The sequence below is a fragment of the Nyctibius grandis genome, chromosome 6, assembly GCF_013368605.1.
Source record: "Nyctibius grandis isolate bNycGra1 chromosome 6, bNycGra1.pri, whole genome shotgun sequence".
Taxonomy (NCBI): Eukaryota; Metazoa; Chordata; class Aves; order Nyctibiiformes; family Nyctibiidae; genus Nyctibius; species Nyctibius grandis.
The window spans coordinates 29,094,771-29,238,949 of NC_090663.1; the positions used below are offsets into that span (position 1 = coordinate 29,094,771).

General features: G+C 39.6%; 1 protein-coding gene across 1 annotated transcript; it reads right to left on the bottom strand.

Annotated features, from left to right (window-relative positions):
• Nucleotides 1-21,907: 21,907 nt before the first annotated feature.
• KCTD8 (potassium channel tetramerization domain containing 8) lies at nt 21,908-119,629 on the bottom strand. Its single transcript, XM_068403941.1, has 2 exons — nt 118,786-119,629; nt 21,908-22,455 (listed from the first exon to the last, which is right to left on the bottom strand). Exons 1-2 carry the CDS (start codon nt 119,627-119,629, stop codon nt 21,995-21,997), a joined length of 1,305 nt encoding a protein of 434 aa, XP_068260042.1. The 3' UTR covers nt 21,908-21,994.
• Nucleotides 119,630-144,179: the final 24,550 nt, after the last annotated feature.

Consider the following 144,179-nt stretch of genomic DNA (forward strand, 5'->3'; position numbering starts at 1 on the left):
GGTCCCCAATCCCTATCAGAGATTTTTAACAGCACACTATTCAATCTTTCCTCACTTAGGAATAAGCAAGAAAAAGTAGAGAACTTCCAACTGCAGGTTAGTGCTGTGAATGGAAAAGGTATAACTTAATGCTATGAAGTATGTAAGTTTTTTTAATATGATGGATGACAAAGAAGTGGATGTTTAATGAGAGCGAAATAGTTTTCTGGAAGTAAAATAAAAAATGCTATAGGCTCTTGCATCAACAAATAGAAAAAATCCTGCATGGATTAAAAAAAAAAATCTGCCTTTTTCATTTAAAATCCTAGAAAAGAAAGTTGACAGCACCTATGATGTGGGAGGAAAAGAGTTATTGAGACTGTGAGATGCAGATCACAGAGGGAGAGAGATGAAAGAAAAATTAAATGGAGAATTTTCCCTGATAGATTGGGTAGTTGTCTACATTTTATATATGTATAAATAAATTGTGAGTAAAAAGAAGTGCTAGTCTGAATTACACATTCCTGTTAGAGCGATATGTTATCTTTTGTTTTAAAATATGGCTTACTCCTAGGGATATATTTCAAAGATTATTCAATCAAAGTTTAGTTAATGCATGATGGCAACTGTAAATAGAGAAAGATAAGAACAGAGAATTGTAATTAAAGTATTTTTAAAAAATGCAAAGTTCAAAATAAATAAATAGTGATAACCTTAGAGGGGCTGGGTGGGGAACGGAGTGTTCGTGGTGTTTATTTAGCAGAGCACGTCTGTTGTAAGGACTGATGTGAGCACTGAATAGGAAGGAACTCCAATATCTGGCAGTGAGACAGACTCACTTGTGGGCAACGGGACTCACTTGTGGGCAACGGGAACCAGATTAAATTGCAGTACAGGTCACTGAAATCACACTGATCAACAGCGTGTGACAGGAAAGCGGGAAGCAGCTCCGTTGAGAACGACACCTACATGTCTTTGCACTCTAAAGGGTGAGTCCTACATTATTTCACATATTGCATCCCTGTCTAAAAGAAAAAGAGGGAGAAGTCGACAGGAAAGTAGAAGGGAAGTAGATGTCACAAGTGGCAACAACAACTGTTTATAGAGACAATGATATATATCTGCATTAAAACAATCCCCAAGATATATCCTTTCTGGGCAGCATGAAAGAAAACATCTGTTGCAGAGTGTGATGAAGCTTTGCATTCAGAAAATGTTCAATCTTTTATGCGCAATTTGTTTTTTTATGCATATTACGAGACATTTATAGTGGTGCCTCACATAAACTGCATCTCCCTTGTGGAATCTCACATTGGGGTAGTTTATTGGAAGCCAGTAGCCATTACAGTGGTAATTTGAGCTGGGACAGAGTAATGGCACCACATTATGAACCAATAATGGGATACTAATGTTTGTAGTACACGCTTGCAGTGCATAATAATGAAGGGGAAGTATAAATTTAAAATCAATCCTTAATTAGGTGGATGACTTTCTGATTCTGACAAACACTGAAACTTGCCCAGAACTTCAGCGCTGACTCACAAGCGTGTGCAGTGTTTCTGCCTTAGGATGCACAGGTCCCTACCAAGCAGTATTTCAGGGCCTGTTTGCTTTAGCTTTTATGGAATAAAGCCACCTGAGCCTCTGAGAAGCTTTTCCAATCCCTTAGATTTGCATACAGTTTTATTCCTGTAGCGCAAGTGATCTTGTGCCCATTTGGCAGCACACACTGCTACGGTGAACACATGTCACGATTTCAGCAGAATGAGAAAGGCAACGAAAAGGGAAAACACTGGTGTTTTGGGAGCAGTTGGATTACTTTTGATCGGTGCGAGGAAACAGACACTTAGCTGATGAAAATTATTATTTCAGTAAATATCCCTTAATGTTTCAGGTGGCAAAGGCTGTGAACCTTCCCTGCATGGGTCACGGCTGGCTACAGGACAACTTGCGTGGGGAGAGCAGCAATTAAATCGACCTGTTTCGTTAGATCCAGCGGGAATGACACCCACGGGGAATGCTTTGGAGGCAGATCTTCATCTCCTGGAAGGCCTGAATATCATGGGTTAGTCATTTGCGGGGGAGGAATTGATAAAATAAACAAACATATGGCGTGATTAAGTCTGCCACGGTACTTACACACTGGCCCAAATTCTCTACTGCTGCACAATGGCATCAGTTAGAGTTTATAGTCATGTAAATGGAGAGTGAAGTTGGGCTCAAAAGCTAAACTGCAGAACCTCTTTTTGATTTCTATGCTTGCGGTTCTGTTTTAATAAACTTGTTTTTATTTAGGATTTTTTTTTTCTAAGAACAACGCGTAAGACTTCTGTGTGTGCCCTCAGGTTCAGCTGTACCAGCTTCACAGTCCATTAAGCCAAACATCCCTGCCATTTTCGCTAATTTTATAGACGTGATGTAAGGGTTACATTTTCTAAATATACATTCTGCTAAATATATAGGAAACACATTAAAATCTGAAGAGCAGAGATACTGTGTGTAGGGTATGTTCATCAGTCCATGTGAAAGCTGACAGACTGCTTGCTGGGCACTCACAGCACAAAGGAGACAGGAGTTAAGTGAGGTAGGAAAACAGAGCAGCAGAAAGAAAACTGCCCGTTCGGCATCTCCTGCTTTAAATGCTTATATTGGAAACTCATTCATTCAAAATATTATTTGAAATACCCCTGCTGAAGCCTTTGGGTCTTCCTAGAAATGAATGGAAACAGATTTAATATGGTAATCCCTTTGGGCCAGGAATTATTATAGAAATTATTTGTATTTTCCTATAGAGATGCATTCTCTTCTTCTCAGAATATACATTTATTATCAATCCTTCCTCAGTTAGTTATTTACTGACAGCTCACAGGTCAGGTCAACCAATTCAATTTTTTAATGTCCAATCATGATTTTAGGTCATTCAATTTAGGGCAATTAAGTAAGTTGCTAGAAATTCCAGCTCATTCCAGGTCAATTCATTAAGTTTTATAATTCTTCTGAAGTCTAAATTTAACACTTTTCTGCTGAATTACAACTCTAATTAATTATCTTCTCTGCTATGCATCAAAAGGACTCTTCTTCTCCTACCTTAACCTGCTAATAAATGGCAGTGTTCATGAAGAGGAATGTGCCAGATCTTCATTTGCACTAAGGCTCCTCACAAGAAATGACAGTAAAAGAGGCCGAATAGGGGTGTAAGATGCTTTGTCTCCAGTTTTAAAGACCCCTCTCTACTGATGTAATAGACAGTTATTTTGACAGTGTCTAAATAAGCAAAGATCTAAGATTTTGTGAGTAGAAAGGCAAATAGGCAGAATGACAATTGCTAGTTCTAGGATTTAGAACCCATTATATGTACATACACCACTTTTTGTTTGATACACTGTACCTATATTACAATAGGAAGAGATCTTTTCTCAGTATCCCTAGGGACATGCCTAATTCTCTCCCTGTTGATAAGACTCTTTAAGGTTTGTATTTTTCCTTCTACCAGCTCCATTGTTTTTAAAAGACAGTCTTAGCATTTACAGAAATTGAAGGGAGGGGGGAGCAGAGAATGGGGTTATTTTTTATGTTTCTCTGACAAACGGGTATTTCCAGAAGCATGCTGACATTTCATCATCCTCTGGACTCTTCTGGTCTGTATTTTGTGGATGAATTCTTCCAATCCACAGAGTTACAGCTTCGTTCCTGTCCTGTATTAGTTTAAGCACATTACCTTTTTGTCCTGAATGAAATTATTATGAGTTGTTTCAAATGCAAGGAAGGGGAGATGAGCAGTGAGCAGAGCTGTCCAAGGCAGGTATTTGCATAGCTTCTATTCCTTGACTTGAAAAATACAGAAAAATTACAGGAAACTGATTACTTTTAATCAGGCACAATTGTACTATGACAGAGGCATTGTTGCTGTTCCTGCATTTTTGTGACGATTCTTTTTCTTTTTTTTCTTTACTACTTTAGTATTCCAGTTTTATTTTTCTTCCTAAGAATATATCTAGTTGAACAGCTCCTGTACGCATATATGTTGTCAGGCACCAAGGGGGCTCCCCGGGGAGCAGCAGGGCAGGGCCAGGCAGCCGGGGCCGGTCCCCCTGGCCCAGCCAGGGCAGCCGGGGCACCAGGGGCAGCCCCAGCCCCAGGCAGCGTGCACCCCCCTGATGATGAACATGGACAGAAGCCAGGATGTCAGCCCATGGTTGAGGGTTCATAAAGAGGCAGACTGGAAGCTTTGATTACAATCCAGGCATCCCAGACATTTTTTAAATTGTAATTCATCTGCTGCCTAAACCTCCAGGTATCTGCCCATCCATCATCACCTAACTACCTAAATGCCTGCAACCTGAATACACACCAAATGGTTACACCCCAGGACTTGTATGCAGGAACAGTCCCCAGCTCATGCAGCAGAACATCTGGACAGCCACATCTGCCACATCCCGGAACACTTTTGCTGCTCCGGATTTCCCCAAAAGCCTAATTTTTTTATAATAAGGTGAGGGACACACCTGTTGTGCTGTCGGGGATGGCTCAGTTAGTGATGCTGGAGCTGAGCAGTCATTCCCCATCACAGATCCGTGTCCGATATGGAGCACTGCTGCAAAGCAATCGGTTGAAAGGCAGATGGTGAAGAAAGCGGCGTGAGCAGATGGGTAAGGAGGGGAAAGGGAGGGTCTGCACTGGGAGGCAATTATCAGTTCAGTGAAAGGGTGGATTAATCAGAGAGAAAGTTTTCTGGGCTAGACCAGGCTGGCAGAACTCAGAAATGCCTCCCTTCGTTTCCCTACTATTCAACTTTATTTCCTTCTGGAGGCATGTTTCTACCCTCTGCAGCTTGCAAGGGAAGGAACTGCAGTTTGTTTCCCGTTCCACCCACTTCATCCACTTACTGAGCAGTCGCTGCTTATTTTCATGCCCTTGACTCCAGCCTCAAGCCCCCTCTCATGACCTCTCCCAAAGGGCACAGAGGTGCTGCTGGCTCCTCCACAGGGAATCCGCTGATGGCTCCCACCTCAGCCTAGGAAAATCACGCTCGCTGAGCACACTGCACCTGCCTCTGCTCCCTGCAGGACTCTCCACGGCCACTTTCCCACCCTGGTGTCATGGCGGTGCAGGGAGAGCCCAGGCCCAGCCAGTGCAGGGGGCTGTAAGCCCTCTCCTCCTGCAGCTCTGCACCCTGCGAGTTCAGGAGAAGCTGAGATCAGCTCATCACCATCACCATCTGGGCTCTGCTCAGCAAGGGACCATGCATCTGCAGGTGCCTCTCGCTCTACATGGACATTGTTTAAGACTCTTTCTCTGGGGCAGCACCTCAGCAGCTTGCTGCAGCTTGGGCGAGCATTGTGTGGTTGATACAAGCACCTGTGTGATCTTCTGCTGCCCTGTCTGCACTTCCCACTAGCTCTGTCTTATTTTTCTTCAAGGAGAGACAAAGTTGGCTGCTGGCCCACATTTGCAGCTGGTGTCTCTAGAAGAAAGCTTACAGAGGGGGAAAAAACCACAAACCAATAAACAAAATAACCGAAATTCCATGCTGAATCCGCAGACTATGCAGTTGGCATCATTCAGCCATGTAAGACATTGGAGAGAGAGAAGGAGGTTAAGGCTATAACTACTTTCTCCTGTGGCGGGGAGTGTAGAAGTCATCACTCTCTCTCCTCTGGTGGTGTCTAATAAACAGAGAATCTCACGTGGGAGCAATGCTTTTAGTTATGTGGCTCTGCTGTGCATTCCGGGAGTTACAGCCTGAAAAAGAAGGAGGAAGAAAATAGGAATTTGCTGATGATGGCTTACAGAGAATACACTATGCTACTGCCAGAAAATACCCCCACTGCCAGAAATAAATAACTCTCTCTTTCAAAAAAAAATAAATAAAAGCAGCTTGTTTTCCTACCTGGATTGTACACAAAACAGCAGAACATAGAAGGTACGGAAAGGGTGATTCTGCAAGGAGGCAAATTCACCTTTTCTGCCATTTCACTTGGGTAATATGCGTAGACTGGCAAATATTAAGCATTTCAATAGTTAAAGGCAGTGCTGGGCAAGGCAAGTGTTTCAGACCAGTGCCTTCCACAGAGGCTGAGCAGCCCCTTTTCAAGGTTGCCTTTGAGGAACTTTGGGTAGAATGTCCTGTGTAGTCAGGGAGCAGAAAAGTGCCCTCCAGCCACCTGCCCCAGTACTTCTGCCTAGTGGATGGGGTTACCTGGAGAATCCAGCTGTGTGGCACTAAGCTGGAGAGATCCTGCCTCTGGAAAAGTCCGTGTCTCCATTCTTGCAGGTAGCTGAGCTTGCAAAACTGTTAAATGTTATTTTTTTTAATTGCTTAACAGTCTTTCTGAGGAACATGATGCTCTTCCAGCTATCACTCTTCGATAAGGTAAGATGTCATCTGCATCAGAATGTTGCTCTGTAGTGCTAGGACTTGAACAGATGGGAAACTTATAGGTAATAATATTAGGAAATTAGGAAGATTTGGGGCAGAAAAGCATGGTCCAGACATGAATTGATTTAACTCAGAAGGAGTTTCATTGATTTAAAAACAAGAGTATGAAGAGATTGTGATCTTACCACACACTGTAATAAGGTTTAAACAGAACCATTCTAAGGAATACTAATAGAAACTACAGAGAGCAACCAATCTCTTTGCATTTATGTAACATTCATTTCAATGGTCCCAGTTCCTGTTTTGTCACTTTCAATTGTTTTGGGGCAGGAGACAAGTCTTCATGCTTAACTGTGAAGCACTAACCATGCATCTCATGCAAAATAAATAAAAAATGAATCATGACAGGCATTCTAGGATATTAAGTAAATCAGCACATACCTACTGCATCAATAATCATTCTTACTGAATATCCCTGGGTGACTGAGGCACCAGCAGAAATAACACATCTTCGGAACTGGCAGGAAGCACCAACCAGATAATCACATAAGCACATGTACAGATTAAAAGCCTGGTATCTTACCAGCTGAATATAATCCTTTAATAGTTACAGTAAAAACAAGATATGATAATTCTGGACACGGGTCCTGCATAATATTGCAGCTTTGCTGAGAACTTCTGAAGTCAAGATCATGATGGGATATGGCACACATCCAAAAACCTAATTCCTAGGAGTAGTGTATTGCACTTGCACCATTGTTAAGGCATGATCTATGAAATTACATTTGTGTTTTCTAAGGTGGGTTATTGATGGTGTTCGGGAGTTGAGGCTCATGATGGCTGCTACGAAGTCAAGCAGGATCTTAGCTCCTGAGCACCAGTTAGGAGCTATTCAATAAGCTGGGAGCGCCAGCCCACAGGATGTCCATCAGCAGACAATCAAGAGAAACATGTGGGGAACATGGATTTAAAGCACCTAAAGATCTCACTACTCCCCAGGTAGTTGGAGACTGGGGAAAACCACTCAAATGACTTTCAAAGCCATTGAGAATCTTTTCATCCTGTTCTTGATTTTTTCCCCCTCTCCTCCCCTCCATGACAGCTTCACTGTGTGTAGACTTACAGAGGGACACAGAAGCCTTCTGTTGATTTTCAGAAACACTAATGTACAGCTAATTTATTGGAAGCTTGTATGCATAAGAGTTTGTCTTGTTTCTGTACCCCACAGAGCAGCACCATTGCTTGCCTCCTGCTGAGATGCCCATCACAGGCTGGCTCAGGCAATTACTGTTTACCGCAGTGTGAGAATGAGACAGACAAGGAGTATCAAAACATAGCTCTTGTCAGACAAACTTGGTTATTCCTTTCAGTAAGCACTCCAGAATTAGTGGATGAAGGTAATGGGACAGTATAATGATTCCTGATTTCAATTTCAAGAAACCTTACTTGTAAAAATAATTCAAATTGACTTGGAGTGGAAGGGGGAAGCTGCAGTTAAAGATGATTGACAGGCCCTATTGAGATGAGGGGAAGGGCACAGGGATCATTGTAGGGATAACATGAGGTTTTCAGAGACAGGAAAAAAAAGTTACGTGCCCGAGTCTCAGTAAATGCAGCAGGGAATTGGGGATCTCTCACCTGTGTGCATTTGAAAATCTCTCATGTTTTATTTGCCATCTTTTCTAATTATCTAAGATAAAGTAAGTGGGATGTTCATGAAATTCAGTTTAAAAAAAGAAAAGAAAGACTCATGAGTAATCAGAAACATAGAAAAAGGTAAAATGTGACTGAACTTTTGAAGAAAGTGGTCCAGAGCGCTGAAGTAACCAGGAGAAAGAGATTAAAAAAAAAAATAAAAATCAAGAAAAGTGACATAACTTTGCAATATAAGGAGGCAGTAAAAAAGAGCATGCAATAATGAATTCTATATATGGCAACATCCCATCGCGGTGCAGGAAGGGAATAATCTTTTTTTCTAGCTCTGTCCTTCCATTACTGACCAAAACTACAATATGTGCATTTGCGGGTACCTCTTTCCCAAAAGAGTATTGAACAGGTGGAACAAGTTCAAGGAGAGTAACAAGACATGTTTGAAAATACAGACCTGCACTTGCCAGGGAAGTTCCAGGTAATTATTCACATAAATTTAGTGACTGTGGTCACAAAAATAGAAGCCAAGCCTACTTTCTCGTCAGGGTCCAAGAGGGCTCTGCTTAATTTTTCCATGAGGACATTTAGGACTAGTATTATAAAGCCTGTGAAAGAGCAACTGTTTTTTTTTTTTCCCAAAGACTAGGCTTAGTTCTGAACGACGGTGAAACCAAGCTTTCCCTTTGGGAAGGGTACACAAGGGCTTCCCATCCCTTCCTGTCCAGAGAGATTAGCACCGCATGCCACGTCCTGGAGGGGCTGGGGATTCTAACCCTTTGGGATGCCTCCAAATCCACAGTGGCATGAAGAACTATTTTTAACCCCATCTTCTTTAAGCTCATTTCTTGACTGTATGGCAGGTGTTCCATCACTCAACAGACATCTCAACTGCTGATGTCAGAAGCTTACTAATGTAATTTAAATCAAGGGTAGGTATAAATTAGAACAATTCAGGGCCAAAGCATCAGTGACTGTTCTGTGCTGCATTAAATGCCACCTTCTACAGAAAAATGACACCACATGAAACACACAATTCACCTAAATAGGAAAAGAAACAGAAAAAAAGCTTTCTAGGGTCATTGATTGATGGTTTCCACACTTCATCCTAGGACAAACTAGCAATCTAGTAGGGATGAGAAATACTCTGCTACGTGTTGCCTGCTGTCAAAATTTACATTTACTATGTACAGTATACATTTATGAAGAAAACAATCTTTCAGAAATTTATCATGAGGAATTTAAGCCTTGGGAACATTATGAATTGATCAATATTAAAGTAATGAATTTCATGCATGTTAAGCAGATAGTAGATAAAGTGATAGTATTTCAGCATTAAATGTTGCTTCAGAATCTGGAAAGATTATTTATTGCCTATTTATGACCTTCCTTTTATGTTAACTTAATTTGCTTGTTACTTGTTCTAATCTGTTCTTTAGTGACTTCTTGCTAAAAATTACACTGCATTGTAATTGAAACACTTAACATGTTCAATACTAGAACTTCATCTAGTATGTGTATGAAAGATTATACGATCTAGGAACTCAAGACTAATCCCATCAAGCTATTTCTACATTCCCTTTTTCTGTACATAAAAGACCAGAAAGTAGCATTTTGAAGAAATATAGGAGTTTTAAAAGGCGATGCAACACAGAGACACAGAAATTCCCACTACTTCCATCTCGTCTATCGCTTTTCACTCCCTTTTCCTTTCTTATTATCTGAGAAGAAGAGATGGCCCTGAAAGACGAGAAGAAGTCCTTAGGGGAGGAGAAAATTCCCAAATATTTATTCGCTTATATTCATCATTAACTGCACTCACTCCTTTTGTGCTTTTCCCCAATGTGTCTTACACAATCTAATGCCTGCAGCTGAGGAGTGCCAGGGTGCCAGGCTCCAAACAGATGGGAGCACAGTTGGTGCTGAGTTTCTCTTCTGGGCACCATTTGTACTCTGTTTTCTCAGCACCCCATTTCACACTGTCATGAGCCCAGTTTCAAAGAAGAAACAGTATGCTAGAGCAGCAGAGACTGCCATCTTCTACTGTGGAGCTACATGTAAGTCTATCAAGATTTGGTTCCACAGGACAGCTGTTTTCTGTGCAAACAGTGATGATCCATCAGAACAAAACAATGGTCCCAGTTCAGATACAGTGATGCAGGGTGTACCTATGTGAAGGCAGGTATCCACTAAAGCAGCCTGCAATAAGTAGTATATCATCTCCATGAATGGACATATTGCATGAGTAGTAGCTCTTCAGCTCTTGCCTGCACCAGTCTCATGCAGTCCAGCATCACCATATCTGAACTGGGATGACCAGTTTGGCTGCAGTACCAACACACAGCAGGTGTGGATGGCAAACTGGATGCTGTCAGCATCAGCAGCTCATTTAACAGTGAATAATGTCTTTGTGGCTCACTTCATTGGATGACTGGACAGCACTAAAGGGATTTGATGCCTGACAGTCTGAAAGAGAGCATGAGCTGTAGGGGGGCATGACTGCCTTCCAGCTTGTGATTTATGGCATCTTCTTGCCAGCAGCGCTGAAGGTTATTCAAACCAGCAACATTCCCTGTGTGCCCAGCTTCCACCATCATTTTACAGCATGAAGGTTATGGTAGTTTCTTCTGAATTTGGATATGTATCTTCAAGCAAGGAACAGATAAGCTCTTAAATAAAAGTGATTGTATGAATGTCCACAGTAACAATGGAAAAGAGAGGGGTAGAGCAGAAAATATGAAACAAGTTGAAAATTACTTCTAGATAACAGATCCTGGAAAAGAAGCAACTACTTGATGGCCTGCAATATATAAGCTGAAGTAATGCATGAATGCTATTTTTATGGTGAGCCATAGCAGTGGTGTGATCCTGCGAAAAGCTAAAGGTTTCTTGAGAATTTCTTTAGCATTCCAAAGAGCTTGGTTCAGGACATGAAGCACTTGTGGAGGGAACCCAATGTTGCCCTCCCATTACCAAGTATAGTAAATTGGGTTCTTCACCTCCAGTAGGAAGTATATTTTCAAATATCATTACTTGAATAAAGACAGCATTCCCAAGTCAAAAGATTTTGCATAAGCGCTTTTTTTAAAGAAGGCCACAAAATTATGCTTTTTATACAACTCAGCATTTTTTTAATTTGTTCAAAGTGAATCAAAGTAAATTCTAAAATTTTATTTCAGAATTAATTTCAATTATTCTAAGACTTGTAAATTTTTGTTAGGGGAAGAAGGGCTCAGAAATATTCGTTCAGCAACAGACTAATTAGTCCAATTCTGATCTTTGTTCACGCATTTTAAAGGTGTAAACACCATTGTATGGCAAAACTGTATCTCTATTCCCCATCTGTTCAGTTAGTGTAGAGGCTTGGTTAAGTGAGAAGGGGCACGATCTTGTGCCACTGAGCAGTCTGAGCAACCCAGGCTTTGAGCAAGGGTTAAGCCCAGAGCTAGCGACCTTGGACTCCCCTTGAGCGGTGCAGGGCAGGGGGCTCCGCGGCGCCTGCTTCAGCGGGGGGGTGGTCACGGCTCTGGGTATGTAAATCTATAGACCAATCACAAGTGCGATCGGGACGCGTGATTAGCATGTACTCAGCTTAGAGCCGATATATGCTCTGCGTGCTTTGCGAATAAACGGAGAACTTCCATACTCACATTGAGATCATGTCGTTACTCTGGACCGTCGCCCAACACCTGCAAGCCGCCACCCTGTTTTTCCTTCCTTCAACTGGTAGCAGAGGATGGTTCCCTTCAGCGTGCTCTCTCCGAGACTGCGGTAAGCAGCGATCAGGAGGTGTTGGGAAAAGGACAGCTGGGAGTGGTGCTGCTCGGGTCAAAGAAGACAGAGCAGACACTGGAAGAGTTGGCCACTCAGCTCCCAGAGTAAAAAGGGCAGCCATGGAGACAGAGGCTGCAGCCGCGTTACTCGCAAGTATCCTCTCTAAGAGAGGGAGTGAGACAGCGGAGAAACAGCTAATTAAGCTGATAAAGTTGGGCCAGCGCTGGGGACATTTTAAAGATACAGCGCTTGTATTTTCCGTGGAGGAATGGAGAGAAATGGGAGACAGTATGTGGGAAAAGACTATTGAGAGGGACCCCGAGGAAAAAGAAATTAAGGAGGTGCGTGGACTCTGGCAAAACATGATAGAGACTTTAAAAACTATGAGGGCAGAAAGAGAGGTCACCCGCGCGGCTGCTCAGATGCGGGCGGCACCGGAGTCCACCCCCCCTGCTAAAAAGGAAAAAACTTCTGGGGCTCTGGCTCGTTTCTTCGGGTTACCGGCAGTTAAGGGCATGTCGGCACCGATACAACCGTCTGTAGCCGAGGCACGCGCGGTAGTGGAGGCAGCAGCCTCTCGGGAGCAATGGCGCAGCAAGAATTTAAAGGAGGAAGTTACAAACAAAGAGGAACCTAGCCCTCGGAGAGTCATGCGGCAAAGGGAGCGGAAGGCGGAAGAGGAGGAGGAGAAGGAGGAGTGGTCAGCTCCTCCCGACCCTGCCCAGCTGGCGGGCGGAGAGGGGGGTCAGCCTCTCCCCTCGGCACCGCCGGCATACCCACCCCTTCCTCCCTCACCCTGTCCGTCAAGATCGACGTCATCTACCCCACCTGACCGTGGGAACCCGGAAACGGACCCCACCGGCCTTTTACAGCAGGTCTTGCAGGAATTAAAGGATTTAAAGGTACAGCAACTACAGCCAAGAGCATCCGCTCATGGATTACAAAACAGAGACAACGCCAGGGATGCTCCGCTTCCACCTGCACCTCGGGCACCGAGGTGGAGTGGGGTGATTCGTGATGCCATATTAGAAGGACACTGGAGTGCTGCTGCGGATCTCGGTGGAGTGGGAGCTTTTCCAGTGCTACAACAGAATGGAGTAGCTACTTGGGAACCACGATTGGAAAATTCTTCAACAAGCAAAAGCTGCAGTTACACAGTATGGAGTAAAATCAGACGCTACGAGGAATATAGTCTCCTGGATTTTTTCTGCTGATCTCTTATGCCCGCATGACTCCCGGAATTTAATGAAACTGTTGCTGACACCTACTGAATTCCTTTTGTGGGGTTCAGAATGGGCACAACGAGCAGCCAATGAAGCTGCGCGAAGAATGAACAATCCAAATGATCCTTTACATGGAATTACTATGGACATTCTCACAGGACAAGGAGCTTATTCTACGGTGCAAGCACAGTTACAGTTACCGGCATTCGTCCTACAAAAATCTGCACAGCTTGCATTTGAAGCATTCCAAGCCTTGCCTGGCTCCGCGATCCCGTCATTCGGATCGGTGGTTCAAGGAGCTACGGAGAAATATGAGAACTTTATTAATAGACTATGGGAAGCCGTAATGAATCATCCTGATCTTGATGATGATAACAGGCAGCAGATGTTAAAGATTTTGGCTTTTGATAACGCGAACAAGCAAACTAAACAGTTGCTCACTAGCTTACCTAAAGGTGCAGGAGTGGAGGAAATGGTGAAGCGAGTCGAACGTGCTGATGTGCAAAGAGCTAGCAATACCATTGCTGCTGCCGTACAAAGTGCCGTTAAGGAAGTGGTTCAACCTTTGGCAGTGCTGGTACAACAAAGAGGGACACGATGACCAACACGAGCGGGACAATCCTTTCAAGGAAATTGCTGTCGATGTGGAGAAAACGGACATGCCAGAAAAGATTGCTGAGCTGCTGTCTGGTGTGATACCTGCCAGAGGAATAATCATACAACTAAGGTGTGTCAGGGAAACTTCCGAAGGAGCGCGGAGAGGGGCCGCGTGAGGAGACAAGTCAACCCATCATATGAACCAAAGGCTTTTTACAACAACACCAACCAGCAACCCGAGGAAGCCTGGGGTTCGCCGTGGAAATCACAGTATTCCATGATGTCACCTTGCGGAGACAAGAAGTACAGAAGGTCCCTACTAATGTGCAGGGTCCGCTAAGCGGGGATCTCAATCCCATGGGAGGACTTTTGTTAGGACGATCTTCTGCCGGTATTAAAGGACTTACAATACTTCCAGGAGTCATAGATGCAGACTATACCAGGATCGTATATATTATGATGTATACACTTAATCCACCTATGTTTGTACCACAAGGCAGTCGAATTGGACAAATAATCCCCCTTTCTGCCTATCAACAAGGTGCTAATACGACTACCTACCGTGGAGATCGTGGATTTGGCTGCGCAGGACCAGCGGTATGTTTTACCACGAGAATGGATGACAGACCAAATATGTCAATCACAATGTCTCAGAACAACACTTGTATAAAGGTACAGGCCTTGCTGGATACAGGTGCCGATGTCACCATTGTCAGTTGACGCGTCTGGCCAAGGAATTGGACACTAGAAACTCCTGATTCACATATTACTGGCGTTGGCGGGAATTCTGTGACAGCTGTTAGTCATCACCCTGTGACCTTACACTTTCCAGAGAGACAGCATGTAACTTTGAAAGTTTATGTCTTGTCCTTACCTGGGGTTTTGGAAGCACTCATAGGGCGAGATGTCTTAAGTCAGATTGGTGCGGTTCTTACAACCACCCATTTTTGATAATGGCCGCTGGAGGGCAGTCGCCCAATCCACCTTTGACTTGGTTATCAGATGAGCCTGTGTGGGTTGACCAGTGGCCTATGACTGAAGAGCGACTGCAGATTACTAAGGGACTAGTAGAGGAACAGTTAAAAGCAGGACATATCAAACCCTCAGTTAGTCCTTGGAATACACCCATTTTTGTCATCCCTAAGAAAAGTGGAAAATGGAGATTATTACATGATTTACGGAAAATTAATGAGCAAATGCAAGCAATGGGAGCATTGCAACCAGGTATTCCGTCACCTAACATGTTACCAGCAGGATGGCATATATTGATTGTAGACTTGAAGGACTGTTTTTTCACCATATCTTTACATCCTCAGGACACCATGAGGTTTGCCTTTTCTATTCCTTTTATCAACAAAGCGGAACCAGCTCAGCGGTATGAATGGGTAGTTCTACCGCAAGGCATGAAAAATTCACCTACATTATGTCAGCTCTATGTGGCATGGGCGCTGAAACCATTGCGCCAGCTATGGCCACAGACTCTCATCTATCATTATATGGATGATATTTTGTTATGCCAGGCCAATCCTTTTTCAGAAGAAAGTCTCCACAAACTAACAACAACGTTGGCGGAGAAAGGTCTCGTGATTGCACCAGAAAAGATTCAACAAACTGATCCCTGGAAATACTTACGATAGACAATTTTGGATGCTCAAATCCGACCGCAAAAGGTGGAACTACATACAGATTTGAAGAACCTGAAGGATGTACAAACGCTTTTCGGATATATTCAGTGGGTCCGTAACTGTGTTGGTATCTCGAATACTGAGATTGCCCCCCTCACCGAACTGCTGCGACGATCACACCCTGCTGACACCATACAGCTGTCTGAGACTCAACAAAGCGTGTTGCGGTCAATCATCGTCAAATTACAAACTGCATGGTCATCGTGACGCATTCGTGAACTACCTGTGTCCCTACTTGTCATTAACCGCGAAAACATGGTTTGTGGTGTCATTTGTCAGTGGCAACACAAAGCGAGGGAACTCCCCCAGAGCTACAACCAAAGCCACTACAAATGCCACGATAAAGATGAAGTTTTTGGGTGTTGGAATGGGTATTCCTTAGTGTACAACTGAAGACAAGCATACAGACTAGACGAGAAGCCATAGGGGAACTAGTGAGAAAGGGTAGATCTAGGATTATAGAATTAACGGGACTGGATCCAGCGGATATTAGTATTCCTGTTAATGCTGTAGACCTAGAATGGTGGTTCCGCAATTCTCAACCCATTCAGGAGGCGTTTTTGGGGTACGAAGGAAGAGTCCATTCACAGCAACCGAAAGGCAAATTATGGCAGATATTACAGAAAAATCAATGGATAGAAAAATCTAAAGTACAGAAAACACCAATAGTGGAAGGGTTAACAGTCTATACAGATGCGGGAAAGAAACAGCGCAAAGCGGTGTGCCTGTGGCAGGAAAAAGGGGATTGGGTACACCACATGCTGTATGGTCAGACCGATGATACCTTACAGACTCTGGAACTATCTGCCGTAGGCTGGGCCTTGACAAATTGGCTGGATGGGGCTATAAATATAGTCACAGATTCTATGTACGTAGCAGGTGTCATCCCACGCTTGGAGGAGGCATTGCTCCGAAACACACAAAATCTCTGCCTTGGGCAGTTATTCTTGCAATTACAGTCTATTATGCGACAACGCAGTGCACCTTGTTTCATAATACATGTGCGGAGTCATCAATGGGATCTTGGTTTGGGGAAGGGCAATCAGGTGGCAGATTCCCTGGTTAGTCCTGCTTGCCATATTCCTCCTTTAGACAAATTTCAACAAGCTAGACAAAGCCATGAGCATTTCCATCAAAATGCAAAAGGAATACAGAGACAATTTGGAATAACAGAAAATGAGGCAAAATCTATTGTTCAAGCATGTCCGAGGTGTGGGGCTCAGGGACCAGGCACTGGTATTGGTGTAAACCCGAAGGGTTTGGCAGCACTTGAGCTATGGCAGATGGATGTAACACATATTCCGGAGTTTGGGAGACAAAAATATGTACATGTCACAGTAGATACTTTTTCGAAGTTAATCTGGGCATCCGCGATGTCCGGAGAAAAGGCACAACAGGTTTGTAAACATTTGTTGGCGTGTTTTGCCGTTATGGGGGTGCCAGAACAGATCAAAACAGGTAATGGACCAGCATACACCAGCCAAAAGTTTCGTGTATTTTTAACACGCTGGGGAGTGAAACATGTTACTGGTATACCACACTCCCTGACAGGTCAAGGGATCATCGAACGTACCCATAGAACCTTAAAGGAATATTTGAGGAGACAAAAGGAAGTAGATGCTGATCCAACATCGTGGTTGCATAAAGTGTTGTTTACTCTGAATTTTCTGTGTTTGACAAGGGACCGAGAAGAACCACCGGTTGTAGTACATCACCAGCAGTTGAAATTTAATAATAACACCATTATACCTCAGTTACAGGTGATTTTTCGGGAACCTGCTACAGGGGAATGGAAAGGACCTGTGCCAGTGATCCTTAGTGGATGGGGATATATGTGCGTGGCCACCGACCAGGGACCACTTTGGGTGCCAAGCCGATCAGTAAAACCACACCTCCCCGAGAAATCGGAGGGGCAAGGAAACGCGACAGATGTAAATGACTGCCCATGAATGAGCCAATTATTGGTGACGGGGCATGTCGCGTTTGATGGGGAGTGTGAGGATGAGGTAGAGCTATGGTCGGGGGCTGGGATAATTTTCGCATCTATCTTTGCCCCCGGGGTTGCTTCGGCATATGCGATCTCGCAGACGCGAAGGTTGGCCTGCCGGAGTGGAAAATTAGGCATGCAACTTTGCAAAGTAGAGCTGCTATAGATTTTTTTTGCTTATGCATGGACATGGGTGCCAAGACTTTGATGGGATGTGTTGTATGGATTTAAACGATTCTTCTCAGTCTATTCGTAAGCAGGTCCAGGATTTGATAAAATCCACAAACCGGTTACATAAACACCATGGATTCCTGGATGACTGGCTTGGAGACCTGGGAATTGGCGGATGGGTGATGGAACTGGTAAAAATGGTTCTTACGGGAATTTTTGTGATTGCAGTTATCTTGTTAGTGTTACCATGTTTATTTTCTTGCCTGCAGAAAGCTTTAATGAAACTTGCAAATCAGGCCTGGCTTGCTCACAAAAAAGAAGGGGGAATTGTAGAGGCTTGGTTAAGTGAGAAGGGGCACGATCTTGTGCCACTGAGCAGTCTGAGCAACCCAGGCTTTGAGCAAGGGTTAAGCCCAGAGCTAGCGACCTTGGACTCCCCTTGAGCGGTGCAGGGCAGGGGGCTCCGCGGCGCCTGCTTCAGCGGGGGGGCGGTCACGGCTCTGGGTATGTAAATCTATAGAGCAATCACAAGTGCGATCGGGACGCATGATTAGCATGTACTCAGCTTAGAGCCGATATATTCTCTGCGTGCTTTGCGAATAAACGGAGAACTTCCATACTCACATTGAGATCATGTCGTTACTCTGGACCGTCGCCCAACACCTGCGAGCCGCCCCCCCGTTTTCCCCTCCTTCAAGTTGGAACAATAAAGTACATAAAGATTGGTGCACATAACATCCATTATGAGGTCTTAAAATTAACTTTTATAGTGAATAAACATGGGCAATGATAACAGTATTTTTGCAGCAGATTCTGATGTTACTTTTGTGAAATATCATCTTAACTGGGAGACTATTTGTGAAGGAAGATTTGTTTTATTTTTATCAGCTCCAAATCTTTAAACATAATCTAGAATACGGCATTCTATATTGCTGAACAAGTTAAAAATTAAGAATTAAACTCGGCTGAAAAACATAAAGGGATATATATTCCATGATGAATTCCCAATACGACCATGATTTAAAGGATTGTGTTTCAGCAAAAAATTCTGAAAAAGAAATAATTCATTTTTTATAAGAATTACTTTCCTTCCAGAAATATGCTTCATTTAGATGTTATATTACTTCTTTGTATTTTATCTTATTTTTATATTTTTAATATATTTTATCAAAGTAATTATCAATTATGATTCATAATAGCAACTGCTGACTAAAAACTACTTTGTCTTTAATGACATTAAACTAAATATGTCATAATCATAACTGTAAAACATAACCCTATAATGCTTGAAGTTAATATAAAAATCAGAATTTAAATATTGAAAGAAAAATACAAACTTTATCATTTACATCCCTTTTTAAATTTAAGATTGACAAATGTCAGTATTTTGCTCTTTCTTTCCTTTCCAGAAAAATGTTATATTTTAAAATCATACACTTCATATGGAGTGGAATTTTAATGTACTGACCACCTCCACTGAAGTTCAATAAAAGGCACAGATTCCCATGGTAGACTATTCCTGTGTGTAACAAAGTGAATATCTAGAAAGAAGAGAAAAAGAAGACCGAAATGGAAAAAGAAAAAGCAGCTATCATAGAAAAGTAAGAAAAACAGAAGAAAAAGGGAAGCAACCACACTTCCCATGTGCTTTTAGTAGACTATTCTCTTGTAACACCTGGCAATTCCCTACCAACCTTAGCCATCTAACCACCCACAAGCTACTCTGTTCCACCAAATGTCTCACCTTGCTTTCTCCCTAATTACAGGCTGGAATCTGAAAACTGTAGATTAATAACCATATAGATAGGGCTGGAGCTGTAACTGGGTGAACTGGATGAAAAGTGTGATGGGAATTAGAGAATATGACCAAAGGATTCACAGGAGCTGTTGCTTTCTCCCACTCTCTCCGACTACACCACAGACCAATTTTTCACTCTGAAAGGAGGACAGTGTATACTGTGCAATTCCAAAACCAAACCACTTCCTCTTAAGATACCAGTGTGGTTGCTAAGGAACAGCAATGTGGTTTATCTGCCACATCACTCACATGCCTTGGGAACACATGGAAAGCAGTTAAGGTTATCATAAATCTTATGCTGCCCAGGTATTAAGATATGCATTAAGATAATATTCTGTTCTCCTCAAGAATGAATTAAAAATGCTCTGAGAAATTTTAGGTAGTATGTTAAAAGAAAAAAATTAAAAAGATAATAAAAACATTTATATACGGACAAATTAAAATGGAGGACAGGTCAAACAAACACCTAAGCATACCACAAGCAGTTACTGCATGGAGTACTGAGAATAATTAAGAAGGCAAAACAAATCTCCAAACTCAATGGAAAGGTTTAATGGGAAGGTTCAAGATGCTGTCTGAACCTAAAAGGTATCATCCCAGATGGAAACTTAGCCTAAATAAAGGTACCAGAAAACAGCATAAGGTGTGATAAGTGCAACGAAGACAGATTCAAAAGGCTAGAAGAAAACTCAGTGTGAGATTTTCAAAAGCTCTCAATAATAGTCTAACTTTAGATTAAATAAAAACAGAATTGTACCCACTGGAGGTTAGTAAGTCATGGCTAAATATCTGGAAATTTCATCAGGTAAAGACTAGGAAGCCAAAGACTAAAAAAGAGAGAGAAAGCAAATGCTAAACATGTCAAAGCAGCAAGAAACTTTCAAAAGAAGGAATGGGTCTTTTGGACCCAAGAGAAAGAAGCAAGCAAGGAACGTAAGGGCAGAGCTGAGAAGCCAAATGATTTCACGCTGGACTGCATCAGTTCAGACTGACTTATCCCAGATATACTCTTTAAAGTTATAAAAATATTGTCAAAAGACGAAATGTTGGAGCCAACTGGTTAACTGAGTAGGAGAGTAACTAGCTCTAGATAGGTTAAAAAAAAAAAAGTGAATGAAGTTGCTGAGCTACTATCAAAAGTATGCAGTCTTTTCTTAAAGTGGCCTGTTAGAGGACTGAAAAGTAATATAGGCATTAGGAATAACCTTGGAAATTACAACACAAGAAGTCCTCTTTACTTTAGCTAAACCAGTTAAGATTACCATCAGATGGAAAACATCTCTTCTGACACAGTTGTACAGTTCCTGCTATAGAACATGTACAGGGATGAACCCTTCTAAATGTGCGCATGTATATTTTGTGTGTGGGCACAGCAACAATTTCAAGTCTGTAAGAACTCAGTATCTCTCTTGCAAACTCCAGCGGTCCTCACCCATTCCAGCTATGGCTGCCTGAACCATAGTCGTCTTCTTGGTGTTGCAATGAGAAAGGTATTGATTTTTCTGTATCTGGGCTGAGAAAATAGGTTTGTCATATAGAGTTGAATATTCAGAAAAAACTTTTCATTTGTAAATGTAGTGCACTCTGATGTGATATTTTAAATCCTCTATTTCTAAGCTGATTTTTGTGAACTTGTCAAATTGGAACTGCTTTCAGCTCTGTTAGTAAAACCACTCAGTTTTTTAGTTCATTCCCCACTGCTGCTTAGCGTAACTCTCTTCCTCTTGGAGAGTCTGGATGGTGGTTCCAATTAAATGGCACTACCCTAAATATTTTTCACCCACCCTTGAAACGTGCTTTACATTTTGTTTCTTTTTCAGCAGAGTAATTATGAAAACATTAAACGATTTGCTTGATTCTATTTTTAAAAAAGAGAGGAGAGAACAATAGCCAAGAAAATCTACCAGATGGTTCTTGTAATAAATACATTAAAGTCTCTTTTATTTTTATCCAATTTTAGCGACTAACATAACAGAAACTTTCAGACCATCAAACCAGTTTTCACAATCTGTCATAAGTTTGCATTTCACAGAAATAATCCTGACAAGCACTAATAGATGAACGTTGTTGGTGCAATAATAAAACAGTATAAGGCATATTTACACCATCCTTACATACAGAACACTGTACACACAAAAAAATCACAGATCCAGAACAAAGTATATTCAATCCCTTAGACGTTTTACGTTTATAGGCTTCGTATCAAACAAATAATTCTCCAAGCAACAGACAACCTCTTGTTCTTGTGTGATTTATTTGTAACATTGTGCTCATGCAAAATAGGTATTTGCTTTATTGCATTAACATTGAAAGAACATTGGGAATTAGTTCTGAAATCAGTTCAATCGAATTTTAAACCCTGTTTCTCTTCATCCATAGCAAGTCTGAGTCATTTTTATTGGTGACATAAAATGAGGTGTTGACTGATGATTGAGATTTTTATTTGGCAAGTTCCAAAACTATAATGAAGCTCAACTGACTACAGTTCGGAAACCATCTTTCTTGACCATGCATATTTTTCTTTCCTATTATGAGGTGGTTTAGATGAGATGCCTTTTGTATTTTTTAAGTTTCTATCTTTTTATATATATTTTTAAAGAAACCATTTACTATCCAACATCCACTGTTCACAGAAAGAAATAAGCAGCAGGAATAGCTGTGGTGGCAGAGTTGGCCAGAAGGAGGACATCAGTAAGTTGTGGCAACTTAACAAACATCAAATGCCCCAGAGACATGTCATGAAAGAGTTGATTACTATAACCCATATTTCTGTAAGAGTTCAGACTGCCAGGGACGTTTGCGCTCTGGAAAGTAATCTGGAATGTGGATTTTTTTAAAATCTTGGATACATTTTCTCATTTCTTCCTCAACACTCAGCTTCTCACATACCTTCTTTTTGGAAAGATTTGTTTCTCTGGACTTGCTAACGAGAGTTTGAAAGAGTTCACTGTTCCTGCGTTTGTCTGGTGGTGGCATCCACTGCACTGGGGCCTTCTTAGACGGACGATCCAAAGTCAGAGTATTTGGCTGGTGGGCTGTGGAAGGCTGAGCGCTGGTGGCATTTTCTTGAGGGGTGCTAGCTTCCGAGTGGCTGTCACAGCTTGAGGTGGACAACTCGTTACAGGAAGTCCCACTTTCACTGCCCTTGTCCAAGACTTTGTCGTGCTTCCTTTCTTCGTGGTCTTGTTTGGGGGAAATGGTTCGCTGGGGGGGTCCTAATACAAGGCAGGAAAGAAAAAGTATTAAGCAAGCACTGGTTTACACAGCAAACTGATCAGCCACCATTTAGAAAAAAGTGACCCAGAGTCTTGGCTGGGATAAATTGGTGGCATTTCCTTTCAGTCAAAAGAACTATACCAGACTGGTACACATTTCCAAGGTCTGGTCTTACATGTGTGTTCAGTTGTTAAAATTCTCACTCCTGAAAATGTTTATGGCAAGAATAACTTCACTGCCTGCCTAAGAATCCGGGTAATGAAACGTGCATAATGCTCACAGATTATCTGCACTGGAAATCCCTGTGAGCAAATTTAAATGAGCTAGTTTGCTATTACACCCCAAGAAGTTAGATTTTGTAGTGTTATGAAAATACTGCCATACAATTTGCAAACTCTTTGCTTAAATAAAAATATTCCAAGGGCTTAGATTGTTTTTTTGGAAGCTCTTAACTCACCTTTCCAGAACAGTGTTTTTTTGGAAGCTCTTAACTCTCTTTCCCAGAACAGTCTACTGATATTATGCTCTGCAGATGTCAACTATGCAGAAGCCCCGGACAGAAAAAGAGTATTAATCCTAGAATAACAGAGAGATCGCTCACTACTGACAGAGTCTTCAGGCTTTTTTTTTTTTTTTTAATATACTATAGTGATTTCACTGCACTTCTTACTGTCAGTTATTATCCCAGACCTGCCTCAGTGCAAGCTCAGAATTCAGTTGTACACCTCTTACTACACAAGCTGACAGGGAAAAGGAGGTTATGAAGTTATCAGTGAAGAGGCACGCTGCAACAGCTGGGAGATCCACCTGATGGCCCATCAGCAGGCACTGCTCAGCACTTCACACGCCTGAAAGTCAGATCTAGGCTGTTATTCTCTCCAGATATCACTTTCGCTTTGAAGTCTTAAGCAGAATATGAATGTGAAAATTAGGTGGTAGCCGCTAAATCTGTACAAGTGTTTTCATTTCTGAAGCCTTGTTTCAAAACTCCATCTCTGAAGTGAAATGATACTATGCTGGCATCATATAAACGTCACGATCTTAATTTAGGACACTATCTAAAGCTCACAGAAATATCTACAGAGTTCAATTGGCATTGGATCAGACCAAAGGGAAAAATTTCAAAGATGTTTAAACATCTAAATGAAAATGAAGATCGGGACTTCAGTGGCAGTTGTGCATCTGCTGTGAATCCTGAAAGAGTCCAAACAGTTTAGGTATTTAAACATCTTAGAAAAACGAGATTATCCATACAGTTTCCTGAAAGCACCACCAGCATCAGTTAACCACTTTTGCCAGTACCAAAACTCAGGGTATGACAGCTCAACCTTGAGTTACTTGGGCAGAGTTGCAAGGAGTTTTTTGAGTCACTTAGTATTCTGTTTTTCAGAATTACAAATTAGAAATATAATTACAATTATAAAGAACGCAGGAGCAATGTGAACACTCTAGTGTATTTTTGACAGTGCAGCTCTATGATTCAAAGGAATATAAGAAGACTGCAATATTTATATGAGACACAAGGGAAAACAAAACAAAAACACAAAAGCAAATAAATAATAACCTAACAACCGCAGCATTCAACAACCTGCTTTGCTTTTGTTTTAGCCAGCATCCCGGGATGAAGTGCCACATTTCTGTAGTCCACCTAGAGAAACCCATGAATAATGAAAATCCAAAGAAGAGAGACAACAATCCATCAGGGCTTGTACTTGCATTATTTAGAGTGAAAAACACAAGTGATTTTCTACTTCTTTATATCAATCCCAAATATTTAGCACGTGGCTGCGGCAATTTCCTTCCTCTTTCTCCTCCAGAAATATGTTCACCTTCTTAAATAGATGTACATGCCTTCCTTTTATTGTTGTATCTGGCATTTCATTTCATACCTCAAACCACTATATGAATATGCTAACTCGAGAGTCAGCGGGCATTACGGAATTATTCTGGCTTTGCACCATGCGATTATAAAACTGAGTAGTTAATCAGATAGTGATTTCAGTATTGTAACTCTGATTTTCAATAGCATGATTAACATCAATATCTAATCTAGTTTACAATCTTAGCTTATTCAAATGTAACAACACACTCTATGACTAAGAAACTAATTTTCTGTTAGCAACACCTTGTAGACTTCAACTCTGTCTCTCCTGCCCAGTTTTTTGTTGTAACTTCATAAAGCAAGATATTCTTTCTAGTTGGTTTATTTACACTTACTTCTTTACTGGTACTCCTTGCTTCTCAGGAATGCAGGAAACCTGCAATGTACTAAGAATCTATCTCAAAAAAGCACTGAAATACACCTCCAAGAACATAAAAAATTCCATTTCCTGCTACAAGATTATTCGGGAGCGTGACAATAGGCAGGTATTTAAATGCTTTTTTTGGATCAGAGCCCTGAGATTCAGTACCTTACAGCACTGAGCTCTGTATGCTTCACTGAATCGCCTAAATTCATGATTACTTTAATCCAAACACAGGTTTCTCCCACACCTCTCCTTTTAAAAATTAAGAAATCCTCCCTCACAAAGAATTCTTTATATGCTCCTGCACTTCTTTCTCAATAGTGTGTTATTAACAGAAGCAACATTTCTGCTAGAGGGGAAGTTTTTCTCACGATATTTTCCACCTGCTGAAACCCAAAAGAATTTATAAATACATAAGAAAGGATTCTCAGAAGATATTTGTTTAATTTTCAACATCAGGGATTATCAGATAAATTTAGCTACCTCTCTAATTCAGAAAGCATCTCCTTATTGCTCTTTATGCTGGCACACTCATTTGCGGCCAGGATTGTGTGATGGGATGTTGTCTCCACTTTACCTTCTCAGCCCTTCCAGAATAACACTGAAGACCTTCAAATAGCTCAGTCTACCTGAAACTACTTATTTTCCCAGAGTGCAGAATAGTTCTTAAAAACTGAGAGAAAGTATACTTGCTCCAACATGCACGTAACACTAAAAAACTTCGCTAATTTATGATCTGTCCCTCCTGCTCCTGCCCTTTCTAGTATCTCCCAGCTGCTGCTGGTTCTCCAACTTCTCCCCCCGGGCAGTTCCAGTAGACACTGAACTTCCCATTTCTTCTTTTTCCTTTATTGCTCTTAAATAGCTTCCTTTCTCTCAGAAAGTTAGAAAGTGAGCTCACCCTTTACCCGGGCTTACTCACCATCTCTACCATGTCAGCTGCTCGACTCCCCAGTCTAGTAGACTTGAGAGAGTATCTCGAACACATTTCTCTGATCAGGAAGGCATATTACATTTACTTCAACTGTATTTATTCCTCATCTAGGTTTTGCTCTGCACACATTTTAGCCAATATTTACTGGCAGAACTGACTGACAAAATAATCACATGCAAGCAATTACTACAAAATATTCAAAGAAAATTAATTAGAAACTTATAGGCCTAAGTCTCTACAGTGAAAATCTGCTTCGTCAGTTACAACAAAACAGGAACCAGAAGTTCTCTCTGGCTTCCCCGTTGAACAATAACTGAGCAACAGAGCTCCAGTAAGGAACAGAACATGACAAATACAACTGCAAACCATCCACTGGCCAATAACTATTGGTTGAAAATTGTAACCAAGTACTTCTGGAAATCAAATAAAGCTTAGATAGGTCTAAATTGCTTGTGGGTATTCATAAAGTGCAATCTGAATAACTATTTGAAGATTTCTTTAGCTCTAGCTCCTGCAACAGAGAAAAATACCACACTGGAAACATTAAAAGCATAAAATAAAGATATTCTGCTTATCCATGTTTCAGTTTTTGTGTACACTTATTTTCTTAAATATTAATGCAACAGGCATAAAATAAAGAAAATTATATTCTAATGCAATTAACCTGACTGCTCTGTTCTCCTCTCTCTCTGTAAGTCAAATGCCCAGTTTATTACATGTGCAGTGGCAGATTCACGAATAAACTTCTTCCTCACTCAGCTATTTTATTCCTACAGTGTCTCAAAGATCATTTGGTTGTTTATAAATCAGTTTATTTTTACTGCAGAATGTAAAAGAAGTTGTGAACATGTGCATAGTTTGCTGAGGTTAGCTATTTTAATAACAACTATATTGACAAGAAGAACGGAAAATCTTAGCTCTGGAGTACAACAGTTACAGCTGGATGTAAGACATGTAGATAAGAGTTGAAGCTGATATAAGAATAGTCATTTGGAAACAAAACATAACCAACATTTTAACTGTGTTCAATATTCAGTACCTCAATAAGGAAGAATGGAATCTGTTAAAGAGATGCTACTTTTTACTGTTGGTCCAGAAAATATACATGAAAAAAGTGAAAGGATTCGAGTTTTATTAATCCCCTTGCCAGCACTATAATATTAAGCCTGTTTGTTGATTTAAATAAAAAAAATAAACCAATTAAAAACCCCCAACCAAACAAATGCAAAATCTTGAGTTTTTCTATGACATAATTTTAGTGAAAACAAAGTTATTGGGGTTTTTTTGTCTTCATAATTTTGTGTTCCTTCAAATGTACTTTTTAAAAACAAAACCTAGTTCTACTAGATATAGTCTATTGAATTAATCAAATAATCCAATTAAGGGTTCCTTTGAACTGATATAGCTATGAACATAAAGCCAAAAATTTTAGCAAATACTTTGTATTTATTGAGAAGTCATCTTAAAATCATTGCAGCAAAATTGTTAATAAAATAATGACATAAAAAAATTCCATGTTTTTAACTGATTTCACCAAAAATGAAAACAGGTGGGCAACAGGGTTTTAAACTGACTGATGATATTCAAAGGCTCAGAAATATAATAGCAAAGAGAACAAAAGTTATTTTTATTTGTATCTGTAAAAGAAATTATATCTAATCCAACAATAGTATTTGCATTTTGATTAGTAATTTTTGCGTGCTTAAGAATATTGGCAGTATGTGATTTGCACATGATTTTGCATGAAATGCTATTTTTTTCATATTGTTTTGCATAGGGAAAAAATTTCTTATTTTTATAGGCTACACAGGACCTTCAGTCTGGTACACATCTATGTTAACCCCCTGAATAAACTTTTCTTCTACCCACTATCTCAAAATTACATTATATTCAGAGCAAATACAAGATGAATCCTATTGTGTTTTATGATTTCATCTTAAGAATTTAAGCCAAATTAATTATAATTAACTCACAATCATAGAAAAAATACTCATCAAATCTCACATTATGATGAACTTATCCATCTTACATATCTAGGGGTTTTTTATTACCTTTCACTAACATTCAAAGTATTACACTACACTGAATGCTTAGAGAGAAGTCACCTGTGAAATCTGATGATAGGTTATGGCTACTGTGGGAACATTTTCATTACCAGACTTTTGAGTACTTAATATCACACTTCAATAGTAAATGATTATCTTTTATGTATAATTTAACTTTGATTTTATTTTTTAAAAAATTATTTTTAAGAGGTATAAAAGGACAACTCTAACCCCCTGACATTTTCTGTGGCATATTAATGATATTTCCAGTTTTAGAAGAAAATCCTGTTCTTAGAGCCCAGCTCAACACATTAATTCACTCCCTGAGACCAGCAATGGATTCAGCTTGCCTCTTACCACTAGAGCTGTAGGTTAAAACTAGCTTTATGGCAGGCAAATTTACAAGGGACTTCCTGACCACTGCACTCTGTCCTCTTCAATGCACTGCAAAATCAAGCTAAATCCACTGCTTGTATTTAGCAGTGAGAGTTTATGTAGCTCTTATTAACTCCACACATTTTGTCAAGGAAACTTTTCTACCTATTTTAGGTATTGCAATTTACATTTAACTTAATCCCATTGGGAGAGGGGAGAGAGGGAAGGCCATGCCCCACTTAATTTCTATTTTAAGGCTAATATGCAGGCCTACACAGGAATTAAGTGGCATGCAGTCCTTAGCTGCCTCTTTGCCTATGGATGAGTTTTATCCTTTACGAACATCCCAAGCAAACAATACCAATAAGTAAGTATACAATGGAGAAATATCTAAGTGCTCTTGACTAGCTCTGCTCTTGACAGCTTGCACTTATGGGAAAAATTGAAGAGTTCAGCGTAGAGATTTCAGCGGAACAAAACTTTGTGTGGGAGTCTTTATGCTGTGTGGTTTCAAATCACTTCAAGTAAAAAAAATATATATATATTCAGTTTCCAATCTGGGTCTCATCTGGTAAAAAATTTCAAACCACTTTTTGGATTAAAAGCTTGATCCAAAGAATGCTTAGTATATAATAGTGAAGTATTTTTCAGAAAGGAGGACTGAAACTCAGCATTTCCTATTTTTCTTCCTCCTTTTTGATGAGTGACAAATTGCTATGGATAGCCAAATGCTCACACTTTCATGTTCTTTGACTCAACTGAGGCTTGGCTTTAGTCAATGCAAAGTAGAATAGCTTCCATAAAATGAAGAGAACGTTCCCTTCACCTTCGAATTCTTCAGGGTAACATACTCATTTGGAAGAAGTGAGTTAACTTCCCTCAGGCACAAGAGAGAACTAGTATCTGGGAGGCTTTGATTTATTAATGTGCTAAGCCCTGAACTGTTGGGTAAAAGGCCAGCACTGTTGACATATCAACTTCAATACTTCGAGCAGAATCTGAATTTTATGTGATTTAAGAAAGCCAAGCAAGTCAGCTTGCAGATGAGACTGCCACAGAGAGGTCTTGCAAATCTCAGTAGGGCTTCCCTGCCATGAAGAATAGCACTTAGGTTACTCACATTTTATCAAAACAGTTTTGGAAATATGCCCTATGCTCTGGTAGAGCTTCAAATTCATATCTACAGGGTATGTAAATTGGTTTGGCTTCACTAACAAGCTGATTTTGAGCTGTAAGTCTGAGTCCAGAACTGTATTCATTTTAAAAAGTTTTAGACTTAAACGTTGACCCCATTCAAGTAAAAGACAACACGCTGTGACCTTAAGTTACTAAAAATTAATTCAAAAATAAAGCCTGTTCATTCTAGTGTGAATGAAAAAAAAAGGTCTTAGAAGGAAAGCAATTTAAAGGTGAAAGCAGAAAGGGTGAAAAACTACTGTCTTTTCTTAAAGAAAAAAAAAGGAAGTTAGAATGATTTCTATAACTTTTCAGTACTTTACTCGGAAAGCATATTTTTATTGGCATCCCTGGAAAATTCATCTTTAGATGAAGCCAGGCAAAATTGTTGCTGATAATACTTTAGTCCCCAAATATTTGAGCAAGAACATGTGAAAATACTATGTTCTAAAGAAGAACCTCACCGTAGACTTATCATCTTTGCTACAATATAGAAATTATAATAATAGGGTGTTCAATGAGTCATTGTAGACAAACTAAGGAAATTATGAGAAATTTAAAAAAACCCATGGTGATTATGAGAGACGAGAGCAAAATATACTCCTTGATTATTCTGAAATGTTTTACTACATTCAGAATTTAATAGGAAATGCAAATTTTCCCATAATACTTCCTGTCCTCTACTGCCAAGCCCATGAGGTATCTCACATGCTTTGATTCCACCACAAAACTTCAAAGTGGGAACTGTACACTGAAGTCTTCTTGGTAATGTTTAGGAGCACGAAGATTTTTAGGAGCGTTTATTCGCTGTTTCATGGATATTTCAATAGGAAGAATATGTCTGTGATTGCATTCTTGATGAAGCCTTTTATTTAAATCTCCTTACCTGCCATGGAAAGATAAAAAGACACTGTGTAGAGATCGTGGCTGTATTGGGCATAGCTCCCACAGGGGAAACTACCCTTTAACAGTGTTAAGCTCGATGGTGTGTGAATGGTTATGTGGCACTTGAAGTGAATGAACCAATTCATCTTTCAAATTAGGACCACATGCCTGTAGGTGATAAGTGCTTTGTTTCAAAAGAAAAAAAGAGAACACAATAACATAAAAATATTTTTCTGTCACATTTACTACCACCTGATGTTAAACTAACTTCTAGAAAGGGTACAGTAGAATGAGTTAAATAAATCAATGAGGAAAATTTCTTTATTTCCAGGCAGACTGTATTTTAAATATTAACATCATTCACAATATAAAAAGACTAATTAATATATTGAGAGGAAACTATTTTTGTTATTTGGAATGACAGCAAGATATACAATAAACAATCCTGCGCCCAACTCAAATTCATTAGATAATTCACCCTAATCTTGTTTTGAACAAACAACAAAACGATACTCCTTCCATTTGCTACTTTTCCAACTGGGTTTCGTGGTAGGTAAAACAGTACGTAAATAGGAGAGAGCCAGTGAAATTCTGACACGGACAATTTGTTGCATTCCAGTAAAACTAATGCAGAGTCCACAGCTTTTTATTAAATATATTAATCTGAAAATTTTGAAGTAATTCTGAGAAGTGTCTTTTCTTGGCAGATAAGCTAAACATAACAGGAAAGACCAGTAACTTTCATATCCAACTACAGAGTCACATATTAAAGATGATAATAATTTTATTTTGCGGAGTTAGAGGTGGCTACTGCACTAATGCTATGCTGGAGATACAAGAAGAAAATTAAATGTTTGGAATAGGTAAGATACAAGCTAAATCAACATCAAAAGACTGAATGTCAGGGAATCACCAATACTGCCAATATCCACCCCCTGTGTATGAAGCATGACAGATTTTATCCATTTCAGGACTGTATCACTAGGTCAATACTTTCCAGACAAAGATGTCAACCCTCCTGATTATCCTTGAAGAGACCACTGTTTAGCAAACAGATTGCAAGATCTTCTGCAAAATCCCAGAAGCAAAATTTAAAGTCTATCCCAGATAAAGGAACACTGTGAAGTTATCTAACAAGTTCCTAGCAGACAACACAAGCTTCCAGAGTCAACCAGATGCTTCACATTTTGTATGTAAGTTATCTATCTGGAGAAATAGGGCTTATTGAAGCAGTACAGAATTTTCTTCCTGAAGCAAACTCCAGATAAGTCATCGCATTTTTCAGTGGTGGTCATAACCTGTACTAATCTCCACTAACAGCAGAGTAATAGCAATGAAATACAAACACTACACTAGTAGCAGCCAGACTGAGCTTGATCTTGAGATTGGAGGGCTTTGGTTATTTTACAATGAAAGCAATTTGACACAAATGCTTTTTACATGTAGAATGGTTGAATTATTGTCTCTCCACCTGTAGAAATATTTTTCCCTTGCCCCAGATCTGAAAATGTAGGTACTTAAAAGAATGTTGATGCTTCAAGGAAATCTCAGAAATGAATGCATTGGTATACATGACAAATGAGAACAACTTCCCTAAAAAGCATGCCTCTTTCATAACTTCACTTGCTACAGTGAATAGTCCCAATTGCTTGTATTTTAGTAACATCTCAGCAATGTCTGGTAGATGTGTTTGTCATTCATTTCCAAACTGTAAAGTAGGTTCTTGCTCAGCTCTGTATGCTAATATTATTTTCATTTTTTTGACTGGTTATTTTTCAGTGGCTATCAGTTAAGAGCTAAAATCTTTTGTACTGTTGATGAAAAATGCTTATTAGTTGCTTATTACATGCAAAGTTTCCCCTTATAGAAAGAGTTAATTGATATTAAAGTCCACCAAATTATCTCAAAATTATTAATTTGGCATCTGAAAGTTAATAAGACTTATCTAGAGTGATATTCTCAATTTACCACAAAAAGGAGTCAGGAGAATGGTATCAAAAGCAGGACATTTTAACATGTTGCTCTTATAAACTCCCCTAAGACTTCAGTGCTTCTTTCCCTTAACTGTTGCTGGCAGAAAGTTTACTTCATTAATGCTGATCACTGGAAGAGTGACTCAGACCTCAGTCTTCCAGCTCCCACTCTAGCCCTTACAGCTAAAAGGACAAGTACATTCTTATTCTTTCAACACCAGGATACTGAGCACTACTAGAGAATCTCAGTGTCAAGGATGCAAATGGCTTTAAGTTGTTCTTTCTTAACCATTTCCTTGAAATCACCTGTAACACAAGCTTAAAGTTACAAGAAGAAAAAAAAAAATAAAAGCTGACAACACACTTGCAATCGCTTTATATGGGCAGAAGTGACAAAAAAGAAAGACAATCACTCTGTCTTCGCATTGCAGAAACACATCCCAGATGAGTCTCCCTCCCAGGATTCACAGGACAAACTATAAATGACTGCCTGACCCGTGGCTTTAGAGACTCAGTTCTATTTCCTACTCAGTGTCCTCAGACCGCATTCAGCGAAAACAGCTGTTGGGCTGGGGAAGGACACTGACTTTTATACCTCTGTTTTTCCCTGATACAGCCCCCTGATTCTTGGGGGTCCCTCTGAGGTTGCCAGATATTATCATTCCCCTTCCTCACTCCCTTCTCCTTTCTTCTAAAGACATATTTATTTGTAAGTCAATTGGGAATTTCAGTCTGTTGTCAACCATGCTGCTGGCAGCTGCCTTCTGCTTTGTAAATATTAATATTGGTTGGGCATCTGCTCAACTGTGAAATAGTCTTTTAGCCACCGGGTCTGTGTTTGGCAAAGCCCTAATCAGAGTTTCAGGCAACATGAAGCTGAATCTCTTTCCACCCAGATAAGTAACGCTCTTCTTTGAACCACTCACATTTCGTTTTTCCTAAATTAATTTTAACTTCTCAGCCGTCAGATGTGGCCCTCTCTGTGGCCACATAAATGCTTGTGACAGAACAAAAGGCACCAGAGGGATGAGAAAGAGTATTCAAGGGGAGGGACTGCACTTTTCAGTGATGGCTTATGGCAATTTGAAACATACGTGAAGCAATTTCTTGCGTTCTTGTGATATGCACATACATTAAATATATGGACTTAATAATGTCCTCATCAAAATACAGTTTACTTCCATTAAAAGTACACATGGAATGTAAAAAATGCCCCCTCAAATAAAGTCTACCAGTCAGTATTTCAGTGGGACTTCGGGGATTCAGTTACTTCCAAAATCACTGCTTCTCTCTTAGAAGCTCCAACATGAGTTAAAGCAGAGGGAGAGTGATTAACACAGCAATTTCAAGAATCTTTGTTTTGATATTTTCTTTTAAGAAAAGATAATTCACAACTCATTGGTAAGAACCCTCCTCTTTGGGGACTGTTGGTGGCCTCAGTCTTGGTTACTTTGTTCTAACAGGATGAGCAACAGGAAAAAAAAAAAACCAATAAAAAAGGGACAGGATCAACTGTCACCTTTGTGGCTTGCTTCCCCATTCAATTTCAGATACTAAATAAAATTTTTTCCTCAATAATTTTTATTTCTATTTGTCTAGTATCATCTCACATTACTTTGCTTTGTCAATTACTTTGTCAATCACTTTAGATAAAATGTGAACTCTTCATTTCTTCCTTCCAGCTCTTTCAGTTTTACAGGTTTCTCTCCTACTGGCATGCAACATAAATTAATGTTAATGTGAATTTACAGAATGTGTATAAAACATGCTAGCAGAAAGTTGTCAAAATACCATGCACTGGCTTTGGCATTAGAAAAAGTCTCATATTAAAGAAATATGTCAGACACCAGCAATCTTGGCAGGCTTACATGATACTTATGATAATACTTTAGGCAATATGCAAGTGCAAAGCAATGGGAAACGCACACATGAATCAAGTCTGCATTTTACTTTTGATTACTGAGAACTAGCAGTGAATTATATGAACTGGGTAAGAGTCCACAGTGAATTATCCTAAGGGTTTCAAGCCCTAAGAGGGAAGCAATTCAGAATATACCCAGATTATATTTGTATAATTTCATGCCTCTCCTCACTGGTCTCTGGGATAATAGAAACATCTCAATCTGTAAGAATTCTCTGAAAAGACCAGAAATGTTTGCTGAAAGCTTTCCCTAAGTAACAGTGACGGTCACCAATGAGGTCTTTCTCACTTCTGTGTACATAGCATGAAGTACATTTCAGACTAACACTTTGACTATACCAGTGTCATTCAGCTGTTTTTATCATTAAGGTCTGGTATGTGAAAAATAAAGTAAACCAATATGAAATTAATGGGGCATTCCATCCTAAACTGTGTAAAGACATGCCAATAATAACACACTATCTTTAGATCCAAATTCCTAGATCAGCCTTATGGAACATTCAAAGCATTCACTCCAAGTAAAAAAGCTACAGAAAATATGAAAACATATGCAGAAAACCAATCTTATTTACATGGTATACATTTAAGTAAAATAGAAATTATTGAATATGTAAAGGATAATGAATTCACTCTGCACACAACATCTCGTCCTCTGCAAAAAGCAAAAGAGTTTACAAATCATTTGCATCTAAAAATGTTATATATCCATGCAAACAAAATATTATGACTATACGACATAAACCCACAAACAGATAAAAAACTTGAAGGTTGAATTCATTAAATGAATTCTCCTTGGGAAACCGTGAAACCACTCAGATTACAACTAAAGTATAGCAAAGATAATGTGAACTTCTTAACAGAAATCCTGAGTATTTGCAGAACACACTACACTTTTGACAAGACAGAACCAGCAGCATTTAAGGGACAGGACTACACTGGTCAAATTTAGAAATTCGAAATATACAGGGATTCCTAACAGTAATATTTGAAGACTGCAAAATTTCTTCAGATACTTCTTAGATAATACTTGACGATAAAAGTAATGTTATGTATCTTGAACTAACCTAAATGTTTCCTCATCGCTTAATCCTATAAAAGTAATAAAAAGGAAAGTCTAAAAAGGATTTACTGCTATTACTGAGGTGGTGGTTGTTATTAATATTAATTTTATTTCCCTTGCAGAGTATATGTTCGAGTAATAGGCTACATTGTGCATAATGTAGTTGGGCTGTATCGTCTTTAATTAATAGATGACCTTTGCCCTGAACAGGTTAAAATCTAAGAACAAGACAAGAAACAACAGATGGAAAGAGACAGGCAGATGGGTAAGTATCAAAAAATGAAGTATTGGTCAGCACAATAGGCTGGTTGTCTCAGACCTCCAGGTGTCTAATCTTTTGTCAAAATTTGTATGAGCAGCAAAATACCAGAGAGTTTTAAGGAGGATTTTGAAGGATAATAACACAATAGCTTTGCAGATGTTAGTGGTATCTTCTCCCTCAAGTAAGAAGCAGCGTCAGAGGTGACATGAATGTGAGCAATAGAGAAAGTCACCATGGTCTGGTTGGGGCTGAGAGTTACCATTGCAACAGCAAATAATAGGGACTAGGTGAGGACAGGCAACCAAAGGCCTTACGTGTGAGGACAAGCAACCCACATCTGACATAAAAATGAGAGATTTAATTCAGGGACAAGGAAACAAAGGTCAAAGCAATAACTACAAAAATGATTTTTTTTTAACAACTCAAAGCAGATGCTCTGGAAGCAGATAAAGTAGTATTTTCCACAGCTAGATACTTAAAGTCTGGATGGAAGATGTAGAAAACGAAGACCCTTTCTTAGAAATATATTTTAATTATTCATATTTCTAAGCAAGCCCATTTAAGGCTTAAAATCCACATTGCTTTTAATATAAACAAAAGCACCCATAAGCAATTTCCATCCAAACACAAGACCCTACTTCTTCAGTGTATCTGAATCTAATTTGCATATAATTGAAAATACAATTTGTCAGAAGACTTTCCTCTATCCTTGGTTAAGCAGCTACACAGGTCCATGGAGCAGCCAGGTCCTGGTTGGCTTTTCCATGCTTTCCTCCAACACCTTCTTGCCCCACCCTAGCTATTCCCAATGAACTCCTCCCATCTGCTTGCAGCAGACCTCAAGGGATAAACAGCACTAGACCTATTTTGAACAACTTTAGGCTTGTAAAATTGGTCCTACAGAAACTATATACCCTTCTGATTCAAATTTGCTTATGTGTTCAACACGATGTGTAATTTGTTAGCGGATAGATCTTGCCTGCAATATTTATTTATTCCTTAAATCCCTCATCCCTTATAGAAATATTTTGTGTAAGGTGACTGCTAGTTACATCCAATAGTTGCATTTACATGTGACATTTCCGTGCCTGACCAAGTAACAAAGACTCTGATTACCAGCCCAGGTGAAACCAGAATTAGAAAGAGTAGGAAGACTTCATCCTTCTCTTATTCCAAATGTTTCAGATCAGGAAACACAATCAATATACATAATTGAGATATTTAATCACTTACTAGAGTTTGCAATTAATAAATTATGCCCAGCTTAGATTGAAATGTGTTTGTTTAAACTCATTCTTTCTTGAAATATTAACTACATTTGCCAAGTTTTTAAATAATAAAAATGTTAAATAATAAAACATGGACTGATTTTCTACTATCCTGCAAATTGAATACCAAATGAGTACAGAGGGCTATCTAAAGAGGGTGACAGTGTTCTTGAGTGAAAATTTCATTTCTTACATTATTCTTAGAATATTTTTTAATAAAATATCCAAATCTTGAGAGATTCACTAAACATGTCTTAGCAGTACTGAAATACAGATACTATTAGTCGATATCTAATTTAGCCCTAATGGAGGCAAAGAAAATAACAAAAAAAGCCCTACAAGAAAAAGTATGAGAATTTCAGAGGGGAAATACATATTTATTTACACATTTCACCGCAATCCTGCATTCCAGTAAATTATCTGAAGAATGTTTCAGTTAGGAGCTGAATGACTTTTGTAGCTTTGCATAGCAACAAAAAGAACGAGAGCAGGAAGGAAAAATACATTAAAAATAATCTTGGGAGAGTGAGCAGGCAGGACTATTGAACATTTTTACATCAAATTTCATTTGCCAAACAAACCTGAGCAATTTTCATTTTATCATAATCACCTACCTTATAGTAAAAACAATACACAGAAAATAATAACCTCATTCTGATTATCACTAACAGTTCTACCTCAGTTCGATCAAAGGCACAGTCAATAATTGTTTTACCAGAGTTTCATTAAAACTAAACTAATTTACTTTGTCTTATTTTCTTTTCCCATCTTTGATTGGCTCAACAGAGGATTGATCAGCAGATGGAATAACTTCTTTGGAATATTATCACAGGAAAAAAAAAAAGTCACTGAGTTAGAAAAACAGCATTTGATGCATTTTAGTAAGTGATCATTTATAATGAATAAAATCTTATTTTGTATTAATTGGCATCTTCATTGCATTCATGTAAGAGCTATCATACCTTAGTTGTACAACAAACTAAAATGCACAAAATGTGAAAATTAAGAAAAAGATAAATGGCAGTTGATGTGAGAACACATCCTTCTTCTAATAGCCATAAGGCTTGGCAATATTTACTCTTTCAGAATACAAGACTCATTTGTTGCTTACAGATGTCGACATGAGTCCGCAATAATAGTTGCAGTTCTGCATTTGGAAGTTTCCAACACCAACCTAAATGGAAACCTGCTTCTGATGACAGCTGAGATGGTGCTTCTTTTCTTCACCATCCAGAGCTGACAAAAAAGACCAGCTGATATGCATAAGGACTGTCAGGGGCCAATGATGTAACTTCAGTGACGCAGATTTCCAAGTGCAAACTGTACAGTTATTAATCAGGGAAAGGGCTACGTCTGCCCCTTCTTCTCACTTTTTGTATTCCCCAAAAAGAAACCCAGGATCAAAATACTCCTCTGTTGTTACATTCATTCATCTCAGGCTTCTTATAGTGAAATACTTTGTTTCCTACATATTTGTTTCTCCTATTATTGTTTTGAGTCCCTCATATGTTGGCTTAATTTAAGCAAGCTTTATCAATGACAGTATATCTTTCCTATTCAGCTATACATTGAGCTTTCAAATACAACAGGGCAGTTACCCTGAACAAATTGGTTATGTGTCTGAAAATGTAGTTTTCTTCTGCTTTTCAATGTCAATATGAAAGTCAGGGTGCTTCTGCCTCGGCGCTTGAGTTTCTCCATCTGTAAAATGTGAGTCGTCCCTTCTGTAAAACGCTTCAAGTTCTGCTGCTGAAGATGACAACTGGATATTAACATTATACTAGAATAAATCCCACTGATTTCTTAAAAAATAAATTCCAAATTTATTTTGAGGTTACAAAATGAAATACAGCTGGGGCAAGAGAAAGTAAAATCAAGATCATAAACTAGGTAACAGATTGATCTCATGAGACTGTAGAACAGGTCCCTCTTGTACATTCTTACTACTATTTCTCGTCTGCTAATGCATGGTATGCCACAGTATCACTGTGGCTTGACAAATTTAGGAAACCAAAGGAAGCCAAAGTCCTTAGTGGAAAAGATGAATGAAAATCCTGTGATTGCAATTTTCACTCTGCAGTCAAAAGTTTATGAAATTATCCCTTCCTATTTGCTTTTTATTAGCCTTAAAGAGTGTAAACAAATGTGGAAAAGAGGAATAAAAATGTGCTGATCTATAGTCCTACATTCTTCCCACAAGATACTGTAATTTACACACTCAAGATCTAGCTTTCATGTATCCTTAGCATGCACAAATGGCAGAGCTTTAGAGCTGCCTGTATTCCAGGCAAGGTCACAGACAGGAGATGAACACCGGCAAGGACTTTTATTGACAGAACAAAAATCTTGCAGTTTCCTTTGAAAGACACTGTCTGCATTGAAAACAAAACAACACAAAACAAAACAAAAAAAGGAAATGTGTAGCAAGAACTCCCTTTCCTGATATATCCTTCAATTTCCCCACAACCAAGCTTAGGGGCTTCACAAAGTGGGACCGGTGACTGCAATACAGTGCTATTTCATTATTCTAGCTGGGTGGTTCTTCATAATTATACTAACACAAAGCAAGAGGCACAATCTTGGCTATATGTTCTATTTCTTTAGCAAAAGACTTTAAACCGGAGTCTTTAAACCAGTCATGAAATGCTTTCCGACACAAATACCACCAACTGTTCCTTGTATAAAAAAAAAACCAAAATAAAATAAAGACCATTCTTCACAGTAAACTTAATAGCTTTTTTGACTTTACTGTTCAACCTTCTGTCATTGATATTTTTTGTTTATAATTTATCCTCCTCAGCAGATATTCGTAATAAGAAAACAGAAAACTCAGGTATTTGTAATATTCTAATCATAGTGTAGGTATTGCATTTTTTAAACTATATAAGGGTCTAGAACAGAATTGCTTGTTTTGCTCAGGGTGGTTTTTGACTTTCGTCTCTTGTTTTAAGACATAAGCTTTGCCATCTCAGTAAGTTGGATGCTTGTTATACTTTTATACAATAATGTAAAGAAAGTAGGGAAAGTAACATAAGTAAAAAAAATAATTCTATGTTATTAAATTAACACAACTGAACCAATAGTTCCACAGATCACTTTTATGATATTTGTCTGAAGCTATTTAATGACTTTATGTGAAAGAATAAAAGGGAGAAAAGGACAAAGAATAGGAATAATTTTAACATGCATGGTAAAGTAATAAGAATAAGAGTATATATGGATTATGCAGTATCTATGGATAATGCAGATACAGTACTAAAAATATAGATCTAGAAATACATTTCTACTAATGGCAAGACATTATATAATACATCCATATAACACAAAAAAAGACACTTTTTTTCTCAGCAGGTGGAGGCAGGCAATTAGTTTACAATCATCATCTTCTTTGTTTCCTACTACTATTGTTGTGCTCAATAATGAGAATTTCAGTTCCGGCACATTCATATGGATATTTCTGATAGCGTGGCTCAGATACTGAACGGAGTTACACCACTGTGAATCCAGCTTCATGTTAGCAGTGCTCATGAAGGTGCTCTGGTTTTTCACCATACCCACAACAGAACACGAGTTAGGGTCAGTGAGGCCATCTCCTTTATTCTCACGCATTAACCTGAATATGCGCAAGAGAGCCACGCTCCTGTATTCAGCAATGCTACAATTGGACCTGCAGGTTCTCAGCTCCTTTTCTTTTTAGCACCTTCTAAAAACCAACAACTCAGAAATTTTTTTGTTGTTGTTTCCGACAACTCAGAAATTTTTTCATGGTTATCATCAAAGAGCACTGTTAGGATTATATTTTGTATTGGAACCATTGTGTTGCTCTTGCAGTTCATTTTTTATAGTTTGTGTATTTAGAGATGCTTTTTAAAACATAGCTGCTAGGAAAGGATTCATCATTTTTAGATGACGAATTTTTCTGCCTTGTGGAACAGCCTCAGTATGTGGTCCAGGCACATGCACACGGAAAGCTAAAAGCCTGGAAAGTGGGAAACTCTACTAGACTTTGCAAGTGTTTCCAGAGTGAAGCAATAGCTGACTCAGGTTTCTTAGGATGACATTTTGGACTTAGCTGTCTAAGTTCCAGCATATACACCTAAATCTTCTTTTTTGGATGTGGCTTTCAGTTTTCCCCTAACTGGAACACAGCTTAGATACATTTGCTACTCTCCTGTCAAGTAAGCAATCAAAATTTTCAAGGTTCCCCCCGCCCCGTCATGTTTCTATGATAAAGACTTTGCTAAGCACGTTGAGCATTTCAGTTTAACAAAAATACAAGCAAAAGCTTATAGGTGAGAAATGAACGAGTGAAAGAGGTTTGGAAATGGTAGTATACGCAGTAGCTGATCAGAGACAAAGCTAACAAAAGTAACATGGGATGAAATCCATCACAAAATCCTGCTCTTAACTGGGATGTAAGTATCCACAGGAATGTGCCGTGCTCCTTTCCCATCCTGCCCATCACCGCAGGTTCCTAATGTCACTCAGTGCTGAGAGAATGAGCTCAATTTATAAAGAAGCAAATATCGCCTGATGTGCATGACTTCAGACGTAAGAAACAGTGATAGTCACTGAATGGCAGTCTGCAGCATTAAACTAACTCCCTCTGTGTCTTTTCAGGATTAACAATTTATGAAGTTAATGCACATCTAAGTAAGTATGCAGCTGTCCTTTTCTATTTTTAATAACCAAAAAGAAAATGTCACCAAGTAAAGTGGAAAAAAGCTGCTCCTCAGTTGGGACTTTACAGCATACAGTGGCAGGGTTATTCTCTGTGCTGTAAAATGGTATCAACCAGTTTTCTCATAGAGCTTAAAAATATAAGGTAGACCTAAAAATGTAAACTCTCTTCATTTTCTCTTCATGTTATTATTAAAGTGTTCTTCAAATGAACTTATTTTAACTGTGATCATAAAATGAGTATGACCTCACCTGTGTGGTACAAAAAAGCATTAAACAAGGTACTCTAGATATTCCAGGATTTCATTGGATTTTCTTATTGTTTTACACAAGAATTAATATAAACAATGCCTTATTTTCCCTAGGTATTTAAGTATGAGGAATCCTTAAGTGCTTTGCAAAATTATATACGTGAAGAAAAAACTTTCAGTGTTTAAATGCAGCAGTCCTCTAAGCGGGCTTTGTGTAAACACGTATTTCTTTCTGCTTGCCATGGGTTTTTTAGACTTTGGTGATGGGCGTGCTATAAATACTTTAATAGGAATAGGATCTGCGGCTGCATGAAAAGATGAATTCTGAGTAATAAATATTTTGCTAAGACATCAGTACAACTTCTCACTCATTTGAGGAGTACTGTGAAACTTGTGCAGCAATGATCTGCAAAAAAGCCAGACAAGAAGAGGACTGATACAGGGTCTGATACAAAGGTGGCTACAGACTTGAGTAAATGGGAGGTGAAGATGCACTGAAAATTGAATTGTTGAACTAGAGAAAAGTGATGGGTGTTTTTTGTTAGGAATCATTCTTGAGGGGAGTCTCATTTAATATTTGTAGTAATGACCTTTGCACAGAAGCATGCTGCTAAAATGTTGACACAAAGCTGTAAGATATTACTGTTACAAGGGCAGATCAGGATATCATACTGGAGAAATGAAGTGATGCTGAAGACCAAAATGACAGAAACAGGATGAAATGTAACGGTATAAATACATCCTGGACACTATTAACAAGAATTTCTTTAAGCATCCGAGTGGAAACAAAAGGAGAGGAAAGAATCAGTTGTGCTAATTGATCACAGTTCCTCTGAACAAAGTAATACAGTCATTAAAAGAAAAGTTGTATGAGATTCCAGAACATGACAAGTGAGGCGTACCCAGAAGGAAATACTGTACTGCTCTACAAGGTAAAGGTAAGACCTGACCCAGAATACTGTGTTTAATTACGGCTTCCCACGCTTATGAAAGATAAAGAAAGTGCTCCTAGTTTTTTGTTTTTTTTTTTTTTTTTTTAATTTGAAAGCCCAAAAGAAGAAAAAGCAATGCAAACAGAAATGGCAGTGTTGGTACAAAAATAAGTTGATTTTAACCAATTATTAATTCAGAAGCTTTTTAACAAGCAAAACAGCAAGGTTTTGCAGTTTGATAAGTTTACAAACAGGATTATGTGCGGTTGCTTGTGGTAGTACAAATTCAGTAAACTGGGAGTTGTCTACCAGCCACATCTATGATGAGACCCTCAAATCAGCTACAGCTTTGGGGTGGATGTGCCTAGATAATTTCCTTATAGGTACTTCTCAAAAGCATTTAATAAATGAGAGGAGGAGAAAAAAAAATAACAAAACCAAACCCAAGTTTTCCTTGAATCGCTTGTGTTGTGGGCTACCAGAGTTTTTTCTGGGAATTGCACACCTTGCAGCTCTGTAGACCTTTTCCACCCCCAGTACCCCCAGTGAAGGCACCAGGCAGAAGTAATCTTTCCTCCCTTCACCCAGCCTATGTAAAAGAGAGCAGCGTGCCAGCTTAAGGCCAGACAAATGCAACATGCATTCTGTCATGCCTCACAAGGAAGCATGTGGGACCAAGACAGTGTGCCATCCCTGACAAGAAGGGGCTACAAAATATTTTGAAGCCAGGTGAGAATAGCAATCCAAACCCAGAATGGAAAAAATATTTCACAGTTCAAACTTCATACTGATAGGAGAGAGGATTAGAAGAGCTGCTGGATTCAACCAACTTTTATTATCTATTTAAAACTATATAAGCTGCTCTCGATCTTTTGGAAACTGTCTTAACAGCTCTGTTTGGGTGTAAGGATAGCAGGTCCACCTTTTAGTGAAACCCTGTCATCATAATTGGTGAATTATGTATCCTACATGCTGTTGATTTCGTAAGACTTCATCACTTCTGTGGCTGTCAGTCTCAGCACTCGCAATGTTATGTTTCTTCCTCCTACACTCTGATTTCTTTAGCACAGTGGAGCATGATATTTATGCTGCTATCTCTGCTGCTGTTGCTACTTCATCTAATACATCTGTGATATAAGTTGTTAAATCATCACGAGAATAATAATATATTATTAAACAGGCTACTTTATTATAAAAGAATTATTCAATAATGGTATTTTTAATGTACAGTTAATTTCCCATCATCACTACAATCTGCATAAAGCCAGCTGTAAGTCTAGAAAAAACCCCAGATAATTGTATTCCAGGGTCATTAGTGCTACAGGTTATGAAGTAAATTCATAAACACATATAAAAACCTTTTTTGTAACTCAGTAAAGTAACTTTTTTGGGTTTATGTTAATAACCTGTACATTTCCCTAGTTTATCTGCATTAGATATCAGCTACTCTGTTTAGAAAAAAATAGTATACTGTGTCCACTTCTGGGGAAAAGTTTAACATACTTCGTTCCATTGAATGTCTCAGCAGCAGCTGAGTAGAATACAATATTCCCTGCCACTGGACCCTAAATATCTGTTCATGGGAGAGGAACCTGAAATTTTTTTCCATGTTCATCCTGAAAACCCTAAATTTACCCACCAGTGCCATGACTCTAGGGGGGAATGTTAGACTTCCCAATCCCTCTGGAAGCCAAAGCATTGCTACAGCATAACTGTGGATGCACATTTGTCTCTTCTTTCTAGTATATTTGTAGGGCAGATACCAACATAGATCAACACAAGTGTTCATCAACGGGGCAGAATTCAAGGGACGTATAAAAGCAGCAAGGACAGACATTCCCTGGTGGATCTTGCTGAAGGAGAACAGAAGATCTTCAGCTTAAACTCTCCCTCGTTCTCTATGCGCCTCTGGAAGAGGTTATTGCCCCCTGAAACACCAAAGAAAATAATGTGCTGGCACCTCAGCTGCCTCGGATCACAGCCCAGTAACAAAATCTATTAATAAAAAACAATTCCAGTGTTGGTTTAAAGGAACAGTCAGTAATAAATACCATTCTCATTTGGTTTCATCATCGTACACCACTAAGATACCATGTATTTCTAATGTGAACAACACTGCAGCCTGTTAATTTAAATCCTCTATTTTTTACAGGCTGTTTTGCTCAATAATCCTGTAGTCCATAGATAATATTCTTGGTGAGCAAGTCTTCTGATATGTAGCAAATACTTCACTCATAGCAGAATATCTTTAATATAATAGCTTTATATTCTCTATTTTCCTCATCAACACCTGATGAAAATTAAGAGAAATTGTACACAGAAATAGCACCTCATAAATTAGCACCACAATGTGTGTAAAACAAGCCACATAAATGCAAGATATTGTATACTATGGAAAGATATTGTGAAGATTATTTATTATGACTTGTATCGGGACTCTAAATATTGGATAGTGCCTATGTAAAACACTTTAATCTTACTGATATCAGTGCTGTTGTAACTGCTTGTTGCAGAAATCCATTTGGCCTTCTTTTTCTTTCAAATTTTTATGTCGCCCAGTCACACTTTTACTACTCTGCACAGACATTGCAGTGCTGATTTTCTTCACCCTATAACCTAAATTAATGAAATACAATGCAATCTTCAGACTGTAGCATAAGGTTGAATTATGCAAAGAAAACCTCTACAAATAAATACATACTAGCAAATACAAGAAAACTCAGCTACTGGCCAAGGATCATCCAGAGTGTACAAATGCTAGCAGTCATCTTTGAACAGTTATACCCAATGCCAATACACTCATTTTCCAGATAATGTTCGGACATGGCTTTGGAGAGAGCGTGGGTCAGGGTCTGTTCTCACTAGGTGGGTTGCACATGGCCACGGTGTTTTTGGGTGAATAGACTTTTGGTGCATAAATGAGGACTTTTGGTCTCGGGCATAGTTCCTATTTTTTTTGGTTGGTACAATGAACACAGTCCAGATGTCCAAAATTGACTTAGCACTCACTTTTGCTTAGCTTTCTTCCATTCCTGTGCTGAGGAGCCTAAGAGCTACTTCAAACAAGTGTGCATTACAGTTTAGCAAGATATTACAGTTGAAATAATTAGAAGTTTCTTGTTGCAAAATGGTTTGGAAGAAAGCAAGCAATTCTAGCTTGAAAGCAGATTTGCATACAGGAGCTTAGTTTGTCAAACTGTGGGATGTATTTTGGAAAGAGAAAGAATACAAGTGGAGGAAAAAGAAGGATATTTAAGATGATGATGCCTTCCAGTTACACACATCTTCACGCCCTGTATACTTATCTTCTGACATGTAAAGCTTCTGTTTTTCAAATCAAAAACCTCAACACCTTAATTGAAAACAATATGTTGAAAAACAGATGGAGAAGCATTTCCTAATCCTATAAGGTAAAGTGATAAAAAGCCTTCTAAGAGCATAATAAGATAGGGAATACCATCTAATTGGTGATAAAATGTCAATATTCCAATAGATGTATACCAGCACTCGATTAGATTTAATTAGGCTCTCTCAGCAAGCAATAAATCATGTAAAAGACGAATTGAAAAGGAAATCAGATGACTGCTGTGAAATACTCATGGGTTGGTTTACCAAAGCTAATCTTTGGGTAAATTGAGAACTAGCACAGACATGTTAAACAGAGGATTTGAAAAAAAGACCAATGTCTAATACTAGTACAGGATTAAGAGATTACACATGGAAAACTAAAGGCACTGTTGATCTGCTCAGGTTTTAATTATGATCACATTTATTGGTATAATAAAAAAGTATTTAAAAATATTTGAATGAAGGGAAGCACTGGACTGTAAAACTGGGCTGCTTGCGCCCAGTCCCATTCTGGAAACTGATAATAATTAGTGTGCAGCACGCGGACGCTGAAGCTTCACCCTGTGTTCAGCAGGGCTCCATGTAGCTGCCTCTCTACACACTATCAACTGGATTAAAACCTATAGTTCACAGGGCATGAATGGAAAATGAAATGCAAATGAATCAGCGGCCTCATTTGCAGAATCAGGGCAGAAGAGTGGCACGTGCAACGCACATTGGCTGAACACATAAAACCAAGCAGACAGAGGGGACACGACTATGAGAATATAAAAGCAGTATTTCTTGGATTACTGCAACACTGAAGACTGAAAAGCCCATAGAATTTAATACATCTCTCTGAAATATAATTCTGCTTTTAGGTTGAGATCAATGATGGGATTTTATATTTCCATGGATCTTCTCAGCTTTTCATTAAAAAGATGTCTGAAAAGGAGCATGCAACATTTTAAAAAGCTTCAAAAGCAAATGAAACACAGGCCACATGGAAGCAAAACAAGGTGAGGTTTTGTTTGGTGGAGGCCAAAGCATGATAGGAATAAGAGAATACAAGAAAACACGCTTTCTGATCCAATCTGAAAACAACAACTGAGTTTTTAATTTTTTTTTTTGGCAAAATAATCACAATAGTCGCCATTTCTGCTCTATTTAAAATGGATCTGATGAAACTGGGATAGGAGAGAACTGACACAGAGTGCCATTTCCCACAAGCTAGACCTGCTCTAGTCAAGTGCAAAGCACAATAAATAGTCTTCACTTATTCAAAAGTGATCCTATGACAGTTTGCACTAAGCACTGAGACAGGCATTTAGTCTGCACGTTACAAATAGGATGAGACCGGTGAGAGGGGGAGGTTGAAGAGAACTTTCTGGGTTTTGGCTTTCAGGAAAAATTCTGTACTCTTTTAAATTTCTGGTCCTAATCTGCCCTCTGTGAAATTACAGGGAGGAGGAAGAGAGGAAGTGAGAGACAAAGTTCTGGTAGTGTTTGTGGATTTAACTATTATTTTGTGTTTGCCTTTTTTTAACTGTATGTTAATATTCTATGACATTAGCTCAGTGGTAAAAACTCTAACTGGAACAGTGATTAGCAGTGAATAACGGAGAAAAGCAGCAGCAAATAAGCCTTCCATTTGTAACTTTGTAAACTCCCAGTTTGCGTCTCTGAGTGACATTGCCTTAATGTGATATCAAAAATAGTTAAAACTGAAGGTTAATAACCCATCTCTATCAACTTTTTTTAGCTGCTGTAAAAATAAGTGGAATATTTGCCTTTTTAATAGTTGTGCTTGATGTCTCCATGAAGTCGATTAAGGAAGAGAAATTTCGTACTCTGTTTTTAAAATAATTAACTGATCTTCATCTGTTTCCTGCAAACATTAAGTCTCTCTCTGTTGGACACCAGTGTGATTTCTTCTGTGAAACTCTGTCGCCTCAAGAGAAGCCATATTCACTGAGGAAAAAGGGGTCCTGGAGAGTTCAGTATAGATGTTGGCTGGGCATCCCGTACACTGAGCAGGTCTGGACTGTTAACTCCATGCTTTACAAAGTGTATGCTCTGGCCGCTTCAAAGAACAGGTTCCTGTGGCTGCTGTTTTTCCAGATGTGCTTCATTCCTTCACATAGTGAGTGCCATACTTCAAACCCAGAAGTCAAAAACACATGCATCACTAAGTCTACAACACTACTTTAAGAGCAAAAATAGTGCTTAATGCAATGTGCTCCACACAAGAATATGGATTTATTTTCTTAGCTTATGTACAGAACTCTTTCACCATTATAACAACCACTGGCTCTGTGCTACACGTCAGTTTGAGACCATCCAAGTTGCTGACAGCTAACACATTACACTGAAAACTATCTAGGGAATATTTTAAGTGCTACACCTGAGCACCAGGGCAGTGCTAACATGCATCAAGTGTATCGCTTCTGGCATCGGACAAGCTTCATCAGCACTTACCTGGAGATGTGCTCCACTGCACTGTGTAGACCTGTCCTATGGGAGGGAAAGAGTGTCCAAGCTCCACTATACCGTAAGCAGCTCATTCTTTTTCATTTTGTTTTACTAATTTGGAGATGTCTTTTATATTTTCAATTTATAGGAATGGAAGTGTGTCCATGCAACCATGGTTGCTATGTTTTATATGCATTACTATTATGTCAGCAACCAGTGAGTCCACAGAGGGGGGGGGAATTTGCTCAATGATTACTTTGGTATTGTGCAGTTTTTGGAAGACTGGAGCTTGTCACCTGGCACCTTCTGATAAATCAGGTCTGCTAAACTTCTATTTTTCAATAAGTCTCCTGGTAAAGCTGGTGTTTTTTCCTGTTGGATAAATATATGGAAATGTTTAAATCTCCACATAAGTTTATTTGTTGGATTTTTTTATTATTACCTTTAAGACTGTAATTTAGATGCTAGAGCATAGCCTTCCAGCAGTATTAAAGCACTTACCTCTTCAAGTTATCCAGTGAAAAAACTCTGAGAAAATTCTTTAGTTAGGATCTGCAACTCACACATGCGGCCACTTCCTTAGACTCACTTAGAATACATATAAAGATAGGTTATTTTTGGTATTAACTTGAAGATTTAATTAGTTTGATTATCTAATTCCAGTTCAGTAGAGAATAATTTGCTGATTTGACCTTGCTGTGATAGAGTGCTTTATATTTGCTCAGTTTAAAATTATGTACAGTAGCCTAGGTTTGGTGATGTGTTTTCATAAGTGTTTTATTAAATCCTACTAATACTGTCATATTTTGTGAAAGAAATAATTTGTTCTATAACTTTTGAGGGATAAAAGGACATTAAACTCTCACCTAAAACAGTCTTTGTTTCTCACAGAAACCTTGCACTGAACTTTTCTTGACAAAGTTACAGAACGAGGATTAAGTATAATTTTATGCTTGCAAATGATCCTGTACATTAATTAAATAAATTAGTCATTACAAATTATTTGCTTAGTGGGAATTGACTATTTAAGGGAGAATTTGGCATTTAAATTCTGTTTCAAGCTGTTTACATATAAGAAAAAAATGAAAACAAACAGCACCATTAGGCCTGATCAATACATGACAAAGTAACCCATCTGAGAAAGCACTTTGGTGATGGTTACTGAAAATTGCTCATACATTTCTGTTGATGCATATATTGAGTCTTTTAAGAACCATAGAAGCTACCCTAAAAGAAAACTAATTTTGTGTTTTCTGAAACTGAGTCTGTATTCAGACAATGAACCACCCAAATCACCTCTGGTGGTACCTACGAAGCATTTGCTGGTAATGGCAGAAAAGCTATTTAGGCTACAAAAACTAGAGGACTGAATGTAAAGTGTGCCTGTAAGATCCAGGGCTGTTTAGCTAACCCTTAGAGGTTACCTTTGTAATCCTCAGCAAGACTGAAGTAAATTTACAGGATTGCTGAGGCTGGAAGGGACCTCTGGAGATCATCTAGTCCAAACCCCTGCTCAAAGCATCAACTACAGCAGGTTGCCAAGGGCCACGTCCAGTCATGTTTTTAATATTTGCCAGGATGCAGACTCCACAACCTCTCTGGACAACCTGTGTCAGTGTTCATCCATGCCCACTTTTACTTATGTTACCAGAATTGCGCATCATGCTGGCAGCAAACTTTAGATTCTCTGAATTAAGCAGTAAAGGTACAAGGACACTACTTTTACTCAGAATGGGAATAATAAAATATCATGCAAACTATTTCTCATAGTTGATAAATAATTTTAACCACATTTTCTCTATCAAGACTTTTTCATGGGATCTTTATGGAGAGAACCATGTGGAAAACCAGAAAGGACACAAGGAAGTGCTGTCAAAACTACCCAGGTACCACCTGGAATACATGATCCCAGTTAATGCTTCTACATTACCTCCTGGATCAGAATGTGACTTCCTGAAATTCTTTAAAAAAAGGAGCTTCTCTGCTGTGAGAGGAGGGTGCACCCTCCCCTGCATCTAGCCTGATCTTTTGAATCGGGTAGTGGAGAATACCTTTTCTCCATTGCTTTTGGGTAGGCTACATCAACAACAGCACTAGTTTGAATGCCTATTACACTCAGAGACCATCCTCCAGATTAGCTCTGAACACCCTGTTCCCCACAGCCTGCTCATCTTCTGTTCAGAGGCTGCCTCAGGAGAAGATGAGCAAGTATACGTGCCAACAAGCCAATGCACTCAGGCAAGACTTACAAGTTTGTAGTGGTTTCTACAGGCTTGTAGTAAAACCAGCGGCATACGCTGGTTTCCAGTCAGCATGAGGGCCACCCTAAGCAGACAGCATGCACACAGACAGCGAGCCTTTGTGTTTCCAGCGCAGAAGCTGCACCCAAAGCTGGCATTAATCTAAGAGCTGGGGTGAGGGAGAGAAGGAAGAGCTTTCTTGACAACTTACTCATGGAGATTCATGACAGAGGTGGCCACCAAAGCAGCTTCTTCTTACCATTTGTCAGGCTGCTGGCAATTCATCAAAATTTACAAACCAGGTAAGTTAGCTCTGGGGAGAGCAGGGAGGAGAAGATTATTCTAGTATCTACTTCTAGTAGAGAACACGAGAAGGGCAGGAGTGTCCTGATAGGTTATTACATTATCTATCTCAAGAAACTTCACAACGTAATAATTGTCACAGTTACTGTGTTTGATTCAGAGCTTTCTATTCTTCTATTAGTGTATTCCCCATCACCTATGCTTTCCTTAACCTTTATTTCAGATAAAGAAGTAAAATGCTTTGATATTTCTAAAAACTAACAGTTGTAAAGAAGGAAAACTTTTGTCAAATTGTCTTTTCTGTCAAAATATTAAACCATTTTTAATAGCCATACCTGATAAATACAAAGACGAGGAACAGTGTGCATGTGGACAGCCTCATACCTAGCATTATTTCTTTCAAAACATTATGTATTTCTCTAACCCTACGTGTGGTAATCAGAAAGTGAGCTTCAGAAAAGTGTTCCAAGTATCTCTGGTTTAGGTATCTTTTTTTGCTATCTATGGTACCCATGTGTCACTGTTTCACTGCTTATATGGCATCACTATTGTACTGTAAAGAGAAGTGTTTTATTTACATGGGCAATAAGCATGTATTTAGAAAATGCAAAATAAGTGATGCTGAATTCAGTGCCTGTTGGAAGTATTTTAAATGTTACAGTTCATTTCTTTTATTCATTGACTGCTCATCCAAATAATATGAATAAGTATGTTCTATTAAAACTAAATTTAACACCTATAAATATTCAGAAGGAAAATGCTTTTCCTTTGGGGCACATATTCATTCATTTGTTCTGCCTAACTAGTATCACCATCCAGACAAATTCCATGATGAGAAATTGATATTATCCATGCGTGGTGTAAAGTCTGTAATTTGTGACTGAATTCTGTTTTTTGTAGATACGAGGCATCGATTTCCCAGTAGTGATCCTTCTATAAGAAGCTGAAGAATTCTGAAGGTTAGTACTTTCTGAAGTTCTGAAGGTTGTTAATGTTGGAGGAGATAGCAAGTATTGCTAAAATCCTTTCTCTCCTCAAACTAGCAGTGAAGGCATAGCACCATGACTTACTTTTATAATTCCTTGTAGGAAGGCAGAGGAGGAATCCGTACAGAATTAGGAGAAGAGGCAGTAGTGACTAAAGTCACTAAAGTGTGTGTCCTAAAGACATGTTTTGGAAAGAATTATTTCAGTTTTATATAAAACAGAGCAATTAAAAATCCTGTTCAAGTGATCTCACTTGTACACACTTATCTCACAGAATCACAGAATCACAGAATGTTAGGGATTGGAAGGGACCTCGAAAGATCATCTAGTCCAATCCCCCTGCCAGAGCAGGATTGCCTAGACCATATCACACAGGAACGCGTCCAGGCGGGTTTTGAATGTCTCCAGAGAAGGAGACTCCACAACCTCTCTGGGCAGCCTGTTCCAGTGTTCAGTTACCCTCAAAGGAAAGAAGTTTTTTCTCATATTTATGTGGAACCTCCTGTGTTCCAGCTTGCACCCATTGCCCCTTGTCCTGTCAAGGGATGTCACTGAGAAGAGCCTGGCTCCATCCTCATGACACTTGCCCTTTACATATTTATAAACATTAATGAGGTCACCCCCCAGTCTCCTCTTCTCTAAGCTGAAGAGACCCAGCTCCCTCAGCCTCTCCTCATAAGGGAGATGTTCCACTCCTATCTACTTCATGCCTGCCACTATATTGTGCCAGTAATCAGCAGCAGCAATCATATTTTTCTGTTTCCATTTAGATGCAGAAGTATTTTCAGCCTGTATGATGAGATTGTTTGAAATACAACCCTTTTCTTGCCTGAAAATCATGCCATACAAACGGAGGTGAAAGTTTTCTGCCCTCTCAAGAAAATGAAGCATTGTTTGTCCCTGAAAGCGCATGGACGCAGAAAGCTTTATTAATGAAGAGTCAGAAAATACCAGTCACCTGGTAGACCAGAGCAGTGATGGGGAACTGAAGCATGATAATCTGATGCTTTTCGCAGTCATCAAAATGCTTAATCCTCGATAGCCCATTTCTCCCCACTATCCCACCAGTTGCCACAGTTCACTCACCTGCAGCAGGTAAGCTGTCAGGAGACAAGAATGCAAATGGAAAAAACAAGATGAAATGGATTATTTGAGTACTGAGTCTCTTCCTGAACAGTGGCTACAAGTGAGAACAAAAGGTACTTTGCCTTCCTCAAAATCAGGTTATAGCTGAGGAGTCCCTGAGAGTTTGAATTTTCTGCATGTAGCTTCAAATTCTCAGATTCGCTGTTTTGAGAATCCCATGAACTCCAGTCATGGAACATTCCCTCCAGAATAGGAGAAAACATACTTGCTTAACTAAATTTGTAACTGATCCACCAGATAAAAAAAAATAAACAGCTTTCTACCTGATGTAACCTGATAGCAAACGTGTGACCCAGACTGAGCTATCAGGCTGATCCCAGCAACCCTGTGTAATACACAACTGATGCTAAACATTGTAAGGGTATGGAAAAGCCACCATTAGAGATCAATATGAAAGTCAATGGTGACTGCACTGTAGTGTAGAAGCACATAGTTTAGCTTCAGTTAACTTTAAACTACCAAGATTATGTTCTGTTAGAGATCTAATTACATTAGCATAGAGCTCAGCCCAGCCTCACACCAAAGGATTTATTCTGTTCCTTGAGCAATGCCACAGCTACAAACACTGTATTGCAGTCAGGGCAAAGAACAGCAAAAACTGCAAAAGAAATAAACCCTATTTCTGGAAGAAGGTACTGAAGGTTTTAAGTTTACCAAAGCAGTGAAGAGGTATATAAATCTTGCAGCATCATCTCAACATCTTCAGTTTGAGAGGCAGGAAAAAATATTAATTTGCCCTGAAATTCCTCCTATTCTCCTTTCTGGTGCATAAGAGACAACTATTGACTTAATAGTGCTGATAAGTTACGGTTGGACTTGATGATCTTAAAGGTCTTTTCCATCCTAAATGATTCTATGATTCTATGATAAATAAATGAGTAGTTCCATCGAGGTCTATGAAACGGCACTTTCCAAAGTAAATTCCAACTTGTGTTGCAGTCAGAAGCAAAACCGCTGTCAGAGAGATTTAGCTTTCAATGAGAGGTGTTTGGTAGAAGAATATGTTAAGTTTTATATTCTTATCAAAACACAGTAATTCAAAACATATTTACACTTTAGGAATGAAAACTGATAGATCAAGAATTTTTAAACTATCATAAGTAAACAAAAACACTAAAAGAGGAGTTAATGCTTCAGGGTGTCCTTCTCTTGAGAACTGATTCAGCAAGAACAGTTATTCGTCCACTCCATCCCAGTACTACTAAAACTGGCTCTTGCTATTCAAGCATCCTCTCAGATCAGGCAGTATAATCAACCATCTTATGAAAGAAATATATTTGATTAGTTTTAGTTTAGACTGTCAGGTGTTGAAGAGCAGATGATAGATTGATTTTTTTCTTTTCTATATAATATGCTGAATAAAGGAATTACAAAGTATAATTTATAACTCAAAATGATCAAGTACTTGGTAGACAGCTCTGAAACAGTGTTTCCAGAGTTTCTCTCTCAACTTCTTTTTCCTGTTCCCCACTGTATCTCAGCTTCAAACACAGGACAGTCTTCCAGCAACTGGTCACTGACACTTTCCTCTCCTAAACCAGAGGCTTTGTGAATGCTTACTGCTGTCACTTCCACTTTAAGAAAACAGTTAATACATATTAAAATTATAAAAAAATAATTCCAAGCCAATACTGACATAACCAAGCAATGATCTCATTTTACCAGCACAAGAAATGTACCTTAACTTATAACTTCCTATAAATGATTTTATTATTACTATGCTTCTTTAAAGACCGTATAGAAACAGAAATTAAGTGGCAAACTTCAGGAAAGGGTTTCAGTTTTTTTTTATTTGTACAGTTAAAACCCCCCATGGTTACAGGTACTGTAATAATAAAGCTTAATAATAGCCCTTTTGGATCTGTCACCAAACAATATTTTGTTAGTTTTCTGGCCACTTCGTTGTAAGGAGGAAGATTAACATAGTATGATTTTGTTTAAACTGGTGAGTCTATGGAGTCTGTCTGAAAATAATCTGTACTTAAAGTGGAATGAGAAATATTTCACATCCTCTGCTGTAGCATGATAAAACATGCAAAAACATTTTAAACAAACAATATATACACTCAAGGAAAGAATCTGCTAGAGAGAAGGGGCAAAAACTCAAATAAAAAAACCCAAACAAAACCAACGACATAAAACAGGCATCAAAGTGGAACTTGAACAGGATTATATTCATAACTCTTAAATGGATATTCTGGAGTTCATTGCCTGTAAAGGAGGCAAAAATCTATTGGCATCTTATTATGCAAGTGTTGGCTAAACTTGAACGACATAAAGTAATCAGGCCTCCAGCAACGCAAAGCACTACAAATTGCTAGATATAGAAATATAGTATTGATGTTGATTTCCAATGCACTATACGGCTTTGCCAATTTTCTCATGTGAAGCCTCACTGTAAAAGATGGAGAACTGCTGATGGTAGACTGGCAGATTTCCTACTGATACACACAGGTGCACACACACACTGCACTTATCACCTGTGTTTTGAGCCAAAACCAGACGGGAAACTGTGGTGTGAGAGGAACACATGTCCAAGATAATGAGCTTTGCTGAGAGAGTGTGCATTTCTTTTAAACCAGACTCAGCACATGTTCCATGCCAAACGCTGAGCAATGTTTGGATCGGAGCTGGCTCAAAACTTGGGCATGTTTCATCTGCATCAGCCTGAAGTCTACTACCTCTGGTCTAAGAGGGAAAATTACGCTGGTACAGAGACCACCTGCAGTGGGGATACACAGACTAGGGGCTCTTTAATGCATCTCCCAGGGGCCTCAAGCTTACTCATCTCAAAGTACCCCGGAGTCACCACCACCTGCCTTTAAATGACTTCTGAAAATCAGTAACTCCACCTATGCAATTTTCAGCACCAAAATACATACTGGCAAAGATTCTTCTGTCAGAGCAGTTATGCAAGTATTTCTTCATAGAAGATTAAGAAAAAGTCCAACTGAACAGCAGCAAAAGCTACAGAAGGAGACCAAGAGACTAACCCTAAAGTCCTCATATGTTTTATTTCACTAAATCTTAGTGTTTTATTCTATTTTATAACAAGATTTATGAGCACCCTTGAAGAAACAATATCATTTTCAGATAAATTCTATCTTTATCTACTGGAACCAGAAGACAAATCAATTTTAGAATCCTAATTACAAGAGGAGAGATACAAGTCTAGACACTCAATCAAAACCATAAGCAATAGGGGCAGATAGCCTGAAATAACAATTCTTTCATGCAGTGCAAAATCTCTTAATCCTTAAGACAGAAAAAAAATTGGACAGTTTCTAAAAGTATTTGACCTAAAGAGTTATATTTTTAATGTGATAACTACTTCTGATGTTTTTCTTTACACAGTGTTCAGTGTAGGCTGTAATGTATTTTCAAGCACTTCCATGTTAAAGTGGGAGAATATTTTACCTAAAAGATTTCTGCAGGATAAGGATTAACAATACTTCCTTGTATTAAAAAAAAATCCACCTCTGATAGTCTTTGTTAGAATTGCATTTTCTTTTTTGGTAAGATTTTCTACATAATTTCTTTTCAACCTCTTTCATTTGGTGATGTCATATATTAAAATAGCAAAATATTTCAGGAAGACAAGTCAAGATGCATCCTTGAATATTCAGGATTTTCCCTGGGAAATCTACACATTAGCTGATGATGGCAAAACATAAAACAGGGCAGCAGCTTTCTGTGTCCAGCTATAAGCTTGAGACAGGTTACTGATTCTTAACATTATGGAATACAACTGTGTAATCATTTTCAAAAAAAGTTATACGCTGCTTGAAAATCATGGCCTAAAGATTTTCAAGCTTTTCAGTCCCCACCATTTGGCTCTGGATTTCCATAAACTTCCAAGAGAGTTTTAGGTGAATTCACGTTCTTATCAGAGTCTGAAGTTAATGACAGCAAAATCCTCATAAATAAACTGAAATTTTCAAGTCCTGTTACACTACCCAAATAAAGAGAGTAGTAATTAATAACTGCTTCCTCAGCTAGGAACTGCTCTATAAAGTCCGTACAATCTCTTAAAACAAGTCGCTGTGGTGTGCTAATTACAATTCAAATAGGAAGATGACCACTTCAGATGATCAGAGGGTCTAAGTGCCTAAAAAACTGAATTGATGCTATGACCTTAGTTATATGTCTTCGGAGGACTGAATCTAGCCTGTTTGAAAAAGACTGAGTCAACTCCTACCACCATCAATTGGTAGGATTTGGTGGAAATGAATTCCTGGCAGAGAAGTTTAGTTTGTTTGATGTTATTTCCTTAAACATATATATATATGAAATAAACAATTCCTTCTAATTGCTACTATCACCTCAGCTCTTTAGCAGATTGGAGGTTTCATTACTGGGCTCGGAAGTTGACTTCTTTGAGCTTATTTTGTAGGGAACAATGCAGATGGTCTAACCTTGCTGTTGGCAGCATTAGACGTGAAGCTGATCTTAATTCCCGTTAAAGCCTTGCCTGCGCTTTGATCACACTAAACAATGTTGAATTTATTTTACCTGAAAGTGTACCCTGTAAAATTCAAACGAGAACATGCTACAAAGAAGCAATAGAAGCATTCATAATTTAAATGACAGCATGTTTTATACAAAGGACTGTCAAGGAATATGACAAGGCTATGAAGTAAATTGAATAGAATTTAAGGAATCTAATGCAGTCAGTAGAGGTAAATGAAAAGGATTATAATCCTAGGTGAAAGAAAGGGCAATGGAAATGAAAGTAGTTAGAAATAGATGTAAAATCACTTTAGTGATGGCCTAGCACATTTCTAGTATTTTACAAATAAAAAATAATTGCCAATTAGGAGAAAATAGTTATTAATGGCATAATAAGAAAGAGAATTGGAAGACAGAAACTAAAAGATCCAAGAGACTTAGAAAATAAGATGAGGCAGCCTGCAAACTATTTCAGTTACAAGTTGAGGTTCTTTTCTTTTACTGGTTGAAATTCTCTTACTGATGAAAACATGTAGGGGGTCTTACACAGCTCAAGTGGTCTTGTGTAAGTGTCAACAAAAAGATCCTGCATGAAGATATCATGCAAGTGAAAAAGGAGTAGCTTAAATTCTGATTTTTCCACTAATTTCTTCAGGTTTTTTTATGCAATACTATGGAACATTCTCTCAGCTGTTTTATTTCATTTGTTAATGGTAAATAAAAGGAGTCCCTTTTCCCCTCTCCACTGCATGCACATGTATACAGCAATCTTATAAAACATTGGAATAGCAGAAGAAATATCAAAATGCTGCAAAATTGTTTATCTAAATATAAAGCTTTATGCTCTAATTGTCAGCAAGCTCACAAAAGATGAAACTAAAGTAGGGAAAATGAGAAGAGCCACTGAAAGGAATGCAGCAGAGCAGACATCCCAGGGATGGTTTCTATCTGTACCTATGTCCCTGAGATGTTCTCATTTGCCTGGCAGTATCTCATTAAGATGAATGGGCCACTTCACAAGTCTTTGGAGAGTTTCTGAAAGGGCAGAGAGAAGTGAAAGAGAGAAATGATAGCATTTACCTTCTGCACCATTTAATGGGTATTTACTGGCATGGGGATCAGGTGCTTTACATTTTAAAAAATAACAGAGAGAACCACTCAAGTTCTTTGCGTTTTTTCACTTCTCTTGCCCAAACTTTCACAAGCCACAACTGAGGTTTTTTTTTTGTTTTATTCTGTTTCTTCTAATTAACTAGTTTCATGTTTCAAATTCTAGGTGGTAACAACAGAAAAAATATATAAAGTTCCTAACAATATTGCTAACTCTCAAATATAGCTTCACGACAGGTAAGTGCTAACCTAAATACCTTCAGTGTGTATACGTTTCTTTGAAAGCCTGTTAAAGCGCCCGCTTCCTTTTTAGTACAGATGTACCCAATGTACCTTCTCCAGCTGATCTGAAAGTTGTTAGTTTGTCTTCAGAGTTCACACTGACTGAAATGCAAGCAATCCTTAAAGCAGCAGGATAACCCTGCTATTAGACTAGCTTAAGGAAATTTCAGCCTGCTTATTAAAGAAGAAATAGTAGTAGGTAGAAAGAAATGGTGGTAGGTGAAGTTCTGGTACAGCTCTAATTAGGCCAATGTAATTTCTGAGGGAGATGTAAGGGCTTAGAAAATTTCAGGTCAGTCTCCTTTTCAAAATAAGCACAGACGGTACACTCCATCCACCACATGGTGGGATCTAACCATGCTCCCTCCCTTCTGAACCAAACTATCTCTGGACGAAGGTGAAGATTTCCTTGCTGCCTGGGACAACTGAATTTTTCCTGATGGGAAAAAAGAACATCCCACAAAACCAGAGTCACTACTGCCTCTTCGCCTAATTCTGTACGGATTCCTCCTCTGCCTTCCTACAAGGAATTATAAAAGTAAGTCATGGTGCTATGCCTTCACTGCTAGTTTGAGGAGAGAAAGGATTTTAGCAATACTTGCTATCTCCTCCAACCCCTGTAAAGTAGAAGAGATTGATTAACCCCACAGCTCTTTGATGGTTAGGTATACATGTTGTGGAACCAAATTCATCCTGATAGAGACAGATAATGTAATAAGATGATGTAACCTTGCAGCAACCTGTTACAGTTTGTGAGGTTCAGGTTGCACGTTAGGAGAAACTTTTGCACCAGGAGGGCAGTGCAAGACTGGCACACGTTGCTCAGAGAAGCCGTGAAACCCCTTTCTTTGCAGTTTTCAAGACTCAGCTAGACAAGGCTAGGCTGACCTTGTATGAAGTTGGTGACAGTCCTGCTTCAGATAGCAGGTTGAGCTAGATGACCTTGGGAGGTTCCTTCCAAGAAATATTTGGAACATTCTGTGAGCGTTATAGAGAGGCCAAGTTGGATGCCTTAAGGCAACAAGTGGAACCATATTTGTAGAACTGTCAGATGGTACAGAGGCATTTGAATCTGCTCATTACCTGTGGGACCTTTGGGATTAAGGATTTATTTCTAACTAGGTCCTTTAAGTATGTCCTGATATTCATCACACAGTCAAAATGGACTATTAAGTTTGTTAGCATAATAAAGCTTTAGCTTTAAGGAATCTGTAGGTCTCTTAGCAAGTTTGAGAACACAAGATCTGCATTTCTTTCTCATGTTTTTAAAACCATTGTCAATGCCACAGTCTGTTACAATGAAAAAAGGTAACAGACAATTTTTTTTCCCTGAATTGGAATTTCTCATACCCATATTTTAACAATTACTAAATATAACATGGCAGTCAAAGCCTCAGCTAATGATATAACACCCCCATCTTATGGAACATTTAAGATTTATCACTATTTTAAATTTGCATAAAGACAATTATTTTTACAGCTATATAAATAACAGGTTCATTGAATAGCCTAGATGAAATTTGTCTATACTACTGAACATCTATGATTTTCAGCATTTTCAGTCTCTTGCTCTGGAGGATCAAGCCTTCAGCATCACAAGATTTTGTGGCACACATCGCTACATAAGAATAAGGAAAATGCAGAAGACATATATTATACTTTACAATTATTTTAGCAAGTATTGAAAAGATTCAGACTTTTCTTGAAGCATTTTCAGTTAAGCAGTAGTAATTTTTAAATATCCTGAAGTGTGTCTCATATGTTGTGAAGTTCCAAGCTTCACAGAATCCCATTCCAAAAAGAGCAATAATCCACAAGATCACTTCTGTTACGCTAGTATTTTCCTTCACTAATTTATAGTTTGCTTTGAAAATCTAGATTTATATCATTTTTGAAAATAAGTGATGTTTAAAAATATTTTGAAGTTGATTCTTTCCAGTAAACAAATTTTAAACTGATTTTTAGTGAAATATTTTTTTATGTAAGCAATCTTCCAACTAAATCTATTCAAAATATCACTCGCTTTTGTGCAGTTTTCCAGGCTGTTATGAAAAAAATGCTATACCCAAATATGAAGAGCCTATGTTCCAACAGTTTTATAAATGCAAATTCACCCTAAGTGGACATAAATTCCAACAAAATATTTTAAGAAATACTTTTAAAGTAGGTTTTACATAGAACTTTTTCAAGAAGTGGGATTTTTTTTCTCACCCCTCCAAATCTGATAAAATATTTGTAATACCCAAACATCAATTTTCTATTAAAAATACATATTACATGAAGATTGATCAATAGATATGTTCATTTTTTAATCACTGCTTCTAATGTTTCAGTCTTTTCTGTTTAAGAACTGAAATTAAAAAATACAAATCTGCACTTTAAGCCAGTTGGGTTTAAGTCAGCTTTGCATGATTAACTGTTAGAATAGAGAAATTAACATGCTTGTAAGCAACTGAACAAATATTCAGTCTTTATGAAACAGAGTCATATACCTATGGGCATTAATTCTGTAATCAACATAAGTGACAATAACGATGTAGAGTAGCCGAAGGACATTATTTACTAAACAAGTGATTTTAATAACTCCCAGATAAAGGAAGCAAAGTTGAGATTATCTCTTCTTCCTGTCTTTTAAAAATTCTAGTGAAAAGAAAAGCTCATGTGGAGCCATTTAACTTTTCTTTTCCTATGTTGATGTCAGCTTTGCAGTTATATTTGGCATAACAGCTTTGATTAAACATTGTATATAATTGTAAGCTTCCTGAGGGGACTCAGAATGGAACTGTCAGGTGCTTGGGTTACATTCCAGATGGCAAGAGATTTTCTCAGCTTCACAATCCTCTTCCCACTGATGATACTACACCACAGTGGAATTCATTTGCAAGTAGTTCCGGGAACCATCAGGTTGAATTTCAAAGAATTAAAAAAATCAGTGACTCTGCTTTTAAAACAAAGCAGATGATTTGTAGCTGTTTTTTAAACAATTCCCAGGCTTTCCCTTGAGTAATTTTTAAACCCCTGTCTGCAAGCATTACACTCTAAAAGCACTGCTATTGCGTTAAGGTTACAAATGAACTGAAATGGCCTTCTACAGTTAATCCTTTCCCACTCCCAAATTAACATGTAGCTAAATGGACAGTACAGTCAACAACATCTAGAAGCAGATAGGTATGGTAAGGGAATGTGGAGAAGGCAGACCATAATCAGATTCATTTGGGCTACCATCACACCTGGCCACTATCTAGATAAACTTTCTTTACCACAGAAAGTTACCTTCTACAAGAGAAGGGAAGCTAGGAGGGATCTAATCTCACCTGCAGAAATAACAATGCCAAGGTACACCTTAAGGATGTTTGGGAACAAACCTGGGGACGCTGCTGATCTATCTTCCAGAGAGCTTCAGACGTGGAGTGCTCAGAGGACAACCACAACAACCGTTCTCAGAAATCCCTAATGTTCCACTGCTTGCCATTTCCCCAGTTCTAGGGGGCTGTTGATCGGTCATACTTGTTTCTGACTTGCGAGTAGAACATTTATACATGCATAGTGATAGAGCTGGACTGGCTTCTGGAGTTTTCTTGTCCCATGAAAATGGGCATCTAGAATGGGACTTGAGTACAGTGGAAGTATTTCCACCCAAAGCTTCCTACCAAAAATTCTCTTTGTCGACTGAAGATTCCTAAACTCACTGTTCCGAGTTCAGGTCCACTGCTTCTCATCGTGCACAAAACTGAACCAGGCTGAGCTAAGTACCGTTTAGCATGAATTGGACTTTTTTTTTTTATCTTAGCACCCTAAAAGACTTCATCTGCTGGATTTCAGGCCCAACACACAGCAACAGACTGGCTTTCCCCCTCCCATGCTCAGTAACACATGGCTGTGACAGCTTGAGGATGCCTGAGGAAGAGCAAGCAGCTGTGGAGGACTGAGTACTGTTTTTGCATTTCATCAAAAGACCAATAGTAATAATGTGATTGTCCTGCAAGAACTCTTTGAAAGAGTGGGTATAGATACCCAGTCAGAGGAGAGGAGTTTTAAAAGACTTTTTTTTTTCCTGATCCAGAACCAAAGTTTTGTTCCACATGCTGAACAGAAATATAATGTAGAATGAGAACTGAACTAATGCTAACAATTACAAGGAGGTTACTGGCTAAAAATAAAGGCTCATCAGAGCTACTGCTTATGCAGATTCACTCAAAGTTATTGCAACAGGTAACAGTAGAAGTGGTGACTGCAGTGAAATTAATACCTGATAACCAGGATGGAGAACAACAAACAAAAGAAATTTGTTCACCCCAATTCCTTTTGTTCACTCCGTATTATCCACTTTTTTACTTGTAACAAGGGAAGGTGGAAGAATAAAAACTTATACAAAATTTAGACTGACTTGATTCTCATGTCAAAAGCTACGGAGGGAATGGCACACCTTTGAATGGACTTCACTGTTATGCCAGTGGACTGTAGTTTTCAACTGAAGATTCATCAAAATACTGTCTGACAATTAATTATCCTCTGTAAAACAATCAAGGAATTTAACCATGGGTAGTAATTTGAAAAATTAACACCAGTAATCTAATGTCAGACTGTCTTACCAATGTAAGGTAAGACCAAGCAACTCTTAGATCTCAGGTTATTTCAGGATACAGCTAATTCAAACGCCACTTCACTCTGGATAAGCAGAATAGAGAACCGTTGCACTGGAGCACCTTAACAACAGTATGAACAGGAACAGATTAATTCTGTGGAAAGACCTCTGCTTTCTTATCAACATAGTTTGCAGATATCACCTTTGACTGACAGGAGAAGAAAAAGTTAAAGCAGCATTTCACAATATGGGATTCTTTGAATCAAAGAATTAAAGTAATGTTAAACACAGAATACAGGTCAGATGAATTTGATCTTGGAAGATCAGGATGATGAACTGCAACTCATTAAAGCTTCTGAAATCTCAAAAAAAAATTTTAAAAGGTCAGTAAAGGATTTAGTCAATTTGCTGATGACTAACACTTTAATGAAAAATAAATCTTATGTTCTATCAGATGATTAAAGTGTCATGCCTGAACTATATTACAGATCTAGCAACATAAATGAGAATTACAAAGAACATTCTTTCATCTCAAATGTATATAATATCACGGGACAAGTATTAGAAGTTTTAAACAGTAATGTATAGGTTTAAAGAGTTTTCATAAAAATAAGGCTTAGAAAATAACATTGTAATAATAGAAAAAGTCACATAAAGTTAAGTTAAAAAATGAATATATACCCAAAAGGATATAACTTCAATTACATTTTAAGTTTGAACACTGTTTTGAAATTACCATGACAGACATTTAAAGGTATTTGTATACAGTACTGATATTTTTTGTGTACTTCAAGCTAAACCTTAGTTCTAAGATTTTAATCCATCAGTTTGTTTTTTTTAAATATGAAAATACCAGTCCTGAATTTGAATAAAGTCTTCAGGACATAAGCATCAACTATAACCACTGTTCTGATTGTCCGATTAATAAAAAACAAACAAAACAAAACAAAACACCAAACAAAAAAAGTCAACTAATAACATAGTCTTATGGGACAGGAAGCTACCCAACAGACAGCTACAAAAAAGACTATTTCATACCACTTTTGAGACTTGAATCATAGAATAGAATCATAGAATGGTTTCAGTTGGAATGGACCTTAAAGATCATTTAGTTCCAACCCCCCTGCCACAGTCAGGGACAGTTTCCACTAGACCACATTGCTCAAAGCCCCATCCAATCTGGCCTTAAACACTGCCAGGGAGGGGGCATCCACAACTTCTCTGGGCAACCTGTTCCAGTGTCTCACCACACTCACAGGAAAGAATTTCTTTCTAAGATCTAATCTACATCTACCCTCTTTCAGTTTAAAACCATTCCCCCTCGTCCTGTCACTACTTGCCCTTGTAAAAAGCCCCTCTCCAGCTTTCCTGTTAGGCCCCCTTCAGGTACTGGAAGGCTGCTATAAGGTCTCCCCAGAGCCTTCTCTTCTCCAGGCTGAACAGCCCCAACTCTCTCAGCCTGTTTTCATAGGAGAGGTGCTCCAGCCCTCTCATCTTCTTCATGGCCCTCCTCTGGACTCACTCCAACAGCTCCATGTTCTTCTTATGTTGGGGGCCTCAGAGCTGGACGCAGTACTCTAGGTGGGTCTCACGAGAATGGAGTAAAGGGGCAGAATCACCTCCCTCGACCTGCTGGCCACGCTGCTTTTGATGCAGCCCAGGATGCCGCTGGCCTTCTGGGCTGCAAGTGCACATTGCCGGCTCATGGTGAGCTTCTCGTCAACCATCACCTCCAAGTCCTTCTCCTCAGGGCTGCTCTCAATCCATTCCCCGCCCAGCCTGTATTTGTGCTTGGGATTGTCCTGACCCACATGCAGGACCTTGCACTTGGCCTTGTTGAACTCCATGTGGGTTCACATAGGTGAACATGTAGAAGATTCAGAATCCATTCAAAGAACAACTACTTGAAATTAAAAAACAAAGGATTACCTCTTCTGTACTTCTTACAGAATTCTTTGTTCAAGAGAAGAGTCAAAAATGGACAGAGCTCCTTTAGCCTGGAAGGAAATCTTCAGGAACACTATCAGGCACGATGGTGGACTTTTGCAAGTGATGATTTTACTTGCAATTCAGCTGATTTAAATTTATGAATTTCCTTTTCTCTTATCTACTTAGAAAATCCTTTACAAAAGAAGTATTTTCAAAAGAATCTCTGAAATGATTCTCTTTCCATAAATAAAACTGCCAATAAATATCTCATCCCTTCTAGAAACGGCTGTGTAGTTAGATAACATCCAAAAGTTCAGAAAGTTAGATTTCAATGTAATCATTCCTGAGACTTCATTAGATGTCCACGGACTTTTAATCTGTCAATGACATATTAGAAAAAGTAATTATGATTACTCTGTTTATGCAAAATATTATTCTCTGTTCCTATTAGAAGTATATAAAACAGAGATAATAAACAAATCATTTTAAGCTACACTAATCCTTCATATAAAGCTATTTTGGAACCTATGCATTATATATTTATTCATACTCATGTTTTGTCCCTGCCAAGACTTGTCAGGAACACCTAGGAGAGATCATATTCTTAGCTCACCTCAGAGCAATCTTTATATTTTTATGAATTTGTGTTTTATTAGTCCTTCTGAAATGCTGTAATGGAACATAGTAAAAGTTTGCCTGTTCTTGAATGGCTAAACCAACAGGAATTTAGAGAGGTTTGGGGGTATGTGAAATGTCAGTGAAATGTCAAGATGTTACAAAGACGGGATAAAATTATTTGCAGCTATAGCGATGCTACCACACTGATGTCTACTCAAGAAGCAGCTTTGTCATGCTACCCTGTTAACAGTACTTATATAAATAATAAATATCTCAATTTTTAAAAACTTAGGCACCTGTTGGGTGTCTTCTGCATTTTCAATCTGTCGAGGTCTTCTCTGTTCAGTTTTACAACCTTTTCCCTACCTCTGAAGCAGAAATGACGACTATTACCTACAGTGAGATAAAATTGGAAGTCCCATGAAGAAATTGTTAATCACATGAATAATTTCCTAGATAGATAAGAAAGACTCCTCCTTTTTTTAAGAACTGTGACCAATATGAGGCCAAGGCTGCCTGACTGACTTGCTAATCATTACAAGTAATCAGAAAATTTGTGGGGAAAGATGTATTGATAATGAAACCATCTTAATGCTTATAGTTTTTTCTTTTCTTTTAATGCAGACTTGTATTGTCCGTTGCTTTTAGATGTTTCAGGAGACACACATGAACATTTCAAATAAAAATGTGGTAGCTTCTCAGGAACTTACATTACATATATATTTCAAAGAGCAATTATGGGTCAGATGCTGCCTGGCTTCTGTGAAGCTGCATAGAGCTGCACAAAGGAATAAATCCTCCGTAACTTCTCTTGTGCACCCTTCTGGGAAGAACAGCAGCTCTGATACTGAATAACACAGCTGTTCTTTCTGCATTTTTGCCCTTAGAGGGGTCTCTGGACTGTTTGGACAACCCTTGGGAAAGCAGAAGGAAGTGAATTTTCTGGTCTCTTTTAGCAGATGTTGCTTGAGGTGCACATTATCTGCATGCTGTGCCTTTGGGAGGTCATTGAAAGGACATGGATTTTTCTGAAGGATTCAAAAGAAGAAAGGGAATTAAACTGGCACGCTGGGTTTGCTAAAATACTGTTTCTTTTAACAGTCAAGTGTACATACACACCTGACCTTCCCCCTTTTGGCTGTTCCTGTGTAAAGGAATCTGGGAGAAAAGTAAATCTCCAGCTAAACTGAAAAAGAGAAAGGAAATGGGGAAGATAAGGAAAGAGGCAATTTTTTGTTCCAGGACTAAGTGAAAGAAAGGACAACTTGTCACTTCTAAATAGGTTACAAATATTAGCATAGTGTTTACCCTCAAGGCAAACGAGACAGCTCGGATTGACAAGGAAAAACTCCCATGGCAACAGTAAACACAGGTTCGGCATTTTTAGGACAGAGGTTCTGGGACCACCTACCCAAAAGATCCATCAAAAATTTACTGAAGCTGGCAGCTTTTTTTCTCAAATAGGACTACAATGAAAACTCGCAAATGCTCAAACCTTTCTAAGAAAAGCAACAATGTATGTTCACTTTTTTCTGAACGGACCCTTGCATCTATATCATCTTCTTACGTCAAAAATAATTTTGTGATACAAACTTTTACAATGGAGAGAAAAACTTTAAAGACAATGAGAAAATACAGCAAAGTATGTAATACAGCAAGCAAAGGGAGAGCAAGTCACTTTTGGATGCTATTTTAGGGCAATGTTTTTACTAATTAAGCTCACAATCACAGAGCATCTGTCAGCTACGGCAAAACGTCAAAGGAAGAATGAATGAAAGATTGTACTGTAGAGAAAAAAATAGTTCATAAACAGCTGAGTACAAAATTATTTCCTGTAGACCCCCAGAAGAATAGTAGATTGTATCATATGAGGAACAACACAGCCACATCTGTCTGAGTCAAGGGAAAAAAAGCTACCTTGTGCTTTTATTCTGATGGGCAGTGCGGACTGATGCTTTTGCATGGCTGAAACCACAGAGCTAAATATTCATTAGAGAATATATGCATTACAAATGTAGGTAAGACCTTTCTGAGACAATGAAGCATCTGTAGTTGTACATTTCCCAAACGTGTTCATTTTTTCACAATTCAGACAATTTAGCTGAATATATTTTTTTCTGGAAAAAATAATGAACAGCCTACCTGGACTGCTTTTGTTCCTTATTGTTGGCATGATTCTTGGAATTATTTGTCAATAATGAAACCAAGGAGCAGAAAATAGAGAATCGGACTATATAACTGCTTTTCAAGAAGTACCTACCAAAATGCACACATCCTGCAATTAAGGTTTAAGATGCGCATTTTTCCTCGTACAGACCTTGTATAGTGAATAACAGATACAAGTAATGTGATTTTGATACAAATTTTAAGCAACTAATAATCTAAAAAATATTCTTAAGTCTCAAGAATTTTCACATGCAACTGGAAAGCTTCTGTGTAATCACAGATAATGAATATTTTGACATAGAAATCATAACAGTACAGCTTTAACTTTTATTCATGGAGATGTTTTAAACTTTACTTATATCTCTAAATGATATAACTGCTCCCTGTGCATCCCAGAGCTCCCTATGTAGCACCTTTTAATAATTTCTCATTTATTAAGAACTACAGGAAAGTAGTTCTTAATACTACAGGAGAGGTTAATGCTGCCCTTTCATATTCTTTTGCCAGAATAGCCAGATAGCAATTTCCTTCAGCTGAGTCCCTAGTCATATTGTTTTGTGTGTATTCATAGCACAGTGCCAGACAGATTTCTACTGTCGTTATATTGCGGGTTGATGCTATACCACCAAAAATATATAGTACCATTGCTGATTGAAGAAGATAAGAAACTGAAAAGCTCCAATGCATTCCTAAAAAAGAGCTACAGTAAAGCAACTCTAAATCTGAGTAACTGCTATGTGGCTGCTGCTGCTGCTATAACCTGGAAAATTCTTACTTCCGCGGACTAAGCCTGAGGTGATACAGTGGTGAAGTGGGACTGCCCAACTCGTTCACCTTTTCCTTCCTGCCTGTTAAGAACAGCTATTTTATTTTCATATTTCTACTATCTTTATCTTCTAATACAATTATACACTGGAGATCAAAACATGGGGAAAAATGTTTCCTTAACAATATCAAATCAATTATTAAAACTGAAACTGTTTTTATTGTCTTGGCCTCAAATACTTACAAAGCATATGAATTTCCCTTAATTGTATCCGAGGAATTAAAAACGTGATGCTAATGTGCAATTGTGCTATTAACATACTTTATCTAATAACATTTAAATTAAATATTTTTGTGTGGGTTTTATCCCTAAAAATCAGGTTTATTTTTTATTTTCAGGATGAAGCAATACCAATTTTACATTCCAATTAAAAGCAACCATTGTAGCGGACAGTTTCCAGTTGAATACTTCCCTCTCTGCCTAGGTGTTTACATGTCCCTTGGCATATGTCTCCTTTCTTGTAGCAGCTCAACGTTTTTCCAGTCTACTGCATAAGTCACAGCAGGTTATCAGGTGCTGTGACTGTCTTCAGTGAAGACAGTCACAGCACCTGAAGGCAAGGAAGTAAAAGATGAGGAGGTTCTCATATGTGTTTATATTTCTTCTTATTACTTCTTTTCTGTATTTCCTCTTTCCCATCTTACAAAATCATTATAAACTCATCAAGCATCCTGGGCCCACAGATGCTAGGAAGCAGATACTAGCAAATCGCTGTGTCTCAGAAGAGGCTGTGCCCAGAAACATGATCAGAGTGTCTGCCCAACAGATCAGCGCTGCTCGGTACAAAATGCTGCTTAGCCGCATCTGCCATAGGATAAAGCTATAATCAAAAAGCCTCCCATGAGCTCTCATACTGCATTCACTGAGATGCAGGACAAAATAAAAAGGAGTCTGACTTAAAAATTACTCATGCAAGCAACTTGTAACTATGTACAATGCTCTTCTCCCACACAAATAAGCTTTCTCTCCAGATCTTTTTTTCCTTATGGATGAAATTATGTTTTGATACAAAAGAGCATTTGCATAATTACAACAGAAAGACAGAAAACTAATATTAAATATAAAATTTTGTCACTCATTCTATACATTAAATCCAGTTAAGCTTTCACAGAACATCTGCAAAGGTTTCCTTGAACTCTCCCAGCGTTTGCTTTGGTGTGAACTGGGTTCACCTCTCTGAATTATGGTAGCTGTCAGTAATTTAAATTATTCACAGTTAATGAGGTATAGGAAGCCCTCAGCACTCCTGAGGTTAGAAGCACAGACGTGGTGTTAGACTGGTATTCTGTCACCTGTGAGGTATGATGCCTGTATGGACACTAAAATAGCCTTAATTTGATTATACGCCACTACAGCACTGAATAATAATGGCTCTGAACCCCACAGTTCAGGACATACTGTTCTGGGTATCCTGTAAACAGAAGAGTAGATATAGTTCCTACTACAGAGACAACAATCTAATACACTAATAAGCTAACATTATCAAATGTGATGTTTTAAAAAAATCTTATGACCAGTTTCTGAACTCAGTTATACTGGTACCAATCTACTGTAACTTCCCTGTAATTAGTTAATCAGTAGTTTTTCTACAAGGTTCCAGAGTAGGTATGAAATACATCTTTTGTAGTGTGTTATATAAAAAGCAAATTATCATTGTTCCCATTAATTTCTAATGTAACTGTTTACTTTCCTACCAAAATTGGTTTAAAGAGAGCATAATCATTCATGTATTTTGAATGACATAGCCACTTTTAAATCAATCCGTTCAATCTTCTGGATTCCAGGATTCTAACAAGACATCTAGATATCCACAATGGAAAAAAAAGTGCTCATTTCTCGACAAGGCTGCTCAGGTAACAAATGCTTTATCTATCACATGATTTACTGAAGATAGTGATCAACCATAGCTGTGGGCTGCAGACTTTCCAATTCATGTACCAACTTTGCATTGTAACACAAGACTATGAAGATACTATGATAATTATCTGCTCTCCGTGTGCTGTCTTCACTGAATAGTGTCTCAGTCATCTGCTGTTTTCCGGCATTTGAGCACTCCTGTAGGACTTTTCCCACCTTTCCCCTTCTTCCCTTCCCAAGCATGGTGATTTTCTACAATAGCTCTGTTCCCCTGAAATGGTGAAATTGTACAGTAAAGGAAAAGTCTTCTGAATACAAGACACTACACGTTCACTGGAACCAGAAAAAGATAAATTAACTCACTACCTGAAGAAACATAAAATGATTGTTGGCCATATTGATAAGGAACGGCAAAATCAACACTTTTCCTTGGTTCATCCTCATTGTCTCCACATGCATGCAGAAACACCTGCTGAAATACATATACATGAAAGTAGACACACAGAGGATTGTTTTCAGTTTCTTGTAAATGAATACAAATATTTGCAATGCATGCTATGAAAATAAAAAATAAAGCATGCATGATTTTATAGCTAATTCTTTTTTATAATACTTGAGATTTCTTAGCTATACCACAGTCAGCTTTTTGTCTCTATTAAGGAGAATCCTTAGCTTGCCATGTAGGATATCTTGACTATCTGAAATGGCCACAAACATCACCTTTTTAAATTAATGTTGCTACAAGTTCTTTGCAGTATTTCTATAGATCATGAAATTACAAGTATGCATTAGAAAAAGATTGTAAGAAAGAACATACATTTTCCCATACATGGACCATTCCATTGAAGCAGATTTTTGTTCAATTTGTAAGATGGAGAGCAAAGTTTAGCAACAACTAGTAGATCTTCTCCAAAGACAGAAAACTTACGCATTAAGAAGAAATTAGAAAAAACATATATAATGGTACCAACCAGTGAGGACTATCAAATCGTGTCCCACTGACAGCAACCTTACTGCAGAATTCCTCAACATATGCCAAACATTTTGTTGACCCTTACAAATGACAAATCTCATATCTCATGTAATCTTATTCTACTTACTGTTATTATTAGCATTGTTTTATGATAATAAAGCCATTTCCTTTTGCTATAATTTTTCTAAACAAGTGAATAATGCTTCTTTATGATACTTTAAAGTAGGTACATGCACTGTATTTTTGTTGTCCATTACACTAATATTTTATCCCGAAACAAATCCCAAAGGCCTGCTATCAGTGGATAGCAGATGGAACTGATGAACACATGAGCAGGGCTGCCCTCATTCTTTTCAGTGGCTGGAAAACTTCCCAAAGTAATATATGTCTTGTTCATTCATATCACTCATTTCTGATGTACTCTGAGTAGTTCCCAAGTTAGAAACAAACTTACACAGAAATGGAACTGAATGTATATTCCCTTTTCAGGGAAGATTTATTCTTCCGACAGGTTCAACGGAAGCCTTGGGACCACTCATTCAGCACTGCGGAACACTGCCTGTGAGGACGTGAACTTCTCTGACTTTGTGGAAAGTCAGTCACTACGGAGATACTCAGGACTTTCACTCTAAAAACGACCTTTGATAATTACTTAGAAGAAGAAACAAAAAAGCGATCTATTACATGCATGAATAACCTTATCTTAATTGCCAGCAGATGAAACCAGCCTTTTTTTAATGCCTCAGACTTCTACATATTCACCACAAAAAGTTGTATTTGTGGTACTTGCAGGCAACTGAAGCTCAGGAGAGCCAATTAAGACCAGTAGAGCCAAATGGACACATTTTGACAGAGGCAAGGACAGACTGTGAAAGAGTAAATGCTTTGATCTGAACCCCAGCCTGAGTAAGAGGGCACGTATATTGATGCCTCATTACAAAGCACTGAATCTGGCATTAAACAGTTGCCAAGAAAAGGAGACTGGGTTCCATCCACCTTGGTAAAAAAGTGAGGCTCAGTATTGTGCCAGTTCAAGACTTTGGTTTATTTTCACATCTGTCTCTAGAATGAAATGAGCTGATGCTGTGAGATTAATGGAATATTCAAATACATTTTATTAAATTTGGAAAAGCCTTCATTTGACTTCAGAACCTGCCATTTTTACTGCAAATTTCAGTCATCACAGGAGTTTGTGATGACTTGGTTTCTTCTGTGCTCTTTTATAGGATTGTGTGTAACCGCCTTGATTTTGAGTAGGGTTTCTGGGATGCCATTTTTTGAGTTTTAGATTTCCTTTTCAAGAACCCTTCTTCACACCATTCTCTCTCTGTGTATCCAGTTCTGTTTCCATATGCATGCAGGTCTTCCTGAAACCCCTGAGTTTCAGAAGTCATATGAATATGGTTGCTTTTCAAGAAAGTTTCGTTCAGTAAGAATTACAAAATTTCATAGCAGGATTTGCTGTTTCAGCTCAGGGCAGGCTGCTTGAAGTTTCCAAAACTGGCCTCCTGGACAAATACTAAACCACAATTAGGGTCCCCCACCCCCTCAGTGGTAAAAGCAAGAACCAAAAAAAGAGAAGCAAGAGAAATAAAGGAGAACCAGATGGCTGCAGTTAAATTTTACCTCTTGCATTCAAGCAAACACATTGAAGAAACTCAGCACAATTCCACCAAGGTTTTCAGTGGGCAGCAGGTAGCTGATACCACTCGCAGCTCACCGCATTGCCAAAAAAGCGGGGGAGGCCGCAAGCCACAGAACTGTAGCACCCAGAAAGGTTAATTACCTGACACTTTTTCAGAAACAAGAAGAACACAGCTGTGAATTTTTATGACTTTTTTTACAATTTAACGCAGAGTTTGTCAATTCTACAGAATGAGACACATGGCTGAACACACACCTCCTTATTAGTTCTAGTAGTCTGAAAGTGTTTTTCTCCCTAAAGGTGTATCTACTCCCCAATAACTACTGTTCTTCCACAGTGGTTTGACCATTTTGGATTATTAACACATTATGGAATATTTCAATTCTCAATACAGTGTCCACACATGGTTGAGCTATTCTAGTACATTTTAACAGATAGACTTAGTCAATAGATGAACTTTTAGGTTCTTTCTCATCTATGAAACATAAGGAGACATAAGTCCACAAAGGTGAAGTGTACTTGGGAGTCAGGTACTTAATGACTAGTCTGGGTAGGCAAAGAATTTTTAAATAAACAATACCCATTCCAAGCATCCAAATTCAAAAGATAAGTCTATAATCATAACATTGGTTTTAAAGTCTTGACAGGAAGAAGGGAATAGGATTTGTTGTTTTCTTTTCATCTGACTGAGGTGCACTTGTCAATCTTTATTTCTAACTTACAAAAGGCAGTAATCATTTTAAAATATAATAAATAATAATAATAAACAAAGCTTAAATTCTGAGTAATCAGATGAATCCAGGAGCTTGTTTTTGATTTTTGGAGGAAGAAGACAAAGAGTGGGTGGGGTGTGAGGATTCTTGGTAAAACATGGGATTTGGCATAGAATTTGGGGTGCATAAAGTGTTACATTATTTGATTTTTTAATAAAAAGATAAATAATGAATGTTATACTAATAGAGTACTAATTGTACGTGGCTCTTAGATACATCGTCTTATTGATAGATATCAAAACACTTCATGAAAGTAATCAGAATCAGTACATCTACTTTACAGATGGAAAAACTGGGACACAAAGGACTGAAACCACCTGAAAATGAGAGCATCCAGCAAAACCCTCATATTGACCTTTTATCTCAAAAATCCCACAGAAGTATTCCTTACCCAACAGTATCCCAAAAGAGGCATCTTTACGCTTACAGATTTTACTCATAGACAATAAAACGTCCAGGTTAAATAAAGCGCACCTTGTTATTATATGAAGTATCTTGCAATTTGCTCATACATTTTTTCTATAAATCTTGTTTCATTGTTCAGGATAACCACCTGATAAGAACGATTTACTGCAAGCTTCAGATCTGATCTAAATATAAATAACTGTTCGTATTGTCTTTCTGAATATGTAAAGCTTCCAGGCCTTAAATCAGAGTGAAAACACACCAAACAAATTCTAATTGCTTTGACTCTGTGCGTTTGACACCCAAAAAATTAAGTAAGGGCAAAATATAAAAAGAGAAGGGAAAAATAGAAAGGATAATTTCAAGGTAATGATTAGATTCACTATTTATTTGTCATCAAGACAGACTAAATCTTTAAATCATCAGAAGAACCAGCCATAGCACAGTTGTTGCTAGTTTAGCAATGCAATACACGAAGATCTTCCTTTCAGTAGCATTTCATTGTCTTTGCTCAAAGCAAGGGAAAAACTCAAGGGGTGGCATATCATTAAACTGAGTTTATCAGGTAAAACACTTTGTTGGTATTTAGTGTAAATATTTGGCAATCAATCAGCATCTAAATTTTATGACTTAATCCTGGGAAGACTTATGTGCAAACTTAAATTTACTCAAGTGTTTATAGTGTGCATAAATCTTTGGGATCATGTCTGAGTCACCCATTTAATCCTTGTGATATAAAACAATGTGTCATTATATAAAGTAATGTATCACTGTCATCATTTTTGGAATAGGAACTTTGTCTGGGAAGTTCACTCTGTCCACGTGGGCTGACAAGGCAACATTTCCAAAACCGCGCAAGAACACTTCACACAGGAAAAGCTGGACATGAGAATAATCAAAATTTTCATAATTACAGCTCATGTTTACAAATCTCAGTGATTTTGAAATATAAGATCATTTGGCTTATTATTTACAGGTTACAGCTCTTGCCTAGCTATGACCTGTCACATATGACAAGCCATTAAATTCTGAAAGTGAAAAAAAAAAATTTAATGGAAGCATGGCCCTAAAAAATAAAGCATAAAAATCATCTTATACTTGTAAAGGCTCAATTGTACTTTAAACGACGGTATTCACAGACAGCTTCCGTTCATTACAGAGAGTGTTTCTAATTTCCTGCTGCTGACTCACAGCAATTAAGCTAGGAGACATAGTCGAGATAGAAAGTCTCTGGCAGACAATTCACCGTTGGCAGATAAGCTTATTCACAATGGCGAATTTGGCTCTAGGGGCAAGAAATGAGATGTCAAGAAATCCTACAAAAGGAAAGTTTTCATGTGCTTTAATTTGAAAATTACAGAAAATGGAAAGAGGTGTATGGAATAATTAGGCTGATAACACTATGCTTTTAGTTACAGCAGGCAAAGCCATAACAAAAACAAGCAGCTGAAAACGGAAGCAAGGTGTATAAAGCGCTGGGTTTCTTTCCACCCTGAATGTTTCTTTAATGATGGAATAGTCTCTGTCACCTATGTCAAAGAAAGGTTTTGGCTAAAAAAATGCATTGTTCTGCCAATATTAAAGCAGTATATGCAAACAAACAAACAAGCAAACAATGAAATAAACAAAGTGTAAAGTTGCAATGGTGCAAAGCACAACAGAATTTGAGTCATAAATGGGGCTTTTGCATATGATCTCATGAGGTAAATACTCAGAGACACCACGTTTTCAATAGTTAGGCAAATACACACCCACAGCAGCTTGGGTAATACTCTGTTATAGTAATTGCAGACACATTTTCAAACCTGTAACCTTTAATCACATGAGTTTTTATTTCTTTATTCGTTTAAATCAACTGTGAAACTAAGTGGGCTCAGTACAGAATGAGAGAACAGGGAACTTTCCAACAGTTGATTAGAGCCCCATGTCCCTATTCTTGCATAGGACCAGCTCAGACCTAGCTCTGGCACGTTACAGAAATGCAAGGTCTCAAAGGAACTGCCTGTAACGAGTGAGCTGGGACAAAACATTGGTACTATCTTCATCACACTCTCATAAGCATGACCATGACAAGAATTAATAGAAGAAAAAGCTGCTTCAGCTTTTTCAGCTATCTACCCTAAAGTAACTTGTTAACATCTTTACCTGTTATCTGCAAAGAAAATAATTGCACTTTAATATTTTAGATTGCTTCATTCTGTTTTTCATGTCCAATTTATCTCAGAAACACTCTTTTAACAGGGAGTCTTAGCTAAAAAAAATTTTGCCACCCACTATTAAATCCCAGATTTTTTATCCTTTCTAATAGTACTCAGTTTTTAATGTCATAAAGAATTTATACAGCTTTCAGAAACAGGTCCTCTTAAACACTGCAATAGTAAGTAGATGTTACTTGGGGTTTATACTGGTATGCATTTAATATCTTGTGAGTTGAATCCAGTTGCCAAGGTATGCATTTTTCCTGGGCAAATGTCTTCTAAACTGTGAGAGGGGAAACCATGCGTAATTCGCTTCATACAGCTAATTCTGTATAAGTCACTTTGTTCGTTATGCATCTTCGATTTCAAAAGCCATGTTTTTCAAAATAAGTTTAGTTTTTAAGTAAGTGCACTTCAACAAAGGAACAAGTACCATGCATGATACTGGTATTTCAGATCACCAGCAATACAGGGTATTTTGTGTTGTAAAATCATACATGTTCAAGAACTCTAGGGTTAGTTTATGTTAGAAATGGTCCTTGCAAGAGGTGGTGGTGTAATCATCAAGGTATAAAGTGCAAACTATTGGTCTGGGCAAGCCTCCCAGCGCAGATGGGCTGCCCCTGAAGTCAGAGATTTCCAACTATCTGAAACAAAAACCAATTATTTCCCACTTTGCCCCTGAGCATTTAGAACAAAACAAAAAAATGAAATAAATCTCTGACTGGTAGTGAAGTGAAGAAAGAAATACTCAGTGCTAGTGGAAACACTGCACAGGAACAAACACTATGTGCTTAGTTTTCTAAGTAAAGGTTGGTGTCTGAAAAAGATACATACAATTTAAATAACTATATATGTAAGGCTAGAGAGCTTACAAATATTTTTACAATCAAATGCAGAAAGGGGTGTAATTTTTTTCTTATGTAGACTATGTTAATATCCTTCACCATCTTATTGCCATTTAAAACTTTCAAGCACATAGCAATATTATTTAGAACTAGGAGACTATTTAACATCCTCAAGGTCAGATGCTTATCTACAACCAACTAGACTTTAATCAGTGCCACTGCTCTGTGAGAATAAACATCTCAGACCATGGATTCTGTTTCATACTATGAAGAAAACATGAGGTCTGTAAATTCCATCTCTCCTGAATTCTATAAAAGCACTTGTAGTTCCCTGTTACTGGTCTCTATCCTTTGATTATGATTTTTCCCTCTTCTTCTACTTTTCATGTTGTCATTGATCCCATAACAAACTCATTCTAAGTTTATAAACATCTACACCTAACACTCTTTTTCACTGTCATGAACTTTATATTATTATTACTCATTTTTAGGGGAAAAGATATTATATTCTATTTTTAATGAACATTCTCCAGTGAAAGAATTTCAATATCATTGGTCATGGACCTCAGAACTCCAGACAGGAAATCACAGAGACATCTGAAGTCTGAGATGCTAATGTCTACAAAAAAATCATTATTTATTCTCATTTCTACTAGAAGAGTGATGTACAAAGTTACAGCCAACAGACAAAAATATCCAATCAGTCCAAACATGTTAAGTGTTTGTAAACCCAATAACTGTTGACAAAAAACCTATTGACTAAAAATTATGAACATAACTTAAAACTAACCCAGTTCTCAACACCTAAAAATCTGATACTGGGAAACTGTTCTATGTGAAGTATTCATGAAGGAGAGAAAAAAAAATTAAAATACTGAAAATAAATTATGAATTATTTTCTCAGCTCTTTTCAGGACACCAAGTGATGTGCTTTGATGTCTCAAAGTTTTCTCAGCTTTAAATATAAAATATCATATTTTAAAATGCAATGAACAAGTCATAAAGATATCACAAAGGATCTGTGAACAACAGTTACTTCAAAAGTATTTTAGATAAAGTTTAATGTTGGCTTTAAAATAAGTAGTTTATCATTTGACAACAAAATCGTCTACCTTTTGTTGGTGAGACATTTTCTTCTGGGCAAGATGTACTAAATTCTAGGAATAATACATAGTTTGAAAAATTATTTCCCAAAGTGTATCCAGACATCTATTTCCAGGCTTTGTGCTTTGGTGCTCCAGCATCTACATTTCAAATATTAACAGCAAAATATTTTTCTATATTTATGTATAAGTAGAGGAATTATCACTATAGGATCACCAGCTCATATACTTTTCTGGGCATTTGCTATTTGACATTGATCTTGCCTGTTCTTCATGCCTCTCTCTTACTAAATGCCCATGCCATCCATACGCATCTCTGACTAAATATCCCCTCCATGCACAAAAAAGGGGCTACTGTTTGCTGTGCTGGACAGAGACGTTGGCCTACACAGACATTTGGTTTTGATGCAGCACAGCCACTACGCTCTTTTGTAGCATAAGCTTTAAGGCAAGGTGTACTTCATTTTCCTACATGACACTTTCCGCCAGCAGATCTTCTCCGTTGATACTTCCAAACTCTTATTTCTTCTAAATGGCTAAACAGCTCACTTTGTATTACGACATTGGAATTAGTTTCATAACACCTTTTAAAAATATTTAAGACCTATTTAAAAAATTACGGTTTTATTCAGACAAAGTTTTACACTTGAGAGCATGAACTTACCCCCAGTTGAAATCAAGTTAACACTAAAGGAGGTAATCTCATTATCTTAAAACAGGTATGCAACTTCAAACCTTCCAGTTTCCTCTGGAGGTATCTTTCTCCATCGACTATACCAAACTAAACACAGATGCTTTAAACCTTACCTAGATTAGATACTTAAAGGTAGCCTAAAGTTTGCAGTGTGAACATTCACCACAAGCACATTCAAGCCATAAGCATGTCTTCTAACATTACTCCAGATACAGTTGGTATTTGGCAAAAATTGAGGAATGGACAAGCTCATATACAAGAAAAAGGCTTTTAAACTCAAATTAAAATAGGATAGCCAACTTTCAATGGCTTGAATTTACCAGTGAAGAAGGCCTTATTTGAACCGTGACCTAAATGCAACAATATCATAGCACCAAAGCCGTCAATTCTCACTTGCAAGCCTTTATTTCAGACCATTAAAATTATATGCATGTACCTAAAAACCAAAATATTGGGATATGGATGAAAAATTCCTTCTAGACAAATATTTTAGATATTAATAATATATTATGACTGTTGTTTAAATTTTGTATATTGCACTATCCATTATTACTTCTTAATTCTGTTTTAGCACCAGCAAGTAATTAATTTTCATCATACTTTTCTACTTGAAAGACTTCAAGAACCTAAAGGCATTATGTGAAAGCTTTGAACTTTCAATTTCCTTTGTACTTTCCATTTCTCTCCTTATTCTGCTGGTTCACACTTACATATTGAAAGATATAGCAAAAAGGCCACAAGTAAAAAGGAAGGCTCTAGCAGTGCTAAAAACAATACAGTATTGGAGTAAACAGAATGAAAAGTAATTCTTTATAAACATTGCTCACAAAGGCAACACAGACTGTTGTTGAAACAATTTAGTAAATTGCTCTTTAGTGACACTGTTGTCACTAAAGTTTACATCTCATCTCCAAAGCTACTAAACAGAATGTCCTTGGCACTCCAGTTTTCTAAACCATGAGTTAAATTAATTCTCAAGTGGACTTAAATTACTAAGCCCTGATGTTTTGCAAATTTCCCTGAGAATCTCATACTTTTCATACAAGAACCTTTCTTTTTATTCATTATAGACCTCTTGGAAACAGAAACCATTAGCTATTCCCAACTAGGACTGTCATTTTGTATATAAACAAGTAAAATCACCCCAGTATCTTAAATCTTAGTCTTCTAAAAGGAAAAAGCCACTGAGTTTATTTCAGAGCATTTCCAAATAGCCGTGACTACATGATACCCAGGTGGAATAATCAGCTTTCTGTAGCAACAATTCAACAAAGCACATGTAATATCTTCCAGAAATATTGTTATTTAGGAACAGGGTGTAGTTTTCAAACACCAGTGGCAAGACTTGACATCTACATACTTTACCATGGATCACTGTTGGTGATATACTTACAGTGACACAGTGTACTATCTATAGCTATATTTTGTATATTGTTTAATTTAATAGTGTTACTTTTAATGTAGAGCATGTGCCCAGCTATAGTAATGATCTACTGGTGTTGTTAGCTAAGCATTTAAAAAAAGCAGTGTCAGTAATATTAACAGCACTACTATAAACTTTTTTCATTAATTTATAAAAAAATAGTCAAGTTTCAAAGAATTACAAAAGGCAATTAGTAAGCAGCAAATATATCTGTTGCCAACAGTTTGCTTTTTTAGTGCCAGTCCAGAAATTACATATGGACAAAACCAGACAGGTTGCTAGCTGGCAACTCAGGTAAGTGAACAATAAAGAGGACAATGTTATAACAATCAAATTCAGCATTTGCCATGTCAGGCTGTTGATGGGTTTCTGAAGAGATGTAAGGACTAAAGAAGGAAAGGTGAAAAGAAATCTTGGTATTGATAAAAGCAAAGAAAGAGGCAATAGCAATAGTGGTAATGTTGGACTTGATTTTCTCTCTGAAAAAGACAGCAGACTCCTCCACAGGCAGGGAAATGAGAGCAGGAGGCAGAAAATGTTATGTATGCATAAAAGGCCCCTTTAAATTATTTGAGGTATGAATATCCAGATGAGATGCCACTGCTGTATATGCAGAATATTGCTTCTGGCCTATGAGGAAATAATGTCACTCACAGTTCCTCCCTGCAAGAGTGCAGCTGGTATGGTTTTGTTCATATTGCTAACCACAAAAAGTCACACTTTTTTGCTTCTGGCTTCTTCTGCAAGACGTGTCCCACGCCGCAAACGCAACTCTGGGCTTCTGACAGGAAGGGTGTAGTCCTGTGGAAGAATGAACAGAACCAGCAAGAGTGTGGCACTGCTCCTCAGAGAAGGAAGCAGTGGTCCTGAGGACAAGCAGCAAGCACTCAGAGTGTAAAAGGCTGCCACAGTCCCCGAAATAGCGTGCTTGCCTGGAAATTAGATCAGCACAGCTGGGACCCATTGAGCAACTCAGTATAAGTTCTTCTGCATCATGGGATCTGGTTTCAGAGTTCTCTGAATTCAAGCATAATTTTGAAACAAGAGAGATTATTCCCAAACCAAAACATGTTCCTTCAACTGCCCAGGTTTGCCATTATGGGCACTTATTGCGCCTGCTGTGCTGAAGAACAAGGCATAAGATGATATCATAGCCAGCTACATTTCTGCCTACGTCATCTGTCATTGACTGGATATTTCAGTTCCAGATATTCAGCAACTGATTAGGGTACAGCTGTCCCCACCGCTGAGCTCTGATGAATCACTGTATGCTACAACATTGGCCATTTCTTCAACTACATGTTGTGAGGTCTGTGCTTCATCTGCGTGGTACTTCATCACCATCCTTGTGATGCACCACTACAACACGCTGCCAGATCGTGCCATTCTACCTGTAGCAAGTCTGGATATTCACTTCCCTCCTTGGCCAACCAAGTTCTAGAAATGACCGCCACATATCCACCACCAGAACGTGTTCTCCCTGAACATTAAGAGGAAAAACTGCTTGAAAAACTATTCAGAAGGGAAAAAAACACATCACTTTTCTTGAAGAAGATTGTTGAGCAGTCTTAGCCATGTTGCAGCATATCCAAAAAATTCTGAGTTTGAAAGCATATCCAGAAGGAAGTGATAAATGAGTGTATCACTAGACAGATTATTCTGTGTGACATGCGAGATGCCATCCAAGAAGCTGTTGTCTCAAATCTTCATTGATGCCCCTGTGTTTTCCAAAAAGAACTCCCAGACTGTGGCAGACTCTTACTTGAAATTAGTCAAGATCACAAACACCTACTGTAGCAGTTTCTGCTCTTTGTCAGGTGTGACTAATGAGTTACCAGGTCCTGTCATATCCAGCAACAGACCTACATTTCTAATGAATTTGAGGACTTTGCCAAAAAACTCATTCATTTAAGCTATCACCATCAAATGATCAGGCTGAATAAATAAGGCAGACAGCTGAAAGTGCCTTATAAAGAACTTCCCCATGGGAGACTGCCCAAAAAGGCTTGTCAGATCCCTCACCTGCAGCAGGTCACGTCCACTGATGGGTAAGGATAATCTCTGAGCAGCAGTGCTACAACATGGACTCCAGCTATGTCTCTGTTGAATGTATGGAGTTTTATTCCAATATTGAGTGGCCCCGGTTCACAGCCTGACTTTCCTTATTCTTATTACTCAAGAGAGACACATTGCTGCTGTGATTGGGGTACACGGGAGTTGCAGTCTCCCAAGAAACTTGCCAGTTGAGGGAGGTAGACATTTTGCGGATATGTGCTATGTGTCCATATTGTAGAGCTGGGTATTTCATAAAAGCAGAAGGAGTATTTACATACAAGGGAGACTACAGTTTTGATGGATAGGATAGAGGTTTACACAGCATGTAAGGAGATAATAAAAATAAAGATTGAAGAGGTAAAACCCAATTTAAAGATTGTCCCAGAAACCTCCTAGACAGACCAGGCAGTAGAGGCAGGAAATAGGAAGTTATACATACCTAGTATGTATAGTTCTGCATGTTGTGAGTAATTGTACAAATGCTGACCGTCTCAGTGGTAGTGTAGAGCTGGCTATGCATGGAATAACACTGTGCACATTTGAGCTTCATTGCATGTGGGTTAATGACCAAGTTGCTCTAGTAAAGCAGCTCTGTGGATCTGCTGTGGAGCCACTCCTGTAATCAATGGCCGAGGTCCTGGCTAAGATATAAGAGACTAGAGATGGGGAGGTTTTATTCACACTACTGTAGGAACTCTGTAAGCATGTGCACTACAGATTTCAAAGAATCTGGGAGCACCAGACAAAAATTTTAGAAAACATGTGGTTCTTTCACATGATCTGGTTTAGAGAAACCAAAGACTGTCAGATGATTTATATTCTTCTGTGCTTATGGTGTTGAGCATGGGAATACTTGGGGCAAGTGAGGAGAGAACGCCTTCTCTTCCAATTCCCACCCACTTTTTCTTTCAGTAAGGGGCTTCTGCCAAACTATATGGGGCTGAGAGATGATACACACATTTCAGCCCCATATAATTTCAGAGTGAGGAGGGATGAGTAGAGTTTAATGCATTCCTCTTTACCAGCTGTTGGCAGGCAGAGGATCATTGCAGGAATAAGGAGACAGAAACAACAGACTGAACAGCAAATCAAGATACCTGTGCAGAACCCTGTAGCAGGCTTGAGGAGTTGCAGCTGAAGGTGAAGACACAAGTATTGAAAGCGAGTGCAAGAAAGAAGGAATAAAAGTTATTGTTTGGAAGGCTTTTTACTGATGGAAACTTTTTGACTGAATGCCTTCTTTTCCTCTGTCTATACTGCTGGAGGCTGCCCTGAGGAGCCCCAGACCCCTGAGGCCCCAGAAGAAGTCAGGATAGAGGAAGAGTCTGTCTTGGTTGATGAGGGCTGGGTCAGGGACCAATTAGGCAATCGGGACATCCATAAATCCATGGGCCCTGATGGGATGCACCCGCGGGTGCTGAGGGAGCTGGCGGAAGTCATTGCTAGGCCACTCTCCATCATCTTTGCTAAGTCGTGTGGAACAGGAGAGGTGCCTGAGGACTGGAGGAAAGTGAATGTCACTCCAGTCTTCAAAAAGGGCAAGAAGGAGGACCCAGGTAACTATAGACCGGTCAGCCTCACCTCCATCCCCGGAAAGGTGATGGAACAACTTGTCCTTGGTGCTGTCTCTAGGCACATCAAGGATAGGGGGATCATTAGGGACAGTCAACATGGCTTCACCAAGGGGAAGTCATGCTTAACCAACTTGATAGCCTTTTATGAGGACATAACCTGGTGGATAGATGATGGTAAAGCTGTGGATGTGGTCTATCTCGATTTCAGTAAAGCGTTTGACACAGAGTCCCACAGCATCCTCGCAGCGAAACTGAGGAAGTGTGGTCTGGATGATTGGGTAGTGAGGTGGATTGTGAACTGGCTGAAGGAAAGAAGCCAGAGAATGGTGGTCAATGGGACAGAGTCCAGTTGGAGGCCTGTATCTAGTGGAGTCCCTCAAGGGTCGGTACTGGGACCAGTACTATTCAATATATTCATTAATGACTTGGATGAGGGAATAGAGTGCGCTGTCAGCAAGTTCGCTGATGACACAAAACTGGGAGGAGTGGCTGACACACCAGAAGGCTGTGCTGCCATTCAGAGAGACCTGGACAGGCTGGAGAGTTGGGCGGGGAGAAATTTAATGAAATATAACAAGGGCAAGTATAGAGTCCTGCATCTGGGCAAGAACAACCCCAGGTATAAGTTGGGGACAGACCTGTTGGAGAGCAGCGTATGGGAAAGGGACCTGGGGGTCCCAGTGGACAGCAGGATGACCATGAGCCAGCAATGTGCCCTTGTGGCCAAGAAGGCCAATGGCATCCTGGAGTGTATTAGAAGGGGTGTGGTTAGTAGGTCAAGAGAGGTTCTCCTCCCCCTCTACTCTGCCCTGGTGAGGCCATACCTGGAATATTGTGTCCAGTTCTGGGCCCCTCAGTTCAAGAAGGACAGGGAACTGCTAGAGAGAGTCCAGCGCAGAGCCACGAAGATGATTAAGGGGGTGGAACTTCTCCCTTATGAGGAGAGGCTGAGGGAGCTGGGTCTCTTTAGCTTGGAGAAGAGGAGACTGAGGGGTGACCTCATTAATGTTTATAAATATGTAAAGGGCAAGTGTCATGAGGATGGAGCCGGGCTCTTCTCAGTGACATCCACTGACAGGACAAGGGGCAACGGGTGCAAGCTGGAACACAGGAGGTTCCACTTAAATATGAGGAAAAACTTGTTTACAGTGAGGGTAACTGAACACTGGAACAGGCTGCCCAGAGAGGTTGTGGAGTCTCCTTCTCTGGAGACATTCAAAACCCACCTGGACGTGTTCCTGTGTGATATGATCTAGGTAATCCTGCTCCGGCAGGGGGATTGGACTAGATGATCTTTCGAGATCCCTTCCAATCCCTAACATTCTGTGATTCTGTGATTTTAAGAGCAGAAACTTTACTGACTTTACTAGTGGTTCTGTGCTGGTAATGAGGAATCCTGAAAACTAAAGATTTAAATATGAAACACCTTCTTATCTTTATTGCCAGATGTTCCAAAAACAAATGCTACCTATGGTCTTACTAAAAACATCAAAGCTTTTGAAATTTTTGTGGAAGTCTTACACTTTCCATTTGGCTCAAAGACACAGAGGAAGGCTCTTCAAAGCCTTTCGGAGTATATCACAAGCACAGTTACATATATTAATAAGAAAATGGCCTGGGCTTGTAATAAAAAGACAAGCTTGCACATTACAGCCAAGTCCAGAAGGACATATGCAGATGGGTTGAATTACAGGTGGACTAATAGGCAAAAATACTGATACCAGCTTATTTCCATTTCAACATGAGCCTGATATTACATATCAGATGAAAAAGTTGGAAATCTGTCAAAGAAAAATGTGCTCGGTATTTTAAAAGCAACTATCATTTTAGCATATTATGTGGAACTAAAGGACAGAGGAAAAGATTACTATTCAAAATGCTCTTCTTTTTTTTTCTTACTCAGATACTCCCTGGCAGAAATGGTGAAAATATAGATTTTAACCTTTCAGATATCTATTTCACATGATTTCACTGAGTGTAATATTACACTGTCATATTTCTCTGTGAGGCAGTTGATGACATTGATGAAACAAATGGCATCTTATGATTACAGAGGTAATGCCATTGATTGACCAAGAATTCAATTATAGACATTTCACAGGGAGAATCTGAAAAATTTCAAAGCTTTAACCTGGTAAGGAAAGTCGTCCTGGGCAGAGTGTTTTGACACATTGTTATTTCCATCATGGAAGTAACCAAAAAATGTAAAGCTTTTTACATGAAGTGGAAGCTTGATTAGATCTTACATCCTGGAATATAACTCAAATATAAATGGTTATGCTAAGCATTAAAATGTTGTATTTAAAAAAAGAAAAAGTACTTCAAAACCCACATATTATTAGTAAAATTTACAATTTAATTTCATTTAGAAGCAACATGAGTACGTCTCATAAGAGGATTTCCATTATACTATTCTCAAATGACTGTGTCTAATATAGTCTATAAATAGAAAGCCAACTCACAAGACACAGATTGGACTTTGTGGCTAAGAATCAATGGGTCTGCCAGTGCCAGTGATGCCTTCTGTTAGAATAAAAATATAGTTCACAGCCAAAAATTACATATGTGACTATATGTGTATAATTGCCACTTCAAAATGCATGGCATGTTATGACAAAGCATTGAAAACAACCGATGTGAACTTTAAAATTCTGAATGTAGATGTGAAAATATCATAAAGTGGGACTTAATTAATACTTGTTGTGAAAAGGATCTGAAATAAAACCGTGTGAAATTTAAACTTCATGCTACTTCCTATTTATTGCAGAGCACACCTACTCCACACAAAGTTCTGAACTGGACGGTCTTATCAATTTTGTGCAGAACAATTACATGGCAGGAATGGTTTAAATTCACTTTGCACCAAAAGCCCAAGGCGAGCAAAATGTCTAAGTTAGTAGTAGGAATGTCTTTTTGCCACTAGAAGAGATTATGAATCCTATTACTAAAACGCAGCAGTAAGCCTAATTTTGAAGTCACATATAAGTTTTAACTTTAAAATTAGCATTTTTAATTTTATTCCTACTTTTAATATAGTTTCCTAGCCAACTGGTACATAAAAAAAATGTAAAGAGGAAACAGCAGGCAACAATCAACTCTTGATTATAGCTTTCAGACTCTGAAGGGCTTGGATTACCTGGGTAACCCAAAACCACACATAATCAAGATACACGTGAAATTGGGCCATAAGAACACACAGCAAGGGTGCAGCAGGAAAAGGGCAGCACTGATGATGAGCGTGGAGCAGGGAGATCCCCCAGCTGGCACCCGGCAAGCAGTCAAGAACATATTGTGTGCTCAGCCTGGGCATGGCTGCTCTCCTCCTGAAACAAAACCAGCTCATGCAGAGCCAGCTCCGGTGTCTCCACTTCAGCGGCACACTTAACCCTGAGACTGAATAATTCATCCTTGGATAATCAAGAGTTGACTGTATCTGGATGAGCTGAGTCCATTTATTAAACATGTCACCTGTAACTGTGGCTACAACAAGCGAAGGGAATTTTTCCCTTGCCATATGCTGTCTATTTAACAGGGTTCAAATATTCAGATCTTCAGTGGATTATATGCTTATTCAGTTTAAAGACTGAGTTAACATTTCTCATAACGAACTTTCACCCAGTATTATGGACGTTGCTTCAGCCTGCCATTTTACTACTGTTAGGTATTAATTTTTTACATAAGCTCAGCATGGAGAAGTAGTTTGGACTGAATTGACTAAAAGTATTTTCTTTCTACCCTCCTTTTCTTCCTTTCTATTTCAAACACTTAAATTTACTCATGTAATTCCTAGCCTTAGTTTTAATTCTGCAATGCACTACAATCTCCAGTTACTCACATGCTTGTGTAGCCCTTATAAATGCCTTGCTGATTCGTATTTTTGTTGATTGCATTACATTATATTTAAAGGAAATGATAATCCTGTATGTCCTAGCAGTGAATGTAAGCAGTAAATCATATATTTAAAGTGCACTAAAATATTCAGGTGTGAGGGATGATAAAAGTTTAAAATATTATTACTAATACTTGCCAAGAGTAATAAGACTAATTGCTGTTATAACTCCTCATAATATTATACTGCCATTGTCTCTGGTGGAGGAGAAACTATGCTGCCAACCTATCTGTTCAGCTTCAGTTAAAGGATCTAGAAACATTTTTACTACAAACTTTGCGAACAGCTATCAAACATACAATACAACTAGAAGGGTGCTGCTGAATTTACTGCCTAGTTGACTGAATATTGTTTTAATGTTACTTTTTATTTACTCCTGCAAAGTGTAGAATTCTGACAGACTACAACCGAGAATGCTCTTTTCACTCTAGCACATACTAAATTTGTAACTTCCCCTTAAAATTACTAATATTTAATCAATCATATAATTAGTCCCATTCTTTAACACACAAAAACATATACTTGGCTTTTAAAACGTTCATATGTTTAGGAATTCCATGCAGCTAATTTTCTTGAAACACTACATTAAAGTTCAGTAACTATAAAACTCAAGAACAAGGCAACAAGCTATTGCGTAAAAATTTATAAATATATTTTAGAACCAGGATAATTTAGGGCCAAATGTACAATGTAAAGTCATTTTAATCCTAATGTATGCAGCTGTATGGCTACCGTAGTTAGTGGCACAGTTAAAAAACGTAACTAGACAAATACTTTTGTAAAAGAAATATGCTGCTATTATCTCAGTGGGAGATAACCCTGGCCTTTAACTTGAAATAACTCAGCAAGTTACCTTCCTGATAAACAATGCAATATTAATATCACAGTTGGGAGCACTTCTCTGAACACTCACAGCAGGCATCAAATTTGTTGCTCAATTTTTGTTGAAAATGTAGCATTCCTTTCTAATGGGTATCTTTAGCTTCAAGTAAGAGGAACAAGTAGAGTTCAAGATATAATTAAAGTAATTTTATATTAAGCTAAAGGACAAAACAATCCACAGAGCAGCAAATATTAAATCACAAAAAGCATAAATGTTACAAATTACTCAAGCCACATGCAATGGTATGATGCAAGATTCTTAGTTATCTGTAATACACAAATAAGCACATAAAAAATGAAAAAAAAACACAAAGATTTTAGGAAACACTTGTGTGTGAGTTCAGTTTCTGCTGAGATTATAGATCAGATTTCATTATATATTATGGTCTTATAGATAACCCACTTTTTTTAAAGAAAGTCTGCTATAAAAAAATATAGCAGTGACAATCTTAAGCACTTCCTAGATTTTTAAAGTACAAGAACAATGCTGTTTTGAATAGGAAAGGGTGTCTGACATGGCTATTTCTTCCGCTTTTTAACATCACCAATCCTAACATGACCACTCCACACCTTAGCACACAAGATGAGAGGTTTTCTTTGTGACAACGCACATTATTTGGTAACAGACTGAAGATCAAACATAGCGCAGATGCATAGTAGGCCACTCTGCTCAGTTTCTACATTATTCCAAATTGTATAACCAAGGAATTCTCTTCAAAAAACAATAAACTGTACTTATAATGAGATCTCCATATTTAACATAATTTTCAATTAGCAAGTTGTGATAAATGCCACTAAGCGTTATGCTGTTATTTTATTCTTGGCCTAATTTTACTGATTTTGGCATTCATCGTGGCTCCTCTTCCCCTTCTGTTAAAACCTGAGACACAAGATCAGGGATTTAGCACACTGAAAAACTCAAAAATGGAAAACAATGTTTCCTGAGGAAAACCAAAATTGCACTCAAAATTTGAAAACTGCTGATTTTGTCTCTGATGTTTATGATGATCACGTTGTAAGGAATTTTGACTTACAGTATTTAGATTTTTTTTTAAAAGCTCCTCTTACATTGTTTCTAAAGTAGCTTCGGCAATTTCAAAGAGCAAGGAGATTTTATAGCTATGGAGTGCTCAGCAGTTTATGCACCAGAACAGTCAAAAAGAAACTTCTGAAATCCCACAGTCAGCTGCTCTTATCTACAGTTGCTTTTAATTCTACATAAAAGAAAGTGAGATTAATCAGAATGTCAGCTGTTCCACCTGTCAGTATTATCTGCTGATGGAATAAACACACTACAGAAAGTAGAGCCTGTGTATTGTAACATATTGATGTTTTGCTGCACAACAAACTCCATAGTCAGTGATTTTGTGTTGCCTTTTATAGAATCCTTCCTCCCCAAATTCCTTTTGTAATCTTAGCAGGTGTTCAGATCAGATATATATATATATATCTATATATATCTATATATATATATATCTATATATATCTATATATATCTATATATATATCTCTATCTTTCTATCTCGCTAAAAGATGTCCAAAAGTTATAGTTAAATGCTTCCATTCCCCAATATATTCCCTATATTTTTCAAAAATGTCTGGTTTATATTCTTATAAAAATAATGCCAAGAAACCAATGAAGACTGACTGTCAAAGCATCTGCACAGTATGACAAATAAGACTGGATCTAAAGCAATATGGAAGTAACCACTAGAATCACATGTCAAAGAAATAGTTTAAAGAAAGGAAATTTAAAAAAAAAAAAAAGCAGCTTTCCATTCACTCTGGCCATACTATCCTGGATCTCTAGGTTGTGAGGGCTGCAGCGTGCTTGCAAGATGGCTGCAAAAAGACACAACAGTTTACAGACAAAACAGAGAAAAAAAAAGCAGAAACAGGAGAGATCAAGAAAAACCTTCTAGACAACAGAGGGTTCAGACAAGTCAACAACATAAGATCAGAATATCATAAAAGAAGAATTGAAGTAGTGTGAAATGTAATGGGGTGAAACGTAATACTACCAAGTGAACTAACTGATTGCCAGGCTAATGACAAGAAATTTCTCAGTTGGAGACAAGAAAGGAAGAGGAAAGATATGACTATCTTAATCTGGTAAACTAATGTCTGCATGATATGGCTTTGTGAAAATAATGAATGTTATCCTAAAATGCGTAAATGCCACAGCAATGATAAAATCTCATTGAATGTACTCTATACAATTCTATCTTTCTTCAGATGATGTACAGTTGAACAGGATCAGATGCAGAAAATAAAGGTGCTAGAAAGATCAGAGGAATGGCAACACTATCAAATACTAATACATGACAAAATCATATCATGTTTTTCCTAGCAAACCAACACACAGAAAAAATATGATTGCTCTTCGTAATGGAACAAGAAGACCTATTTAAACTAAAGCAGTATCAGCACATAACAAAAACAAAAAGAACAAATTGACTCTGACTAAAGCTAAGGCTGGACATTTTAAAGTGGTTTCTAATCAACAAAAGTAGTGATAGTGGACAAAATGATAGGTTTTAAATTGATACAGGTGTATTAACAGCATGATGTACATTTACTTCTTAAGGCAAAGGACTGGATTTGAGCATCTGGAATGTCACTCCCAGGCTTACGTCCTACTTTCCTACAAGCCAACCAGTATAGCTGAAAGTTGCACAGAAAGAGCAATAAAACAGAAAGCTAAAGATGTCTCAATGGGTTACTAGAGGAAATCTGTTATTTTATCTTCACCCTTGGTCTTAAGATACAGAATGTATTCCTAAAAGAAGATTGAGAGAGCAAATAATCCACCTCATCCAATTATTTGTGATATTTGATTCCTAATGAAACGGTTGAGGGCCCCAAGAACAAAGAGGATGTTGTAAATACCTTAGACATTCAACTAACCTAGTTATATAAATAAACAAAGGGGAGCTTTTTTTAATTTAGATGGGTATATCTCACTTCAGACAACTGGGCCTTAAAAAGATAGTTTCTAATTAGGATGGCTGTATTTCACTTCAGACAACTTGGCCTTGGGAAAACAGAGGCACAGAAACCTAAAGATAAGGGAGTTGCAACAGCTGCCTTGAAGGACACAGCCTACGTGACCTACGTGATCCATGGACTGAGTTTGCGCAGAAGCAGGGGTCAGTTAGCGAACACAGCGAGGAAGACTATAAGCCTTCATCTGAAGACCCCTGACAACCACCAGAGAAAACGACTGCGCATGCAGAACGGACATTTACATATATTAATGAGTTCCGGGAAATCTCATGACTGTGCAAATGAGTTATTGAGAATCTTATGACTATGTATAACTTTATGGTATATAATCTCTGAAAATCTGCAAAATCGGCGGAGCACTCAGGGTGGATAATCCCCAGTGCTGCCCAGCGCTGCAATAAAGAATGCCTGCTTAATAACACACTCTGGTGTTACTGAGTTTTCTTTTGGACTCCTTACCCAGCCGCACCTAGCTTCCCACTTCGGTGAGGAAAGTTAGAAAGCAAGGGGGTTTGGAGATCTCCAATTTTTGTATCACTAACTAGATTTTTTTCTTTAATGAAATGGTTGGACAATATTTGGGTTACCTTATCTTTCCTACAAGAGGAGATGCAGGATTATATAAAAAAGTTAAGGTTTGCTACTAACCTGCAGGAAAGAAGACTGATCCTGCGATAAGAGGAATAAAGGTGCTGTCACTCCACTCCCACGCAGCTGCACTAGAAGGAACAGAATTTCTAACCTCTGCAGGCCACATCATAGTGTGTGTGCTCAATTGTATTTTAGCTCATAGAAATAAAATTAATATTGTATCCCATTAACTTACATATGCTTTAAAGTATGTAAAAAATGCATCAGACTGTGACTAATTCCTCACCAGGCCATAGCTGGATCCAATCCTTCATACTTCTCGTCAGCAAAACTACTTAAGCAATTAATAATGTGCAGGTTTGGGGCCCACTGCTGTATATCCAGGAATTACACCAGTCCCAGAACTATTACTTTTCACAGATTCCACTCCCAGAGAACAGAACATCAATAAGGTGTATCCTTATGTCGCCAAACAAGCAACAACATATATTGGCAATCTTGAAACATAAAGATATGCAACACCAATAGTTAAGGAAATGAAATAGGATTTATACATTATGCTATGTTTTTCTTAAGGGGTCTGTAACGAAGCTAAAGGTTGCAGCTTTCTTCACTAGGCTCTTCCATTCAATAAATATAGTAGATGAATAAAACTTTTATGACAATAAGAAGTTAAATTATCTGTACAGACTGCCACCGAACACTACTGCCTTCATCTGCACGTCACTCTGACTGCTGTTTATATTGCCATGACGAGTCAGAACTTCAGTAAAACGTGAAGCAAAACTCATGATGCCAAACTGATCTATTCATACTAGACAACAGAAACATGTAATAAAATCAAACTTTTGCAAATATTCTATAGATGTTACTATGGAAACCTAATAAGCAGTTATTTTTTTTCTTTTTAGCTTCAGACAGTCACAGAATCACAGAATCACAGAATCACAGAATCACAGAATCAATCAGGTTGGAAAAGACCTCTGGGATCATCGAGTTCAACCATTGCCCTGACACCACCATGTCAAATAGACCATGGCACTAAGTGCCATGTCCAGTCTTTTCCTAAACACATCCAGAGATGGTGACTCCACCACCTCCCTGGGCAGCCCATTCCAATGTCTAATGACCCTTTCTGAGAAGAAATTCTTCCTATTGTCCAACCTGAACCTCCCCTGGCGAAGCTTGAGGCTATGTCCTCTTGTCCTATTGCTAGCTGCCTGGGAGAAGAGGCCAACTCCCACTTCACTACAACCTCCCTTCAGGTAGTTGTAGACTGCAATAAGGTCACCTCGGAGCCTCCTCTTCTCCAGGCTAAACAGCCCCAGCTCCCTTAGCCGGTCCTCATGGGTCAGACCCTCCGGACCCTTCACCAGCTTGGTCGCCCTCCTCTGGACTTGCTCCAACACCTCAGCATCTTTCTTGAAGTGCAGGGCCCAGAACTAGACACAGTATTCAAGGTGCAGCCTCACCAGTGCCGAGTACAGAGGGACGATCACTTCCCTAGACCGGCTGGCTACGCTATTCTTAATAGAGGCTAGGATGCCATTGGCCTTCTTGGCCACCTGGGCACACTGCTGGCTCATGTTTAGGCGGCTGTTGATCAGCACCCCCAGGTTTCTTTCCGCTGGGCCGCTTTCTAGCCACTCTTCCCCCTGCATGGGGTTGTTGTGGTCGAAGTGTAAGACCCAGCACTTGTTCTTGTTGAACCTCATGCTGTTGGTCTCGGCCCATCTATCTAACCTGTCCAGATCCCTCTGTAGGGCCTTCCTACCCTCCAGCAGATTGACACTCCCACCCAGCTTGGTGTCATCTGCAAATTTGCTGAGGGTGCACTCAATCCCTACGTCTAGATCATCTATAGAGATATTGAACAGCACTGGCCCCAGAACTGAGCCCTGGGGAACACCGCTAGTGACTGGCCGCCAGTTGGACTTTGCCCCATTCACCACCACTCTCTGGGCTCAGCCATCCAGCCAGTTTTTAATCCATCCAAGAGTCCACCCATCCAAGCCCCGGGCAGCCAGTTTGTCTAGGAGGATGCTGTGGGAGACAGTCTATTTTCATTTGCTAGAAAATTGTATTTTAAAGTTCTTCAGGAAGATCCAAAACCTTTTGTAAGCTGGAAGGAGGAGTGAGGTAACATTTCTGATTCCCTTTTCCAAAAACCATCATACTTGGAAACAAGTTCCACCCTCCAGCCAGGGAAAGGAGAACTACAAACTCAGAGTACTGAGCAGATCAGAGATTCAGCAACCTCTGCCTAAAGATTTTTTGAAAATATTTCAAATAAAAATTAAAATCATGCCCCGCCCCCCCCAATGATTTAAAAAATGTAAACAGAAATGAAGAAAAATATATGATACATGGTTTGCAAATGGAGGGAAATCTGTGATGTGATTTTGAAATAATATGGGGAAATTAGGATTTTGTCTCTTTCTTCATTGTATCATATGAAAATCTGTATCTGTTTTGAGGGATTTTCAATCAGTCTCTCTGATACAGTAAATAAATAGCAAATAGTACTAACAGCTATGGATTGAAGCTAATGGAACAGAATGTTTTAGGGCAGATGTTCCACTTTGCAAGATTTAATTCAACTGATACTTCAAATGTCAAATAGTGAAATGAGTACACTAAGAACCGAGATGATAAAATACTAGGCATGTCCATCAAATCCAACAGGAATGTACATGTGAATACATTGTGTTCTGAGTTTGTACTAGCAGTTGATTAATTAAGTCATCCTCAGCCACTTCGAAAATGGAAAAGCTTTCTCTCACCTTGCCTTGCTCTTGTTTTCAGCCTCCTATGTCTGCTCTGACTTTTTGTCTCTAAAAAGTATCTTGGCTCCCTGCTGCAGACACCAGCTCGCTTTGCTCATGCCAGCCCCAGGAGAAACAGCGCTGCCACAAGCTACCCGCTGTATCCCAATGTCAGAAATGGAGGAGCGGTGGTGAGGCGTGAGCTGCGTGGCCAACGACACCACTCAGCCTCCCAAACTGAAGACTGTCAGTAATGAGCTTCCAAAGTAAGAAAAAGGATAATTTTAATCATGCTAACGTGGTTCCTCAGGACCAGCAATTTCAGATATTCAAATTAAAATGCCAGTTCTGGTTTTGCCTCTTGTCTGTATACAGTGCTGTGATCATTCCAGATAAATATCCTGTGTCTTTTGTTGTTGACTTCTTAAGAAATGGCATGATTGAATATGATGTTCCCTTCCCCCTCAAACCGTTCCTCTTGAATTTTAATGCTTCATGATTCTCTTGCCATCTTTGTAGAGAACAGTATTTTCCATAAACACTCACATTAATATTAAATTTCACAAAGTTAAAATGACAGTAAAGCAATGCTAAAATTACACACCTAAAACTGGAAAGTCAAGTCTACAGAATACAGGATGGGGAATAAAAATAGCTGATGGATATTAATTTTTAGGATAGCCTTTTTTGTTGTTTTTTAATAAAATAATTTTCAAGTTGGGTAAAATCAGCCATTTTACTTTAATTTCTTAGAGACATCCTTAAAGAGAAGAAAATTCATTACATAATTATGTAGTAATATTAGCACAGAAATTATTGCATTTCATTTTTATAAGTTATTGCCTCTAACAGTGGAAAGGACATAAATCTACCTCACTACCTTTGCTGCTATTATTATATAGTACATTTACATAAATTGTGGTGGACCTCTGAAATGAGGCAGAAAGTTTAAAAACTGCAACAAACAACAAAATGGACAAAAATATAGACTCTAAAGTCTTATTAGCCATTTTGCCTTTTTGTGTGTGTGTGTCTGTCTTAGGAAATAAAAACGCATGAAGCTTTACTACTTGTGTGCTGTAAGGGCAGCCACAATTTACCACATGTACCAGCCTTTGAGCAGTATGTCCTGTCAGTGCTCAGGTCTTCACATAGAAAGGTGACATAACTGCTTTCCATCTGAAGGAAACAGGTATTTGCTAAATAAAAAAAGGACACCTAAATGTGGATTTCCGAACGATAGGAGTAGCCACAGCAAGCACGGGCAATCAGAGGGCCAAACACCCACCTTGTTGGACCTGCTGCCAGCATCTGCCTGTACAGTGGAAAAACATTCACTGCAGAGCTGGGTTGGTGGGAGCTCAGACATGCCGAGGGATCTTGCTGCCCATCAGCTTCTTTCTTCAATTTTTTAAAAAAGAGGCTGCATCCCATGAGAAATTGTCCCCATGTACACAGCAAGGGATCTGCACATGTTGCTGACTAAGCACACTGGCTCTGTGATTAATCCAGGGCAGTTAAAATGATAGCATGAAAAATGCTAATTTGGCTATTGTTGTAGATCCCAGGGCAGAACATATTCACAGCAGCTCTGCAGACTATAGCAGAAGCTTCTCACTTCTCCACTTGCATCTGAACCTTCTCTCTAGCAGCCAACTTGTTTTTTCAGCTGGACTGAGGATTTGAATCAACGGCAGCAATCGAAAGAAGTAAATGGAAGTGAAGGATTTCGAGTATGTTGCAGAATTTTACTCGTGAATGCAGTAAAATAAGAAAGCATTAAACAGTGAAATTATGTATTTCAGCCCCTACTTTAAAACACATGAATTGAAAGAAAAAGAAAAAAAAGGAAGCATGGCATTTCATAAGGAAAATATCTTATCTCTATTATGCCACCCAAAGAACTTGCACTGATTTGGAACAGCATGTGACCATAGGAAGTAAAAGTTAAGGAATGGAAACAAGGGAACCAGCTGTTTTCCATATGTCTGGCAGGATGGAGATGAGAAAAGAAAGACAATTAAGAAACAACCAAAGCTGATGCCTTTTAAAGGTTTTAACTTTGCTAGAAATGAAATAAAATGCAATAGAGTGGACTATATGTTAAAAACCCCATGAGTACACCATCTTCAACTGCTGGTAGAACAATGTATTCCATTTAGAAGCAATTGTATAAGGAAACAGATTTTTAAATTAAAAAACAACGTAAAGGTAATTAAAGAAACAGAAAAAAAACAGCAAGGACAAAACACTGCTGGACATTAATAGCAACAGCAAAAAAAAAAGTTAAAAATGCACACAAAAATCAAAACTGAGAAAAGAAAGGTAAAAGAAAAACAGTATCACAGTGGAAAGGACAATGAATTCATTTATAAGCCTCTGAAGAGGAAGACGATGGCAAAAGGAGAAAAAAAAACTGTATAGGTTCAAGTAAGGGAGAAAAAGGCAAAAATCGGCAGGACAACAGGAGTGCTTAACAAATATTTTGCAAGAGTATCTATGATAAAAAAAGCCATTCAAAACTGAATTTATGATAGGGTGCTTTTCCCAAGTCCAATGAGTCAGAAGGATATCTTCCAGATGACGGCTGGAGTAATTCAAGTGCAATCTGCAAAACCTTATTAATAAGTGATTGAACTGCATAAAAGCTGTAACGAGGAATGCTAACATTAATTTAGCAAAAGCAGCAACTCTGTTGTTCCTGTTGTGGAGATGACATTTGAGAATCAGAAGGAGGCAAGCACAATATTGGGGAAGGGAAGCAGCAGTAAAAACCCCTAAGCAACACTGTCTAAAGAGAACACCTTGAATGTTTTCTTCATGAATGCCAGATTATTGAAAATATACAGACTTGACATTTTGGTTGGTTTTGGTTTTCAAAAACACAGCCACAGTAAACCCAAGAAAAGAGTCCGGAAGAGCACATGGCCTTTTTGAGGAAATAAAGTTTTAATTATGGGTGTTAACATTTAACAAACAAGGGTAGTCCTTATGCTTACAAAGCCCGATTCTTGAAGGCAAACCTACTGCTTACAATTAAATCACGGATATGAGTAAAGACAAGTCATTTGGGTGGTTTGAAGCATCCTGTCATTCATTTGCTCTTCAGATCTAATCAGAACTGCCATGAGAGCAAGATAAAAATCTCCTATTAGAGCGAGTTGCTCTTGGCTTGCATGAACAAAAGCAAGAGGGTTTCTGTTGCTTCCCGAAGTGCTGGGCATGGCTGTTAAAAAAAGTGAAAAGGACTGCAGAACTACTGATGAGATAATAATATTTTAATGAGACTCTCCAATTATTTTTAAAATATAGATGTCATGTTCCTTTGGTACTTACATTAAAATTTTACAAATTGCCTTTTTTCTTTTAACTGGAATTTGATCTGCATACTATGCACACTGGTTAGAGGAGTCTCTGAAAATGCTATTATGTTAATGATAAAGAAACTGTAGCGCTGGGGTACCCAATGGCCCCCTGTATCTCTGAATACTGTATATCATCCAGTCTGTGAAACTGTGTGCTCAGGAAGAATGAAACTCTGGAAGGAATTGACTTACTTTCCAGATGACTTCCTTTTGTCAGACTTCCCAAAGATCTGTACAAAGGAAAAATCCCAGTTTATCATTTAACCACAAGATGAAAGAGAACCAAACCAAGGCAGAACATAAAAACAACCCCTCCAAACCCAAGAACAAACCTCCCCAAGTTCAAATTTCTGCATAATATTGTACATATAAATACTCATTTTTTCTCAAGACACCTCATACCTTTTTCCTCAAACAACTCTGTGTCATACTTCCTACTGATGTGAAGAAGCCTAATTGGAAAACAAGTTTCTGTTTTATGAAAACCTCCAAGGCAAGATATTTATATTCAAATTCAGAAAGAAAAAAAATCATTGTTGCAAAGTGAATAGGTATTTCCCTTGACAACCTAACCGAGTGATTAGAAAATTCATCTGGGAGGTGGGAGGTTCATTTGTTCTCTCTGATGTAAAGAACTGGCAACTTCTACCTCCCCCATAACCGCCCCAAGCACGAGGCTCACTCTCTAGCACCAAATTCCTGACAAATTCCAAGTTAGCATCATTTGTTGCTTCCCCTAACTAATAAGGAATCATCTAAGTGGTACTATCAAACATAATTTGCATTGCGTTTTTATAGCAAGCCATCTGCATCTTCTGCTCTGGCAGAATTATGTAATAAATTATAGACAGGACTATCACTTTCTGTGACATGCGAAAAATGACAGCAAACTACAGCAGCATATTTCACAAAAAGATTCAGTTTCTGTGAATGTTGTGGTAGAATATAGGTAAACATTCCTTTGGCCTGCCTTCCTTCCAGAAATATGAATGAAATTTCAGCTATTACGGCAGATCCGGTAAAAACCAGTGAGAGAAAATTTGTTTTCCTGTATTTCAGTTTGGTTTTATCCAACTCATTCTGTAGGGATGTAGCAAAAAATAAAATAAAACTGAATAAATAAGGCAGAAGCTGCATGCAGCGAGGTCCCAGGAGACACCAAGTTTAGTTAAATTTTCTTTTAGAAAAAGTATTCATGGCAGTATTCTTCCCAGCCTCGGGCAAGAGCTTTCCTGATTTAAAAATGTTTAACTTCAGTGAGCAAGATAAAAGTATTGCATCAAATTTACCTCCCATTAAGCATAAACTGGAATGAAACTTAAAACAATGATCTGATTTTTGAGCAAACCTGACCATGAAGAGACTCTTCAGGAATTCTACACAGAGAAAGTTATGTCTTCGGCAGTTCTTGACTTTCTGCCATCTTTTTTTTCAGGCTCTTTTATACCTTCTTTCTTTCAGCTCTTTCTCATACAGTCATTCCTATGACAGGCCTCTTCCCCCTGCCCCCCCATTATTTGTCTTTCATAGTATTTAATTTCTCCTGATAATGTTATGTGATTATTTATTTTATTTTAACTGCAGAATCTATTGATATTTGCTGTTTTTCAAACTCCTGTGTCGTCCTTTCACAGCATTAGGTGGAGGTTTCCTTCCAAGCTTGTGAACACAAGATTGAAAATATGAACACTAGAGACTCAAAAAACAAACCACAAAGGGTGTTTTTTTTTGTTTGCTTTAGTAACCCAGTGTTTTTAAGGACCTCATCCATAAATTTCAAACACTGTATCTTAATTTCAAGTTGAATTTCAACTCCAAGCTTCCAGCTTTTAGCTTTCACCTGTTACTGCCACATTTACACTTCCAGAGCCCATTTGTTTCTAATTATGATCTCCCCTCAGTACTCACCATCAGAGTTTCACAGACTTTTTGGTTAGTTAAAATACTTCATGTTAGTAAACTTTCAGTCTTTGACCTAACACACAATCCAGGAGTGCATCCCAGCTCACAGGCACATATATGTGCCCTGGCTGTCTTCTAGGTCTAACACAGCAATATCTAGGTGCACCCCATCATCTCTCAGCTCTTCATCCTCACCTCTCCAGCACCTGGTTTTCTTGGAAAGAGAAGGGAGCTGTGTTTTTCTCTCACTGACTTTTCAGTATAGACAACATATGGCTCAGAACTGTGAGGCAACCTGCTCAGAGTCTGGATGCACTCTCAGCTCTAACTCAATACAGTGTTTCATGTGAAGTTTCTGTGAATGCAGTTCTTTGGGGACAGCACAGAGAGCCCCAGTTCATCTCACCTATGGCCAATGCAAGCCTAGTTCAATCAGCTTGAATAGATTTTCATTCATACAAAGGAAGAGGGGAAAATATTTGCATCTTCCTTTGCCCATCCATATGTGGCTAATCATAATCCAGTCTCCTATCTGCAATTCTTTGAGCTGTGTACATAAAAGGAAACATGAAACAGAAGGGTTTCTTCCCCCCTGGACAAATTAAACCAATTCCCCTATCACACACTAGTGCTAAGGCACTGCCATCTAGTGTGAAAAATCAATATAACAAAGAAAGAGGAAAAAAAGAAAAACAAAAAGAGTATTTGCAACATGGCAGATGAAATTCTATCAGCTTCCATCAAACATTTTGAATAGCTACACATCATATTCGTAACCACAGTCATTCTACTTTATGAAAATACACGTAAGCCCTCCCTTTTGCAGGAAGCTCCCTGACTTGGTAGACTGCAATGGCTTCCATTGGATTGTACTGTGTCATGTCAGACAGGCTCAGCAGAGCCCTTAGTCCTGGTAGCCTCATTTGGAGTAACTCTGTGAAACTAAAAATAAAATTCTACAGTCTTTAATGGCAGGAATCTCTTGGTAGAAAGAGCTTTTTCTTAATTACCACATATTTTATTGCAAATTTACAATTTCAAGACTTTATACTCTAATTCACATTATATGGAAAGCATTGCAACATAACAGTCTGCAGGACCAGAAAATCAGGAACTTTTGAGTTTTGCCTCTGTGTCTGTACTAGCTGAAGATTTTTTCTTGTCTTCCAAGAACATTCCCATACAGCCCCAAGTATCCATTGTTCTGTGTCCTATGCAATTACCTACAATTGTTCAATGAACATGCAAAGCATCTGACCTGTTTTGCTTGGACCAACTTTGTATAGTGAAGTTAAGTACACGTGACAGGAGCCAATGGAGCATAGATACAATTTTACAAAACTTGCAGAGCTGTCATAAAGATCTATTATTATAAACACCTCTATGTTATTTATTATTTCTACAACTTGTTGAAATCTCTATATTACCACTGTGCTAGTCAAGGCTTTTCAGTACTCAAGTAACACTGTAGTCTACTTCTTTCTAGAACTGTAGCAAGACAGTGTTATGTACTATTTGGCTGGTGCACATACTCTGTATCATCCTCATCACAACAAAACCCTGTTTAGAATACAAACTGTACCAATGACTCAAAGTCCATATAGCAAGATTCTACATCCTGAAAAAGATATGGTCATTTCTGTCTCCAATAATGCTGGAGAATCACAGAATCACAGAATGTTAGGGATTGGAAGGGACCTCAAAAGATCATCTAGTCCAATCCCCCTGCCGGAGCAGGACTACCTAGATCATATCACACAGGAACACGTCCAGGCGGGTTTTGAATGTCTCCAGAGAAGGAGACTCCACAACCTCTCTGGGCAGCCCGTTCCAGTGTTCGGTCACCCTCACTGTAAACAAGTTTTTCCTCATATTTAAGTGGAACCTCCTGTGTTCCAGCTTGCACCCGTTGCCCCTTGTCCTGTCAATGGATGTCACTGAGAAGAGCCTGGCTCCATCCTCATGACACTTGCCCTTTACATATTTATAAACATTAATGAGGTCACCCCTCAGTCTCCTCTTCTCCAAGCTAAAGAGATTCAGCTCCCTCAGCCTCTCCTCATAAGGGAGATGTTCCACCCCCTTAATCACCTTTGTGGCTCTGCGCTGGACTCTCTCTAGCAGTTCCCTGTCCTTCTTGAACTGAGGGGCCCACAACTGGACACAATATTCCAGATGCGGCCTTACCAGGGCAGAGTAGAGGGGGAGGAGAACCTCTCTTGACCTACTAACCACACCCCTTCTAATACACTCCAGGATGCCATTGGTCTTCTTGGCCACAAGGGCACATTGCTGGCTCATGGTCATCCTGCTGTCCACTGGGACCCCCAGGTCCCTTTCCCATATGCTGCTCTCCAACAGGTCTGCCCCCAACTTGTACTCATACATGGGGTTGTTCTTGCCCAGATGCAGGACTCTACACTTGCCCTTGTTATATTTCATTAAATTTCTCCCCGCCCAACTCTCCAGCCTGTCTAGGTCTCTCTGAATGGCAGCACAGCCTTCTGGTGTGTCAGCCACTCCTCCCAGTTTGGTGTCATCAGCGAACTTGCTGACAGTACACTCTATTCCCTCATCCAAGTCATTAATGAATATATTGAATAGTACTGGTCCCAGTACCAGCCCTTGAGGGACTCCACTAGACACAGGCCTCCAACTGGACTCTGTCCCATTGACCACCACTCTCTGGCTTCTTTCCTTCAGCCAGTTCACAATCCACCTCACTGTTCAACATTCTAAACATTCAACATTCTAAACATTCCAATATTCACCACGGATCACTGAGGTATTTAAATTTTTTAAAATGTACAATATAATGACAATTATATATGATATGCCAATACCATTCTGAATTATATTAGTACAACCATCTATCTCATGGATGTTATAAAAAATAAATGAAGTATCTTGCCAAGAATTCACAACCTGACAGTAAGATTATAAGGAAAAATACTTTTCATAACGAACTTTATTTATGTGCCTCCCAAGCCACCATAATATGACTCAGTTACAATATTGAGCTGGGATATCACCATCTAGCTAATGCCTTTTCTTTAAATATTTAGATTGCTAAATATAGATAGATAAATATATATACATTATATATGATGCATAGATTTAAGATTATGATATATTAGATTTAAGAAATATTTGGGAATACTGTGTTGCTAAATCAGTAATGTAGTTCCAATGGTAGTCTACAAGTAAGGGTGGAAAGAGGGCACTGAAAAAGAGTGAAAACAGCACAGTAGATACTAGGCTCCTGATTCACATGATCATCCATGAATTTCAGGCTTTAACTTCAAAAACATAAAGCAATTATCCAGCCCTCAAGGTTGTGAAGAAAAGCTTGTACCTTATGACATAGACGTAAGCAGAGTGAAGAGGCCAATTAAAGTCTGGAGAAAAGCCTGAGAGAAGTCCTGAAATGATGAGGCTGCCCATGCAAATCACTGAGGGGCTAAACTACATGATCCATGGCTTCTAGGTCACCACACCGCCTCAGGAGGAAAAGAAGGGATGCGCTGAAACCCTGTGGCTGCTGTTCCTCAGGATCCCTTCCTCCCCTCTCCAGGGAACCCATCTCCACCACTCTCCCAGAAGCAAAATACAGCCAAGTCACACGGTTTTGAATACAATGTCACATAAGTTTTGTATCATATTTAACGTGGACATAAAGGGACAGACTAGTTAACACTGTCAAGACATCCAAACCTTCTCTAAGTGGATGTAGGTGAGCTCGTAACAAGGTTATCAGCACCAGTCTGCCTGATCCCTCCATCACCATTAATGTCAGTGGAAATACACCGTACCTTAACAACACATGCCCTGCCCAGGAGAGTAACTTCAGAGAAGAAAACTTATTACCAGGAATAACTGACATAATTTCATTGATGTCGGAAGTGTTTTGACAACTTACAACTGATGTAAGACCCATGTCAAGATCTTTTTATTATGCTTCTTCTGTATGAGTATATATATATATTTATCTATTAGGTGTCAATCAATGCAAGCAATACTTCTGTTTTAGTATGTTGTCATAAAAGAATTTTTAACAGCAAAAAGAGTCTCCAGACACACCACTTCAGCAATCTTTTCAGAAATGTAGGAAAAGCAAGAGGAACATCCAACATTTTTTGTATAATCCTAGTTACTAGTGCCTCATGTTCCATTCTTAAATTAAAATTTCAAGAAGAAAAAAACCCAAATTGTTTAACTAGCCTAATAATTAACTACCTTGCTATTATGTTATACAGTAATTCAGCATTGTTCACGTTTGCTTTATTTTTTTTTAAGTTTTCCAGGCTACAAAAAAAACCTGTTCAACATCTTTGCAGTTGCTATGTAAATTGATTCAAGCTATGCTAGGGGAAAAATACGGAGCCTGAAAAGCTCAAGCAAAAAAATGTGTCACATTAAAGAAACTCAACGCTGATGAAAAATACCAAAATGGGGAAAAACCCAAAGAAATTCAGGGTGCTCTGACATCTTTGTGACAGATAGCACCAACAGAATCTGTCTAGAGAATGACAATAAAAATGGTTAGATGTTCAAATAATAGCGATTTGCTAAATTTTTGAGATTTCTTTCTTCAGGCAACATGTGCTCAACAACCACAATGCTATCCAAAAGTAATTTTGAACATTTTTTCAGATACTTTCTTATCTGTGGCCTATTTAACATTCTATGGTTTTGCATTTGGGCCAGAAAATCCTGGAAGAAACTTCCTCCTGAAGCATTTGTTTCAATTCTTACTACAAGTAGGACACACAAAAGTAAGTAAAAATATAACATAAAGTTAAGACTTTGAAGCTTGTGATTTTCAGAGTAATCAGAATTTATAGCTCTCTAGTATCTACTTCATTTACCTGCAGCAGTTTTCTCTTCCTTTCCTGAGAAGTGATTTCAAATAGCCAATGCCAAGTTAAATCACATCACAGAAGAGAATCACAGGATAATTTAGGAGGTTTCTAGTCCAACCTCCTGCTCAAAAGCATGGTCAGCTATGAGGTCAGACCACATTATTGGGGCTTGATCCAGAAAAGTCTTGAAAATCTCCAAGGATGCACAACATGCACAGCATCACTGCACAACCTGTTCCAACACCTGGCTGCCTTAATGGGGGAAATGTTTTTCCTTTTATCAAGGAACTTGTAAATCTATTAAGAAGCTTGAAAGCTGGGAGTGTTATATGGCTACCACATGTAACATTTAAGAGCCTTAATTTACTGATCCACAGTCTAACACCACATACTTTCTTGAATAGAAATTATGGCAACCCACAGTGAACCAGCAGTAATTATCCAGTAACTTGCAATACTCTTGCTATATGACTGCTTGATAATACATTAAATAGCTTTTACCACTATTGTTTTCACTGTTATAAACTGATTTAATTGAGCAAATTAATGACTGGGAGCTAACCACTGCTAGAAATCAAGGTGAACTTTGGTAAAAGGTCAATTTCTGTATTGCTAAACCTCTAACATAACCACAGGATAAGGAAGAAGCAAAACAAATGCAGTTTATTGCCAGTCTCGGAGATGATAAGAACTAAATTTTCCAAACCAGCAGCCTAAATTTAAATTCGTCTCTCTCTGCTGCCTGCCCGATACTCAAAGTGCAGATGGAAATTCTCACTGAACTTGGCTGAATTTTCTGAAAATACACTTAAGATCGCAAGCATTGATTTGGAGGTCAGTTTTACACTCATTTTCAAATGTGATTTGTTGTATGGTTCATTAAAAAGGATAACTATTTTTGCTAGTAGCCTCATTATTGATGAGAGGATAACCCTGATTCCAGAAATGTGTATTAAAAATATTTTTTAAAAAAGTGCATCTTCTCAAACTTCAGAATATTTTTTCTGTTTTCAGAAAGTGCAGCTAAGCAACCCCCCAAGCTCCTTCATACCTTTTATGCATCATAAGCATGACAATATAGAAAGGCTTGCATACAGTCTCATCATTAATATTAATTGTAAATAAAACATCTTTATGCAGTATAAAAAACAAATCAATATTTTTTTCCTGTGTTTTTTTCCAGGTTACCAAATGCTTAGAACAGACACTCTTTTCCCTCCATATTTTACAGCCAAATCTAAAGACTATTTAGATTAACTTTATTAAAATGAAGATTACTAATAAATTTACTCCACTTCAGCAGCATGGTCACAGAAACAGAAATAGCGTGCCACGCCACTGAATAAATATTAGTTGCAACTCTTGCCTTACTGGTGTCTTTGATCAAGAACACCTTGCTTTTCCGGTATAAAAATAACTCAAGGAGTTATTTCTCATGTATTTTATGTCCTAAAAAGTTCACGAAATTGTGGAAGACCCCACCCTGAATCATTGCCCTGGTATTTTGAGGCCCTGACACAGGTCTGTGATGATGGCACTCAGCCAGAGGACCTTGGAGGACGCAGTTCTTGGCTTATTTCATACAATCATAGAATCAGTTTGGTTGGAAAGGACCTTTAATATCAAGTTCAACCATTAACCTAACACTGCCAAGTCCACCACTAAACCATGTCCCTAAGCACCACAACTACACACCTTTTCAATACCTCCAGGGATGGGGACTCCACCACTTCCCTGGGCAGCCTGTTCCAATGCTTGACAACCCTTTCAGTGGAGAAATTTTTCCTGATATCCAATCTGAACCTCCCCTGGTGCAACTTGAGGCCGTTTCCTCTCGTCCTATCGCTTGTTACTTGGGAGAAGAGGCTGACACCTGCAGAAAGCAGACGTGGTCACTGCAATGCCAGGCCCCAGGGGGCACCATCAGGCTGTACTGGCCCTGACCCACCCCTCGGGGCTCCCCACACCCTGCCCAGGGCGCCATTTCAGCCCCCTGGGACCAGCAGTCCCCAAGGCCGCAGCATGGCTGGTCTCCAGCTCCCCACAGTCCTGCCCTGGCCATCCATGGGCCCCGCCAAGCCAGGCTGACGCAAAGGCACCACGAGGCCCGCGTGTGTTTTTGGCCAGGATGAACGATGCTCAGGCTTGCTCCTCTGTGTCGTACCCCTCAAATCAGAAAAGCAAAACCGTCTTCTGAAGACGTGGACTCGCACAAGCCGCGCAGCTTTTATTATTATCTCATCCACAGCAACGGGATTTAGGAAGGAAGCACTGCCAGAAGTCAGTCACCAGGGATCTTATTAGACAGACAGTGTTTAACCTAATCTCCTCTACCACGAGCACTTTCTTCTTCCTGTAACTAATTGTGATCACAGATGCAATTATTTAGGGGCATAATTCCACCAATTTAGACACCAAACTACTTCAGCTGCAGGTGGAAAAGGTAAATACCAAAAGGACAGGAATAAAAATGTGAGCTGTTATGACTGAAGGCTAGACTACTAGGCAGCATAAAGGCATAGGAAGATATAAACTTAGCAGGTTATGAGGTAAAACTTCAAAAATTTCAATAGTCCTCAAAATATCACCTACTGAGTAACTGAAACATTTCTGAAAAGTTTGTCCCTTTTATCCTAAAGAATTACAGGATTATTTTGAAGCCAAAGGGTATCGCTGTTACTGCAGATGTTTTTTGGGCAGTTGTAGCAAAAACACATAGACTTTGTCTATCTCTGCCTATCACATTTAGAAACATTATATTCATTTATTACATCCCTAAAGACAAACCAACAGCATGAAGAAATTTCATAGGAAAAAGAAAATGATCATAAATTTATTTTTGTGAGCTATGACAACTCTAAAAAGAGGTAAATATGCACAGCTTTCTGAGGGATTGCTAACAGAGAAGATTAAAGTCTACAAGCACTGGGAAAGTAAAAATTCCAAACAGGATTGCCAGTTCACAGTGGTCTTAGTTATATTCCTTATGTAATTTTGGTTTACTCTTTTTAATATGATAAGGCTTATCTACACATACAGATGCTGACAATTCCTGCTCCAAAGAAGGGGTACTTCAAATGGGTAAGTCACTCGGAAAAGCAAATGTGGGATTTGATGTCAAAATTTTGGAAGTAAGAGAGGCCAGACACAACCTTACTTGAACTATGGTCCCATTCTATGTCGCGTCATAAATAGCTGAATTATTTGGTCCTTTTTTTTCCCCTGAAGTCCACATAGCTTCAGCAATATTGATAGTACTTTTATAAAGCTGTATATTGGTATATACATTGGACAGAATGAGCGATATTTATATTTCCAAACACTGGAAAGAGACAAAAAAAGGTGGAAAGGCAAGAGCAGCCATGTTTCTGCTTTGTTTCAGATCAGCTCGAAAGCCACAGTAGGCATTAACAACAGAAATAGTAACAGCAGTCTGAAGAGAATAATAGTGAGAAGTGACTGGCTATAAATGGGTGACTGTGAGAAGAAAGGGAAAGAAAATGTGTTTAATAACAAAAACTAGCAAAAAGTGTTGTTTAGTTTTAGTCTTTCTCCACTGTATTATCTACACATTACACTGATTAAATTGTTGGCACTCTATTTTACTGACTTATTTTATCTGCCTTCTAACTGTTTTGTAGTTGATTTTCATAGTATTTTGTATTCATGAGTTTCAATGAGAATGAAAGAACCTTGGATTAAGAACCAGAAGCATTAAAGAATACTTTTATGTCCACGAAATAGACATTTGTCATTACTCTCAAAGTTTTGCAGGCACGGTGGTTTTAATGGAGATTTGAGTAACAGACAGGACAAAAGATCTGGTTTAACTGAACTGTTAGGAAGAAGTTATGAAAGTAACTGTTTTGCACACAATTTATTTATAGAATCATGTATACATGCAATTCTGGGCCTTTTTTCCTCCTATTATTCAACAAACATAAAGAGCTTCACAGATACCTGAGACACATATAAAATATTCACTGATAAAAAGCCTTTGGAACGATAGTACACTTTTAATAACTTTCGTGGAATACACTGACATAGTTGTATCCCTTACAAGAACCTACAAACATCTATGTCCTATGAAATATAAAACAATTTCACTATTAACTTATGTTGCAGGAGACTGTTTACAACAAAATGTGACAAGAGTCCCTGAGCACCAACTCATGTCTCTTTGGGAATATTTGTTAATACTACTAAAGGGTAAAACCCAGTAAGGATGAAAGATGAAAGATAAAAATGCACCTGAAGGTTATCGTTATTCGCTTATAGAAAAAATAAAATACACTGATTTCATTTCTGAACCATACCTTTGTGCTGATGCAAAGCGGATGTTTCTGTATGTATTATGTATAATAGAACTAAACATATGCTAAGTGAAGTCCTAGAATATTTAATTTCATTAATAAAAATTAATGATGGTGGTGATTCCTCTCTTCAGTTCCTCAACCCACTCCTTGTCCCCCAAAGGGGACGTGCAGAATATCTACCTCAATTCATTAGTTATTGCTGCCGTATGTGCTTGCACTTGTGATTGAGTTGTTGTCTATGGATGGAGTTATTTAAATTGTAAGTGTTGTAGTATTCCCTTCAAAAGAAAGTACCATTATTTTTTATTCTATAAACCATTCCAGTTTTCTTTATTCACTAAGTGCATGTCATTGGAACAGAAAACAGGTCAGGCACAGGGTACATGACTCGAGCAGTACAAAGCAAACCTGACGTGCACAAAGCCCAGAGGCGGTGGCAGTCCCCCGGAGGCAGCAGCCCCGTCTCTGTAACTCTTTTGCTCAGAGCCCCTGCCATAGGCCTCAGGCATATGGGGAGCAATGAGAAAGGGAACAACTAAATTTTGACCCAACTACTCTCAGCTGCAAAATGTTGATGAAGGAATCATTGCACCAGCTGTAACTGAGAGCAGTTCTGATGCTGCTTATGGCCAGGCAGGGCCCACAGGGCAAAGAATGGGTAAACATGCTGCTCCCTCTCTTTGAATCCTGTTTTGAGCAACTTTGGCAAAGTCAGTATCAAGATAGAAGTCATTCCATAAAGAAGAAATAATATTTGCATAAACGTTTTTAAAGCATTGTATTCATCTTGTTGCTAGAAACATGAAACTCTCATTAACACCACTGTGATATTTACATATGTGTGGTGAAGTCCTGAAAATATTTAGAGATGCGATGATATAAATGGAATGACACCTTGCAGCAAGATGCACTCTTTAATTTAAATATGCCTTCTGAAGCTAAACTGTCAAAATGTAACAAACATGACAAGTTTTGTTACCACAACGTGATAAAATGCAATGAAAACGGAATGGCATTAGTTTCTACAAGTGCCATGAAAATTACAAAACATCACTGCTTACGTCCTGCCAGGATTATGTGTACTAGAAACAACTGTGAAACCAAATAATCACTCATGTAGTTTGAATTTCACTTTTATGCGAAAGACTAGCTCAAGACTATTTGCTGCTTCAGTCCCAGTGAAGGTCTGTCTTGCAACTGTGAATGGGACTTGAGTGCAAGTTGCACACACTGTTAGTCCCTATTTAAATGATTAATCCCATTTAGGTCAAAGAAAAAAAGAAAAATAATAAATTCACTGAATAATCCTGAATTTATATGAGGCAAAAGCTAAACTTAAAATGGCCATTACTTGTTCAAAAATAAAAATAATACAAAACATTTAAAGAAAAGTACCTAAACTCTACTGAGAATGATAACTTCATTTTAGACATAGCACTTTTTTCTCCTAACAGTTAGTCAATATATGAATTTTAAGTAGAGTATAAATTACCTCTTCCCAAAAAGAACATGCAGTTTTATCAAGCTGGAGTGAATGACCTCCCCAGGAAAACCATCATTAAGCATTTGACTGGCTAAAGAAAAATGAAAATTGCCTGGTAATTTTTTTTTAAGGATTTTCCACTGGACTTCCAGTGGCTCAGTTTATAAAAGCGCCATGATTTGAGAGTGCCATTAGTACTCCACCTGCTTTAAGAAATAAAGGTCTTGTGAGCAGAAATGAAATAAAATCATCCTCAGATATAAAAATAACATCAGTGTGCCAGGTTAGGATGTTAGCTGGTATAGTGACTCCAGCTTTTTTCAACAATTATACCAAGCCAAATAACTACCAACCAAATAATTACCCCGTGGCATGGAAAACCCCTGCAGACATGACCTTGGTCAACTTAACTCTCTAACAGACTTCTTACATGACTCTGGCAGTAATTCAGAACTAGAGACAGAAAATCAGAGGGGAAGTCTATGGCCATGCTATCCACTTCTCCCGCAGCGACACCCAGGATCTGCCTAGCTGCTGAGACAACATAGGCTGCAAGCCACACTGGGCACCACATCGCTCTCGTGCATCCCACGACCCCAGAGACATGAGATGGGTGCATACCACCTTACACGCTTTCCTTCTTTGCCCATCAAGGTATCTGGCTCACCAAAGATCTTGCCCTTAAACTGATAACACACCAAAACACAACCAATTACTTCTGGTCGCTTTGTTCAGGCCATGCTGATGTTCAGCTGGACCAAGAAGAGGGCCTTTCATTCTGCCACTTCTCTCCTCACGCCCGTAGCATATTACTTTTGACATCTGTGTGAGCTGCCTGAGCAGTTTTTTATTTCTGGAGACCTATGTTTAAATGTGGAACTCTGGCAGAAAGACAATAACGTGAGAATCAATGAACTCCCTCTTGGTGCAAATCTTAGTGAATTTTTGATCACCACACAAATTCTCATCACAATATAATATATATGGTATTTGCTGCAAAGGAGAAAACCAGCAGCAAAATACCAGCCATATCATACAGAGAACGCAATTATATTGCAAAATGTATTTTATTAGCAGTAATGTTTTAAGTCATGTGCCTGGAACGATATTATATGGAAAACTTTTGTACACATAAATTCAGTGCTTGAACAGTAGATAACTAGAAGTTCATGTTGACAATAAAGAAAAAATAAATATTTGCTCATCCTACTGTGGAAAAGTAAACGGTTCCCTGCAACTACTGTCATAAATCCTTGAAAATGTATGAAGTGATCTGACACTAAGCAGCAGTTTTCCTGCAAAATATTACAGATCCAGCAAAGTCAGCTTCTCCAACACTGTTACTTTGTTCCCAAGTAATCCACAAGAAGTACAAGTCTGGGATAATATCAAAACCACTGTGTTTCCATTTCCCTATGTCAGAAATAACAGCTGCTTGTATCAAGATGCTTATTGCTTATTTGGTATTGATCCTGGTATATAATATCTAGGATAGCTGATTTACTCAGTTAATCTCTAATTTTGCTTTTAAAATACTGCACAACAGTTCTAATCCTCAGCTCCAAATATTAAAGTGACTCTACAGTACTTACAAATATGATTTTATTGTAATAAGAGCAAAAATTGGATATAATGATTAAAATGTGATCACAAATTGTATTAAGTCTTGCGTATTCCTACCGAAGCATATGAAAAAGCAAAAGGTTCCTGGCATAGTTTTTCACTGCAACAGTGTCTTTACACAAGCTGTAGAGGGATGCAGGTTGTTTTCATTATTTATTTATTAAAAAGCCAAATTTGTTCAAATTTCTTTTTAACCTCAGGTTTTAAAATCATTCTCAAATAGAGTCTCTTGGTTGAAACAATGACTAAAATCAGAATACCAGTTTTAGCAGTCTAGATTATCACACGTTTTGTCAAGTGGTGGCACGAGAAAGATATGCTTATATTAGTAACTGATGACTGTACACTTTGATTCATCCCTTTACATACAGGGACATATATTTTGAAAGAATGACAAGATAAAGAGTAGTCTATTATTTATTTATTTTTAAATTGTATTAGGAGTTGAGCTCGAATCGTAAGGCAGAATATCCTAAAGTTTTACGTCAGTTTTCCAAAGTCACAGGACTGATTACAGAATCTCTCTTCAAAGGGCTTTGCTCAACAGTCCTACCAGAAACAATGTTCCTAGATCTTGATACTGTCAGAAAACTGAAGCTTTTCTACATTGTGCTTGTGATACTGATTTAATCCTTCATGTCCGCCTGTACCAGCAAAAATTTGTACTCCAATCTTTGAGGCTCTGGTTCAGGCTCAAACTAAATTATCCACCTTTACCTTAAGGTGCCACATTGAAGCAATACCCTTGTTTTACTTTTGTCTTGGTCTCCTTTCTCTCCTCAGCCTAGCATGTTTCAGACATATTTGTTACATATTAAAAAAAAAAAAACAAACAGCACAGACACACTCCATGTAGCAAAAACTCCACCAAATAAGCAGTGATGGAAGGAAAGCAGCTTAGCATGGCCACAGAAACCACTTGCAGGATGGCTCTCATACCACTCTGCCCTCAGAAGAGCAGTTTAGGGTTATTTGCTGACGCACCATCCCCTCGCTATCCCAGTGGGATGTTGAACTGGATTTGGCATTCACAGAGCAACTAACACCACGAAGTATTTTACACAGGTTTGTTCCCCGTGTTTCTTCTGTTTTCTTCTCCTTTTCATTGCAAAGACACAAACAATGGTGGTTGGGTTTTGTTGTTGTTGTGGGTGGGGTTTTTTGAGGGTTTGGTGGTGTAGTTTTGTTTGGGTTTGGGGGTTTTGTTTTTTCAAAATACTATATTGTTTCCTAAAAGTTCATTGCTTCCAGCTGCTTATTCCCCACTGATTACAGAACTATTATCACTTTTTTATGACAATTGCCACAGCAACCAATATAATCTCAGAGTGCTGTGACTTCAAGTGGAAAATAAGCACCATAAATTCAAGCAAATGTCACCTGTTACAAAAAAAAACAAGAGACAAGGAAACAGAAACTGTCACATGTGAAACTGGAATGTCAAAATAGAACACGTCAAAGTTTTTTCATGAAATATTACTGCATTCTTCTTACAATAAACATATCAGTTCAGTACAGAAAGCTTCCAGCTGAGCACGATGCTCTCAACACCCATAAGTCAGACTACGTAGCAGATGTTAAACGTAAAATCCATTAAGACCAATTAGATTCTACAGAAGAAAAAAAACAGTATACAAAGGCAATCCTGCATTACACACCAGTACTGAGAGATACAGTGAAGCACAAAAAAAAAAACAAAAACAAACCAAAACAAAAAAAAACACAAAACAAAACAAGCAAAAAAAAAAAACAACACTTAAAAATGTAAATCGCACCCTTTCCTCACAGAGACCAGCTGACAGGAGGTCTGTTATGTTCCCTGCAACCACATGAAGCAAGGTCTCCTGGCTTCTGGTCTCCTGTCTCCAGCTTGAAGCAACTTTTATGAAGGCCATCACCTACTGCGCACCAACAGGTAATTAATCAGTGGTCCTCTATGGCAGCTTGAGACTAAGCAGCAAAAGAATTTGAGACTCTTTCCCAAACTGCATATGCATTTCACGTCACGTTAACTGACCCCAAGTCATCCTCACATGTACTAAGGTGAGAGCTTCAATAGCATGGAGCCAAGCTATGGGGGAGGCAGGGGGGGAAGTTTGTGGTACACTGTGGTAGAGCCTTTATGCTACCACATAAAAATATACTCCTTTTATTGAACGTTAAGAGACAGGATTTGTAATGGACACATGGAACAGATCTGTCAGCACTTTTCCAAACTAAGCCACCAATGCAAGGTGCAAGTTAAATTCTGGCCATGTAGTAACTGTGTAGACAAATGAAGCTGTCATTGCATACATGATAGGTTGCACACCACTGAGGACAAAGAACCTAATGTTTTTATAGGAATTATGAATACTAAGAAGGAAAGTCTGTCTCTGTACTTCTCAGGACATGTCACCAAAGGCTGAAGCATTATTTCCTGGTAAGCAGTTTCAAACAACCTCTGGTTCTTCAATCAGAATTAGCCTGCAACAACTAATTCATCCCTAAATATTAAGCAATCCATAAATTAAATATATATGTAGTATCCAAGGTGAATTTCATCTGCCAGAACATATAAGAATATAATTTCCATTTCTAAAAAAGTGATAGATGGTCATTTCAACTCAAAATACCTACTGAAGTCTTGAGATACACAAGAGAGAGACCTGAAATCTGTTCCACAAGCCATAGATTAAACCTTTGGCCTTCAAATACTCCTTAGTAGCTCTCAGTGAGAAACTCATTCAGCTACTCATGACCTAAGGAAATGGGCAGAATGTATGTATCCTCATACATTTTTCCAATCACTTTGCTATCTACCATTACTAGAAAACAGAGTTGTCCACAAGTCCTCAGGAGAAACAGTGAAAGAGATGTTTGTCTGGCTGCTACAGAATTACAGACCAGCAACTAATACAGTTGCTGCTTGCAGACGTCTTGCTGTGAGTAACAAATGCAAATGCAGCCAGGGCTTTTTCCAGTGGAACATAAAACTAGGTTTCTTCTCTGCTAGCACCAAATTAAGTCTCAGGCAATGGCCAAAACCAGAATAGGCTCCCCAAAGTTTTTTGTCTTGATATTTTTGTCTGTGAGGCATAGTCCAGGGTTGGACATTCTCCATGAGAGCTCTTGAAATCAGCAACCTCCCAACCAGAACTGCCTCCTTTCTGGGGTTCATGGCGACACGTGGCAAGGAATAAATTGAAAAGTGACTGCTCTTCTCTGAGTATTAAGCTCGGTTTGTGAGTGAGGAAAGAATATGGTCCTGGGTAATGCTGTTGGAGAGCCTACAGGTTGTAACTCTGACCACTCTTCTCACCCCTTTACAGAGCACTAAGGTTTCCAAGGTTTGCTCTCCCTTTGACGGATTATTGTGCAGCAGTCCAGCAAAGCAGCAGCGAGCACCCAATCCATCCAGGTCATGTAATAATAACAATAATAATAAAGTATTGTTTTATCAACAGTCTCCATCAACTGGACATTTAGTCAGTTTAAAAAAACAAACAAACAAAAGCATTACTTCAGGCATTGTGTTTTACTTGTTTCTCTTCCTGTTTTGGAGAGTTAAGTTTTGCCTCCATGTTGCTGTATTACAGAAAAATCTACCTAATCATATAAAAATGTATAAAATTGTTCAACAAAAAGGTTGCTAAATGCATAACAATCAACCAAAATTAAAATATGCTCCCTGTCTTTTCAGCCTACTTTTATCTCAGCCATTTTTTGCACTCAGAAGTGAAAAAACACACACACACCCAAAAACATTAAGCAAAACAATAAATTTTCAGTTAACTGTATCAATTTAAGTAATTAACTGTTTTACTTTTCACAACTTCGTAAGTTGGAAGACTAAAAATCAAAACAAAAGCATGACATACAGCATCCAATTCATCTCTGGCATTATTCCATGTAAATCAGTGGTATTACATCAGGGATTAATTTGGAACACTGATCTGAATTAGAGCACTGTTCTATACAACAACCTCAGCATAACATACACAAAAAATAATCCAAAACGTTATGAGCATCACAAATGCACACAAATAATTATGCACTTACAAATCTATTTCTGAGCAAACAGAACAGACTATTTCATAGTCTTGGCAATAACAATAAGGAATTTCTACTATTTAGAAAATCAGTACATCCATTTTTCTCAGAAAGGAGATTTAATAATCATGTAAAATACTTGATAAAAGTCCACCCAGAAGAATGAAAAGCTCCTCTACAGCTCAGTTTTTACATCTCCTAATGAAATACAATCAGTGATAGGTTATGCAACGAATCTTCAAAAACTGTTTTAATACAGTTTTGAAGACTGATTTGGTGTACTTAAGTCTGCTCAGCAAAGGGTGGTCACCACCTATATAATATACAGCAATGTAAACTATTTAATAAATTTCTTCTCTGAGTAGAAAACCATTCACATTTCCCTCCTCTATTAAATACTGTGCCTAGGTCCAGTTTTGCAAGCAAAACAGGTTGCTTCTGTTTAGCTGCGCTACTAGTGAAGTTAATTAGAGGCTGCATGTCCCACCTCACCACAGAGGCAGGCAGATGCTCTACCAAAGCATCCTTCCTGCGCTCAAGGAGCATGAGACCACACAGAGGCAGGAGAAGGAAGAAATGAATGGAGAACACCTCTCTCTTCCACAGGCTTACTTGACTCTCAAACGCACTTGTAATGTTCAAGGCTGCCTCTGCCTTTCAAAGATAAATCTCTTCCAAGAGCTGGTGTTCTCCATCCAGCTGCGGTTTCATCACCCAAAACCACTGCCCAGCCAGCGCCCTACATAGCACTACCTGCTTTGCCAGATAGAAACTCATTCGTCATCTCTAGATTTTCCGGTTTGCGAGCGACTTGAAACCTTTCAGGCTACCCACAGCCAACTAGCGGAGTTGCTTAGGAGCTGTGTACTGGTACGAAGTAGTTATTTTCTTTTTTTCATTTTTTTTTCTTCCGCTTGGAGCCAGACTCTTTCTTGCTTAGGAAGCTGGCTGTGCCCTCGCTGTCCCTTCCCTCACGGAGACCGTGCCCAGGCGCAGTTCGCTCACTCGCGAGGGGAACGCAGCGATAAAATATTAAAACCCTTCCTTGCTCCGGGCTCCGCCGTTGCAATCCCCGCACCGCCTCGCTGGGAGGGACCGCCGCAACTCGCCGCCGCGGAGCCAGCGCTGCGCCCCGCACCGCGCCCCGCACCCCCCGCCGGCCCGGCCAGGCCAGCGGGGCCGGGACCCCCCCCCCCCCCCCGGCCCCCGCGACGCCGCAGCCCCCGATCCGGCACCGGCGCGACTCCCCCCTGGGGTACCCCGAGACGGGGCAGGCGGTACGGGGGGGCTGGTTCTCCTCGGTGCACACTCGGCACCAGAAAGTGGGGGCAGCCCCCGATTGCTTCAAGGAGCGGGAGAGCTGCTCCCTCGCCGCGCTCCGGACGGGGCATTCGGCAGCCCTGTCCCGCCCCGCCAATGCACAGAATAAAATTTGAACTGTGGCGGTGACAGCGCCGAAAGAGGGGGCAGAAGGGGCAGCCCCGATTGCTCTCGAGCTACGCTTTGCTTTCGGACGGCAAGGGCTGGAGTATGGGGGTGCAGATGCACTTGTAACTGCACACCGCCATGCACCCACCCGGGGACGGCCGGGGGCAGCAGGGGCGCGGGCAGCACTTACTGAAGAAGATGTACTCGGTGTAGCTGCTCCAGATCTTGTCGTCCCTGTACTGGTTGATGAAGGCGGCAGTGCCGGTGGAGTTGCAAGCCACCATGTGGAAACCCGCCTCGGAGAGCCGGTCGAAGGCTTGCTCCAGGTAGGTGAACTTGAGGTAGAAGCGGGAGGTGTACTTCTCGGGGGGGCGGTCGGGGTCGCGGCTCTCGTTGAGGGTCTCTCCGAAGACCTCCTTGGCCAGGGCGATCCTGCCGCACACCATGATGCGGGCGACGCGGCGGAACTTGGCGTCCGCCTGGTTATCCCGCACCGTGGTGTAGGAGCCGCGGTAGCCCACGGTGAGGAAGCCCGAGCGCTTGTCCAGCGCCGCCCGCTGCAGCCGGTCGCTGCTGCCCTGCGAGTTGCTGTCCTCCAGGTCGCTCTGGCAGCCCTCGTCGTTGAGCGAGCTCTGCTTGGTGACCTTGGGCGACAGCAGCTTCACCAGGTCGCCGAGCTGGAAGTACTCGGCCTCCCGCAGGAGCCGCTCCTTCTCGGGGAAGTGCTCGGGCAGCGCCAGCTGCTTGTCCCGCAGGTAATCCAGCACGTACCTGAAGAGGAAGCCGTCGCGGTCGATGAAGAAGCGCGCCCGGCTGTCCCTGGGCAGCTGGCGGGCCGCCGCCGGGCCGCCCCGGCACGGGGAGAACATGGTGGCCAGCGTGCTGTCCGGGACGCTGAGCAGCGTGGAGTGCCTCGTCACGTACACCTGGCCCCCCACGTTCAGCTCCACCACCTCAGGGAACGGCGAGCCCGACGGCCCCGACACCATGTCGCTGATGGGCAGGATGCTGCCGCCCGCCTCCTTCAAAGCCATGGCTGCGAGCGGGCCGCCGCGAAGGAGGGTCTCCCTCCTAAAAAAGGCGGCCTGCCTCCCTCCCCTCCACCCACCCCACCCCTCCTTATCCTCCTCCTCCTCCTCCGCCGCCGCCGCCGCCGCCGCCGCCCGGCGCGCCCGGAAGCGCCTGGACGGAGCCGCTGCTCCCGCCGCCCCTCCGGCACGGCACGGCAGCGGGTGGCAACGGCCCCGGGGCCCGGCCCCGGCCCTCACCTGCCCCGCGGCGCCCCCTCGCTGCCGCGGCGGCGGGCCGGGCTGGGCTGCGGGCAGGGATACCCCGGCGCAGCGCGGCGCGACCTGACCCGACCCGACCCGATGCGCTGCCGCTGCCGCTGCCCCTGCCCCTGCCCCGCCCCGCCTCGCCTCGCCTCGCCTCGCCTGGCCGTGCGCTCCGCCCGGCGGCGGCGGGGGGCGCGGGGGCCCGCAGCCGTACTGGCCTCAAAGCCGGGCGGCCGCTGGAGGCAGCTGCCACCTGGCAAAGCGCTGCCGCGCTGCTAGGCTCAGCCCAGGGAAGAGCCAAGCCCCTACCCCGGCTCCTCCCCTCGCCTCGGCTGGGTGGCTTTTTTGGTTCGCTTTGGATTCGCCCCCCCTGCCCCGCCCTCTAAAACCAGCCTCCCCCAAATCCTTCTGCCTCCCTTATCCTGTCGCTCCGATCGGCACTTGCAGAGTGCCAGAATGGTGGTAGTCTTTCCAAAAGTAGCATCCGGGAGGATGCATGTGACAGCATTTTTCACCGTCTTCAATACATCAGCATGCCTTTACCATGAGGGAAGGGGGGGATTTAATTGAGGGCATTAAAGAAACAAGTGTTTAGCAGTGCTGGTGGTACGAATCTAACAGGCGCTGGTGGGACACAAATGCGGTACTTGATGTCCTGCTGCTTAGCTGGGGCACGGCACGCTGGGATCTCGATTTTCAGAGAAGCTTAACGTGCTCTCTAGCTTGACAATGGAATTGTGGTGATTCAGAGCAGAAAAGAAAGTCAGCTGCCATTAGGATCCAGATGCCAGACACAGATTCTGATTTGGAACACGTTAGCATCTGGATTCTTTACCATGAAGCAACTGAATTTGTACTCTATTTAAGCAGTAGGTTTTTTAATTTTTATTTATTTGTTTTTAGCTGGAGCCGCAGCTCACCTGCACGCAGATTTCTGATGCATGTACTTTCAGGCTGTGCTGCTGGAATGTATTAGAGCACAGACTTGTGCCCATGTGTTGGAAGAGAGATGTACAATTGCTCTTGCCAGTAGAACTCAGGGCCTAAACCTGGCTGCATTTCTCTATCAGTGCCAGATCTAAGTGTGACTCTGTTGTGCTGGGTGGTTCATGCATGGGAACACTTTAGGTTTGTTTTTTATGATCCCTTAGAAGTTAAGGTTTAAACCCTTAATTGTGCTACCTAGAGGCAGGAGCCCAACTTGTTCTTTATTTAAACAATGTCACTTCAGGCCTGGGGGTAAAAGTCATCAGTTTGCAGACAGACACAGTTGCAGTCTGTTATCCCGTCACTACTGTACAGTGATCAAGAAAGAGTGAGTTTCCTTCACTAGTCATCCAAAGCTTAGTCACATTCTTTAAACTACTCATGTAGACTTCTCACTTTTAAAGCAGTAACACAGACGTCTCTACAGCACTGCATCCCACGTATCTTAGATACCTCTTTCAAGGTGGGATGAATCAGTCTATGGTGCTACCTTTCTCCCCCCATTTGCTATAGACAAACCGTAAATCTATGTTTAGAGAGTACTCCTAGCTTTTATGTGGCTAATGCTAATCCACCACCCACCCATTGGGTAAGCAGTGTTGCAAAGATTGAGCAAAGACTCCTAGAAAACTAGATATGTTGTGCTTCAAGCGTAAGAATTACGTGGGAGTGAAAAGGCTTGTAACCGAGAACAAATGTGCAGGAAAGATTTCTGCAGTGCCCCTTCTTGACCACTTACTAAAACCGATTAATTGTTTTGAGAATGGGGATGACTGAAAAAACTAAGCAAAATTCTGTCTCTTTCCTTGGTTATTTTGTTTGCAATGCTCTTAAAGGTCAGAAAAAAAAATGTTGGGCATCAAGAAAGCAGAGCACCGTTATTTATTGACCATTTTGTCATATATTTCTTTCGGCTCAAATCCTTAAGGCACGAGAAGAGACAGTATTCATTGTCTTGTTCTTGCCTGCAGGGGATATTGTTTCTCCTGAGGATTCAGTTGAAATATTTCTGCTGATTTCTAAGAGGACAGATTTCACATCCACCCCCTTCTGTGTAATATGGACTAATAGTTTGCCCATGTCTGAGACAACTCGTGCCAGAGCACTGCATGGCTGTGGCACTGCAGCATCGCACTGTTGAGCAGCGCTAAGCTACTACCTTACCCAGTGCAGTGCCATTAGCAAGGGAACAATTGCATTTCTTTCTCATTTCCAGAAACCCATGGCTGCAGCAGAACTGTGTCTTAAACCTTCTCTCTAGTGACCTGTGTTTGTCAGGATATGTATATATACATTTAAGGATATGTAGCTTGACAAATGTTAGAGTGAGATCATTTACCACATAGGATTGCCCAAGTCTGGCAGGTTGCATAGAAGTTATGCATAAAATAAATGTTAATATATTACTTAGGGAAAGAAGAAATTTCTTCTCAGGGTTATCAGGGAAAGAAGGGAGAATCAGTGCTTCATTCTTTCTAGGCTCAACAGCCATTGTGTGAAGTATTTGAAATATCCTTATACCAAATGCTTGCAGTCACTTCTGTATTAAGCTCCTGTATGCTGCCTATTATTTGGTCAGCTCATGGTTTCCTCTGTGAATAAGTATATTCTAGGCCCAACAACGTCTTTGTCTGAGTTGATTGCAGCTCATATTGTTTTGATGACAAAAGCTCATATAAACTCGAAAGGTAATTTTTCATGAGAATGGGCAGAGAGAACATATTTGTGCTCTGTGGGGTAAGAAGCATCTTCTTAGACGCTTACATTATGTGTAGCGCAACAGCATCCTGCAGTGACATTTGAGTGAAGTCTAAGGCCAGTACAATGGAAACAAGTAAATCTGCAAGTTCGTAAGTAAATATCATTAAGCTTCAGGTATGTGAGGGTTTCTGATGCTTAAAGCAGAGAAAAAAAATGCAGGTGAAAATCTGCCATGATCTGTTTCCTTATCTGTGGGAGTGTTTTGAGATAGGGCTGAAGACTTCAGGTAAGGGAGAATTTCTTTTGGAGATTGCCTAGGTAGGCACACTGGTGCAAGCAGCAGGCAGCAACAACACCCCCTTGGAAAGCAGCCTGGAGGGGCACAGGCAGGACATGTTCCTCAGCAAAAAACTTCTTTTCACTGTAGTCCTTCTGCCCTGGAGTCAGTCACGGTGCTGGTTTGACCAGGCTACATGATAAATCTAGACTTAACTGAGAGGACCGTGCTGAGAGAGGGGGAAATGACAGAAAGGAGGGTCAGGAAGATCATCCAGACCACATCATGTAGATCAACCAGGTCATCCTTATGAAAAATTCATGTAGATAAAAGTATGCATTTACTGCTGCTCAGACTGTCCAGTTGTGAAATGGAAATCAGGATATCAGGAATTAATACATTTACTTGTCTTATTGCTCAGTCAGGCTTTGAACTGATATACCTGTGTCCTGGTTTCGGCTGGGATAGAGCTAATTTTCTACTTAGGTTAACTTTTTTACATTTTAAAAATGTTTCGGTAATCTCTTGTGAAATTGTACTTGGTAAAAACTGTTAAATAAAACATTTAGGGTTTCTGAGAAGGAGAGAGGTGGAAGTGAGAGCTTCCTTCACAAGAGACTTGTTTCAAAGACAAACTTCAGCATTATTGAAAAAAACCAAGTGTTCACTAATACACGAATACAATTGAAGGTGATTCCTGCCATTACAGTCTTATTTTTTAATGTCATTGGATAACATGTAATGAACCACTTTTCAAATTAAATTGTAAAATACATCTTTTTTCTCTAGTGAAAATGAACAACAGAGTAGAGGATAATGTGTAGGAGAAGAACAAACACTGAAATTGGACACTTAATTGGAGGTTCTTAGAGAGAGAATTATGAAAACTATGTAATCTTGGCAAATGAATAAATTACATAAACTGTTTTAGTAAGGAGAAGACTCTTCTGGCAGACTCCCAGTGAAGTCAAAGGGGATTGTTCCTCTGTCCTGAATTGAAGGATCAGGCAGGAAGAATAGTTCATCATGCAGAAAAAGTTCCACATTATTACTATGCACGGGTCTGCAATAATTACAGAAATCACCCAATAAGCATTTAAGATGATTATGTTGTCTTTCAAAAAGTCATCAGCCCAGAAAATGACATTAAAATTGTAGACAAGAGTGTGACAAACTGCCAGCAGAATCATATTTCTAACACTGTTGTACTCTGGCACAATAAACCCTAAAAGTCTTGGCCACTTTCATGATTCTCACCTCATTTTTCTGTAATTTATGTCATTTTCCCATTTATTAATATTTTCATGTTAAGAATTCTTAGATTTTACTTTTTCCTTTACATCTTATTCTCTGTTGGCAAGAAAGCATCATTCTAAAGAAATGGCTTTTCTAAAGGCTCTGAGATTCTCAATTTTCCATCCACCTAACAGTCATCATTTCAATATATGTTATATTTGTTCCTTAGTAGCTCTTCTCCATACCACATTTTTCTTCTAGGCCCAAAATTAATCTTTTTTAAACCTTAAAGGTATTTATATGTAACATTGCATTATTCCAAAATGAATGGAACTCTGTCCTACAAGAATTTAGAAATGTTTTTATTTATGTAATTAATTCTCAGAGTTAAACGGAACCATTCATACGTGTAAAGTTAGTGCTGTGGGAATTTGTACGTTCAGGACCTAAACAGCATTGCATACATTTACGTTAGTATTATGGATTATTTAGGTGCACTGCTGGAACTGAAATCGGAAGAAACTAGTCTGCATGCTTGATTCCAAGAATGTGGTAACTTACTTCTTCTTTACAGTTCATTGCCCTAATTTAAGTTGCATTTTGAAACATAGCTAGCAGTTATTAAGGTTGCAAAGATTATGCATTCTCAGGAAAAAAAGTTTGGTGAGAAGTTTTGTCAGGTTAATCAAGAAAGAATTTAGCAAGTTTTTATTCTCAAGGACTGGAAGTTTCAGTTAATAATAGCTAATGTATCTGTTTTCTGACAGTATTTACGGAGGTCACTACTGCAAAGTCAGCTCCATCATACTGTGGTTGAAGTGATTTGTTTGAATTATTCACGGCAACAGCTGCATTAGCTTTACCTTATGAGTTCTTTGGGTCCAGAGTCATTTACGAAAGTTAAAATAAAGCCTGTTTGGAGTATTCCCTACAGTATGCTACAATACCAAAGCAAAAGCAAAAGAAAGAGCAACCCCAGGAATTATAAGAGAGTCTAGCTTCGTTAAAATTTTTCAATTATATTATTTTATCCAGACATACATAAGAGTAATTTGATATTTCTTGTTATTGGGTTTGTTCCATGAAGAATGCACTTTCATCATTAAGATTAGGACTCAGAATTCGCATTCCCAATGTACTTAGGCTCATGGTTCTTTTCAGAGCAGAAATGTGTCTTCTGTGGGAATTTACACTAACCTAAATCTAACTAAATTCTAACTTCAATGTATTAAACTCTACATTTAGCATATTCTACATATAAACACCCCCATAGCAAGAATCTGTTAGCTCGCTGTTAATTAGGCTTAATAGCCTGGACAGTTATGCGAGTGTATCCCGAGTATGACAATGACATTCTTCTCACTTTTCTCAGTGTAGTCTGTATTTAGCATTCGAATGTACTGGTTTTTCGTTTTTCATTCATGTATCTTTTTAAAAAAAATCTTTTAAATGTTGATCAATGTGAAGTGATCTCCATAGAAGTACTGCGTATTGATGTTCCACTCAGCTGCTCATTTCTTATTCTCCAGCAGAAATTTCCCAGACCCTGCTAAAATGAGCAACCCGACGGAACAAACATATATCTGGTACCATATTGTTTCATTATAGTGAAGTTAGGTTATATTTCATGAACACCTGGCTCCCGGATAGTAAGCATATAATATGGTCACTTGCTATAGCAACAGATTTCATGCAACTATGCCCCTTTTTGCTGTAATTGGAACAGGGAATCTCATATTCTCTCGCCACCACTTCTTTATGAATCTAAGTTGAATCAAATCCAGAAACATCAGGTACTGATGGCATACCTGTGTAGTGGTACACACTTATGCTGGAGCAGCTACAGTCTGACTGTAACTGTTTCGTCAATAAAGATTTTGATTTTCCTGTATTTTGATAGAGTCTGCATAATCACAGCTCCCTTTGGCTTCAGCTTGTGTTTGTGGTATCCAGGAGTTCTGATAAGTAGGCTCTTAGTGTCTGAGTGGGTATATATCTACAGTCTAGCGCACAGAAATTAATGCAGCAGTGTTTATTTCAGGAACTCCCTACAGTAGTACAAATTATGGCTCCACTAAACTCAGTATAGATTTTTCCTGTTTTCTGTAGGTTACCTAATATTGGAATGGACGATCATAATGATCTTTTCCTTCTTCATTAAGGGATAAAATGTCAAAGAAAATATAATACACAATACTTTTTCAATATAAGATTATGCTTGAGTTTTTAAATGCACTAACCCAAGAAATGTCATGTTTCTGGTAATATCCCAGCTTGCTGTATTGTATGTCAACATTTCTGTTGGCTAAGTGAAAAAGGAAGAGGAGATGTCGGGCGTGGCTCTGATCTGCAAAACTCTTAAGACCAGATCTATAATAGGGTATACAATAACCTATCCTGATTCACTGAAATAAATATGAGTGAAGTGCCTAAACAGGAGGTAAGTGCTTCAATACCATTTTGGCACTGGACATATAAACACTTTTGCAATCTTTGAAAAGCCCCATTGGCTATGACGAGAGCACCAATCAATGTAAAAGTATTCACATGCAGTGCAGGATCAGAGACTATACTAAGTCTTTCCTTCTGTGTCAGTTATACTGATGTTTCATTAGTATGAAACAATATTTATACAGAGCATAAAATAATAATTCATAATGCTTCAGAGCTTACTGTCTACTCATTTCATTCTGCAAGAGACAAATAGCATAGTGAAATATGAATATTTATTTGTAACTTCCATATATTTTTTCTTCTTTCTTTGTGTACACTTGGTATTTTCTTCCTGATGTTCCACTGCAGAACCAAATCAGAATATAAAGACAGAATTTCCTTGTCATGCAGGAGGCTGCATTCACAAAGGCAAGCTGCAGAAGGTATTATAATGATAAACTAATGATAGCTTTAAAAGAAAAATTATGGAAGTGACAAGGCTCCAAAGAATAGCACAGTAAATTAACACGTGAATGCAAAAGTCAGTATTAACTACTAATAACAATGTGCCTTTGATTTTACAGCCAACCAAATTGTTGTTGCTATCAAAATAGTATTAATAAAAGCCATAAATAAACAAGAATAAAGTAAAATTTCTAGTGGTGGACTGCCCAAAATGATTTAGAGATGGCTGCCTCCCACTCCTGAGAAGACAATAATGAAAAAAAAAAGTGTCAGGATTTTCACAGTTGTTAGGGAAAATAGACAAAACCAGACACATGAACACACATGTATAAGGGGGTGATAACACTGTAAAAGGCATATTTCAGTCAAAATGCTGTACCATGTTTTTTTCCTTGCTGTCGTGTTGATTGTTCTATGTTGTGATTGGCAGATTTTTTTTTTCTGTAAGGAGCAAACATATTAATAGGCATATATATAAATATATATATTCTTTATATGAAAATATCTAATGTAAAAAGCTGTTAATGACCTGTAAAAAACTACTTCACTGTTCCAAGGTTTTTATATCAAAATAGGCAATAATATTATATATATATTTAAGATATTAAAAGTCACTCAACTGTCCTGTCTGCTGTGAATTACTTCTTCGATTCCTGCTGACCCTTTCTGATTTAATATATTGAATGGGGGGAAGAAAGACTTCTAAAAATTATCTGGGTGTACTAGTAACTCAGATTTTTTTTGTATTCTACTACTAGAAGAACATCTTATGATCAATAAGGTAGTATCCTATAGTCAGCTGAACCTGTTCAAGCAAACCCAAATCTTTCCTGAATGTGGAGTCTATGACAAATATGTACATAGAGAAAATGAAAACAAAAAGATAGAACAAATGCTAACAGGAAAATGTTTTTTTTTGTGGTGGAAATGTGCTATATAAAAGATTAATGGGGAATTTACAGACATTAATATACAGTAATGTAAACTCAATAATAAAAGCCTTTTAAAATGCCTGTGGAAAAATAGAAGTCTAACAAAGTAAGTAGGAGAATGTGAGAGCTAGTCATATGAAGAAAAGTAGGATATTACGGGCATAACTTAAATCTGGCTCGAAGTTTACATTAACTGGGCTATTAACAATAAAAGATATAGATTAGATGAAGACAGCAGAAACATGAAATAGGAAGTTTGTGAAATGGGAAGCCTGTGCCTTCCTTATGAGTAACAGCTCTTAGGAATGAATTACTTCATTCCCTTTTACGTTGGGGCAGAGAACTTGGAGAAGGGTAAAAAATCTTGTAATACCAGCTTAAATCAGCCAGCAAGTTCAGTATGGGGAGGACATGGTTGGGTTTTCCTTCAAGCTGGTCCACTCCAAGCTATGAGAAAAGGCAGAGGGGAGTCAAAGGGTTCCATTCTGCATACTTTCCCACAGCAGGTGTTCATATGGGCATCAATTTGCATGTTCCTTGAGCGAAAAACAGTGGCAACCTGATCATTCCTGAGGCTGCAGCATCATTCAGGGTTGAATTTGAATTGGTCTCGGAGAATAAACCAGTTACTGAAATATGCTATACTCCACCTTCTCCAGAAAGAACAGCTCAAATGTGAAATGACTGAGTAAATGAAAAGTCATGAGGAAAGGTCGAGAGAGCTGTAGGAGTAATGGGAGATTTTCTTAACCTAGTCAGATTTGAGAGAATCAAGTGGAAGAAATGAAGCTGGTAGTATGTGTGGGGATAAAACACAGCTGGTATTTTCTACATAATAAGTTTCAAAATACTTTTATCACAAATACTGCTGAGAATGAGAAAACCCACAAATACGGAGATGAAGTAAGTACAGAGGATATCAAGCATAAGCGTGAGATTAAAAGAAAAAATAGAGGTGAAACAGAAGTGTGTCCAATTAAACATCAAACCAACATGTTTCAGGAACTAATAATTAAAATCAATGTGTTGAGGTACTAGGGAATACAAAAGAGATTTCAATACAATTACTGAACATTCTAAAGGTACTTACTGCTTCAAGCAGGTAATAAATGTAATATAAATACCTATACATAAAATACTAATAAAGTATTAACAGAAAATTAAGAACATGGCCACATAATTTTGGAATTGACTAGTAAAACTTGTACTGTAAATTATATTAACATTGATTTCATTTTTGTGAAGTGCACTTCATATTATACATCATGAAACATTACAAGTGTTGCTCTTTTTTCCATCTGGGAATTGAAGAATCATATTCCTAAAACTCACAAAACATTCCAATCTTCAAACTGAATTTTTTTTTTTTATACTTTATTTATTTATTCTTTGCATACTTTGCAAATGCATCTTCGACCTGTGGCTGGCAGCCTGTGCTCTGTCAGCTCTTGGGGTCACAAAAAAGTGACTAAGGTAAGCAGAACTAATGCTGTGAGGTTGAAGTGTGCTACATAGTAGGTCATACCCCCTTGCAGGGGATGCTAATCAAAGTTGAAACCACCACCTTAGCTGAATATATCTTCTTCAGAGCAGGTGTAAGTGGCCTACATTTATAATCTCAGAGCTTTCTGTAATGTAAAATTATCAAGTAAGGTCCTCAGTTCTATTGTGGGATGTTTGCACCACTTGGACAGTGAAAGGTACTGTAGCAACAACTGTGGCAACTCTATGCAGAAGAATCTATTGGACAGTTCAGTGCTCCCATCTATTCTCGGAAGGGTATGGTATGCAGTTCATCAAGGGTAGCATAATTCAGAGTACTCCAGAGGATATTTAAAATTTTGCAGTTGCCTACATTAACCTAAAACTAACTTTAGTTCTCATATGTTTTAGTGTTGTGCAACAAATTACTGCAAACACGTTTTGTAACTGAATTGGAGAAGGAAGCAGAGAAAACTTGCAGTATAATTTCATGGATTAATTTTTCAGACTGTGACCTACATGAATACTTACAAACTTTTTCTTGGTTTAATTCCTATCTGCCAAGCTCATGACAGGTTTTGCTGGCACACACAAGAGCGACTTCACCTTTCCAAAGTGAAATACATCTTATTTCTAAGATGCAGGATAGAAAAAGAGAATTGTGCTAAGGCACAATAATATAAAGGACCATATTCTAATATTTTAGCCCAGACAGACTACATTGCATGTAAATCAGAGGAGAATTTGGCCTATGGGATCATGTTTATCTCTGGAAGAAAAAAAATCACTTTTTTCAGTAATGTTGAACAAGGAATGTGTGTGTCTAAATTGTGTATGTGTGGAAGGAATATGATGGGAATATTTATCCTGTAGGCATTATACTGTAACATATAATTAGATTTCTACTACACAGCTAATCATAGAGGATAGTTTCAGATGAAGTTGAGAGGCTAGCTGCCATCCATGCATTTTTACTGGGTTAAAAGAAAATTTGTTGATAGTGTCAAATTCATATTCATAGTATCTGTGGTTGAGAGTGTCCTACCTAGGAGCACATAACAGTACATTTTTACAGTGTCATGATCAAAGGATCAACAACTTTAAACACTTCTATTTGGAAAGAGGTAGAGACAAAACACCTTTGGTCTTCTTGAAAGCTTCCCAGTATAGTTTTCTCATGGTTATGCTTAGTGTTACCTCTATTAGTTCAGTGATTATAATGGCTCAGGACATAGATCAGAATGGACGCTGGCCAGAGGAGCCTACTATTGAAGACAAGTAATAAATTATGTGGTGGACCAGATGTATTCCTAATAGAACAATGCATCAAATACATTTTCATACTGATGAGTAACAATACTTCCTAAATAGTTGATTGAGGCTACCTGGTCATTGGGAGTCATATTGCCAGGGAAGAAAGTGATTGCTTTCAATAGGATGGAAGTCACCTTGTAAGAAGGCACCGCTGTTTCCCTGATCTGTAAGAATAGCCATATAGAAACAGAAAAGGAGAATGCATCAGAACAGGACAGCAGAACAAAGCTTTATCTCTTAGATACTTAAATAATAAAGAAATTGAATGAAATCCTAGCCTTCCTGAAATCAGCTGCAAAATTGTCATTTACCTTGACAGGATTTTCACAGAATCACAGAATCACAGAATGTTAGGGATTGGAAGGGACCTCGAAAGATCATCTAGTCCAATCCCCCTGCCGGAGCAGGATTGCCTAGACCATATCACGCAGGAACGCGTCCAGGCGGGTTTTGAATGTCTCCAGAGAAGGAGACTCCACAACCTCTCTGGGCAGCCTGTTCCAGTGTTCGGTCACCCTCACCGTAAAGAAGTTTTTCCTCATATTTATGTGGAACCTCCTGTGTTCCAACTTGCACCCATTGCCCCTTGTCCTGTCAAGGGATGTCACTGAGAAGAGCCTGGCTCCATCCTCATGACACTTGCCCTTTACATATTTATAAACATTAATGAGGTCACCCCTCAGTCTCCTCTTCTCTAAGCTAAAGAGACCCAGCTCCCTCAGCCTCTCCTCATAAGGGAGATATTCCACCACCTTAATCATCTTCGTGGCTCTGCGCTGGACTCTCTCTAGCAGTTCCCTGTCCTTCTTGAACTGAGGGGCCCAGAACTGGACACAATAGTCCAGGTATGGCCTCACCAGGGCAGAGTAGAGGGGGAGGAGAACCTCTCTCGACCTGCTGACCACACCCCTTCTAATACAGCCCAGGATGCCATTGGCCTCCTTGGCCACAAGGGCACACTGCTGGCTCATGGTCATCCTGTTGTCCACTAGGACCCCCAGGTCCCTTTCCCCTACGCTGCTCTCCAACAGCTCTGCCCCCAACTTGTGCTGGTACATGGGGTTGTTCTTGCCCAGATGCAGGACTCTACACTTGCCCTTGTTATATTTCATTAAATTTCTCCCCGCCCAACTCTCCAGCCTGTCCAGGTCTCTCTGAATGGCTGTGCAGCCTTCCGTTGTGTCAGCCACTCCTCCCAGTTTCGTGTCATCAGCGAACTTGCTGACAGTGCACTCTATTCCCTCATCCAAGTCATTAATGAATATGTGGGAGACTGTGTCAAACGCCTTACTGAAATCGAGACAGACCACATCCACAGCTTTACCATCATCTATCCACCGGGTTACGTCCTCATAAAAGGCTATCAAGTTGGTTAAGCATGACTTTCCCTTGGTGAAGCCATGCTGAGTGCCCCTAATGATCCCCCTATCCTTGATGTGCCTAGAGACAGCACCAAGAACAAGTTGTTCCATCACTTTTCTGGGGATGGAGATGAGGCTGACCGGTCTATAGTTACCCGGGTCCTCCTTCTTGCCCTTTTTGAAGACTGGAGTGACATTCGCTTTCCTCCAGTCCTCAGGCACCTCTCCCGTTGCCCACGACTTAGCAAAGATGATGGAGAGTGGCCTAGCAATGACTTCCGCCAGCTCCCTCAGCACCCGCGGGTGCATCCCATCAGGGCCCATGGATTTATGGACGTCCAGATTGCTTAATTGGTCCCTGACCCAGCCCTCATCTACCAAGACAGATTCCTCCTCTATCCTGACTTCTTCTGGGGCCTCAGGGGTCCGGGGCTCCTCAGGACAGCCTCCAGCAGTATAGACAGAGGCAAAGAAGGCATTCAGTAACCCCGCCTTCTTTTTATCCTCTGTCTCCAGGGCCCCCACCTCATTCATCAGTGGGCCTACATTGCCTCTAGTGTTGGTTTTACCTGCAATGTATTTGAAGAAGCCCTTTCTGTTGTCCTTGACCTCTCTTGCAAGGTTTAATTCCAAGGAGGCCTTAGCTTTCCTAGTTGCCTCCCTACATCCTCTGACAACAGACTTCTATTCCTCCCAAGTGGCCAGCCCCACCTTCCATGACCTGTACACCCTCTTCTTCCACTTGAGTTTGCCCAGCAGTTCCCTGTTTAACCATGCAGGTCTCCTGGTACCCTTCCTTGACTTCCTACCTGCTGGGATGCTCTGATCTTGAGCTCGGAAGAAGCAGTCCTTGAATGCTAACCAACTATCTTGGGCCCCCTTACCTTCTAGTACCCTGTCCCATGGGATTTCCCCTAGCAATTGCTTGAAAAGGCCAAAGTTGGCCCTCCTGAAGTCCAGGGTTGTGATTCTGCTAGCTATTCTGTTCCTGCCACATGAGATCCTGAACTCTACCATCTCATGGTCGCTACAACCAAGGCTGCCCTCAACCTTCACCGCTTCAACCAGACCCTCCTTGTTAGTGAGGATAAGATCCAGCAACGCTCCTCTCCTAGTTGGCTCATCCACCATTTGCATCAGAAAGTTATCATCAACGCACTGGAGGAACCTCCTGGACTGAGGATGGCTGGCTGAGTAGTCCTCCCAGCAAATATCAGGGTAGTTGAAATCCCCCATGACAACCAGGCCCTGTAATTGCGAGACTGCTCTCAGCTGCCTGTAGAAGGCCTCATCACCCTCCTCATCCTGATCTGGTGGCCTGTAATAGACACCCACAACAGTATCACCCCTGCCAGCCTGCCCCTTAATTCGCACCCACAAACTCTCAACTCGCTCCTGATCCGCCCCTGGACAGAACTCAATACATTCTAGCTGCTCACTCACATAAAGAGCAACTCCACCACCTCTCCTTAGCGGCCTGTCTTTCCTGAACAAGACATAGCCATCCATGACCACATTCCAGTCATGCGAGGCGTCCCACCAAGTCTCTGTAATTGCCACTAGATCATAGCCCCCCGACCGAACACGGATTTCTAACTCCTCCTGTTTATTCCCCATGGTGCGTGCATTGGTGTACAGGCATTTCAGGGAGCGAGCTGAGCACACCGATTTCACCCCAGGGGGATGGGAGGCCTCCTGGTCTGCCTCAACACTAGAGCGTTGCCCCAGTGCTGCAAGCCCAGCTGCTACCCCGTCCCCCTTCGAATCTAGTTTAAAGCTCTCCGAATGAGCCCTGCTAATTCCTGTCCCAGAACCCTTTTGCCCCTACGACATAAACCTTTCCCATGTATTACCGTCACGCCTGGTGTCTTATAAAACCAGTCATTATCAAAGAACCCAAAGCCCTGCCTGTAGCACCAGTTTCGTAGCCAGGCGTTAGTAGAGAGAATCCTACTATTCCATCCCACGTCATCACCTGAAAATGGAAGGAGGGAGGAGAAAACAACTTGTGCCCCAGACTCTTTCACCAACCGTCCTAGGGCCTTGTAGTCTTTCTTCATCCCCCTCAGACTACGGGATGCAGCTTCTTCCCCACCTGTCTGGAAGATCAGCAGGGGGTAGTAGTCTGTGGCCTTCACCAGGTTGGGGAGTTGCCTGGTAATATCCCTGATTCGGGTTCCAGGCAGGCTGCAGACCTCCCTGTGATGGGGGTCAGCTCTGCATATTGGGCCCTCAGATCCCTTTAGGAAGGAGTCTCCAACCACTAAAGCTCTTCTCTTCTTCCTTGTGGAGGAGGTAGTTATACGCCTGTCAGGTTTTTCTGACTGTGGTGGGACCTCTGATATAGGTTGCCTCTCCACCACATCCCCATTGGACCGGCTGTACTCCACTAGGGCTTCATATCTATTGCTCAGAGGCACCTGTGGAGGCAAGGTAGGCAAGGAGGGCACTCGCCTTTTGCCACGGCCATAGACTTGCCTCCACTCACTCTTCTCCTCTAGGTTATTGTTCTCCTCTAGGTTATTGTTTTCCACCTGTCACGGTTTAAAGCTGGGCTGGCGATTAAACCTGCGGCAGATGCCCTCTGTTATCCCCCCCCCTCCCCCCAGAGGGAAAGGGAAAGGGAAAAGGGAGAGAGACTTCTGGGTTGGAAAATTAAAACAGTTTTAATAAACTATAATAATGAAAAAAAAAGTATAATAATAATAATAGAAATAATCAAATATATACAAATATATATACAAAACCAAGATTGAGCTCCCCTGAAGTCAGCCACGTCACCACCGGCACTGCAGGGCAGGCTCCGGGAAGGCCCAGCCTGGGCCTAGCGATGGTTGAGAGCTGGATTCAGGAACGCACGGATCGGGATCGGGGGCAGCAGGAAAACAGACGGAGTCCTCCCTGGACACCGGCCATAGCAGAAAGAGAGCGAGACCCTCGTGATCCCCCCACTTTATACCGAGAATGACGTGTATGGGATGGAATACCCTCGTTGGTCAATTTTGGGTCACCTGCCCTGTCCGCTCCCCTCTGCAGGTGCGACCCCCCTTCGGCTCTTCACTCGTAAGCAATGAGGAATTCAGCAGTGACCTTGGTTTCTCTCAAGAATAAGTACAGCAAGAGCCTTTCTGCACAACATCCCTACCGGTGCCTCAGTGATAACTACAAACTTCGAGCGTTATCAGTCCTGGAAGCAGACACTGTCTGCAAAAACATGCAGTTAGTTTCAGAAAATGCAGTTACTTAGAGAAGACTTAGCTGAAAGTAAAAATCACTGAAAGGAAAATCGGCCTGGTTTAGGCCAAACCAGGACATTCCACCCCTTATTCCATACCATTCACGTCATACTCAGATCACCACTAACTTTTCATTTTAAAATATATACAGATAACATTAGTTTATGATTCATCTCTATACAAAAAAAAAAAAAAAGGTTCATCAAGTTCATTTAGTTCAGGATTGTGGGTTTCCATCTGGCTAGGAGTCTTCCAGGGTAGGAGAGATGATATGAGCTTTGTCACAGTTCGTGCCCACGGGTTGCAGGTTAAAGATGTCAGTCTCGAGGAGGTTACTGGACGCCACTTGCAGCTAGCTCCGGTCTCATCACCACTGCTTCAACCTGAAAGACACTTATGAACACTGTTAGTATTATGCAGCAATTAACATCATGCAGTTCAGAATTAAGTATTCTCACCCAAGATCAGATCACCTTCAGGGACACATCGGACTCCACCATCCTGCAGCATCACCCACCAAGTACATCCAGGTCCCTGAGCAAAAGCAATCCCATGAATGGGTTTACCTTTGCCCATAGCAGGAAGAACCCAGACAGTTTTTCCCAACAGATTCCTTTCATGCACCACAGGGACTTTATCCCCTTCTATTGTATGTAAAAGGTCTGACTGAGCAGGGCCAGCTCGGTTGATAGATCCTCTGGTGTTAACTAGCCAGGTAGCTTGTGCCAAATGCTTATCCCAGTTTTTAAAGGTTCCACCCCCCATTGCTTTTAGGGTAGTTTTTAACAGCCCATTATACCGTTCAATTTTCCCAGAGGCTGGTGCATGATAGGGGATGTGATATACCCATTCAATGCCATGCTCTTTGGCCCAGTTATCTATGAGACTGTTTTTGAAATCAGTACCATTGTCCGACTCAATTCTCTCTGGTGTGCCATGTCGCCACAAGATTTGCTTTTCGAGGCCCAGGATAGTGTTCCGGGCAGTGGCATGGGGCACAGAGTATGTTTCCAGCCATCCGGTGGTCGCCTCCACCATGGTAAGTACATAACGTTTACCCTGGCGGGTCTGAGGGAGTGTGATGTAGTCAATTTGCCAGGCCTCCCCATATTTATATTTCAGCCACCGCCCCCCATACCACAAAGGTTTTAACCGTTTGGCTTGCTTAATTGCGGCGCATGTTTCACAATCATGGATAACCTGTGCAATAGAGTCCATGGTTAAGTCCACCCCTCGGTCACGAACCCATCTGTATGTTGCATCTCTCCCTTGATGACCTGAAGTGTCATGAGCCCACCGAGCTAAAAATAGTTCACCTTTATGTTCCCAGTCCAAATCTATTTGGAACACTTTAGCAGCCTGATCTGCTTGTTGGTTGTTTCGATGTTCCTCAGTTGCCCGACTTTTAGGTACGTGAGCATCTACATGACGTACCTTCACGACTAGTTTCTCTAGCCGAGCAGCAATATCTTGCCACAGTTCAACAGCCCAAATAGGTTTACCTTTACGCTGCCAGTTGCTTCGCTTCCACTGCTTTAACCACCCCCACAAGGCATTTGCCACCATCCATGAGTCAGTATAAAGATACAGCCTTGGCCACTTTCTCGTTCAGCAATGTCTAAAGCCAGCTGGATGGCTTTTACCTCTGCAAATTGACTTGATTCACCTTGTCCTTCTGTGGCTTCTGTGACTCGTCGTATAGGACTCCATACAGCAGCTTTCCACTTCCGATGCTTTCCTACAAGACGGCAGGATCCATCGGTGAACAGGGCATACTGCTTCTCATCCTCTGGTAGTTCATTATACGGTGGGGCTTCTTCAGCACGTGTCACCTCCTTTTCTGGTGGCATTCCAAAGTCTTTGCCTTCTGGCCAGTCCATGATCACTTCTAAGATTCCTGGGCGATTAGGGTTTCCTATTCGAGCCCTCTGTGTAATTAATGCAATCCATTTACTCAATGTAGCATCAGTTGCATGATGAGTAGTAGGAACCTTACCCTTGAACATCCAGCCTAGTACTGGTAATCGGGGTGCCAGGAGAAGCTGTGCTTCAGTACCGATTACCTCTGAGGCAGCTCTAACTCCTTCATATGCTGCCAGTATCTCTTTTTCAGTTGGGGTATAATTGGCCTCAGAGCCCTTGTATCCTCGACTCCAAAATCCTAGGGGTCGACCTCGAGTCTCCCCTGGTACTTTCTGCCAGAGGCTCCAGGTAGGACCATTGTCCCCAGCTGAGGTGTAGAGCACATTTTTAACATCTTGTCCCGTACGGACTGGTCCAAGGGCTACCGCATGCACAATCTCTTGTTTAATCTGTTCAAAAGCCTGTTGTTGTTCAGGGCCCCACTGAAAAGCATTTTTCTTTCTGGTCACCTGATAAAGAGGGCGTACAATCTGGCTGTAATCTGGAATATGCATTCTCCAGAAACCCACAACGCCTAAGAAGGCTTGTGTTTCCTTTTTGTTAGTTGGTGGGGACATAGCCGTTATTTTGTTGATCACCTCTATCGGGATCTGGCGACGCCCATCTTGCCATTTAATCCCTAAAAACTGGATCTCCCGGGCAGGCCCCTTGACCTTGCCTCTTTTTATGGCAAAACCAGCTTGCAGAAGAATTTGGATGATTTTCTCCCCTTTGTCAAAAACTTCTGCTGCTGTATCACCCCATACAATGATGTCATCAATATATTGCAAATGTTCTGGAGCTCCACCCTCTTCTAGTGCAGTCTGGATCAGTCCGTGGCAAATAGTAGGACTGTGTTTCCACCCTGGGGCAGTCGATTCCAGGTGTACTGGATACCTCTCCAGGTAAAAGCAAACTGTGGCCTGCACTTTGGTGCCAAGGGAATAGAGAAAAATGCATTAGCAATGTCTATAGTGGCGTACCACTTGGCTGCCTTTGACTCCAGTTCGTATTGAAGTTCTAGCATGTCTGGCACGGCAGCACTCAACGGTGGCGTAACTTCATTTAGGCCACGATAGTCCACAGTTAATCTCCATTCTCCATTAGACTTTTGCACTGGCCATATAGGACTATTAAAGGGTGAGCGAGTCTTGGTAATCACTCCTTGATTTTCTAATTGTCTAATCAGTTTATGAATGGGGATCAGGGAGTCTCGATTGGTGCGATATTGTCGTCGGTGCACCGTGGCAGTAGCAATTGGCACCTGTTGTTCTTCAACCTTCAGCAACCCCACAACAGAAGGATCCTCTGAGAGGCCAGGCAAGGTAGACAGCTGTTTAATGTCCTCAGTCTCTACAGCTGCTACACCAAAGGCCCATCTATATCCTTTTGGGTCCTTAAAATACCCTTTCTTAAGGTAGTCTATGCCAAGGATGCACGGAGCATCTGGACCAGTCACAATGGGGTGCTTTTTTCCATTCATTTTCAGTTAGGCTCACTTCGGCCTCCAATACAGATAACTCTTGAGATCCCCCTGTTATTCCCGAGATACTGACAGATTCTGTCCCTTTATGATTCGATGGCATGAGGGTGCACTGTGCACCAGTGTCTACCAGGGCTCGATACTTTTGTGGTTCTAATGTGCCAGGCCATCGAATCCACACAGTCCAATAAATCCGGTTATCCCTCTCCTCCTCCTGGCTAGAGGCAGGGCCTCTCTAATTAAAGATTGGATTCGTGCTGCTCACGGGGATTGGACCTTCATTTCCCCTATTCACTCTTGGAAAAAAAGGATTTGAGGCCCATCTACCCTGACTGGGGTCCTGCTCATTGGTAACTGGAGCAGCCATCCTCCTAGAAAAATTCTCTCTGGTATTTCTGTTAGCTTGCAACTCACGTACTCGTGCCTGTAGGGTACTGGTAGGTTGTCCATGCCATCTGTTCATGTCCTCCCCATAATCACGCAGGGTAAACCACAGGATACCTCGCGACGTGTTCCGTTTCCTTTGAGCCGGTCCAGTAGGAGGGCGTTGCCTCCTAAAGGCTGCAACGCGGGCCTGTGTAGGTAGAGAGTCAAGTTTATTCTCGATCCTGGACAGTTTGTCTGACAGTTGTTTCAATGAGTCCTTGTTTTCCTTAGTCAGTTTTTCCACAGCCGAGACACGGGCCTGCAGAGGGGAAGAAATACTATCTTCATACTGTCGCATATAGTTAGCCATTTCGCCCACACTAGGTCGTGCCATAGCATCTTCTCCCCAGACTAATATTGACAATGTATGGGCATGTGTTGGTGGAGCACTCTTCACAACCTTCCGGAACATGGATCGGTTGCATTCCACTTCATCAGGATCTAGAGGATCTACAATGTCCCGTGGGTGTCTATAAATGATCTCTTGCACAGCTAGTTCTCTAAGGTAGTTAATACCTTTTTCTATAGTGGTCCATTTGCTTAGGTGGCTCATAACATCATCTTTATAGGGATACCTGCTCTTTACAGCTGACAAGAGTCGCCTCCAGAGACTGATACTGTTCGACCTTCTTGGAAGCATCTTATCAATACCACCATCTCTGGACAGGGATCCCAACTGTCTGGCTTCTCTACCATCCAATTCTATGCTATCTGCCCCATTATCCCAGCATCGGAGCAACCAGGTAATTATTGGCTCACCGTCATAACGACTAAAATCTTTTCTTATATTTCGCAGTTCTTTCAGGGATAAGGAGTGGTAGGTTATCTCTACTTCCGAGTCCGAGTCCTCCTGTGATTGTTCTGCTTTAGAAGGACCTTTCTTGTCCTTCTTGTGTAATGGGTCTTCTTTAAAAAGACGATCAAGGAAACCCCCCTCTGTGTCAGGCCCTGACTCTGACTGAGAAGGGCCCTCACCTGGGTCCCGTGCTGGCTCTGCCTTAGAAGCCTCTGAGTCATCATCCTTCACTTTACTAGCTGATTTCTTTCGGTGTTTTCTCCTGGTTACAGGAGCAGCATGATACCTCCCGCTGTTGCTGCACCGACATCTAATCACATAGCACACCAGTAACACATACAGGACACCCAAAAATAACAACATGCCCTGTTCGAATTTTGCAGGAATCAGCTTGGCAAAAAAGGAGCAGATACTATCAAAATCAGTTAAAAGACGCCCGGTGTGCGCAGCTACGGATTCGCGATTAAAGCTGCCCATCATTGTATCATAGAGATAAGAGATCGGAATAATGACTGCCCAGTTTATCACGACATAAATCAGTATCACAACCCATACCGGAACGACACATTTTGACCAGCACGCCCTGTTAAACCACATGTAAGCACTAACACACAGCGCATACGGCAAGTAAGGTATCATTACACATAACTGTAAAACAAGCTTTATAAAGAGAAGAGGTAACACAAGGCTCACAAATGACATTATCATCTTAGCTATCTGTTTTAGTTTCCAACCCCTCGTAAATCTCAAAGGAAGAAATCTGATACTCTCTTGGCTGAGCTCTCCAGGTCTCCTCCCACTGGAGCTGGGATTCGACTTATCAGAGCAACCTGTCGGAGCTTCTCTCGAGCCCCACGTTGGGCGCCAATAAATCTGTCACGGTTTAAAGCTGGGCTGGCGATTAACCTGCGGCAGATGCCCTCTGTTATCCCCCCCCCTCCCCCCAGAGGGAAAGGGAAAGGGAAAAGGGAGAGAGACTTCTGGGTTGGAAAATTAAAACAGTTTTAATAAACTATAATAATGAAAAAAAAAGTATAATAATAATAATAGAAATAATCAAATATATACAAATATATATACAAAACCAAGATTGAGCTCCCCTGAAGTCAGCCACGTCACCACCGGCACTGCAGGGCAGGCTCCGGGAAGGCCCAGCCTGGGCCTAGCGATGGTCGAGAGCTGGATTCAGGAACGCACGGATCGGGATCGGGGGCAGCAGGAAAACAGACGGAGTCCTCCCTGGACACCGGCCATAGCAGAAAGAGAGCGAGACCCTCGTGATCCCCCCACTTTATACCGAGAATGACGTGTATGGGATGGAATACCCTCGTTGGTCAATTTTGGGTCACCTGCCCTGTCCGCTCCCCTCTGCAGCTGCGACCCCCCTTCGGCTCTTCACTCGTAAGCAATGAGGAATTCAGCAGTGACCTTGGTTTCTCTCAAGAATAAGTACAGCAAGAGCCTTTCTGCACAACATCCCTACCGGTGCCTCAGTGATAACTACAAACTTTGAGCGTTATCAGTCCTGGAAGCAGACACTGTCTGCAAAAACATGCAGTTAGTTTCAGAAAATGCAGTTACTTAGAGAAGACTTAGCTGAAAGTAAAAATCACTGAAAGGAAAATCGGCCTGGTTTAGGCCAAACCAGGACACCACCTGAGAGGGGCAGAGTACAGGGGTCCCTCGATCCTGGGAGCTCTCCGGCAGGTGCTCCCATTTTTGTTGCAGGGAAGGCAGAGCCTGGCTCCACCAGTCTATCTCCATTTCAGCCTCCCAAATGCTCCTAAGCCTTTCTACTTCGGCTTGAAGCCTTTCAACCTGGCTTTGCAGCTGTGCCACTCGGCTGAGCAGATCATCTACTTGCTCAGAGCGCACCCCCTGTCACCACAGAGATGCTGAAGCATTCCCTGCAGCCTGCGACCTGCACCATCGCCTCCTTCCGTGGGAGCTTTGTCTGGGATCCCACATCCATTTTGGTCTTCTTCCACCGGGTAGATACCATTGTTCTTTCACTGAGCTGGGAAATACCTGCTGGTGACACCCCTGGTTCACAGCTCCTTGGCACCTTCCTCGCCTTGTGCACTGGGAGGGAGTCAGCACCCTCCCCCAACGAGCTGCAAACAGCTGTGGCCTCCTCTGCCCTGGGACACACCCAGTCACTGCTGAGTCTCTCCCCTCTGGCCAGGGACTAGTCCCAGCCCTCCAGGAGGCTCTTTATCACCCAATCAACAGGGGGTGGTGCGTTTAAATCGCCCGCGGTGCCTCCAGCTATGCCCCCTCCTCTCCTGATTCGTTGCCGGGAACCTCCGGAACCTCTTTTGCCTAAGAAATCTAGAGTGTATCTCAACTAGAAGTCTGATTTGAAAAAAAAATCTAAGTAGACAAATTCGTAGTTATTATAATACAGAACAATAATCTAAAGACTTTAACCCTGATGTGAAATAACTTGCTTTCCCATCCCCAGCCTTTTCTAGACCAATGCTGGCTTGAGGGGATTTGTTACACTTGGATGAAATATGTGAGGCAAAAAGCTCAATGAATAATGCTAAAAAGCAGTGAAAGTGCTAGGAGGTGCAGAGGGAAAGATTGCCTATTAGAGAATTAAATAGAAGGGAGAGTGGAAAGGAATAATTTTTTGAACACGTAAAAATATCACCTGAAACAAAAACCTCCAGTTCTACAAAAATATACTCTAGAGACTTTAGGTAAAACTAATTTTAAATGCTGTTTTTCCATGTCTTGCTTTTATAGAGGTTCATGTCTGATCTGTAGCTATTAATGATGAAATCCTCCCATGTTAAGAACAAGTACTGGGCCTATGTACTGCTTAAATCTCACTTAAACCTTCCAAATTGGGTGTGAGACAATAAAATGCTGTGCACTGTTGTGAATAATGCCATAGAGCACATTTTCCAGTTTTTATAATGAGATTGAGATACAAGTCATCTTTTTCTTCAAATGAGCAGTAAAATACTCTCACCATGGGTCAACAATGCCCCATTGTTTTGTTATCACCTGCATGCTTTAGGCAAATATTTCATTTCATATTCAGTTGCTATACTGCGTAAGCTCGTTATACAGAGAGTTGTCTGAGTTAGGTTACATTTATATTCAAATGACAAGCCATGATTCATTTTTTAAAAGATCCTTTGATAGCACTAAATAGCCTGATTAGAAATATACCATTATGGTACATTATGTCAACCAAATCTTTATGAGGCAGCATTCAGACTGCCTTTAATGTTTATCTTCAGTGACGTCCAGAAATGGAGACTGAAGTCAAGCATGGTCATGCCGAGAACGGAAATTTGAGGAGTCTTTTTCATTTATAATAAACACACCCAGCTGGGAGCACAGCTGCTAACTAAGGAGCCAAAGTTCTAGCTTCCTGCTACCTGGGAGGGTCTGATTACCAAAAAACACCTAGACTGGCTCTCAAAACTACAAATGCAGGGTCAGGATTAATTTAGGCATGGTCCAGTATGCTATCGACATAAGGCATCTAAAACAACATCCTATCACTAAGCAGTGGGGATATTTTATATAGTAATATAAAACCAAAGAGCTATTAAATGAAACTAAAATTGTGTACTTCCAGGGATATTTACCTTCAAAATCCTATTTGACCCAGTTTGCCTGATCTCCTTTTACAAAGCCATTTGGAAAAAAAAAAAAGGACACCAAGCCAATCCAGAGACTCTTCTTAAAAGTGGAAGTTTAACAATTAAACAGAAAACCAGCCCTTTTCAGTCCAGCTTATTTAGCAGATCTCATTAAATGAAGATCTAGAAAATTAGATAGAAAAGTACTACATATTGGTCCATCTTCCTTATTCTTGTTATAAAAACAAATGTTATGATAAACTAGGAAGCAAAATTGTCTTCACTATATTTAGATATTCTTGTAATTGCAGCGCAATTTCCTGCTCTTTGAGAGATTTTAAGATAGTACAGGAAAAAGAGTTTATAAAAAATAAAAACTGAATGTAATTAGTGTCTAGTGAGATGCCAATAAACATGTACCAGTTGTTCCAAGAGAAGGACCCCTACTCCAGAAGTCTGCAAAAGGTTTCCTTTGCTTTGTGTGCATCAATGACTACGTTTGTTCATCTACCAGAAATGTCCAGACTCTGTCAGCCCCTTTCCTCCACACAATCATGAACATTCTATCAATCAGGTATATTTTATCATAGGATTTTACCATGGGGCTTTCTATCTGGCAATTAAATCTGTATTTTGGATGGAATTTGTCTTCCTAGTTTGCTGAGTAAATAACTCCA

Coding starts and splice junctions, on each gene's coding strand:
- KCTD8 (XM_068403941.1), bottom strand. CDS start 119,629: ATGGCTTTGAAGGAGGCGGGCGGCAGCATCCTGCCCATCAGCGACATG. Junction 22,456..118,785: donor CACCGAGTACATCTTCTTCA/GTAAGTGCTGCC, acceptor GCCTTGTATTAG/GACCCCCCCAGCGAACCATT.